At 32.3% G+C, this 114,960-nt stretch overlaps 7 protein-coding genes across 24 annotated transcripts; 4 read left to right on the top strand and 3 right to left on the bottom strand.

Moving 5' to 3' along the window:
* Positions 1-24,095: 24,095 nt before the first annotated feature.
* Positions 24,096-27,969, top strand: LOC109810085 (uncharacterized). 2 transcript variants are annotated; one of them, XM_020373468.3, is made up of 8 exons: positions 24,096-24,555; positions 25,211-25,358; positions 25,449-25,599; positions 26,089-26,214; positions 26,316-26,396; positions 26,576-26,768; positions 26,849-27,119; positions 27,419-27,969. In XM_020373468.3, exons 1-8 carry the CDS (start codon positions 24,355-24,357, stop codon positions 27,685-27,687), a joined length of 1,440 nt encoding a protein of 479 aa, XP_020229057.1. In that variant the 5' UTR covers positions 24,096-24,354; the 3' UTR covers positions 27,688-27,969. The 2 variants fall into 2 exon arrangements, with proteins under 2 accessions (XP_020229057.1, XP_020229056.1); XM_020373467.3 differs by having other exon boundaries at positions 24,099-24,555; positions 27,416-27,969.
* Positions 27,970-30,521: 2,552 nt separating this feature from the next.
* Positions 30,522-38,010, top strand: LOC109810059 (uncharacterized). Of its 4 annotated transcripts, none has more exons than XM_020373425.3 (11): positions 30,522-30,768; positions 31,448-31,555; positions 32,537-32,722; positions 32,816-32,927; positions 33,008-33,041; positions 34,365-34,405; positions 34,545-34,579; positions 34,665-34,817; positions 34,963-37,454; positions 37,577-37,666; positions 37,793-38,010. In XM_020373425.3, the coding sequence occupies exons 2-11, from the start codon at positions 31,485-31,487 to the stop codon at positions 37,858-37,860; spliced, it is 3,282 nt and encodes a 1,093-aa protein (XP_020229014.1). In that variant the 5' UTR covers positions 30,522-30,768; positions 31,448-31,484; the 3' UTR covers positions 37,861-38,010. The 4 variants fall into 4 exon arrangements, with proteins under 4 accessions (XP_020229014.1, XP_082932576.1, XP_082932575.1 ...); XM_083076450.1 differs by having other exon boundaries at positions 34,365-34,432; positions 37,595-37,666; XM_083076449.1 differs by having other exon boundaries at positions 34,365-34,432; positions 37,592-37,666.
* A 595-nt stretch (positions 38,011-38,605) lies between these two features.
* Positions 38,606-53,504, bottom strand: TPR9 (Tetratricopeptide repeat (TPR)-like superfamily protein). 3 transcript variants are annotated; one of them, XR_003805164.2, is made up of 16 exons: positions 53,245-53,504; positions 53,034-53,168; positions 52,765-52,851; positions 52,366-52,437; positions 51,654-51,852; positions 49,129-49,247; positions 46,562-46,951; positions 46,326-46,460; positions 45,973-46,113; positions 45,074-45,229; positions 43,927-44,139; positions 41,754-41,914; positions 41,416-41,530; positions 40,718-40,798; positions 40,150-40,560; positions 38,606-38,943 (listed from the first exon to the last, which is right to left on the bottom strand). XR_003805164.2 is itself a non-coding variant. In XM_020373430.3 (16 exons), the coding sequence occupies exons 1-15, from the start codon at positions 53,371-53,373 to the stop codon at positions 40,348-40,350; spliced, it is 2,346 nt and encodes a 781-aa protein (XP_020229019.1). In that variant the 5' UTR covers positions 53,374-53,504; the 3' UTR covers positions 38,606-38,943; positions 40,303-40,347. The 3 variants fall into 3 exon arrangements, 2 of the variants coding, with proteins under 2 accessions (XP_020229019.1, XP_020229017.1); XM_020373430.3 differs by having other exon boundaries at positions 40,303-40,560; XM_020373428.3 differs by having other exon boundaries at positions 38,606-40,560.
* A 5,917-nt stretch (positions 53,505-59,421) lies between these two features.
* LOC109810134 (membrane protein of ER body-like protein) lies at positions 59,422-65,412 on the bottom strand. Of its 4 annotated transcripts, XM_020373519.3 has the most exons (9): positions 64,902-65,409; positions 64,411-64,551; positions 63,273-63,815; positions 62,849-63,034; positions 62,150-62,551; positions 61,477-61,848; positions 61,059-61,283; positions 60,269-60,330; positions 59,422-60,077 (listed from the first exon to the last, which is right to left on the bottom strand). In XM_020373519.3, the coding sequence occupies exons 1-9, from the start codon at positions 65,308-65,310 to the stop codon at positions 59,616-59,618; spliced, it is 2,802 nt and encodes a 933-aa protein (XP_020229108.1). In that variant the 5' UTR covers positions 65,311-65,409; the 3' UTR covers positions 59,422-59,615. The 4 variants fall into 4 exon arrangements, with proteins under 4 accessions (XP_020229108.1, XP_020229109.1, XP_020229110.1 ...); XM_020373520.3 differs by lacking the exon at positions 64,411-64,551 and having other exon boundaries at positions 64,902-65,408; XM_020373521.3 differs by lacking the exon at positions 60,269-60,330 and having other exon boundaries at positions 59,935-60,077; positions 64,902-65,411.
* Positions 65,413-69,369: 3,957 nt separating this feature from the next.
* On the top strand, positions 69,370-78,565 carry LOC109810109 (ABC transporter B family member 19). 2 transcript variants are annotated; one of them, XM_083076438.1, is made up of 10 exons: positions 69,370-69,690; positions 70,544-70,598; positions 71,865-72,040; positions 72,140-72,340; positions 72,920-73,179; positions 73,274-73,587; positions 74,416-74,540; positions 75,882-76,225; positions 76,320-76,756; positions 76,940-78,565. In XM_083076438.1, the coding sequence occupies exons 1-10, from the start codon at positions 69,409-69,411 to the stop codon at positions 78,418-78,420; spliced, it is 3,675 nt and encodes a 1,224-aa protein (XP_082932564.1). In that variant the 5' UTR covers positions 69,370-69,408; the 3' UTR covers positions 78,421-78,565. The 2 variants fall into 2 exon arrangements, with proteins under 2 accessions (XP_082932564.1, XP_082932563.1); XM_083076437.1 differs by having other exon boundaries at positions 74,317-74,540.
* LOC109810065 (ubiquitin carboxyl-terminal hydrolase mug105) lies at positions 72,931-81,814 on the bottom strand. Of its 8 annotated transcripts, XM_083076441.1 has the most exons (12): positions 81,590-81,792; positions 81,368-81,500; positions 79,990-80,720; positions 79,786-79,897; positions 78,778-78,873; positions 78,567-78,700; positions 77,689-78,351; positions 76,932-77,602; positions 75,671-76,808; positions 74,015-74,125; positions 73,426-73,902; positions 72,931-73,323 (listed from the first exon to the last, which is right to left on the bottom strand). In XM_083076441.1, exons 1-6 carry the CDS (start codon positions 81,655-81,657, stop codon positions 78,617-78,619), a joined length of 1,224 nt encoding a protein of 407 aa, XP_082932567.1. In that variant the 5' UTR covers positions 81,658-81,792; the 3' UTR covers positions 72,931-73,323; positions 73,426-73,902; positions 74,015-74,125; positions 75,671-76,808; positions 76,932-77,602; positions 77,689-78,351; positions 78,567-78,616. The 8 variants fall into 8 exon arrangements, with proteins under 8 accessions (XP_082932567.1, XP_082932573.1, XP_082932572.1 ...); XM_083076442.1 differs by lacking the exons at positions 72,931-73,323; positions 73,426-73,902; positions 74,015-74,125 and having other exon boundaries at positions 75,389-76,808; positions 76,932-77,325; positions 77,491-77,602; XM_083076447.1 differs by lacking the exons at positions 75,671-76,808; positions 76,932-77,602; positions 77,689-78,351 and having other exon boundaries at positions 74,015-74,117; positions 81,590-81,814.
* Positions 81,815-110,052: 28,238 nt separating this feature from the next.
* Positions 110,053-110,633, top strand: LOC145959057 (uncharacterized). Its single transcript, XM_083077023.1, has 2 exons — positions 110,053-110,117; positions 110,267-110,633. Exons 1-2 carry the CDS (start codon positions 110,053-110,055, stop codon positions 110,631-110,633), a joined length of 432 nt encoding a protein of 143 aa, XP_082933149.1.
* The last annotated feature ends 4,327 nt before the right edge of the window (positions 110,634-114,960 follow it).

Raw genomic sequence — 114,960 nt, 5'->3', positions numbered from 1 at the left:
AATAATGATAAAAAGTATATGATTCTGTTGTTGTATACTTTTTATGATATATGAATTTAATAGCTTTTATTTCGCATGTAGTACACTGGACACTGTAGGTAGCATATTCCTTTCAGCTTTAAAGCTAAAAAGATAGCGACGTACTTGATGTAGAGGGATCGTTCCAATTCGCCTTTTTTTTTCCTCTCCATGATAAGTTTAATTTTGTATATTATTTTGGTAAAGAATGGGATGGGATGCTTTGTCTATGAACTTGGCAAACATAATGAAATTGTTACTTGATGGCACCTGCTCTGTCCTCTCACGATTTTTGGTGCGTTCCAAAAAAGGAAGTTTACACAGTGTGAAATTATTTCAATTTAATAGTGATAATGAATGTCAAATTTTGAGTATGAAATATTCAGATTAAAAATTTTGTCGCACGTTAAAGTACAAGTAAGTCAATTTATGTAAGCAAGTTAAACTAGTACAACTTAACCTGATTATGTTTCATTGGATTATGTTCTAAATTAGGTTCAATTTAGTTTATTTATATTCATGTATTTCTTATATTGGTCTTGTTTGGATAGTGAAAGATATTTATGCTCCGTGGAAATAAAAATCGTACTCTATACCTTGAATTGTTTTCTCAATTTCACACTTTATTTGATTTCTTTAAATTGAATTACATAAAAGAATTTTGCTATATAAACTTCTTCGAGGCATTTGTTTTCTAGAACATAATATTTGATATATTTTAGGGGAATTATTTGCTACACCAGCGGTATTTCACTCTCCATTGGTTAAAATATGATAATGTCTTTGTTTAAAATTCTCTCTATTTTTTTTTATGAGACTAATAATATTGTGGGAAAACTAGATGGTGAGAAAGAGGTATAGTGTACTTTTATGTATTTTATTTAAATTAAAAATAAAATAAATGTGAGAGAAAAGAAAAAGTTATGATTAAAAAAATGAATAATTCAATGATAAAAAAGAGAGGTGGATAATTATAATAAAAATGACAAAATAGTTCAATCAAAATATGCACATGAATTTAATTAAAATAATGTGAATCATCTTTATTAATATATAGATAATTTTATTTAAATAGTACGATAATATTAAGATATAATCAAGTTTCACGTTATTAAAATAAAAGATAAATAAATATTTATAAAATACATATATATTTTATTGGTAAGAGATATTTTGAGTGATGACCAAAGTAAAATCATGAGGGTGAAAGGATAAAATGAACAATATTATACTAATATAAAAATATATGTGAAATACTCGATATACGATAAAATATTATATCTTTCTTAAAAAATATATATATACCTTAATAAATTACAAAATATCCCTAATGAATTTGGATCCTCTTCATTTCTTGATCATTTATATAATTTTGAATGTAAAAAAGTGATTAACATTCAATGTTATTTATACACTCAAAGCTATAGAAAATAGACAAAAAAAAATGAAGAGAAAGGAATAAAAAAGATCTCAATTCATCCCTGACAGGTAGTCCTTACTGCAAAACTACTTGGGGGTAGTAGTAGGAGCATGGGATTCCCCCACCTCCCAGTCGTTAAGTTTTTTTAAACAAGTATGTGTAATTTGTTTATGAATAACATTATCAATATGTTTAAGTATTTTGTTTAATTATATTAGCTCCTTAAAATATTTATACAAGGCATATCATTGATGAGAGAAATAAAAAAAAGAATTGTCACATTGCATCTTTGTTTATAAGGCATCTCAATGTGAGGCATTATTGATGTCAAAGATTTAAAAAAAAAAAATAATAATAATAATAATAATAATAATACATGCAACCTTGACATGACATCATTCCATGTTAAAATATTTTGCAAGGAAGGCGCCTAATACTGAAGAGCTACTTGTTACTTTTCATTGAACAATGTAAAGAGCTCATGAGGTTGGGACTATGTCTAATTTTTTGTTGTCTTAAACAAGACTCTCTTAACATAGGCTCTAGTTACAAAAAACAAAAAGAAATATAGTGATTGAAATATATAATTTATGGATTGTCACCACTATTGTAACATTTTTCTTATGTATTTTCCTTCATTTCTTATCCATTATATTCTTTACTCAACTACTATTTAATCTCACTCCAAGCACCAAGTTTTCGAGTCTTACCATCATCATCAACAACAACAATAATAATAATAATCTTAATATTGATGCTTTTTTTTGTTACCTCCTTTCTCCTCCTTTTCCTTTCTTTCTTTGAAACTTGTACACTTTTCAACCCAAGAGTTCAAAGGGGGATGTAAATCCTCTATCTCCTAATTTTGTCCCAATTTCTTGTTCCACCAATCTTTGAATTTCATGTCAATTGAATAATCATGTCATTTTAATTTAGATTTAAAACAAAATTAAAAGAGTTTTACGGTAGTCATTCTCATGTAAGTTTCGCTTCTCTCACTCTTTCACGTTCTCCCTTCTCTATCTTGCATTAAAGAGTCTCAAGTTTTTGTTATAAGAGGAATCTACAATTTTATTTTTTCTCATAGGTTCCAATAGTGTGATCTTTATTGCAGGAACAATCAATTAGGCTAGTGTCAAGGTGATGCTTATTGAAATTCAAATGCAAATATATGCATTTAGCAATTAACAAAAATCAAAAACTCCATGAATACATTTTTTAACCTTTCAATCAAGATCATCGTTTTTCATGGTGACTAGATACTTTTGCGTGAGTTGTTTCCTTTTTTGTGTTGTATGTAGTTTAACATATTTTGTTGCATTGAATCAATAAAGTTATTTGTGGTCAGTGGCGGAACTTGAAAAAAAAATTTAGGAGTGCCAGATTATTTTTAGAAGTGCCAGATTATTTTCATATATATATATATAAAATTATAAATTAATTTTTTTATTAGTTAAAAAAATAATAGAATTTCTCTTTTTTTAACTTAATTTTTTTAATTTTATTATAATTAATGATATAATAATATATAAATATAATATTAATATATATATATATATAAATAATAAAAAATTAGAAAAGTTTGGGGGAGCCGTGGCTCCCCTGTCCCTATGAAGATCCGTCACTGTTTGTGGTTTTAATTCAATATCAAAGGAATAAAACTAAAATCATTCCAAAGATGAAATTTAATTGACATGAATTACAAAACTATGAAAGGAAAAATTAGAAAACCATAAAACTATGGAAAAAATAGTAGAGGAGCTTCTCTAAGAAGTCATGAACAACACAAGTAATGAATCAAACTTGAATGGAAACATGATGTAACTCATCCAAATGAAAGTAACTCCGTTAATTTTGTTTTAAGCTTAAATAAAGTGATGTAGCTATTTATATGATGTGCCATTTGGTGATTAGTTGAACAAGAATATGAGATAGGAAAAGGGACAAAAGATCATCACCCCTCAAAGGGTTGCTCAACTATGCACCAACCAAATTATTTCCTCCCTTTCTTTTTACCAAGTTTTCGCAAACTTTTTGGTTGCCATGGACGCATTGACCCTTTTAACCACAACACAACGCCATGGCACCATCATGAATGAGTCCTAAAATAGTACCATTTACACCTTTGGCAAGTGCATGAAATACTTATCTTAGTTCATTTTCAATGTGTGTCTCGCATAGTGTAAGACATAACTTCTTGCCTGCCTCTATTTCCATAAAGGGACGTGTGGCGACAAGTTGTTCTTCAACAGGAGTCTCAATGATCAAGACAATATTATGTGTGAGAGAAACAATTGACTAATAGCAACACTAGTAGCATTTACAATGTTTATAAGGCCAACACTTTAGAGTTATTTGGAACATGAGTGCGTTGATGCTAAAAAATTAACCACGAGTTTTTGTGGTGTCAATGAAAAGAAAGAATGTGAAAGCCTTGTTTTGTGGAATGAAAACAACAAATAGCACCTCTATGCTATAGGCACCTTCTATCAAAAAAATTGTCTCACCCGTGTTATAGGATGCCTTCAATGTTGTTTTTTTTTTTTTTTTTTTCCAAATTATTGGCACCATAGTGTGAGACATCTTGTATATAAGAATCCTACTTAAGATTTCTTATGAGGCAAAGAAAATACCTATTTTGATAAATAAAAATTAATTATATTATTAGTACAAAGTATTTATTTGTTTAACTGAATTAAAATCAATTTTAGTGGGATCTCTCTTTTCAGCCACATTTTTTCATATACAAAATTTAAACTCGAAACTTTGTCTAAAAGAATTAAGTTCAATACCACTAAAATCAAACTTATTAATTTTATTTTTATTTTGATAAATATTTTTTAATTGAAAAAAACCTATTATTATTTGTACGTGATTTTCATATTGAATGATCATTTCCAATTATGGATTATCATGAGTAAAAGTTATATAAAGTGTATTAAATTCAATTAAATTTGCTGTGAACATTCATTAAGCTTTTTAGTTTTTGAGCATAGTAAAAGGTGTCTTTTTTTTTTGAGGAATTTTTCGATACATTGAAAGTCTTTCTTTTTTTTTTTATAAGCAAAAGAGATTTAAATTAAAGGGAGTTCAAGTGGTACTCCAACCCGTTACAATAGACACAGAGACATAATTAAAATTCAAAACCAAAGCAAAAATTATGAGAAACACAAATCCGGGTTATAATATCAACTTATGTAACTAAAAGAGCAATCGAAAACAGAACTAGTAATCCACTTCCATGAACGCAGTTTAATACTGTCGAACACTTCCTTGCAATCCGTAACACCTTGTTGAAAGATAATAACATTTCGATGAAGTCATAGTGACCAAATAACAGAAACCCAAACCACCTGAAAACAATGAGAACGTTTTTTATATATACCAAGATTCGTCCAATATAAATAAAGAGAAATTAAAAAATTAGGAAGGACCACCGGAACCTCCAATCAATTAGCAACAGCTAGCCAAGTATTAAAAGTCATAGGACCCATTAGAAAGAGATGAAGAGGGTCTTCAACAAATAGAAAGCAAAAAGAACATAAATTGTTATCCAACTCCACACTACGTACTTGTAATAATGATTTGCACGGAAATGCATTCATGAACACCAACCAACAGAATACCAAGCACTTGATCGGAGTATTGCACTTCCAAAGACTTTTTATGACTAGATGAAAATCTAAAGAATATCTAAATTTTCCACCCAATAAACGCTGCAGTCAAAGATACGCACTTTTCACTGAAAATACACCATACTTATCACCTATCACCTATCACCCATTAAATAATGTTGGTCCTAGAATTGTATGCTTTTTTTTAAAACATGATTCTACATATTAATTACACGCTTGTACCATTTAAATGGATTTGCAGTTTGAACACTTGCATATTTGCAATTAGGTTTTTTTTTATATTTAGATTACAAATTTCCTCAACTAACATAATCATTCTATTAACAATACACATTAGCATATTTTTATTATTGCATGAACGTCACAAATAATAAGAAGAAAAATAGACTAATTTAATGATTCAGATTTAATTTTACTTAATACAAAATTAAAATATAATAATACTAGTATGTTACAAATTAACATCATTCTTACAAATGCAAAATGTTATTTTCTCATTGAAATCAAATGGTATTTTCCATTGTATATTGTTTGGACGTGGTATCTGTGTTAAGAAATTATGCACGTGTGTAATGGTCAATGGTGGTCTTTTTAAGTTTTGTTTAGCTTAAGAAGAAAATAAAAAAGAAAATAGAGAAAATTGAAAGCTGTGAAAAACAATAAAAACACATTTTAGTCAAAGGAGTGTCTTTTTCTCTTGACTGACAAATATTATAATGGTGGGGTTTGGGTTTCTGTGGTCCTCATCATGGAGCCCTCTCTTTTGACACATGGCGTGTTCATGTTCTAGAGCTGGTACAAAGCATAGTTTTAAAAATCGGACCGGTCATCGAACCGGTTAAGGTACTGGGTCAGTGGATCAATGGTTGAACCGATGGGTCACTAGTTGAACTGCATGACTCGATTTTTATTTATTTTTATTAAAAAGTATTCATATTAAATATATTTTATACTTATAAATTTTAATAAATTCATATCTTATTTTAAATTTCAATTTTTCTATCTTATTTTTAAAAAAAATTATTTTTATTTTGTAAAAAAATACATAAAAAAATTACATGTTAAACGGTATATTAATACAAATTAAAAATATAAATAATATGTACATATATAATATGCTTGCAATTAATATCAGAAAATAATATATGTAATATTTACATAGATATTGCATTATTAAATATATAATTTAAAATTAATAATATACTATAAAAGTTATTTAAGTTGTATATATTGCAAACAAATATATTAGAACAAGTAGTCATTGTTATATTTAATAAGACTCCTTGCTTTTTCATTAAGAGATTCAATTTTCATTATCATTTTTGTGATTTATGGTCCCTTAAAAATATTTTTTAAAAAAAAAAGTGGTTGAACCGGTTTGACCCACCGGTTCACCGGTTGAACCGGAAAATTGACCGGTTCAATCCGGTTTGAAACGGGTCGACTGCATAACCGATCCAACTTCATATTCGGACCGGCTGGACCACCGGTTCCCGGTCCAACCGGTCCAACCGGCCGGGTCGGTCCGGGTTTTAAAACACTTGTACAAAGTTTACTTTTGTTTTTTTTTAATAAACATAATCCACATAATAATTAAGAACTTATTTGCATTCCTGCAAACAAAATTTACTTTAAAAATAAATTTTTACTTTTTTACACCAAATTAAACTTTCAATTAAGTGTTCATTAAATAAGTTTTTACCATTTAAATATCTATTAATGATTTACTTTTTTTAATTAGATACACATTAGAGTTTATTTTTTTGACAAGTTATTCTAATAGTTTATTGAAATAAACTAAAAATAATTCATAAAAGGATTACAGATTAATTTTTAAAAATCATTTACATAAATACCAAAATATTTATATATTTTTTTATACTCATATTATCATGAAACTTTATTTAAAGAATTAGATTTAATTTTTCTTGAATCAATAATTTATTAATTAACTAAATATTTATTGTAACGACCTGCTTGACTATCACACGCGACTCAACACACAGCACCACACAGACAAGAGCATATATATATATATATATATATATATATATATATATATATATATATATATATATATATATATATAAAATAAAATATATATAATACGTCTAGCCTGAGGCTCAATGTATCAAATACATCTAAAATAGCCAAACTAGTGGCCAAAAATAACAAAACATCAAATATCATCCATTGCATCTGTCAGCCACATACCTGCCTTTACACACCAGCCTATCCTTGCTCTACTCCCATACACAGTATGATCATTGCAGTCCAAACCACATGGAAACAACAAAGGGTAAGCTAGTGAAAAGAATCAGCATACATATATAAGAATACATGAATGGTAAACAACTACAGCTATCAGCACGTCAATCTAGTTCAGCAAGCACACAACACATCACATATACAGCTCACATCATTCAGCAATAACAGCAGTAAAAAAACAATGCGTCGTCACGCATATCCGCTCGGTTTGGTCGCTTGTAAGCGGTATAGCTCGACCTGGCCCCTATACCGTGGTCGCTCTATAATTGGTATAGCTCGACCTTGTCCCTATACCGTGGTCGCTTCGTACACGTGTGCATCGATCTTGCCAATACACGGGACCAACTAAGTACTTAGAGGAGAACAGCACAGTGACCACTCCAAGGGACAGCTTCCCAGGGAGGGTTTTCAACAATTTGGGCTCTAAGAGCACCACAACTACCTCAATCCACACAATGGGATGAACAATTTCGAAAAACATCTCCTCTAGTCTTTGTGATCAACAGCTCAGCCTTACGGCCTACAACAGCTCAGCCTTATGGCCTACAACAGCTCAATCTTACTGCCTACTACAGCTCAGCCTTACGGCCTACAACAGTTTATATTAGCATGTAGCACAGCACAACAATAACATCAATAACAGCATACGACACAACTTAATAATATACAACACAGCTTAATGATTCACAGCACAGCTCAAACAACTTATGGCATAACAATATTATAATTCAGCATTAACAGCACAACAATATTCATCAATTTTCGGCTCAGCTCAGCTTATAACAACATCTATCAGCTAACCTCAGCATATAACATCAAATGCACATCCGCGCCCGGCGCACTCATGGTTGCGCCCGGCGTGGCCCAACCAGAGAGTACCAGGGCTAAAACGCGCTCGGCGCAATACCAATTGCGCCCTGCGTGTTAGGAGGCAGAGACTCCAAAGAGCCTCACACGCCCGGCGTGCCAAACCTATGCTCGGCGCAGGGTAGACATAGACCTCCCCAAGGTCTCATGCCCGGTGCAATTACAATTGCGCCCGGCGCCACCTCTGGCAGAGACTCCCAAGGAGTCTCCACGCCCGGCGAGACGTGGTCACGCCCGGCACAGCACCAGAAATCCCAAAAACATGTTACATACTGATATCGCGCCCAGCGCGGTCCAACCACGCCCGGCGTGGGCCATCCAGAGGTTCACATTCTCAAGCTCGCCCGGCGCACACACCCTTGCGCCTAGCGGGCTTGCCCAAATGGAGCTCCCTCTCCAAGAACTGCGCCCGGCGTGATACCTAGTAACAACTCACCAAGTTCGAAAATCTTACCCAAATCCTGCAAAAATCCACATTTCCAACACATGCAAACCAGCCAAAATGCTACATTTTCATCAAACATCTCAAAAATACCATCTTTTTCAACATGCAACCACAATTCATCAAAAACCCCAAATTTTCACCCAAAACCTCGAAAATGAGTTTCCTTCCATCTCAACCAAATTCATCCAGAAAATCAACCATAAATGAGTGTAGAAACTCATTTTCAACAAAATCAGCCAAAGAACCTAGTTTCCCTTACCCCGGTGAAGGATTCCAAGCTTCCAGGAAGAAGAAGACAATGAAGAAGAAGGACGAACGAAAAAAAAAGCTCAACGGGAAAGAAGGGAAATCCGTCCGATACACTCAACCGGCTCTAGTCAGCACCTAGATCACCACAAAGAAATCAGCACTTGATGGGGAAGAAGAGTGTCCAAGAAGAAAAGAAATGAGTGAGAGTTGAGAGTTGAGAGGGAGAAATGAGAGAAAATGCAACGGGTTTCACATTTATAGCAATTCTTATACAATAAAATAACTATTTTGTGTGTATGAATGTTTTTAGAGACTATTTTCTAATAGAGTCTTTTTAAGAATTTTTTAAATTTTTATTTAATTTATTTTTTTTAATTTATTATATTTATTTATGAATTAATTATCAATATAAAATAAATTATCAATAGTTAAAAAGAATATTGTGAAATAATATAAATTATTTATATCACATCTAAAATATAATTTATATATTTAAAAATATTTTTTTATATAATTTAAAAAAAATAATATTTAAATATAATATTTAGTTATATATATATAATTTATTATAAATTTTTAGTTATGTATAATAATCATTTAGCCTATGAAAATTTTTTCAAATTCATTTTAATTCAATGAACTTGTAACCAATTAATTAAATTATTTTTTTTTTAAATAATCAAGTTCAATTTGAATCTTGGTTATTAAATTTGATTTTTTAGTTTATTTTTAAATTTATACTTTCAAAATTGAATTATGATAAAATTAAGTAATATCAACATTATCATTATTACTAGCATGAAAAGAAAACATTTCGTATTTATGTGAAAAAATAAAATAAATTAATGTTTAAAAAAAAAGTGGATAATTGATATTATCCTTAAATATAAATTAGTGAGAAAAAAAAAATACAACATAAGGTATAATTATTTTTAAAAAAAAATTAAAAAAAATTAAAAAAAAAAACAAAATTTGTAAAAGAAGCAAAATAATAATGAATAATTATTTAAAGTGTGAGATGTTTAGATTCAACTCTTGTATATTAAACACAAATACAATCATTTTTAGTGATTTTTTTCAACGAGAGAGTTTTTAAATATTTTTTTAACTTTTTTTTTATCTAATTCGACTTTTATTTATCATGATTATTTATCAATTAAATTTCAATATTTTTAAAATAAATTATTAACAAATAAAATAATATTATGATACAATAAAAATTATTTATCATAAATTTTAAATATAATTTATATATTTAAAAGTATCTATTTATACAAATTTTAAACATGATTTATTTATTCAAACATAATATTTATTTGTATGTATAATTTATTATAAATTTTAGTTATATAAGATATTTAGCCTATGTATTACACATACTAAAATACTAATTTGTTAAATTTCATGATCAAGTAAAAATAAGAGAACGAATACATAAATAAATAAGAAACTAATTTAGAGATAATTATAAGGATAAATTAGTTTAAAATTTGTGTACATATAAAAAAAAGGTATTCCTTTTACTAAAAGTACCATTTATATAATTTTTTATACTTCAAAAGCATTTTTATCTTTAATAAATATGATTTAATTAAAATTAAATTTTGTATTTTTATTATTATTTTAAAATATAATAGATTTATTAATTTTAAATGTTTTAATCATATTATTTTGAGTGATATTTTAAAAAGGTTAATATATTTATTTAATTAAATTTTAAATAAAGTATTTTAAATTAATTTAATTTTTATCAAATAAACATTTTTCTTAATTAATTTTTTTAATTTATTATTAGTATAGTTAACTTAGTTTTTTAACGGTTGGTTATCCCTTATTTTATTGACCTAATTAGAGGTGATTTTAGATTTTTTTTCTTTTGTGTGAAACTTTAGCAAAAAAAAGTGGCAACATACCATTTAAAAGTTTAATGACTTAGATTAGATTTAATCATAATTAAAATTTTGAAACACATGAAAAATTAAACAAAATAGTAGTTAAGTAAATTTTTAGGAAAAAAAAAATCACACATTGAAATTTCCTCTTTTAATGAGAACAATGCCACCAAAACCATCATCATAATTATCATCATCATCACCATAATCATCACTATAGTCACTATTGCCATCATCATCAAATCATCATCACTTTAATTGCCAATACCACTACACCACTATACCATCATTGTCACCATTGTCATTATTATAGTCACTACTATCACCACCACTAATAATGGTGATGTTGGTGGAAATAGTGGTGATTGAAATGACAATAAAAATGGTAGCTTTTTTCAATTTTAAAATTTTTAATTAAGTATAAGTCGTTAAACATTTATATGGTAAAAATGTGATCACTCTACTATCTAAATTGATAAGATCACTTTAGAGGAGTCAGAACTAAAAAAAAGGCTTTTGAAAAAACTTTGTCTCACCTTTTTCTAGTTTTATCTTTTTGTGGATTTTTTGGGTTATTCTTACTAAAAAAAGTTTACAAGTTTAATTACCACTAATCACTTTTGGAAAAATTTGTTATATTTTGGGAGACTTGCGCATCATGCAATACAAATTTGTAAGGATAGTGTATTACACATCTTAGATTATTTTTGTTTGTAAATATACAAGTTCAGGAATTGAAGATACATCCTAGTTGTGTCTAGGGATAGCAATAGGGCGGGTCGGGTACGGGTTTCATGATACTCGTCCCTGTCCCCGCGAGTCAAACACATCTCCGTCCCTGTACCTGTACTCGTCAGGTATGTGATTTTCATCCTCATCCATGTCCCCCGTCGGGTATCGAGTATACCCGTACCCGTACCCGTACCTGTCAATTTTTTTATTTTTTATTTTTTATAAAAAAATATGATATTTTTAAATTGTTTTTTATTATATTATAATTATAATTAAGTTATTTTTCTATCTCATATTATAATAAATAATCACACATAAAAAATATTAAAATTCTTTAATATAATTAAATTGAAAGTAGGTATTAAATTAAAAATGGGAACGGGGACGGGTACGGGTACGGGGTGGATAAGTATATACCCGTACCCGATTTAAAATAGTGGGACAACTAGCCTACTCTCTTATAACTAAATATGTCCCTACATTTTATATTGGTATTTGAGTGAAAATTTGTCTTTCATACACTTTTATTCATTTAAAATATTTTAGAAATCTACAAACATCAATTAGGAGAAAAAAAATCTGAAATTTGTGACAGGTACAAAATATTTTTCTAAATTTTTTAATTGCTTTCAATTATTCACCCGTGAATAAATATTTTTAGTATTAAATTCTAAGATACTGTAATGTCTTAAGTTATTTTTTTAAAATATAAAAAATCATAATTTCACAATATAAAAATTAAAAAAATAAAATTCATAGTAAAAAAAAGAAATAAAATAATTTTTGTCATAAAAGGGAAAAGGATAACAATAACAAATTCAAGGGAGAGAGAGATTACAATTTTTATAGTGAGACGGTTCTTCCCTCAACTAAGATTCGTTCTTATCTCATTCTACTCGCATAAACCCTAACTCAAATTCATTTTATATATATATATATATATATATATATATATATATATATATATATATATATATACACACACACACATACATACATACATTCTAATAAACCTAAATTGATTTCACCTTTCCCTTTTCTTGACACATGTTATAAAAAAAATTACTACTTAAAAGTTAAAATTTCAAGCATTTTCTGTGTTATATATCAGAAGAACAAACTTAACTAAATAGAGCAAAATAGAGTTAGTCAATTAAAGATTACGGAGAGAAAAATAGAGCAAGTCAATGACACTATTATTTATGTACACGAGTTTCACCAAATAGAGGAATGAAATGGAAATAATAGTAAGTATTATTATGGGTCGGTATACGGACTGGTCCGACCCATTTAAGACCCGGTCCGTAAAACCCGCATTTTATACGGACCAAATAAGTCCGATCCGTAAAATAAATGGACTTATTTTTTAAGTCTGTATCCGGCCCACCAAAATTCGCAGATAATAGATCGGTCTGTGGGTCAAAATAATGATTCAAAAAAAAAATTAAAAAAAAATACATAAAATTAGAAGAATTTTTATTTATTTATTTATAAGCTAAATTTCATCACACTAAAATTTATCAATAGTTAAAATGGTTTAAAATACTAAATATTAAAATAAAAATAATTGCAAATACATATATAATAATACCAAACTTTCAATAATAAAAATATCAAAATGTCATAAAAATAATTAAAATGACAAATACATACCAACTAAACATAATTTTAATGACATAATAATTTAAAATATTAAATACATAACTTAATATTAAAGTCTTAATATCTAAAAATATTAATTAGTGAAGTCCATGAACTAGCCCACAAGCCCGCGGTTTAAATCCGACAAGTTCACGGATTTCACGGACCGGACTCAAAGATTAATCATAGTTATATGGATTTGAAAAATATGGATCTGTTATCCGCGAAATCTGCGGGCTAATGGACTGGTCCGCGGACCCAGGTCTATCTACCCTCCCCTAAGTATTATATATGAACAGTAGTGCATTATTATTAACAGAGAAAAAAAAATGGAGAAGATATGAGCATAGAAAGAAAAAAAAAAGATGAAAAACTTACTTGAAAATTCTTAAAGCACTTAAAAAGTCATTTCAAATAATTCTCCAAAATCTGATGTGTTTGAATGAGATTGTTTTATGAATTTGGTATTTATAGATACTTCTAAACAATCCTTCAAAATCTCTCTAATACAATAATCCTTTAAAATCCCTATATTTTGAATACCAATAGATTATTTTTAAATTGTAAACAGTTTCAAATGAATACTAATGGACTCTTTAAAAAATCTTGAAAATCCAGATTGAATGTCATTGGATTATTTTTAACTGACATAAAATCCTGATTAAATATCAACATACTTTTTTACTAAAAAAAAATCTTTTAAAATCTTATAAAATCCTAAACAAATACAGCTCCTTAATATTTATATTACAAAGTAAAAATAATTTAATATTATTATTAATATTGATATTTTAAAGTGAAACAGAGTATTATTTGGCAGTTAATATTTTCAAGTTCCAATATTGGTATTAATATTTTTCAAGTTTTGAAAGTAAAATATTTAATACTACCTTTAATATTTTCAAGTTCCAATGTTACCATTAATATTTTCAAATCCCAACAAAATAATTAATAGTAGTCTAAAAAAATTCAAATTCAAGTAGTAACAAGTAATTAATAGAAATTTAGATAAATTTAAATTTAAGTAACAATAATTATAGTAGTTAAGAGAAATTCAAATTTAATTAATATATTTTCAAGAAATTGCTGTTAAAAAATACTCTATGATTCCTTTTCAAAATATTCAGTTGCATAATTTATTATAATTAAAAAAGGTTAAATTATTTTTTTCCCTCAATTTATTTAATGTATTAAATTTTGTCTCTTAATTTTTAAAATAATGTAATATGTTCCTTTTCATCCAATTGAAACTAGAATTTGGATTCTCTCCTGCAATTTTCTCTCTTCAGTCTCTTTCCAGCAATATTAATAATCATTGGATATATTTAATGGCTCAAATTTAATCTTATAATTAATGTAATTTCTTAAATGATTTTTATAAGATTAAATTTGAGCCATTAGATATTTCTAATGATTATTAGTGTTGTTGGAGAGAGGCTGGAGAGAGAAAATTGCAGGAGAGGATCCAAATTCTTGAAACTAACAATGTTAATTTTTTGTGCATGTAGCAATATCTATCATTTTATTATTGTGTCATGTGTAAAAGAAGTGAACGTTGTCAATTTCAATTGGACAAAACCAATGATATTTCGTCATTTTAGAAAATTAAGAGATCAAATTGAACCTTTTAATAACAAATAAACTAAATTAAACAAATTGAGGGACCAAAAGAGTAATTATAACTTAAAAATGATTAATTTAGTTGATTATATTGAATTTATCCTAAATTTATATTATTTTTTTTCAAAATTGTTCCTAACATTAATGAGATATTTATGCCACTAATTAATTATTATATTAATTAGAAATAATTTTAATTAAGTTGTATTTTTTTAAAATATATATAAAAAATAATGCAAGATATATTTAAGATTAGTTATCGTAAGTCATTGTAAATTGAGATAAATGATCTAGTATCTAATTTGAATTTGTGATTTCTATGACACAAGTTTGATATCCTTTGTATTAAAATCTTATATTAGTGGACACAAATGGGCTTGTATCTGATCTAGCATGTCATTAACTTCCTATCTCATAGTCTTTGAGGTATCATAGTGTGGGAGTATATTTTTTTTTACCTTTTTATATAAAAAATAACAATTAATGCATTTAATGTTATCATCAATATCTCTAAATTGTAATGCGATAATTAAGAGTAGTTCAAAAAAAATTAAATTCAAGTAATATATTTTCAAGTAAACATTTTAAAAAAACACATATTGTCAATAACCTTTATTTGTCTCAAAGTGAAATAAATATAAGTATTTTATAAATATTTTTTTGAGTTTTAAGTGTTTTCTTATCTTAAATGAAAACATTCTAATGGATCTAAAAAAAATATTTATATGAATTTAAAATCAAAGGAACACTAAACCTACACTAACAAAACAAATACAAAATATATCCACAAAGTTCAACAAAATTAGACCCAAAATTTGATTTGAATCCCTACTACCTTGGACTCTATAGTCATTTTTTTTATCATAAAAGAAATACTATAAATTAACACTTGTCTCATTAGTAGATTTTATCGACTTAGATGAAAGCCTAGTTTCATCTCAATTATATTTGGAATAAATTTGACACAAAATGTAATGATTAAAACAAAGATCTTAAAATATTACTAAAGTAAATGCATATCAATACTACAAACATAACATGCTAACATATAGCAAAAAAAAGTATAACAATTTTTTTTGCAAAATATTAAACATGTGTAAAAGCTAATTACATAATATGATAATGTCATTGGAGAATAAATAAATAAATAAATAATCACTATATAAGGAATTTTCATGAATACACTATTACATAGTTATGGAGCAATATTAATTAATCATGAAAGTTGTTAATTGAACAAAATCTCAATAAGACATATTAACAATATATTGAGAACATATAAATAATCATAAGCAATTCTAAGAAAAATAAAAACAAAGAAGAACTGATAGAAATGGATAAGTCATTTCAAATAGAATTTCATTACGTTAAATAAACATATGGAGTCTACATACATGTTAAATGAACAATCACATAATGTTGGTGAGCTATTCGACCTATTGTGGTCATGATTAATGTAGATCACAAGTTATAGTGGTGGACCAAAAAGTAATTTTAATATGGTTCTTTAAAATGAACTTCAAGACCAACAAAAACCTAATTTTTTTTGAACTTTTAGTAATGATTGGTTTGAGCTAAAAAGGTTTGCATTCTCAAAATTTAAAACTCAAGTATTGCATTTCATTAGAGCGAGTTTGAGTCAACTCAATTAATCTAATTCATTTTATCACCCATACAATCACATAAAATCACAAAATTACACATAATACAACCACACACACATATATACATTTACCATGCAATTAGTCACAACAAAAAAATTGAAACTTTGTCATAAGAGAGGAAATGAAAATTTAAAACATCTTTGGTTTTAAACAATTAAAATAAAAACTAACATTATTAATACATATTGAAAACTTACGTAGCACCTACATGCATGCACCATGAACACCAATTTTGTGGAGTATGGAAACACCATAAAACTCTATGCTTATAAATGTAAGAAAGAGGAATGAAAATGAATGATAAAGATGAATATGAATGGACTATTTAAAAGGAATGAATGTAACATTTTCTATCTCTTATGACACTAACTAATATAAATAAGAAAATATTGCTAAATAAAGAAAAATGTGAAGATTTTTCAATTTTTTCTCTAGTGTAAGGTAAAGAACTCACATAGAAACTAAGCTGAAATCTAATTTATAATAAAAGAAATTGAAACAAATAAGAAAAATTAACATTCCAACAGTTATACAAAATGTTTTCAAAACAAAAAGACTAACATATAAATAATACGAGTATCTTTTAAAAAAAAACTTAATAAATACAACTCAATCTTAAAGTCATGTTTTTATCAAAACATGATACCTAAAAGCTTCAAAACAAACTAAGGACTAAGTCTTTTCTCTAACATCAATTTCAAGTTGACTCTCATCTGCAAATGACATTTCACCCAAATAAAAAACAAAATAAAACAAATACGAGAGTGAGATACATTTCACTCATGTTTCTAGTGTGAAGCAAAAGCCTAACGACATATACAACAAAACATATATAATCATGATCGTTCACAAAAAAAACACTAGACACCATGTTATACAATGATCTCTGATATATTATAATGCACTTATGAATGTTGTGTTAAGTTTTAAAATCTCAATAGTTCATAAAACAACCTAAGAGTATAAGATATACGACAAACCCTAGCATTAGAGTTTGAGACTATCACCCTACACTAGGATGAATCCACCAGTGGCTTGTCAAGAATTCAAGGTTTTGATAGGATATCCCAATTGTATGGGACCAACATGAGCTAGATGGGGATCCCAAACTAATCTCACCCTTAAGGTTTGAATAATTTGGTCACTTAGAGACCTCTCTTACATATGATTCATAACATGTACCTCGTTTAACATCTTAGCTCAATGCAACATGATGCATGTTGCATACAACAATGCTTAATAATATCAATCAAATTCATATTACTGAACTGCTATCAAATTCTCGTGACACCTTAAGTGCCCTCAAGTTTACCGTATTAAATACTATTATACTATAATAGATCCTCTTAAAGCTCAAGATCTCATGGCAAATCGTATTCCTCTATAATGGTTTATCTTAAGGTTCGCCTCAAGTGCCTTAGGGTTCTCAAAATTTCAATACCCCCAAGTCTTAATTAATTATATAACACAAGGTTTATTTTTATTATTAAGTTACAAATATCATCTTTTATTGTTCAAGTGCATTGTGCTTAGCATGGAACCTTCCACACTTAGCCACATAGGCATAAAGAGTAATCTTTTCTCTATGTGGCCTTCCCACTTATATAATTAGCACGAACTAACTCAAATTTAACACAAAATCACTTTTGCTCACTGTGGCCATGATGCTTAGTGTGACTTGCATTTGCTTAGTGTATAATTTCGTAGTTTTTTTAGCATAAATGGGCTTAGCATGTCCAAGTTGAGATTCCTCTCTATGACTTCAACGCTTTGCATGGCAACATCCACGCTTAACACCAAAATACCTCGCAGTCTCTATGGCTCTCAAGCTTGGTGAGACTATTTCCTTACATAGTGCCAAAGGAACAAAGGCAATCTTTGTTTCTCTCGAAATCTTGCACGTAACATGGAGACACTCATGCTTTGCACGAACTCGTAAGGAAACCAAAATTGAGGTTTTCAAATCCCCTCACGATCTCATTCACTTATGTCCAAATATTCTTTGTTTTGTTTCTATTTTTTTATTACTTTCTTAACATATGATGTACCAATAATGTGCTCTTAACAACATGATAATTACATGATTTACTTATTTCTAAGTACTTAAATCTTAGTTATTATCTACATTCTTCATTATTTTTAGTATTGTTTACTTTATTTTAATAGTATTTTATTTATACTTTCACTTTCCATATAGTTAATCATGTCTTGAGGCTAATTACATTTATGAGACTTCTTTTTGTAGATTGAAGAAGATAATTGGTTGAAGGAAGACTTTGAAGAATCATTAACTCTAAAAAAAAACATCTGATTGAGCCAAAATTAAGTCTAAATGAGCAAGATTGTCAACTTAAGGAAGATCAAGTCAAACATTTTTGCGTAGTGAGATGACCATGTTGTTGAGTAAAATGTTATATTTGTCCTAGTGCAACATTGAATTCTCGCTCAAAGAGAGACCATTTTGGCCAAGCAAAAGTGCACTTGGCACTTATGATGTATGGATAAAAAGAATTTTCTAGGTCAAACTTTTGGGGGCTAGAATCTTGGATACACAAAGACAAGATGTTTTGATGGTAGGAGAATTTCAAACCTCCATTATTCATTTTCTTTATTTCTCCATCAATCTTTATACTTCTCATGGCTTTAAGTAGCTAATTTCTCCTTCATTGGGATTGCATGTAACTAACTAAACTTCATGTATTGACTTATGCTTCATTTATCTATGCTTTATTCCATTATTTAGTGTTTTGCTCTTCTCTTAGTGCACTTATGATTATTTGTATCTTGGCTTGATGTTTTCAGTTGATTGGTTATTGGAAAATAATTCTTGAGTTGTGTATGAGTTAAGACACCCATTAAATATTGTGTTTAGGGATAATCGTGAGTTCAATAGACATTTTATAAATGTTTTTAATACTTATATTTTAGTCACTTTAACTAAGGGGTTGATGATTTGAATGAAATACATGGTTTCAAGCTTCTAAGGGATTAGGGTTTGAAGATTTTTAGTGTCAATGTTGAGTAATGATATAAATATAGATGAAAACTCTTTATTAAACTAATACATGATGGTGAACTATTGAAGTCCAATCTTAATGGTTTTCTTCATTTGATTATCTTTATATCTTTGTTGCCAAATGTTTGATAAATAGTCTCAAAACAACTTTACGTTTAATTGCATCACTTTATTGCTTGTAAGTTTAATTTATGTAAAGCCAACTTTAAAAAAAAACTAATTTTATTTATTTATTTGAACTTAAGTTAGTGTATCGAGTTAATATTGGCTTATATTGCACAAATTTCTTTGGGAGGCATATTTGATTTTGAAATATTATAATGTAATTTAGTACACTTGCCAATGTATTAACACAACATCAATGCAACATTTTCCACAAAATTAGCATAAATCATCCAATCAAATCACAACTCAATTCCAAGGATCCCAAAAGTCACATCAACACAATAACAACTATTCCAATCAAATTTCAAGTATTCCAAACACATAAAACAAATCACACCAAAGCTTCATGACTTTCACAACCATAACCCGTCCAATAGACATGCCAATACAGAATGTGAAAAGCCTACATAGTTGAGAACCAGCTCCATTACCCATGATTTGATTTACATCCTAAGCAAGATAAGTTAGATAACTCACTCACCTCTTACTTGGAAAGAAGTTTCCTCCAAGGCGAAGTTGCAATAACAACAATCCCCAAACTCCTTGCTCCTAAGATGACTTCACTACAACACTAGAGTTTCAAGAGGCAACACCAATAATAGAGAATTAAGAATAGGACTGAATCAAATACTAATGGGTAACTTTTTTTTAACTCAAGTTCAATTATATTTTGACTAAATCAAACTTTTTTACTCACTTGATAACCTATAATAAATTGACCATTTTGCCCATTTTTTTCCTGTGGGATGCTTAGGTTTGGGTGGGTTTAATTTTATTGGTCACCCTTACAAATAAATATATAGTGAGAAGGTCACCTTGTTGCAAACCTATTGTTGTAAAAAAAATTATGTAGTGTTTTGCAATTCTATATGATAGAAAAAGACAATGAAGTCACCCAATACATTATTAGCTTCACTATAATGAGGAAAACCAAAATCAATCAAACAATCTTTAAGCAACATTCAATAAACATTATCACATACCTTTACTAAGTAAAATTTTAAGGTCACTTTTTTTTCTCCTATTGAATTTGTGCATGCTACAAATGATATCTTCAAGAATTATGACATTATCAAAGGTTCCTTTATCAACAAAAAACTACTTTTGAAGGAACCAATGATGTCAATTAACAAAGATCATAATCTACTTAGCACAACCTTAATAATAAATTTGTAAATTAGATTGCACAAATTGTATGGTTTGAAATCTTTAAAAATACTAAGATTATTTACCTTAGGTATTAGAGTAATTAGTATTGAATAGTTATAAAGGAAAAAAACTCGCAGTAAAGGCATCACAAGTCAACTTCCAAATGCCATCACCAATCAAGTTTTTAATATTGCTCAAAAACCATCAAATTTGAGACTTTGGAGACCTTATACTTAGTTATTGGTTGTATGAGCAACAAGTTCCTTCTTATCCTAAGTAAGAAACTTCTACCACTCTAATTAAATAATTACCCTAAATAGAAAAATAGAAAAAAGATTTAAAATACCTTTTGGTTTTTTCACAAAGAACGACATCATCAGAACACTAAATCATACTTAATAGAGACAATCCATGATTTTTGTTCCCTTTTGTTCTAATTATGATTAGTATATGAAATAAAGATATTTTTATCTCCAAGTTTTACCAATTTCTCCCTTGATTTTTGATACCATAAAAGTTCTTCCTAAAATGTTGTCGGGATGCAAAGATGTTGGATAAGTTGATAATTTAATTAGATAAGGTTGAAGGGGCTATTATCTCTAAAAGTTTTTATATACTTTTTAGATGTGCATTAATGCTCATTTTCTTACAAAATATATCGCCAGAAATCTTTTGATTATGAATAACATAATCTTCCCAAACTTTTCTATATCATTTATAAGTTGACCTTTTTATTCTTCCTACACCTTCTCCATCACATTTTAGTAGTCAAAATGCATTATCCAATCAACCTCAAACAAGATTGGTCTTAGACCTCGAATGCATGGAATTCTTCCATAATAGAGGGGAGTAGAATTGTGATCAAACATAATTGGTAAACAACCTTCACAAAAACTTAAGAAAAATTCATGCATCATTACAAGTTTGTCATTCCTTTATCTAACTTTTTGTCAATAAAATAATTACCTATGTCATTTTTATGCTATGTGACCCCAATGTTTAAATCCACCAAACCATATTGATTTATGACTTGCATTATTAGTGCCTTAACCCTGATTTAAAAGAAAATATTTCCTTTTTGGTCACATAGATAATCTCATTGAAATCTCTCATAAGGATTCAAGGTAATTGTAAAAATGAGCTAATACTATTTAGGTGACTCCAAATATGTGCATGATAAGATGATATTAGATTTGCATATAGACCAATACATGTCCACTACTTCCTCCCACCGCAACATTGATTATAATAAAGAAAGGTGTCCATATCAATAATAAAAACCACAAATTATTCCCCCTTTCCACCCAAGCCTATAGATTGCATGTTCATGTGCTTCCACAACAACAATTAGACTACAACTAAATTCCAAAAATCTCTTGTCCCCCATAAGGAACATAAAATTCCATGATTGTTAAGAACATCGATTTTATTTTTTGTATAATTTCTAGTATATGCCTTTTTGCTCGACCATTCTTTGCTCCCCCAATGTTCTAGGAAACAATAAATGTTTCTTTAAATTCTTTTATGAGAAACTAGTAATAAAAGAAAGACTTACTAATTACTATATTGTGTATAAACCTACTTTTTATTTATTTCATTCTTGACGTCTCTATTGCCTCTTTTTATGAGATATTGACTATCTAATTTTTTCATTGCAAAACTAATGGTGATGATTTATCTATGAAAAATTTATGACTATCTTCTACATGTTCAACATTCATGGTTATTAAAATATCTTAAGTGAGATGTTTGACTTTTGACATGAAATGCAAGTAGTTTGTAATAGGTGCATCATTATGTGAATATAATTTTGAGAGTCATGTGATACTTTTCATGGTTGACATTTACCTTGACATGATTAATTTTTAGGTGAATAAAAACAAGTCCTAAAGTGTGATTACCACACCCTTCAACTTTGGGTAATTGAACCTATTCATTATGTTTATTTTTCCTTAACCATACCATTGTTCTGCTCCCAAATTGGATTGTTTCTTCCTAAAATAATGTTTGCATTGTTTCCTTTAATAGTTGAATCGCTCACATCTTCATTATCGACAAAATCAATTCCATTAAAACGATTATTGACTTTAGCTCCATTTCCTTTTTTTTTACTCCATTCTTGCCAACTAATGCGAGACATTTTTTTTTTCCATGTCACTACTAGCCAATCACCATGCAAAATCCTTTTGATTATTCGTATATGCATTAATTATGGACAAAATTGATTTTTTCATAACTGTCATCACTTCCTTTGCAATTTCATTGTAATTTTGTGTTGTCTTTTTAGGCTAATGGTGGACAACTGTTAGAGTTGTTGTTGTCTTCTTCATTGCACAATTGCGAGTTAAATGGCATCCAAACCTAATGCAAATGATGTGAAATCTTTCATATTCTACCTTATGCCAATACCCATTTAGGTACACTTTACTCACCATTGTATGCGTCAAGTCTATTTCAACAAAAAAATGTGATGAATATTTTCCTCTTTACCTTCAAGGTGTTGTTATCCACCTTTATTGACTTCCTCATTACTAATGTCATGACTAGTAGAAAACTTTCATCATACTGCACTATGTTTAAACTAAGGAATTTGATCCACATTAGGGTACAATTAACCTTCACTATAGAAGAAGCAACATCTACACTTCAAATTGTAATTACTAAGTAGTGATTAAAGATCATTCAAGAACCTTCACACATTATTTTTTCCTCGTTATCCACCATATCTAACTTAACCATATAAAAATCATTATCCACATGCATGGTATCAAAACCCATATAAACGTCATACTTTTTCACTATCCTTCATTATGTTAAAATTCATAATTTTTCTCAAGAGTTCGATCATAAAGCATCGAATCATGGAATTACACAACTCCTTTAAATCTCATTCATCCAAGAATATTTTAACTAACCGTTTACTTACTCCCCATATTTAAATGTAGACCATCTTTTAACTAATAAGAACAACATTCTCTTGTGTATAAATTTTTTACCGATCTTATCTTAAAAAGAAATCTTCTATTTATCTATTTAGTTATTATAATCACTTTAATCAAATAACATTTGAAAACACTTTATCTAATTACAATCTCTTTCTCTTATAACAACCTCATTTTATTAAAATGAAAAACTTGCATCATATTATACGATAAAAGGTCTAAATTCAAATATATAAAATCTCACCATATACCAACGATATCAATAAAAAGGTAGAAAATAAATCAAAATACACATATAAAGAAGAAAACGTGTGATGACTAGATAAAAAAAAAGACACAAAACCTAGTAAGATATTCAGTGGGTATGATTTCTCTTATATTTTAATTTAACTATTTAAGTACTCGCATTCGCAAGCGGTGAGAGAGAGAGAGAGAATCCAATTTGAGGATTTTTGAAACGGGATCGACGCTCGTTGAATTCGTGGTCTCTTCTTTCACTGTCACAGCACACAGAAACCTCTCCTTCGTCGCTTCCCACCGATTCACGGAACCCTAATTTTGGTGTTCCTCTTCCGGGGAGCGAAGATTTAGGGTTGGATTGAGCTGAGGTGGTAGATGCAGCACTGAGGAAATGGAAGGTGGCAGGAGAATCACGGTGAGCCCTCGACCATGCTGCGGCCGGCGAATCGTCGCCGCCAAGAAGAGGCCGCGTGCGGTGGACGGCTTCGTCAACAGCGTCAAGAAGCTACAGCGACGTGAAATCAGTTCGAAGCGGGATCGCGCTTTCACCATGAGCGACGCTCAGGAGAGATTCCGGAATATTCGCTTGCAGGTCCCATTTCTCTCACTTCTTTTCACTTTTCAAAAGTTTGTGTGTGAATGGACAATTTTGTTAGAGATTTTTTACTGCTCGGATCGGACTTAAAACTTGTATGTTGCCTTTACCCTAGCTTTGAAGCTGCAGTTTTTAAACAAAGAATCCAAGTCTTATTTTGTTTGCAACTTGTAAGAGTTCAGCGCCTGCAATTTTTTGATGGATTGAAACATTTTTTCCTTGGACATAGAATGCTGCTGCAGACTGTGTTTATCGGTAAAATTGTGTTTAATTTATGTAATTCTTTTGGTTTGTTCTCTGTTATGTTTGCATTTGGTGATTTGGCTGATGGAAAGGACTAGACCCCTAGTCTGATCCTGCTGCATCCTTGTATTTTCGATACTCCAGCATGAAACAACATTGGATAATTGGAATAGAGTTCAATCTCCCATGGGTGTGGTGTTTTTGTTTGTATCAATGCCCCATGCTTGTGACCTTGTGTGACATTTTAAACTGTTTTTTCTAGTTGTATAATGTAGTGCTTGTTCTATTTTGAATCATTGATTTCAAAGAGTCTTTTGTTCCTCCTATTTTGATAATGAGATGTGACATTTACTGTTTGTATGCCTATTTCCTGCAGTTGTTCTGATATGTCTGATGATTTTATTTGCAGGAAGAATATGATACACATGATCCAAAAGGTCCGTCGTCTATGGTACTGCCATTTCTGAGAAAAAGATCCAAGATTATTGAGATTGTAGCAGCGCGTGATATTGTGTTTGCTCTTGCACAATCTGGCGTTTGTGCAGCATTTAGCCGAGGTAGTATTTGTATTTTGTTTAATTCTATTTGAGACTTTAAAATGTGTATATTGTATTGTATATGTAACGAGTTTCAACTGTTTGATGCAGAGAGTAATAAACGGATATGCTTTTTGAATGTCAGTCCTGATGAAGTTATAAGAAGTCTGTTTTATAACAAAAACAATGACTCACTTATCACAGTTTCTGTATATGCTTCAGACGGTTACAGTTCTTTGAAATGCAGAAGCACAAGGATCGAGTATGTATTGTTCTTTGTTTTTCGTAACTCCTACCTTACACCCAGTAACCCTGGAGAGTAGTGTGCAGTGGTTGGCCCCAGAAACTCTATAGCAGGATATCCTCTATGCTGATTTTTTTATATAGTATCCATTATATAAGTGATATAAAAAAATCCCAAAAATAGCCCCCTCCTAAAAGCCCTGATGTCTCTGCTCATAGGGTTTTTTTGGAATCAACACAGCGCTGCATTGCACCTGCTGTTTATCCTGCTATTTGGTCTATGGCCACTGCACTAAACTGCCCCACTGCAGCATCATTGTAGTGGACAGGGGCCACTCACCGATTGGCCGCTATAGTGCACCATTTAAAACCCTGTTCCCCATGCTCAAAAGTGAAAGTTAGAGAAAACAAATTCGCTCAAGATGTACAGTAACTAAAAGAAAAGCAGTTAGTAGCATTAGTTAGATGTCCAGGTTTGAGTTGTGCTAAGATTTTGTGTTGTTCTCAGATACATAAGGAGGGGTAAACCAGATGCTGGCTTTGCTCTTTTTGAATCCGAATCTCTGAAGTGGCCGGGTTTTGTAGAGTTTGATGATGTAAATGGGAAGGTTTTAACGTACTCAGCTCAAGACAGGTAAATTTTTTACTGTTCTGATACTTTTGTGCAGGGATATAATTATGTAATATATCAATGCTTCTTGACAATCATACTTGTCTTTCTTCTTAATCGTGTAGCATATACAAGGTATTTGACCTGAAAAACTATACCATGCTGTACTCTATTTCGGATAAAAATGTCCAAGAGATTAAGATCAGGTAATTTTTCGTGACATGCCTGTATTTACTTCCATTTTTACAAAACACTTCCATAGATAGGGTGGTCTATGGTCATGCACAAGTTTCTGGGATATATAGTTTTTCTACATTTTATAGTTTCTTTGGGTGGTCCTGCTCTACTGATACACCTTTGCTCTTGTTTGGTGATTTTTGTTTAGTCCGGGAATCATGTTGTTGATATTCTCTAAGGCAAGTAGCCATGTTCCGCTCAAAATCCTTTCAATAGAAGATGGTACCGTCTTGAAGTCTTTCAACCATCTCCTTTATAGGAACAAGAAGGTAGATTTTATTGAACAATTCAATGAAAAGCTACTTGTCAAGCAAGAAAACGAGAACCTTCAAATTCTTGACGTAAGTAATTTTCTCCTTTATATACGATGTGTATACATGATTCTATATCCAGTTATCTGACCTTTGATTAATTCTTTTAGGTGCGGACTTTTGAGCTAACAGAAGTTAGCAGAAGTGAGTTTATGACACCGTCTGCATTTATTTTTCTATATGAGAATCAATTATTCCTGACATTTCGAAATCGCACTGTGGCTGTGTGGAACTTCCGTGGAGAGCTGGTAACTTCCTTTGAGGATCACCTTCTGTGGCATCCTGACTGCAACACAAACAATATATATATAACCAGTGATCAGGATCTTATCATATCCTACTGTAAAGCTGATTCTGATGATTCATTGGCTGAAGGAAATGGTAATTTTTGTATTTTTTTGTCTGTTCACATTGTATTTTTTCCCTTTGTAATGCACCTTGTGGTGGAAGGTACAAAGGGAGATATATATATATATTTTAGTTGTGTAGCCTGATAATCAGACTAGAGTTGATTTAGCTAAATGTTTCACATTTAGGCTTTGATGTGTTAAAATGTCAAGCGTGATAGCAAATCATATTAAATATACAATTTACAATGTGTCTGTGATCAATCTATCTATTTTGCTATGAAGTGCCTATCTTCAAAGGTACTGATGGGCTTTGTTACTTTTATTCAGCAGGTTCCATCAACGTCAGCAACATTTTAACTGGAAAGTGTCTTGCCAAAATAAGAGCAAGCAACAGCTTTCCAGTGGATAGCAATTGCAGTTGCGGTGAGAATTCTTCAGGTGGCGGTTGTTGTAATTCAAGGAAAAGAAAACAAGCCTCCAGGATAAGGAGCACAGTTGCAGAAGCCTTGGAAGATATTACTGCTCTCTTCTATGATGAAGAGCGCAATGAGATCTATACTGGCAATAGGCATGGTTTGGTTCATGTCTGGTCTAACTGATGTATTATTGAATTTTCTCTTGCCCCCTTTTCGCTTCCCCTTCCCCTCCTTTTTTTTCTTATTGACTTTTCTTAGTGGGTACATTGATTGCTCTGATCTGTTATGAGAACTTTCGGGGGATGTAAGCATAAGTGGCTTTGCATCATTCATTTTTCCCCCTTGTCATGTACGCCTTAGGCGAGTTTGTTCAGTAGTTGTAGCAGATGTATGAAGTGATACTATATGCTGGTAACTCACCGGATGTAATCTATATCTTACATTAATGAAGCGGCTTCGATGAAATGTAGCATCTGAATTATGTTAACTCTCATCTCTGCCCATCTTTTTGTTTGTACATCACATGGATTGTAAGGGCCGCGATGCCAAACAAGGGGTAAAGGTCCAAAAGCAATCAATAATCAGTAGAGTGGTAGCTTTACGATTTGCCAACCTTTCCTTCTCAAGTTTCCGGTACTCCAATCAATTTCACTTTTATGTTCTATTCTATCCTACTTTTTCCTATGCCTTCTTTTCTGCCAGCTACCATTTAGTCCTACGGAAAGCTGACACACAAACTTTGTCTTCCACTTTCACTGAGTGGTCGGTTTGTTAGGGACGAAATGAAATGGAATCCACCTTAGTTGTGGACCGGTTTTGTGCCATAGAACCACATTTGATACGAAGTCCAAGTGACATACCAAGGCCAAGGTATATATAATTTACAATTTTTACGGACAGCACCATTCAAATTTTACATCAGAAAATTGAGTTAACTAAATTTGGATCAAGTTATTAGTGAAGGACATGATTGGATCCGTAACCTTAACTACTTGCAATGGTTATAAACTGTTCATGAGTATCTCTGTTTAGTTATTTCACTTTTAAACCGGTATTTAAGCCCAACTCGGTATATATATTTTTTCTTTTGCTAAAATATTTCAGTACACTTTTTTCCCCATTAATCCAAAAAAAGTGTATATATATATATAAATTTACAAGAATCGGTGCTTTTCTCTCTCTCTCTCTCTGAAGAAAAATTGATATGATTCAGATCTTGGATCTGGTCCCTGTGCTACATGCAGTCGTTTATCCATCTAAGCGGATCCTAGACTTGCTTTTATATTTCAAATTTTGTATTACATGTGCGACATGGACATAAACGAAATTTAGGTTATGATTTCTTAATCTAATTGATCTCGTACATTGTTCTCATCTCATTTAACCGAAAGTGCGAGTATATTTAATAGAATAAAAATATGAAAGTGAACCAATGTAAAGTTATATAAAATATAAATAACTTAGTAATAGCTTAAAGTTTCAAAATGCTTATAATGATCCACCGTACAATAAAGTGACTAAATTCGGTATGAATAAATAAATAAAGGGCAAATTATTTACATTCTAAGGTTTAAAAAAAAATCACATACTTATTACTTTTTTTTAACCTACACAAACTTTTCTTAATTTATATAAAAATATAATAAATTTATATAAATTGTAATAAACCTTTCCGGTTAACCATTCTCTCCTATTTTTTTTCTCCTAATTTCTTGTGAAGAGAAGTCAAACTAAAGTCAAAATTACGGTGTATTAAAAAAAAAAAAGTTAACATCAAAATATGGAAGGTAATCAAATGTAATTTCATTAAATCTCCGGGATATAAGTGTAATTTACACAAAAAAATGAATAAATAATCAATTCAATTCATAAAAATGAAATTACTTGACCTAGAATTACCGTGTGTTTCGAAAAACAGTCATGATGTGATAAATCTGGTCTTTGTACCAAACAAACGCATAAGCTATATTTATTAGCTTTAAAGAGAACACGAAAAATTACTTCACCAACTTGCAATTAAACACGCTACGCTACAATTAATAGGGAGAAACAAATCATTCAATTAAATGAATCCGTTTGATATCGATTTGTTAGAATACATGTTACTTGACGAATTAAATATAATTGTTTTAAATCTAATTTTAAAAATTCATGAGACAACACAAATCAAAATCAAGAAGAAATAGAAATGACAAAAACTCGACTTTTTATTGCCCAATAAATTAGCACAGATGTATTAAAATTAGAAAAATAATAGAAAGGCCAAAGCAATTTTACATGTATAATCCCAAAGGGTAATTTAAGAATCATTTCCATAAAAAACTAAATCAAGTTAGGTGATTTTCTTTAAAGCGAATTCGGTGTTTATTGTAGATAAATATGGGAAAAGCTTTCGCTATTTGTCGAGTTGATAGAGCACGTACTTTTTTTTGCTAACATGGAGACGACGAGAGGGACAAGATATATAGACGGATTTGTACCAAAATACAGAGAGACATTTATTTTGTTGAAGTTGAGGGCATGCATGAACATGATGCTGATGCACACACGTAAATTACCGACAATAGACAAGTTATCTTATGAGAGTAGATACAAATTTCAAATTTGACGAGGAACGTGTGTATGTGTGGATCTGGAAACCCAATGCACGCACGCGTGTTGTGCATATGGTTGCGGTGTGAATTGTCGTTTATTCTCTCTTAATTTCTCAACCCAATCTTTGTCACACTTCTAAATAACCCACCCAACCACACATTCCCATCCATCAATGCAACATATAATAGACCCACCAAACTCAAGTACCCGACCCAAATGCAATAACAATTTTTATTTTTTTATAACGATGATGTTATTGTTAATTGTTAATTTAATAATATAAATAAACAATGTAATTAAATCGAAAGAATACCAAAATAAATAAAAGTAATGTTTATTATTTTTCTTTCTCGGAAAGAAAAGTGCGTGAGAGGCACGCGTGACGAAGGAAGCATATTTGTTTGATGGAGTAGCGTGTTGAGCAATAGTTTAGTGTAGTGTAGTGTAGTTGAGTTTTTATTTTACTTGCGCGGACCACAACTCTCTCTCTCACACACACACACACCACTTTCCTCGCTCATCACTCATTGCTCATCTCGCAGATTCAAATTCACGCACACACTCACTCACACTCGTCGCAAAACCTATTTCTCTGTTTGGCTCTGATATAAAAAGCAAAACAACAAAACTCGTTTTCAGATCTCAAACGGTAGTTAGACGAGGCGAGAGGTAAAATGTTGTTCAAATGTTGGAAGGCATTTCGCTTGCGCTATCTTATTGTTCAATTGCTATTGCTCGTTTTTGAAGAATCCAACTTATGTGCTTCACTGCAATTTTCTCTGAGATTTATCTTATCTTTTTGTTTTGTTTTTGATAGAGAGTGCATGTGGCGTGCTAGATCTGACTTCAATGCACGCATATCTAGTTGTTTCGTTTTCTCTCTTGATCTGGATGTTACTTTTTCATCGTAACCGCGCGTCGTTTCATTATTATCTTTCAGAACCTTTTTCTTTTTTTTGTTTTCCTCTGTTTGTTTCTTTGCGTTGTTTATTATTCTATATTCGTTTTCCAGAAATGAGCATTTCTGTGTTTTTTTTTTGTCTATAGTAATGATGTAGAATAGAAGAGTGTTTTCTGATAATCAGAATGTCATATTTGAAAAAAGACATTTCATAAGTTTTTTTTAGCAGTTTTTGTTTACATTGTGTCTTTTCGATCGTTGTTCTATGTTATATTTAATTGTTGCGTAATTTCTGTGTGTTACTATTGCGGATGGTTTAGTTGCATGGATGTGATGGCTGCTGATTAGTTCGCTATCTCTGGTTCCTTTTGTTGAGGGGTGAAAGTTTTGAGTAAATTCAGAGTGAAATTCAGCATTTATTTTGTCTGCTTACTATTTTCCTTTCAGGTTCACTTTCCTTTGGTTTTCATCTAAAGTTTTGGAAATGGAAGATGCGATAGATGCTACTGCATCTTTGGATTATGCTTCAATTCAGGTTTTTCCTAACCAAAACAGGTTAGCTCTGATGTTCCATTTTGTAACAATTTCTCACATGCTTATTTTTAATATTATTTTATATAGTTCTTTGAAAGGATTTCTTATCATCCTTTTCGAAGTTCTTTTCCTCCCTTCTCTTCTCTGTAATAGTTTTTCTATTATATACAGAGGGAAAAAAATCCTTATCATTTTAAAGTAAAAACCCTTCTCAGTAGTTGACTTTAGTTGCAGAATGTGACAATACTGTAACTGAATCAAAAACTTGGAGGCATTTAAGATTTTTGAGGAAATAGTATTAGTCTATATGTATGTTTCTATTGTTGAATATATGCAAAGATGAGTAGAAAACAGAAATGAAGAAACAAAAGGCATCATTTTACTGAAATCGAAAAGGATGATGTTTCTGATGTCCTTCTTTCAAGAATTTCATAATGGAATCTATTCCGTGCCAGAATTCCAAATTGAGTCCTAATCAAAAAATTTAATATCCCAGTGAAAATTCCTTATTTCAGTTCCACCTCTAGCTCCAATCCCATCATTGAAAAGGGTTTTATCATTTTTCACCGAGGCTAAAAAAGACCTATAAAATAAAACATGAATTATTTTTCCTTTCAAATCTTAATAATAGATGATATCATTAATTATCCTGCATCGTTTTTGCCCGATTTTTACTTAAATTTCTAATGTATTTTTTTTTCTTTCTAAAAAATGTTATGAAATTGAAGAATATAATGATTTTATTGTCTTAACACTAGTGTAGTTGTTGTCTGACATATGTCCTTACATCTTAGAAGCAGGATTGTTCTAATATATCATTGACACACCATTGTGTTTATCTAATCTATTAGAGTTATTATGGTTTCCTTTGCTAGGTAGTTCTTCCATCAGTACATTCAATTGTACAGAGAGTAGTTTATGCTGAATCTGTTCCTCATGTGAATGTTATATGTTTTGTTTTTCCTGCTTATTTACATATTTCTCTCCACGGTGGTGGGATAGGTATGAGGCATTTGTCTGTAAAGGGAAACAATTCGATAAAGTGGCAGCTGGAGATTTGGAACATTTGTTGCCTCATTTACCTGCAATAAATGATTTGTATGCTGAAGGGTTTGATGCAAACTTTGATCTTAAGTTACCAGAAAATCTGCATGGTGCTGAATGGTTTTCAAAAGCAACCGTTAAGAGGTTTCTATCAAATAATGGTTCATTTAATTTTCCTTTGTGAATTGTGTATATTTATAGGAAATCCTTACTAGCTCTAATATTATTTTTCCTTAGGTTCCTTCATGTTGTTAGTTCACCGGATTTGATAAATGCCATCAGTGGTATCCTGGATGAGATGTCTCAGTTGGAGGATTCAAAGAAATTTCATGTTTCTTTATATGGGAAGGTGATACTCTGTCTTTCAATAAATCAATACTGGTATTGTATGTGTGTAGTTTCTGATTAATAGTTGTCTTTTAAAATCAGGGCCCTCAGGATCATCTTGAAAGTGGGGAAAGAGGTAATTTTCACTAAATTCTATATAGTTTGGTTCTTGATTCTTGTCTGCTACCACCAACCAATAGGATATTTTCATTTTCTCTATATTGCAATCAAAGACACCTTACAGGGTCTGGCTTCTGGGTAAATAATAGATGACATAGAAGCTTTGACATCCTAATACCCATTCTTAAAATGTGGGTTTGAACTTAATTTAATTATACAAAATCGGCTTTAAAGGTGAGGGTTTTTCCCAATATACCCCTTCATGTCCAACACTATTGAGTTTGGTACGTAGATAAATGATGAGTGATCATTTTTAATGATCTAGACAAAACTTAGGTTTTTCTCAATATCCATGAAGGCTGAAAACAAGAGTGTAGCGAGATAGATGGCCTTGGTTTAAGACATCATATAATTGAATTTGCCCGCCATGACTATCTGTAGCTGTGATGGAATTAATTTTATGGATTTACTAAATAAGGCATTTGCTATATCTTAGTCCTGCGAGGTATTTTGGTTATTTATACCAACATGGAAGCTCAGATAATGTTTTGTCTTTCTTTCAATTCAAAGGATCTAGTGGCTGCTTTTCCTTGAATGCTTGGTCTTTTCCTTTTAATGACTTTTTCCTCATTATATAACCGAGAATATTTTGTAAGGACTGAATCACAAGCCATAGATGACTGTTATGTTCATGCTTTTAAAAATATATATATATATATATATATATATATATATATATATATATCCCAATAACAAACGGGATTATCCATTGCCCAGTTTTAACTTTTTTGATGTCATGCCAAGCAATTTCTAGTTGTATATAGTCGTAGTCACTTCAATCTCTGATATTTGTTGTTAGCATGGGTTTCTTATGGGTAGATGACTGTCATTGTTCTGGAGCATATGACAAGTAAATCATTAGTCAAATTGATTTTGATATTCTCTCTCTCATAGGATGAAATCACTCCGGTGACACTACTTAAGGCTTTAGAAGAAATATTATTGTTTATTAAAGAGAAGAAGGAAAGAGTATAAAATTAAGAGGACAAGATATACTTTTTGATGAAGACAAAAAAAAAAGGGACAGACAAGCATATTAAAACAATAAAGTTCTCCAATCCCATTGCAGATTCTGAATCAAACACGTCAAACAAACTACTCCATATGATATTGTAGATTATATGGAAGAGTTGGTGACTGGGTATCTGTTAGGTTTCTAATATCTTTTATATAATACTGATTATTATTTTTTGTGTGTCATGAAAAGCTTTCTTTACTTTTATTTAAGATACCATTGATCTCTATAGTTTCTGTTGATTTTAATTTGCACTTCTGACAGATGGTAACTATAGCTCTCATGTTGAAGCACCAACCTCCAAAGTAATTCCTTTTCTCCAATGCTTTAGAGTGGGTTCATTTTGCAAATTCATTCACACTATTACCAATAAAGCAACTTACTCTTTATCTAGTTTTTATTTGATTGTTATATATACACTAACAATTTATTGCATTTTTACAGCCTGAAGTTAACATCTTGTCATCCGATGCTTCAAAGTATGTTCTTGTGATTGTTACATTACTTTTAGCAGATATAGATTGGCTGCACGCACTATTAAGCTTTCTGAAAATATACTGCCAGGAATGAATTGTTACGAGCAATGGATCTAAGACTAACAGCTTTGGGCGACAAGTTAGCTGAAACTTTTAACAAGGCCACTGGTGTTACATGCTCCCATGAAGATCTGGCTTATTTGGCCAAATTTTCTCGACATTTTGGTGCCACTAATATAGAGTAAGTTTCAGAAAGATTTATATAATTATGTTATTGGCCTGAAGAATGTATGATTGCAAGTTCTATATTGCACTTATATATCTTTTCAAACATTGCTAAGCTAGCTGTTAAGCATGTTTTCTATGGACTGTGTTCATGATCTCAGGCATTCTTTATGCAAGTTTATAGAACTAAACCAAAAGAGCCCGGATGTTGGTCCCCTGAGCAATGAAACAACTTTGCACTCATGTGATGTGGCAAAAGATGATACAATCAAGGCTGTCAAAAGCCTTCAGATTTCCAAACCATTACATTCAGATGCACCGGTTAAGTATGGTGTTTCACCAGCTAAAGTTGCCCAAATTGAGAGACGCAGTTCCACAGAAAGCGAGGAATCTTCCAACTCTAGTGATGAGGATCAAACATCTGCTGAGAGAAGCCGTTCTCTGGTAAGATCTGCAACACCCAGAAGGTCAGCATCCCCAATGCGGAGAGTTCAAATAGGAAGAGCTGGACCCCGCAGAGCTGCTGCATTAACTATCAAGAGCCTCAACTATTTTCCTGGCAGAGAGAGGCCAATATCATTTAGAGATGCTGCTGAAAATGACTTTGAAGGGGAATTATCTGAACAACCCAATAAGAAGTCAGAAATTGATGTAAGGAGGATAACTGTACAAGATGCCATCAGTCTTTTTGAAAGCAAGCAGCGGGATCAAACTGCAGATATTCAAAAGAGGAAGTCATTAGCAGATGTTTCTGTTGGTACAAATAAATCTGTCTTGAGAAGATGGAGTGCTGGTATGGGGGAAACCTCTGTTCAAGACCAGCCAGAACTCATTCCTGAAGTTTCTGTTCCAGTTACTTCTAATGATTTTTTACATCCTGAGATTCCTAAAAATTCAGAATTAGATGTGGTGTCTGATTTTATTACCGAAAGTCACAACAATAACGAGACCACTGATCATGATGTAAAACCAGAAAGACAGGAAAATGTAGGTTCATACACTGTAGATAATCCAGATGAAACCAACCAAACAGTAAAAGAGGAAAGTATCAAAAAGTTAGCAGCATCAGCAGAGTGGAATCAACGAAAGCAAGAAGAGTTCAACCAAATTCTTAAAAAAATGGTTGAAAGCAAGCCTGTTTTATTTGGGAAGGCCCAGCCAAGCAAAAACCAGAATATTTCATTTGAGCAGAGAGGAGGTTCTTATGATAATTATAAGGAAAAACGGGATGCAAAACTTCGAGGAGCAAAGGCCGGAAAACAAATAGAAAAAGAAGCACAATTTCGACAAATGCAGCAACTACTCGATAAGAGGAAGGTTGAAATGTCCAAAAGTGTGAGTGCAAGTAAGAAGAGTTCTACAAGGTTGCCCCAAAATTCTCTTAGAAATTCAACTCAGCCTGCAAATTCCCCAAAGGAAACCACCAAACCTTCAGCTACAAAAAGGATATCATCTAGAACGTCACCCATGCCTGCTACACGTAAGTCTTGGTCAGCAACACCTTCGCCAAGGGCTGCTGGGACATCCCCTGCCAAAGCTCGTGCTGGAGTTTCATCAGCTAACAGCACCCCAACACGACGGAAGCCAGTGTCAACAACATCTGTTCCGCAACCAAGCACCCAAAGGGAAAAATCTCAGCCCCGAAACAGAAATGAGAAAGAAACTCAGACCAATAATGCCAGGAGCCTCAAAAGCATGAATGAGAAGCGGCAGCCAGCTGTCCCAAATAAGAGCAAGGCAATCAAAGCCAAAGTGATGACAGCCTCTGAAGAAGCCTCTGTTCCTAAAAAGACTAGCTTAGGTAACAAGGGAACCAAGAAAAGCAGTGTGGTCCCATTGGAATCAAAACCATTTCTACGTAAGGGTTCTCGGACAGGGCATGGAACTGCTGATCTTAACAAGAAAAAAGGTCCTCCTAAGATGGACAAATCTCAAAGAGACAGTGAAGATCTTATTGTAGATCCAGAAAGTGAGTTGGTTGTCAATAATGCTTCAGACTTGGTCAGTCAGCATTCAGATGGGGACGCAATGACCCCTAATCATCAGAATGCTGCCACAGTACCAGACCCTCAGATAAATAACCAATTGCAATGTGATGAGACAGAAAACTTGGACCAAAATCCTACTGATGGTAATGTCTTTACATACACAGAAGAGTCTTCCTTAAATATAACGAATGAAGAAGAATCAACCATATCACCTTCTGCCTGGGTGGAGACAGAAGAGGATCTGGAATTGCCCAAGCCATGTGAGGATGACACATTTCAATCTGCATCTCTGGCCAATGCTGCCCCAGTGGGATCAACTAGTCCTCGGGTTCGTCATTCTCTGTCACAGATGCTTCAAGAAGAAAGTAGTGAACCTGACACTGGCGAGTGGGGAAATGCCGAGAATCCTCCTGCCATGATATACCAAAAGGATGCACCCAAAGGCTTCAAAAGACTCTTGAAATTTGCTCGAAAGAGCAAGGGCGATACAAGTTCCACAGGCTGGTCTAGCCCATCCGTGTTTTCCGAAGGAGAGGATGATGCAGAGGAATTTAAAAATTCTAATAAAAGGAATGCCGATAATCTACTAAGAAAGGCTGCACTCAATGTGAAAAGCTATGGACAAGCGAAAAATTCAGTACATGACGGATATGATAGAAATTTAGGTACTAGTAAACTTGTCTATAGAACACTTACCATTTGCTTTGCTCTTCTCTCATGTTACCTTTCTGTTTTATTTTATTTTCCTGATCTCTTAGTCGGCTTTGCTTTTCCGATTCTTATATAGATTATTTCCATGCAGCAGGCAGAGATGATGGGAAGGGTTCTCACAAGATGCAAGAGGGACGTGATTCAGGAGCTGGTTCAACCACAAGAGGTAAGTTTTCACTGGAGACCAAGACTAGTAAAAATGATTATAGCATGGCATTGTAAATTTTCCTTTTCCACTGTTGCTGATCCTTATTAATTCCTTCCTGTTTCCTTTTGCATGTTGATGTTCCAGCATCAAGGTCATTCTTTTCTCTTTCAGCTTTTAGGGGAAGCAAGCCCTCCGAGTCCAAGTTTCATTAATGCCATGGGAAATAATTTCTGTGCGTTGATGTTATAAATTATATCGCCAAGTGGGGTTTGTTGGAATGTTGTAAATTCATTAAATCGTGTCGCTATTTCAATACATTACCCGAAAATTATAATTCATATTATCCGGCCTTCCCTTGCAAATTTTCCTATAGCTGGATTCTTTGTTTTAACGTTGTCCCGGACGTTCATTTCATGGTACGGTGCTGTCACTTCCAAATATTGATCATTGTATTTGTAGATAACTGGATTGTAGTTTTCCCTCTGAATTCATAGCTTTTATCCATGACCCTTGACAGGGTAGTCACGAAGAGACTTGTCATTTTACATTATGACGAATGCTTCAATATACAAAAACAGTACTGAATTTTGTTTTTATAAAATCTAATGGGTCAAAATTATATTTAAACGAATAATTAAAATATATGGGACTAATCATGTAGTCTTCAAGTAACATTTAATCTTGATCTATAAAGTATGAGTGAGGCGCTTAACTTTTGAAATAAGTCACCCACGTTTACTCCATTCATAAAATTGCCCCCTTCATATTTTTGGATAATGTTTTTCCTTTTGGATAATATGTAGGAAGTTTACGGGGATGAAACATTAATAAAGGTGTAAAAATAGATTATACGAATTTGATAAATCTCTACATGCACACATCCCCAACACATAATCTGGGCACAATAAATCTTATGCTCTTTCATTTTTGATTCGAAAGTATGAGAGAGGAAAGGGGTAAGAGAAGTAAATTTACCATTATATACTTAGAAAATTAAATAAAATCATGAAGATAATTTAATCCAATTAATATAAAAATAATTCGCTCACTCAAATTAGCCACAAATGAGTAGATATATTTTCACCTTCTCGTGGCCTCCGACCAAATACTAAATCTGCAGATTATCGGATACTCCATTGTGTTCTAGTGGGTGAATCTGCAGATTATAGGGTACTACCTCAGTCAGCAATTCAGGTTAAAGTGAGTGACTCGCTAAGCAGCTTTGCTTAAACATCCCCTTTCAAACAGAATATTTTCTTCAATGTCACTCCCTTCAAAGGTGACATACCCATTGCCTGCACCGCGTTTTAAGATGAACACAAAATGGAACAAAATAACAAATGTATTAGGAAATTAAAAAAAAAAAGTAATAATAAAGAGAAACTCAACAATCAGTCCCAAGAAAAATGAAAATAATTGGAGGTAAGCCGATCAGAGACTTGAGTCCCTTGAGATCAAACTCCACACGGGTTCATTCTACACCTCGCTCTCGATCTGTATAATGATGAAAATAATGCACTCAAATTTCTTCAAAGGACTTTCATAGGCTTGGTAAGTAACCAAATCTCAATTGATGTACCCTTAATAGGCATGCAAGAATCAAGTATTTTCTATGGGTTAATGGATCAGAGGAACAATTTCAGGCAGGGAAGAAAAGAAAAAATCAAGAGGCAACAAATATTGAATATCAATTCAACAGTCCTTCAACGAGAATCACCCAATAATCAAATTCCTTACTGCACCAATTCCCAATTCTTTTAACCTCTGCCATTGATCAATCTATCATAGTCATTTTCTTTACCAGCTTTACTTTCCTTCTATTTTTCCCCCTCATTTTTTCTTCGTTTTCTAGGATAGTTTCAGAACTATTGCCATCCCACTTGTTTTCTATTCCCAGATTATCTGAATAGCATAAGGTTTGGAATCTGTTGTTCAATTAATCCCTGTGGCTTAACGGGTGACAAGTATACTTGTATTAAGTGCAATTTACAAGCATCATATAACTAACGTATCTTTCACTTATCTAAGTCTATCAAGAAAGAGAATGTGAAAAAATCCTGCTAGCCTCTCCATCAGTGCTAAGCTGCACAATTTGTCAAGAATCCATTCCTACAGTTTTTCTCCATAATCTCAACCCCTATAGCATCTCAACCGTAAAGCTTTGCACCATATGCTTTAAAAATCAGCACATTAAATATAATCATCAAAATTACACGATCTCCTACATTTACTGTTCCCCACTTCATGAAACTAAATTAATAAAAATTCTAGGTTCGGTGTTAGTACTAGCAGGTATAACTGACCGCAAATTAACAACTTTCTTTGGGAACCAAAGCTATAACATGAAAAGTAATTATTGATACTCCTTGTAACTAATTGAGGTTTCATCAACTGATATCTCAAGACAATGTTTCAAATATATCTCCTCCCCTTTAAATTTTTTATTAATCTATATCAATAAGAACACATGTACTTAAAGAGAGAGCAGTTAGAGAACACACCTGACTGACATTAGTTCAAAGCCTCATTCTTATTTTATGAACAAAACATCTCGACTATCAAATAGCTTGGATGAGATTTGAGTAACCTTTCTCGAGTATATCTTTCATATCAAATGACCCGTCATTTAAGCCGAGATTGACAATTATACTCACATTTTATAGCTCACTTTGTTGGAAAAACATTTTATTGGAGAGACTTCAGTGAAAATTGTTCAATTTCTCTCCTCTAAGGTATTGAAGATAAGGGAAGACCAAGTCTGCATGAAGTCCATAATATCGTGAGAAGATATCATCTATTTGATTTATGCTGTCCACAGCAGTATCATCATCCAAGGAAAGTTGGATAGAAGAAAGCTTCACAAGTTCATAAGCAATAACAATATCATCAGTATCATATAGCTTCTTCAGAATCTGCAACAGAACAAAATACTTATTAGTTCCCATTGTAATGTTTTTCAAAGTTCATACAGTTAAGGGAAGTTAGTGTATGGGTAGAAAAGTGGGGGGTATATGTGTAATCTCACGAAACTTCAAGTGATATATATGTAATTTACTCTAAAAATTTTACCTGGACAGATGCTTTACAGTGCTCCATAGATAATTGTAATTCTCCTGCAAAACATAAAGCTTGGGCAATGTTGTCTTCTGCCTGCAGCAGCATATCATGTTCAGGGAAATGGAAGTCGTTATATAAAAAACATAACAATTGTTTGTCTATCAGTCTATGCTCTTCAATAGTTACACGAGTTTCACCAATCCAATTATTGAGAGAGATTGGGAGCTGGGTATTCCCAAGCATGTGAATAGTAATATTATCTTCATAATCATTCGAACCTAGTTTGAGATCAATCAAACATTCCTATAGTTGATATTTACATTTACTCTGAAAAGCAGATTATATATTAAACAAAAATGATGCTTGAGTTGGGGGATGAGAAAGATAGAAAGAAAGAAAAAGTAATAGATGTAAGGGAAAAGGAAAAAAGAGATAGAGCTGTAAGATGGGAGTAAAAAATGGCATTTGAAAAATCAGGGTTGTATTTAAAATGGAGTAATTATTTGAAATATTAATTTGTTTTTAAAACTTTTATATGCTTGATGTATCTCATGATTACTTTAATTTCAGATTGGTTAGATTCAATGCTTACGAAGTTATTGAACAGTATGGGTATTCCAAGACTACCCCCCAAAACACACCTATTAGCAGAAACATAAAAACTATAATTAGAATGGAGGAGTTTTAAAGTGCAGGAGGCTTAAACTCACCTCTGCAATAAGCTTGTTGTATGCATGCAAATTTAATCTCAGCAGATGAAGAGATCTCAAAGCATCAGAAATAGCAATACTTGAAATTTCTTTTAACAATATTGCATCCTGCAACCTGTCATTTCCATATTTGTAAAGTGCTCAAAATTAAGCAGTCATCTATTATTTAAAATTGGAGGATTTATCAAGTTAGCTCCAAATTGGGAACTATTCAAGAATAGCTGTGAATCCGGTGATTCTTTTATTTTATTATTTTTTTTGAATCCTGTGATTATATTCAGAGTAAAAGGAAAGTTGAACTTCATGATGAGATTAGGGCCGAATTGAACAGTGCATACCTTTTCATGCATACTAAAGCTTTATCAACTGCAGCATGTGAAGCCTCCAAATCACAGTAAGAACCACATTTCAAACAGTATCCAGGTCGAATATGAACAGAGGCACCATTTTGTTTGAAGACATGAAGACCTACTTCATAAATGTCATCATTCTTGTCAACCTGAAAGAGCGAAGGGTTTTTAAATGGGAAAAAAAAATCCCTGATAGAGAGAAAACATTGTTGATAGTGTCATAAGTGTATTACATCTCTATTTGATACTCTTGAGATTTTTTCTGTAAATAAGCGTGATTGCATAGTTAATCTGTTTTCTTTTGTTTAGCCTATTTTAGATAGTTTCTTTTTCTTGTATATTCTTTCACTACTTTAGGAATTATTCTCAGATAGTCTTTCCCTATTTTAGGATGACCAATTTACTTATTAGTCAATTACTTCATGTAATTTCCTATATAAAAAGAGGAATCCCTGTACAGTTAATCAATCAATAATATTCCCCTTATTTCAACTTACATGCATCATTACTATTCAAGTTTCCCAACCCTTGAGCAACTTATGTGACAGCAGGAAAATGCTAAGTCGCTCAATAAAAGTGATTTGATAAAAAAATAGTAATTGGCAGAATTGCCAATTCATAATATTATCTAGTAAACAGCATCATAAATATGGATAAATCAGAAAACCCAATTACTCCAAAATTTAACTACATTTAATTCATGGTTAGGTAGACACTTTCAGAACCCTGCCAAGAATAGAAGTCAGAAGTAAGACACTGCTTAATATTCAAATACAAAAAAGAATTACTGTGACACATGAATTATTTGCTTATGTTGTAGCACATGATTTATTCAGATTTTTTTCTCTTATTTTTACATTCCCTCTATTATGTACAGATTTGTAGCCTAATAATACTAGGTCAGCGTTTAATATTAGGTCTATATTTGTAGTATTTAGTTGCTGTATGGATCATCAGAAATACTATTCAGTTTTTCCATATTTCAAGTATTATGTTATACATCTCAATCACTATAATGGTTTCAGTATTGTTAAGGTGATTAAAAGAAAATCAAAACAAAACCACACAATTTAAACTTTACCTACATTTATAAAGCAAGAACAATAGTAATTCAGTATCTACAATTGCTAGAATGTCCCTCTAATTGGCTTATGTTACAGATATTGTGAATATATTACAGATATTGTGGATACATATATTATAGTTATTATCTTCACTATCAATTAGGGATATGATTAGATTAGTTTCCATAATATTAGAGATTAGTATCTCTATCATTTATTGTATTTACTCTATAAATAAGATTGGTATGTGTACAACAATACACACAATTCCTGAATCACAACATGGTATCTAGATCTTAGGTTCTTTTCTTTTAGAATATATTTTTTCTCTCTTCTTGCAAAGGCCCTCGCTGCCACCTCCAGCAGCCGCCGGCCGCTGCGCCGGCGGCTGCTGCCTCCAGTCATCGCACCGCTGATTGCCTCCTTCGGTTGCTACCTCCAACCGCAGCCTCCGGTCGTCGTGTCACCGGTTGCCGCGTCGCCGACCGCCACCACTGGTCGCTGCCTCGGGTCGCCGCGCCGGCAACCGCCGCCTCTGGTCACCGCGCTGCCGACCACCGCCTCTAGTCGCTGCCTCCAGTTGTCCCCTCCGACCGCCACCTCTGGTCGCCACGCCATCAACAACCGCCGCCTCCGAACTCGCTTCCGGTTGCCGACTCTAACTGTCGCTTTTGATAGCCGTCTCCGACCGCCGCTTCCAGTCGCCGCCTCCGACCGCCGCATCTGGTCGCCAACTCCGACCGCCACTTCCGGTCGCCGCCTCCAACCATTACCTCCAACTGCCTTCGGGGACCAGTTAGCAGATGTGTTCACAAAATCGCTTAAAGGACCTCGAATTGATTACATTTGTAACAAGCTTGGTGCATATGATATATATGCTCCAGATTGAGGGGGAGTGTTACAGATATAGTGAATATATTACAGATATTGTGGATACATATATTATAGTTATTATCCTCACTATCAATTAGGGATATGATTAGATTAGTTTCCATAATATTAGAGATTAGTATCTCTATCATTTATTGTATTCACTCTATAAATAAGATTGGTATGTGTACAACAATACACACAATTCCTGAATCACAACAGCTTACATTGTCAGTAACAGGGAAGTGCTTGATTTTATGCTTTTCACAGTCAAGTGCTCTGCTTTCCAACACTGCACCAGAACAATTTGGATTGACACAATGGAAGGCATTGAACACAACGTCAGATAGATTAACTTCGGAACAACCAGTACACTGACAAAGAAACCCGTACTCATCTTCAAGAAAATTAAGACGATCTTTACAATCCCACAACCCAACCTGCAAAACATAACTGTATATTGAACAATTGAAAAAAGGTATCTTTGACATTTGAAAGTATGAGTAAATCACTTTTTTTTTTCCTGGTTTTGCTTTCTTTTGGGTGTAGAAGGAACAGAGAACCTGAACCCACATGTCATACAAATACAATTCCAGAACCAGTAACCAGGGAGGTATGCAAAAGCCTAACAAACATACTATAATCACCTAAAACTGGTTAGACACAATGCTTGGTGTAAATGTCAAGTGAGACTTCTATGAGAATAAGTTCATTTAATCGGTACATGATTATTTTATCATTCACTTTTATTTTAAAAGGAGAACAGCTCCATTCTTTTTCTACTGTGAGAGGATCTGTGATTGCAAGAATCTTCTACTAGTGGGCTTAGGCTTGTACTAGAAGTTATAATACTAGCACTTGCCCTAATTCTTAATTTATTAGTATAAAACAGATGTCTCTGTATAACGTAATTCACATGATATAAACCAATTATTATACTATTTCAAGCCTCAGTTTTGCCTATCTGAGCAATAGTTACCCCTCAAAGCCATCATAAATAACCATAGAAAAATTCATGTAATCTTGTTCTCTTGAGATTTTGGAATTGGTTTGTTGACAAGGCAACAAAGCCTCTTCAATTAAGTTGTCAAGAGCTCGATCCATTCAACTCCTATTCTTTCTAATTAAATTAATATTTCACAACAAAGTTTGGTGTGGCCTTGTTTTGTCTATGGCTAGAGCACAAAGGGAGTTTACGCGAGGAGGCATGTTTGAGATGAAAATATAACTAACTCTTTAACAGCTCAAGCTAAGGATGCTTGATCACTGGCATTCTTTATCAAGAAAAAAGGTATAGACATACTACAAAAGGCTTGAACAAAAACGCTGAGTAGCAATGTTAAATACAGCTTTTAATTACCAAAAGGAAGTTACCTGTGGACCATAAGACAATTCTAGCTGACACCCAGCTGCTACAACTTCTGTGGTTCGTATATAAAGAGTGCGAGAAAGAAAATATGCATGAATATTTGGTTGGCAGGAATGGTTGAATAAACTGCCAGCTTTATAAATAGCTTTACCCACTCTGACCTGGAAGAAATAAAGAGAAAACGACTTAAAACCACCAAGATATAATAGTTACTAAGAAAATTACCATCACCAATAATGTCAAAGTATAAGGAAGTGTTTGGTAGACGAGAAGTTTTTTCATGTTCAAGAATCTTGATTCTGAGAAATGACTAAAATGTGTTTGGTTGGTCATAAATATTTTTGAAAATATTTATACATTTTTAATGCATTAAATTAGAGAATAAAGGTAAAGTGAAATTTTATCGCATTAAAACTTTTTCTTTTAACTTGGGAAATTTAGATTCTCACTTCTCCCATGAAATAATTGTGAGAAATCTATATAAAAAAAACAATGTTTCATGGAAGTGTTATTTTTTAAATAACAAACCAAACATGAAAAACTAATATTCTCAATTTCAGATTTTTAGGAAATTAAATTATTTGTGTACCAAAGCCCCCTAATAGTAGGACTTGCTATGAGGTTCACAAGTAAATACAGAATAAGGAAAAAATCGTATAAAAAAATGATGCAATACAAGTTAATTTTAAATTCTATGCACTGTCAAAAGTGTAATGATTTTTACAATGTCACCCATTAGAAATCATCTCAAGTATGACTTTTAAAGTAGTTAATAGTTATTATAAAAGTGAACAAACTCACCGTTCATAGCAATTTGTGATTGAAAGACAACATAAAAAAAATCCTTACACTATCAATGCATTATAATTAAATTCTAAAAAATATGTGCAGCAAAACATCTTACCTGTTCTACAGTACTAGTTAAATGCGTGTTGGACTGAAATGGAAATTCTCCAAAATGACCAGATAGTCCATGAGTGTCTATTGATTTTAAACGAACAACAGTCATACAATTCACTTTAATTTGAGAAATAATTTCGACAACCTGCATTAACAAAAGAAGATGAAACTTGAATATGATTGTTTTAATTCAAATACAATAAAATAACAAAATAAATTACATTCTTCAACAATAAGTGCTCCATCATATTGGAAAAATGTTTACACATGGTGTATGATGGTTCTGTAATAGCTGCTAAGAGTAGAAGTACAAATAGACATTCACATGCGTATGCACACACACAGTGCCAAAACAACCTGTGATATGGAGACTCCGTCTATGGAAAACATAGTTCCACAAGAGTGTTGAAGACAATTTAATAACACAATGGCAAATATATGTGAATCCAATTTGCTTTCAGCTGGCATATGTTTGTAACAATGAGAAAGCTCCTGCGTGAGAAGGATAGAAGCCATAAGCATGCAACTACTCATAATCAAATGACTATGACACAATCAACTAGACTGAAAAACTGCATGCATTTAAAATGTACCAGCCTTTTCACAAAGTTTACAATATCTTCAGATGTGCACTTTGGCAAAAATCTTGCTAGTATTCGGCCAGCCAAAACTATCTCAGACGGCAGTACCACAGGCCAATTTACACCTTGACATTCATGTTTATGTTCACTAATATCCTCAATTTCTTCTTCAGAATCATTGCATTGAATAACTTCAGCAACATATTCTCCAAGATCGGTGGGTAAGTTTTTAAAAATACCATTATTTTCTGGGTGAATCCTGAACATTTTCCCACCTGCCCGTATCTGGCATTGGTGGGAGCAATATAATGGTATTGAACATGATATACAAGGAACTCTGTCAGCAGGTAGGTCATTCAAGCAATAATGGCAATGAGTTTCACGACATTGCTTTAGTATTATCTGCAGGATAAAAAAACTATCGAGTTATCTTCCCAGAAAAGAGTTTGTTTTCCTAAAGAAATACACAGAACAGGAAAACAATTTATCCATTGACCTCAAGAAGACTGAGGATTCATGTTTACAAGTTAAAGCTACTGACAACAAAAATCATGCCTATCATTAACCAACTATACTAAAAGTTTTTCTTAGGTGAAGACACATGAATGGTGTGGTATTAGTTTTACATTTCTGACACACCCCTGAAAACAAGAGCCCTTTGGACTCAAAGCATAAAATAATGCACAGGCCCACCACTTTGTTGAAATTCAACTTTTACTAGAAGAATGGGGCAGCAAGGATCAAACTCTAAATCACCTGGCTATAGAGGTTTTGATACCATGTCAGGTACAAAGCTTAAGTTGTAAGATGAAGACACATGGATGATTTTACATTGGCTCAAAAAATAGTGAATATAAGTCAATTATATATATAATATAGATGACAAGCTGTTGTAAAAAACAGAAATGTCTTATGGGATCTAAAATTATCTTATTTAATTTTTTATAATCTTTATCCTTTTTTATTTTTTACCTATTTATCTCTAAGTCACAATTTCCTTATTTTAGGGTAAAGGACAACTAGGAAATGTAATTGGTGTGATTCAGGTTAATAAAATAAGTTTCTTTTTCAACTTGGTAGCAAAGCTCCCGATTAGCTTTGTTTCCACTGTCCACTCTGGCAGAGATTCTTGTTTGTTGTGCTGGTTTTCTATGGTTGAGTAAAAACCCATTCCTTTGTGTCTTAATGACCTGCCCAATGTTGAGTCTCTATTGACTTGATGGTCATATTATATATACAGTGGACTCAATATGTTCAGAGAAATCTTAAAAGAGTGTGAGACTAAGGTTATTTTGACCCAACTTTTTTTTCGCTTAAAAAAATAACTTTTAAGATAAAGCTAAAGCTAAGAATGTAAAAAAAAAGTAGTTGTTGGTTAAATTTCATCTTTTTTAGCTTAAAAATTCCTTTTTTAAGCTATAAATTATTTGTTCTGTTTTTTAAAAAAAACTTTATATGAAATTAGTTATTTCATACAAACAAAAAGTATATTTATGAAATAAAAAATATTATGTAAAACTATTTTAACAATAATATTAAATAAATAAAAAATATTGAAGAACAACAACTGAAACTTTCAAAAGAATCTCCTTAGTTAATATCCTACTCTTTCTTTCTCTTAATCAAAGTCTCACATTTAAGCTCCCTCCATCTTAAAAACAGGAAACAGGAAAATAATTCAGTTTTTTTTTTCCAGTAAAAATTCTTTCTCTACATAAGTTCTATTTCAACTTAGGGGTGACAAATTAATCTATTTATCTATCATCCATCCGATCCATTCACAAGTAAATCCATCTAATTTATCCAATACAATAAAAATAAATAATGGATCCGATCCAATCCATCCACTACTTTTTCAAAATCCATTGAATTATAATATACGATATTTATTGAATTGAGATTTTAAAAAACTATTTTGACATTAAAAAAAAGTCTTATGAATTTTAAAAGATTATATAAGAATATAATGACTTATAAAGAAAAGAGAGATAAATAAAATATTTCAAAAGTACAAATTATTTAATTTTTAAAACATTACTTTTATGAATGGATTGGATAACCTTCCATGAAAAAATTGTTAAGGAATAAATTTGATAGATTTTTTTTGCATTAAATGGATCGGATGGATTGAATTTTTATTTGAATTTTTAATGGATCTAAATAGATTAATGATTTATTATTTTACAATCCATTATGATCTGCCTAAAAATAATGGAAAGAAAGAAAAACAATGAGTTTTTTTTTCTTTGACAATTCTATTTGCTTACGATAGGTGAAAAACACTATCATTTATATATCGCAGTCAGAATTTTGTAAAACAATTTAACAGAAAAATAAACAGAATGTTTGGTTTACACAACAGCAATGAGATAAAGATGTTGATTGCTTCAACTGAAAACAAATAGCATAAATTGCACATGAACCTAAGTTGAAGGAGGGTCATATTTTAGCCAGAATACAAATTGAAAAACTAATTGTGCATCATCCTAAGCAGAACGAAGTCATTGAACATCACCAAAATTTGATATATAAATAAATTTATAGTTCATGATATTATAGACAACGTAGTCGTTTCTTACCATAGCATAAGGTTCTTCAGCATGAACCAAAGAACCTGGTGAAATGACACATGATGACACCATGCTTCTTCCTTTATCTTGCATGGGAACACACTGTAATTTTATCTGGGGCATCTCACCTATCACAAATGCACTAAAGCATTTTACCATCCCACCCATGAATGTGAATGCAAATGACATGCTAAATGAAAATGCATTGCAAACAATACAAACAAAATTGTTAGATTAATATGTTTTGTATTATTTATAGCAGACTAGTAAAAGCTGTTTTTTTTTTTTTGGTCTTTTACTGAGGCAGCTGACTGTCACAGGGATCTGGCATCCCATTCTTTTCTATCTATTTGCAGTCAGTAATTGTACTCTTTGAATCTCTTTTTTGATACACATACATTTATATACCTGGAACTGAGAGAAAGATTCAACTCTCATGCTCTTTTCACTCAAAGCCTTAAGTTCCAAACTGAAATGAAATGATTGAGTTGTCTCTCGATAAACTAGAAGTAGAAGTCACACTTTTTTCTCGATGATGGTAATGGAGAAGAGAAAACTGATACAATACTATTAGACAGTAATTAGCAGGCATTAGTAATTTAGTATAGAGCATGGTTTCGAAAACTGAACCAACAGTCGGATTGGTTCAACTAAAAACCAATCCTTAACCAGCTCGATTGATCCAAAAAAACTGTTTTGCATCGAATTGGTACAAAACCGGCAGAATTGGTCAAATTGATTTGAATCGGTCCAATTGAAAAAATATTTTTTTTTAATTTTTATAATTTAGTTTAAAATATTTTTAATAAAAATATATAAATTAGAATGACTTATTTTTAACATTTGTCTCATGAATATAATTTATTCATTTATGTTAATTTGTAATTTTAATATCTTTATTTTTTAGCTTATATTATATTAATTCGATACTTTTCACTCTAGATGTAAATTTGTTAAAATTTAAACTTAAATATTATATTATATATTGTTTAGAATTCTACACATACATTAAATGTTAAGAATCTATAAATAACGTTTTATTTTAATTTTAGTATTATAAAATTATATTTATTTAATATTATTTTTTTATTGATAATAATTATTATTATTATTTTATTAATACTGGTTTAATCACAATTCAACCACAATTGAATCATTGAATCTTGAACCAATGTCTAAACCAAGTTTAATGATCGATCCAGTTTTGAAAACATTGGTATAGAGCTTGACTTGGACAAAGATTCAGTAGTTATTGTGAATGTTTATCAAAGAAATAACATATTCTGTTAGGGTGAGGCTGAGAAATGTAATTATGCCTCTTTATTTTGTTCACAAGTAATCTTTTGTAAACTTTGACCATCATCATCATCATTTATAAATATAATTGTTGGTTATGTATTGATGAGAAACAATGTTATCTTTTTCAGAATCTTACTTTTGTAAGTTTTTTTCACAATTTTGATATTATTCTTTGGTCTTGCTATCAAGATTTTATAACAGGTAAAAGAATAGGAAGGTCGCACAACCTACAAACCTTATGGAAGTTTGTCGGTTCCTACATGAGTCTTTTTGTTGATATCATAGGAGAGAGCCAGAGCTTTCTTCAAGTCTTTCTGCTATTGCCTCTATGTTCTTTATCCTTCAACGATATCAACTTTTTCTACAATGGTCTTCCCTTTATCAAGGTCAACAGTCTAAGGGACAAATTTGACAACTTCAGGTTTAATAACTGCTTCTACTTCTTCTTTGAAGTCCACAATTGTCATTTTAGCAACATGGCAGTGAGGAGCTTTATCAATATTAGCTGCTTCAACAGTGTCAACAACTTCAAACAATCTTCTTGGACGTTTCATCCTGGCAGGGCTTTTGTCCCTGATTATTTTTTTTTTTTGAGCAGGGACAACTTTTAAGTTTCACTGTGATGTATTTCAGAAGAACTAAGGGTTCTTTTAGACAGAGGAATCATGAGAAGGTTCAGAAGATGGTTTAACTGTTTAAGTTCTTTTCTTTTTGGTGGTATTCATGTTTGAATTCTGATTTGGCTATAAAATTCTGAGTTCCGATTTTGGTATAAAATGTTTCACTTCAGATTTTGCTGCATATGGATGCTAAATCCCACTGATTAGACTATATATGCATATATTTTTTTTTAATATATTTTTCTTAACATATCTAAGTTGTATTGTATCTTCTTGTTTGTTCAAGAATATCCCATATCCCTGTGTATTATATCATACCTGTATCATATTAAGAATCTAGGCTACATAGGTGTTGACTCTGCAAGTCAATTAACCTATAACAAAAAGCCTGTAACAGACACCACAGCTAGAGCTTGCTAGAAGCTTCCTAGAGAAGTTATTCACGCATTAATTATACAAGTAGAGCCCCAGGTTATACTCTAACACTACACAAGATGTCACTTTAAACATACTTTAATGCTATAAGCACAATGAAACTGCACTCAACAATATCTCAATCAACTAGATAGTTCCTAGAGTTTGCAGCTCATGTCCTTAACAAGAAAAGCTTCTTACCCACAGCATTGCAGTTGTACTTCTTATCCTGTACTACCGCACTTGTACTCTTGCATTGATCTAAAAGAATTTTCAGTTCACATTCTATTTTTCTCTTCCCACTCATTGAAGGTTCCACACTCTTGGCCACATTTAGGTCGCAGATTGCACTTTTATAATTTCCCAATGAAGCATTTGCCTTCCCTCTCCTGTACCATGCCTGAGGCCAAAATAATAAATTATTAAAAGAAAATTTGAAACTAAAATTAAGTTTGCATCCATATTCTTTGCCACATCAATCTACATCAACATATTCCTAAATATTCATTTGTGCCACAACAGATATTGATCATTATGATAAAAGGAAAAAATACATGTCAAAATACACATTATTTAAAATTTATCATGTTAAATTGTTAATAACTGAAATCCCAAGTGAACCCCAATAAAGTTGCAAATATCATAATCAGGTAAAGTACAAATAAAACTAATCACATTTTTTTGTCACTAAACTCATTTATTTATACTTCCATCACGAAAACCGAGAAAAAAAAAGGATATTGATATTTCTTTAACCACTCATGAATGAATTAATCTACAAACACTCATTGCACATATCAAAACAAACCTGGTACAAATGCAAGAATTCAACACGTTCTATAATGGTGTATAACTACATAAAACAAGTAGACTCATGAGGAAAAAACAGGTAACCACTGAAGCTGATTTTCACCTTTGCATAGCTTGGACAAATCTGAAGAGCTCGAGTGCAATCTCGCAAACATTCTACTGAAAGATTCATTTTCTGCAGGAAATATACATGCATGAATACTCAATTACAGTATCAAGTCCTTAATTTAAAAATAAATAAATAAATAAAAAGTGTGTTGTTAGGGACTTTAAGCATGTTTGGGACAGCTTATAATCTTATAATTTAGCTGTTTTTTTTGGAGAAAAAAGCTATTTGTAAAATAATCCAAATTAAATATCTCAAAATCGCTTTTCATCAAATTTAGCCAAACCAATTTATTCTGATTATAATCGATTATACATATAATCGATTATTGAAATAATTTAATTTTCACAACTTTTCCAAACACACCCTTAGGGCTAACTTCAAAGTAGAACTTACATGTAATACAGTAGCACGATTGACATATAATGTTGCAACAAGATTACTTTCCATGTCACCAGTGTCTAATGGAGCCTTGCGCAATGCCTATCCATCATATTACAAGAGCAAGTAAGGAATAGTCATAAGAATGAGTGAGAATATGACTAGACCTATTTAAACCGACAATACGCAAAGCCATTATCAGCACTCTTTCAATTATACTATGAATGCACAACACATTTCAATCACCAATACAATTGAATAAAAATTAAAGCCCAAAGAAAAACCTGAGTATAGCACTCCAAGGCCTTCGCATAATCTGCATTGGAGAAGCATTGATTGCCAAGCTGCTTGGATTTGGAAGCATCGTCCTTACTCTTGCCGCACAGAGCATACTTGGGATCCGCCAGTTCAGTGATCATCTGAAACGCAACCACCGAAGAGTCGGAACAGGAAATTAGGGTTTGATTTTATTGGTTGCGAAGGGAGAAGGTTTACCTGCTGAAATGGATCGAAGTGAAGAAAGAAGCTGTGAAGAGAGGAACACGTGCTGCGAAGATCGTAAACAGTGCTATCTCCTATCGCTCGCTTCAGGGATTCTGGAATCGCAGCTTTCAGAGTCTCCATTTTCTACAACACTACTACACTCACCCAAGCAACCTTCTAAGCTTCTTTGCTTTCTTATATTCTTTTCCTCTCTTTTTTCGCCCCTAAATAAACGTTATGTTTTTGCATGCAGTCTCGATTTTGTGTTTGGGGCTTAATTTGCCATGTCAACTAATATATATAAGACAATTTTTTTTTACGTGGGTTCGACTGTTTTAGTCGTAGTTTTAAAAATCGGACTGTTCATCGAACCAGTTAAGGTATTGGGTCAGTGGGTCAAAGGTTAAACCAGTGGGTCACTGGTTGAACTGCATGACTCGATTTTTTTTATTAAAAAATATTCATATTAAATATATTTATACTTGTAAATTTTAATAAATTCATATCTTATTTTAAATTTAAATTTTTCTATCTTATTTAAAATTATTTTTATTTATTTTGTAAAAAAATACATAAAAAAATTACATGTTAAACGGTATATTAATACAAATTAAAAATATAAATAATATGTACATATATAATATGCTTGCAATTAATATCACAAAATAATATATGTAATATTTACATAGATATTGAATTATTAAATATATAATTTAAAATTAATAATATACTATAAAAGTTATTTAAGTTGTATATATTGCAAACAAATGTATTAGAACAAGTAGTCATTGTTATATTTAATAAGACTCTTTGCTTTTTCATTAAGAGATTCAATTTTCATTATTATTTTTGTGATTTATGGTCCCTTAAAAAAAATTTTTAAAAAAAAAAAAAAAAAAAGTGGTTGAACCGGTTTGACCCACCGGTTGAACCGGAAAATTGACCGGTTCAATCCAATTTGAAACGGGTCGACTGCATAACCGATCCAACTTCAGATTCGGACCGGCTGGACCACCGGTTCCCGGTCCAACCGGTCTGACCGGCCGGGTCGGTTCGGGTTTTAAAACACTTTTAGTATCATTTAATTGCGCTAAATTTTGTTAATATATCAAAGGGTTTTTATATTTTACAAGTGGATATGAGTATCCTAAAGATAAAATAAAAATAAAAATTAAGTAATAAAAATATATTAATTAAATTGATATTATAATTAGTTTATTATTTTTAAAATTTTAAATTTAATTAAAAATATTAATTTTTAAAATTTTTAAAATAAAAATATATAATGAAATAAAATATGAAAATTAAAATAATTACTAAAAAGAATATTTCTTTTATATATTAATATAAATATTAAAAGATACTATTATGCTGTGGGTATACTTAGTTATCGAATAGAATTTTTTTACCTTTTAATTGTATTGATTTAATTTCAGCTATGAGATTTGAAAAAAAAAATATTAAAATATATTTACATATATGTTTTAAAAACAATTTATCAAATAAATAAATTTAATATTTTCAATTATATTTTTAAAAATATTTTGAATTTCGATTCATTTTTCTAATATCATTTTTTTAATATCAAACCTTCGAAAATTTATTTTTTTAATAATAAATTGTTTAAAGCTAGTTTTATAATAATTTAACAAAAATGTTTATTTGGCTAAATCTGTATATAACTAAAAAAAGTCAAATACACTTTTCTTTCGTATTTTTTTTTAACGAATGAAAATCCATATGATCTTTAAAGTTTAAACCGATATTTTAAATGCATATAATGAAAAGACATATAAATTATAATGAATTCTCAAACAAAGTTATTTTTTTCATATGAATTAGTTATACAAACTTAAACTATTTTACAACATATTTAACTTAAATTGATTGTGGCTAAATTCATTTTGAATATTTTTTATTTTAATCAATTTTAACATTTAGTTTAAATCAAAGGCATTAACTATTTAAATGAATAACTAATCTCCACAATTATGTTATATAAATTAAAATCTTATGAAAAAAAAATATCTTTATCTTTGTCTTTATATATATATATATATATATATATATATATATATATATGGAGAATACTAATATATTTCCACCTATTTTTTAGTAGAAGTATGTTAGCAACCTACACCAAAATTTTAGGACAAAAAAATTACTCGTTTCTTTTGATTTAGTTAATTCGTACAAATAATATTATAGTAATTTAATTTAATTTTAAATGAAAATAAAATATTTTATCTCTCTTATTAATTTCATTCTCCAATTCATTTATTTTTTCTATTAATTAATTTTTATTTGTTCAGAGAGAGAGAGGGGAGACATCATGAGAGATGAGAGAGAAATGAATTAAAGAAGGAATTATATATATATATATATATATATATATATATATATATATATAAAAGACTTATTTAAAGTTTAATGATTTTTAATTTATGAATATATATGTATATAATTTATAATTTAAAAGCAATTACTCATTTTAATAATTGAATGTAATATATGTTGGATATTCTAGAGTTGTATTTCATTAATTGTTAAAAGAATTTAAAACAATGTATTTGCTCCATTTAATTTATAATTTATCATTAATGATAGTTATGTCCTGACATTAAGAAAATGATATATTTGATCCATTTAAATGATATATCCATCATATCCCGTTGACATCTTTATACACAATTGAGACATGCTTATTAAGTCTCTATTGTCGTTTTAAAATTAATTCCTGCCTCTAAAAAATAATTATATGCAATTGACTAAGTATATGTTTCTCTTCCTTTTAAAACTATTCCTCTATTGTGGGGTTGATTTTCTAATTATAAATATGTATAGTTTTGTAATTAGACTATCATTCTTCTTCTTACATAATCTTATTAATCTAAAAAATTATTTATACACACTTGACATTTAACAATAAAATTTACGGTAAATCTTTGCACAAGAAGGTTACTACTTATCATAAGTACATATTTTCTTAAAAGATAATTTCTTTCGTTTTTACAATTTATATGAAAAAGTCCATTATTTTTATGTAAATAAAATTCGAAATTGATCCCATTCTAACTCATTGAGTCATTTCCTCTGCTAATTTTCTATACCATCACATCGCCTCTTCCTCATTAACTTATAATGTCGCCTTTAAGCTTAGAGCTTCCTAGGCCTTAAGTGTTTTGGTGTATTTTATTATATTATTTTACCTTCTAATTCAATGTAATTATTTTGCATAATTTTTTAGAGAACCAAATTTTGTTGCCTTTCAAACTGTGACTTTATTGATGGAGCATGATTTTTTTTGGAACATAAATCTACTAGTGCTTTTTTATTAATAATTTTTTTATTTAGATTTTGTTGAGATGGATTAATTACAATCAACATTTGGTCACAAGGTCTATATAAGTATGTAAATTTTTAAAAAATTAAAAATATCGTTTCATTAATTCAAATTGATGAATAATTAATAAAATTATCTCATATATTGGTTTGAATTAGTGAAATGAAATATCAAATAATTTTTTTAATTTTTAAAAAATTTACAAACTTAATCTATGCATTAAAAACTTTTTATTTAACGGTTTGATCATTAAAATTTAATACAAAACATGAATTATTGAGTAGAGTAAATCTAAATAAACTTACTCTTAAAGTAATTGAATCATTTCTCATATATATATATATATATATATATATATATATATATATATATATATATATATGTTGCATTATTTAAAAATTTACAAACTTAACATATCCATTAAAAACTTTTCATTCAACAGTTGACATGAATTTTGAGTAGGATAAGTTTAAGTAAAATTACTCTTACAGTAACTGAATCATTCTTCACACACACACACACATATATATATATATAGCAAAAAATTTCTCCAACTTTTTATTGATTAAACTCAAATTCAACATTCCTCATTCAATAATCAATATTTTATAATCTTATTAATTACTAAAGGGTGGCAATACTATGTAGTGCATTTTTCTTAATAAGATTCTCTACATGCATTAATGTTCCCGATATGCATTTAACTCACTCATTCACATTTTGCATTTTTCCATGTTTCTAATGAAGCACCCAATTACAAAAAAAATAATATGAGAAGACACAGTTAACATTTATCCATATTCCCAATGAAGCACGCACTCATTTATATTTTTCATCTTTAACTCCTAAGTTTCTTGCCCATTCACCTTTTTCTTTTTCTAGTCAAACAATATATATTTCTCAACCATGAACAAACAAAAATTACTTCTATTTAATCCCATCTTTATTTTCACTAAAATTACTTGTATTACTTTAAATTTTCATGTGTATTTCATCGTATATTATTTGAGCGTTGATTTACATTAAAAACAAGGAGAAAATATCATATGTCATTGACTTCAACTACTAGAAGTCATCATTGCTTAAACTCCAAAGGCTAATGGGAGGTGATTGCTTATTTGTGGGTGAGATCATAAGTGGTAGAGGATGAAGAAAATAACAAATAGTGAAAAACATGGGAAAGGGCAGTGTAAATCATTTCACTATGTAAAAAAGTATTTCATTATTATTATTTTTAAGATTTTTGAAGTTTGTTTTTGTTGAATTTGAGTTTGTAATTTGTTTGGTTAGATTAGTTAGTTTTTATGGATTGAGTGATTTAAGATCACATTTGAGGGTATCAAAATACGTTTACAAATTGATTTTGTGTGTATGAGTGTATAACATTGGTGGTTATGGGAAGTGAAATGCACATGAGAATGCTAGGATACTGTCTTGGAAATGTAATTGAAGAGATGAAAAACATTGTTTTTGAAATAGTTTTAGTAGCAAAGGGTTGTTTGTTGTGTTACCTATGAAAAATGGGTATTGTTTGTTGCAAACCCTTTACCATTGAAGATAATAAAGAGAATCCAAGAGAAAGATTGTTGAGCAAGGCTGCGCTATTTTTGTGTCGAATGGTGCTTCATTGGAGGATGGATATGTATAAGGTGGACGATAAATGTGATGATAATAATTTGATAAATGCTTTGAGAACTACAATTTGAGAACTTCATTGAATTTTGTGCAATTGCAATCTATGCCCCTCCTTTTGTCCGATGGTACACTACTAAATTTGATATCGAACTCTAAACTTGTTTGTCAACAACTCCAAGGGGTAAAATACTTGTAAAAGACATTTTAACGCTCAAGTCAATACAGGTTCAAATATCTAGGTGAGTAATGAATAAACAATAATTTTACTTCAATTTGTGTAATTATTTATATCGACTATAATGGACTTGGATCTGTTGGACTTTGGCTCTTAATTACCAATTAGGTAATACAACCTCTATTGATAAATTAATCTATTGACCATGCTTATTCTTCTTATTGATTGAATAATTCATCTTATGAGGGTTGGGTCGTAGTCATGTCAACCACCTCAACTGCTTTAATTATCAAAAGTGTCAAAAAGCTATCACAAAAATTAGAGGTGTACATGCATATATATATATATATATCAATTGACGTAGATCATATCGATTATCTCGACCATTAACGATGCTAAGACTGTGACAAATGTGGTAATTAGACGTACAATTTGATCAGTTTAGTTATCTTAGTCACTTAAGGTGTTAAGACCAATAGTGACTAATGTTCTAGTTGTTTTTTGGTATACATTTTTCAATCGTCTCGACAGCTAAGACAGTCAAAGCATGTTCTTATAGTCTATTACTAGTATAGTTTCAAAAGCACATTAATATTTTTTTTGTTTCAAACTACTAACTTTTAAATCATCTTTAATTTATTCATTATAACTTATTGTCAAATTTAAAGATTAATTATATATTTTAAATGTATTTATATTAATTAATATATTCATATTTTGGTGCATTGCACAAGCCTACAAACTAATAATGAAATAGAAGAGAAGGATATTAAAAATTGTTAAATTAAAAAATTATCAAATCAATATCAGTAAATCTAATTTAGTTGATTGACTAAGGTGAGTGAATGTTGTAAACCTCTTTAATATAGTGTTTGATTCTTATTTCAGTTTATTTTGAAAATATAATTTTTCTTCCGCTAATTGTGGAAAAAAATATTTATTTCCTAAAAAAAAGTTTTCCTTAAAAATAATCATTATGAGTACAAGAAAACAAGACAGTGGAAAATATTGCTCTAAATCCAAATTAGGCCAAAAGTAACGATAACAACTCAAGTTTTTTAGTTTATTTAAATATCATATTAATACAAAATATTCACTACAAGACAGTGACTAATTCCTATTGCGTGAGTACTCACAATGTAAGTACTCTCCTTCCAACATAGACTATTCGTACATAAGACTAGAATTCGAACCTTGGACAATGTTTGGAGCTCCTTTTAATGATATGCTTCAATAAGACATCCACGCTGGTTTCATTCTTGTGCCAGACAAGGGCATGGTAAGAACAGAACCAGATTCTGAACCACTGATTTTCTCAAGAAGATCCTTAACTAGATCGCCTGCTAAGTAAGAGATTCCCGAGGTTGCAAGTGCCAAGCTAACATAATGTAACACCGTTTTCACATAGGATTTGAGTGGTCTATTGGTGTAAACTTTCCCAATAGCAAGCACAATGATGCATACAACAGAAGCAGCTGCCACAGCTGCAATCTTAACTTCAGCATGGTAGTTCTTAGAAATCAAGAGGCCGTAGACAACAAGAGGGACAGAACCAAAAATTAGGAATGAGAAAATAGCTACAACAACATGGAGTAGGAAGTTTGCTCTGTGACCAAGTAGTTCTTGATAACGATCTTGCACATTCATTTGTAGTGTATCCCCTCCAGAGTGATCATTTTTCAGATCAATGAGCTGGGAAAGGGGAAAAATGAGCTTGACTAAGTTTTAAATGGACAGGAATTGAAATAAGAGAGTAGAAATTTCAAAGCAGCAAGAATGCGTGATCAAAACCCAAATAGATTATCAAAATAAAAATAAAAAGTTATCTTTAACCACAATAGAACTGTAACTATGACAATAAGAAACACATGAAGGCCACTCACATTATGGCCAATGACAAAAAGTCCACCGATCAGATTGGCCAACCCCACTGCTAGAACATTCACTACAATAGTTACAAGATCAGAAAATTAACACATTCTCACCAATCCAAATATCAATTTTTAAAATATAAAATAACAAGTCTACCCATTCAGATCACCATCTCATAAAAACAGCAGAGTCCTTTTTTTTTAACTACATTATATTTGAGAACCAAAAAAGGTTATAGCAGAAGATTTAATTAACGAACATGTCCAATTTGATACAAAGTTATCCAGCAAATCCACTTGATATCTTTTGGTTTTACCATTATGATCTGATCATTATATGGTGACTTCATGTACACTCTCTTAAATACACTGGCCTCATTTACCATAAACAAATCTATGGAAATAAGATGCAACTCTAATTCGTTTAAACATAAGATATGAATCTCTATTCATTTATTTCTTGGTACTTAACCTTCACACGCCTCAAATTAAGACTTCTTAAGCATTCTCTATATTAAGAAAGAGAAAAAATTCACACATAATGAGATAACTATAATATGTAATGAATTGATTGTCAATACCTCCTCTCAGAGGAGAAATCTCAATGGGAGAAATTATCAGACAGTCTTGGACCACATAGTTTTCAACTAGTCTCTGTATGTCATGTAATTAAATGTAATTAATATTTTCTGACAAATTGAAAAACTTAAATTATGTCACATTGTGATTGGTTGAGACCATGGATAATTGGTGATATTAGACTACGTAAAAATTTCCAGTAGAAAGAGAGTGAAGCACTCACATGGAGCAGTACCAGAAGCAACAGCAGAAGACACAACCCCCAGACTAGTGATTGATTCAACTAAACCACCATATACGATGCTTTTAAGTATTTCCCACTCTTGGTGCTCATCAATTTCAGTCCTCGGTTGCTCTCCAATATATATTTCAGTATGTGCTTCTGTAACAATAGCACCTTCAATTGGAATACTATCTGCTGTCTGGGACGTCGAGGTTATGAATGTTTCTGTCTCAACAAAATATTTCACATCACTAACAGCATCATAATCATAACTATGGTTCATATAATTACACCAGAAGAAAACCTATAAGATTTCTCATGAGAACACAAACTGAAAAAATAAAAGAACAAAGGCCAGCTAGAATTATTTTATTGTTAATTTAATTGATTATTAACTTACGTTCTTTCATGTTCATACCTTCTTTTTCTTTTGCAACAGATGGTTTAATTTCCTCTTCAACATTCTTCAACACTTCCTTAAAATCTTGATTTGATGGAATCGTAGCATCCACTCTAGAACTTGGTTTCTCACTAGCTACGTCATTTGCAGCTACTGAACCACCAAATGATTGAGCTGGTGATTGTGCTTCTTCCATCGAAGAGGAATAACTATCCTGTGCTATTTCCAGTGTTTTGTCTACATCTTTCTGTGACTTATCAAAGATATGAGACCCTTCATATGATTTTAGAATGCTATCTTTTGCAGGTTTTCCAGCATCTAAAAGTATTTCGGTAGTAGCAACAGTTGCCACTAAAACACCCTCACGCTTGGATATATCCGCAACAATACCTGCATGCATAATTCAATAAGCAACTAAGACAATTTTGCGGGTTTTGGAATTTCATAATATTTCACAAAAATATAGAGGGAAATTGATTACATTATAACATAGTGCTTCATTTATAACTAATGGCCTTCAATAATTGAGCCTGTGACAACGGAATCTGCATCACTAAGGAATTACCTCTCCAAGCAGATAGGTTACTTATGTTGCCAAATTTATCATGCATAATTGAACACTGGTTTTGTGTTGAGAACACAAAACTCAAAACAAAATCAAGGAATTCTCATCTTTAAATTTCAAGCATACCTGTCTTTATCACATCCACTGAATCACGATTTTTGTCTCCCAAATCCGTTCTCACATTTTCATTTAGAAGCTGTTTCGTTGCTGAAAAATCCCCTCTCACCTTCTGCAATACATTCACCACATCACTGGAACTCCCTGTAGAGAAATCATTCTGATCAACCAAAGGCTCATTCGGCAATGCCACATTTGATTTCTTGCCCTTTTCTATCCACGATTCAATCTTTACTACTGATTTCACTACAGAGGGAATAGGAGAATTTACTCCTACATTTCCAAGCTTAATATCTGATGTCAGATTTACATTCTGATTTGGTGTATTAGCAAGTGGACTTTCAGGATTATCAATTCTAGAATCTTCAATTGAAGCAGGATCAGTTCTAGAATCTTCAATTGATGCATCACCTACACCAAGATGTCAAGGAAACAAGCATTTTAATTGGAGGTTGAAAGATCTCATTACTAAAAAAAATTGTCAGTTCACATATCTATTCGAGAAAAAGGGGAAAGAAGACCACGAGGAATGTAGAGAAATAAGAAATTGTAGGTTTTATTATTTTATATAAAAATGGAGCTTCGAGAGAATGATATAACAAAGGCATAGTTAGGAAGGGGAGGAGCCCACCCCATGTTCATGTAAGCATCATTGTGAAAGTGACTCCACTAGTGGTAATTATTTATTACTATAATTATTAGCAATACCTTGTACACTAGCTTTTCTTCCCTTGTTTGAAGTAAAAAGAGCCAATAACCAATTTGCATTGGAAGCTGCTACTACAATTGAAGGGTTTTCCTTTTCCACGTTGGATGAAGGTATGACTGAAGGTTTTTGTGAAGTTTCAGGCTTATGGGTACCACCAAAACTGGGGAACAGCTTGAATTCATTTCCTGCCAAAGTAATTAACTAGATATTTTAGCTCACATAGATGATTGGCACATAAGGATCACAAATATTGTTAGGATGATTATCTTCAATCCTTAACCATTTCTCAAAACATTTGAATGTTACAATATTCATAACCAGATATCTTTCAATGAAATATTTTATACCACAAAGTCAATAAAATAAAATTGAAAATCTAAGACCACACAATGATATTTTGCTCAGGAAATGTGATAAACTTACTCATAGGAATAAAGAAGCTGAAGCATGATAAACATCTGAATACTTCTGGTTCTCTTTCAGGTTCATAATTATCAGCAGGTGGATCTACTCTTCCCACATCAGTTGTTGTTGCAATTGCATGATCAACTTGGTTGGCTTCGTCTACAGAACTATTAACCATCTCAGTGGCTAACTTGTCACGCTTTGCTATAGTGTCTATATTAGGAATGTTCCTTTTTCTCTTCCTAAGGATAACCCTTTTAGTGATGCAAGACTTGCAATTAGGACAAAATAAATCATGTGTCTCTTGTTTTGACAATACCGCCTCAACATCAAGTTCTTTCAGTTGCTGGTCAATTTTTTCTGACATGTTAGGATACGCTTTCGCACTGATTTCATCCCCACAATTCTCTACAGTTTCAGCCTGTATTTCAGATGACTTAGGTAAAAGTAGTAACTCTGATCCGGGAGGGGCTTTGTCATCAACAGTTTCCATGCATTGATTGTTGACTTCATTGCGTGGACTACATTGAATATCTGAATTTTTTACCCGTATATCAAAGCCTGCAAGCATGATATAGATAACCATTTCAATACCAAATTGCCACACATGATACTCATTCGTGGAGGGGGAAATATTAGCATTACATACATATCTATAGATATCATGAGTTTCAAAGATATGGTTATTATAGAGCATATATAATTGCTTTCTGCCAAATGAGACAATTATTAAGCATGCTATATATTATGACCATATTTTTAAGCAAAGTCCAAAACAAATTCGAAAATTGCATTTATAGAACATCAGAACAAATTTGGAGCATGGTTCATGAAGACATTCTAACAACTACAACCTTTTAAACCCAACAACTTAAAAATTAAGTGGTATATAAAAAGTTACTGCAAGGCAAGGTCTCTCCACGCCATAACCATTAGTGAATAGAGATTCCATCCTATTGGAAGACTATGAGCATGTTTGATACAAGTTTAAAAGAACCCTTGAGAATTTCTCTTACAAAAGTAAATAACTTTTTCCAGTAGAGAGTAGAAAAACTCTCATAACTACTTCATCAAACTTATATCCAAATAGATTTTATATAACGCAGGTCAGAACTAACTGCTAATGTATGCCTTAGAAATATCGGCACCTACTGACCTTTAGAATCACAAACAAAACATGGTCCATGTTGAATCATAGTTTTGACTTTCATGATCGAGCCATTAAGATTCTCGAGCGGCACATTCCAAGGACTGTCAAATTGCTTGGTCCATGTGCAGTGGTGACATTTCCACATTCCTTCATGCATAAAAAAGTGATGACAGACATGCTTACTATTACAAAACCCGAAATGGAAAAAAAAAAAAAAAAAAAAAAAAAAACAAACAAACAAACAAACAAACAAGCTAAGTCCCAGAAATTTGACGAAAAAAATATTATTGCAGTCCAGGGGGGGGGCATGATTATAAGATCCTTCATATTATTTGCTCAAATATTATTAGAAATATTATCATTCTATTTCTAATAAATATAGTTAACCCTTGCTCAAAAGTTTGTGGTATTTTTGAGACAAGCTAGAAGACACTTTGAGGTCTCACAAACATTGCTGTTGTAGGATAAAAAGTAGCACAAGCGAGATAGTATGGTACCTTGTTGTTTGTCAGAGTAAACACTATTCTTTTTATGAGATGCAGCAACATTTATGATGCCACTGCTTATGACCTCTCCATTCATTGCATTTTCAACAAAGTCAGCTAGCATTTCAAGCCCAACTTCTTCACTATCACCGTTGATGTTATTGTCATTTCCAACAACATTGCTTGTTTCTTCAACTTTCTGAGTGGCATGTTCTTTCTGTTCTTCTTTGTGACTATGAAGAACTTCTTCCTTCTGAAGGAGAAGTTTTTCTCCCACTGTAGAAAACGGAGGCATTACAGCAGTGGCAATAATGCTATCCTTTCTATGTTGCAGGGAATGCTTCCCTTTCGAAGCAGCATCTTGCGGTTCTTCTTCTTCTTCTTCCTCATTCACTATCCAGTGATGGTGCACTTGCTCCATACAAGCTGGCTTGTTGAGAAGGAGCAGAAGAAAAAGAAGGAACAGAGAATAAGACAAAGTTTCAAATATTGGAAGATGTGAAGGCTGCACAGTGCACACTAATCACTGTAGATAATGCTGAGGTGCCTCCACTCATCAACTTGTGTGAGATATGCATGCGAGCAAATTTGTCATTTTAAAATTTTGGTATATAAAAAATCAAAATTAAAAGTTTTTAAATTTATATGATCATTTTGGAAAAGGTGACGGCACTTTTAATTATTTATGATAAAATTTAATAATTAATATATATCCTTTTCCTCTTACATATAATAAAATAAAATAAAAATTCTCTTGATTATGAGATGTTTAAATGATTAATATTAGTTGTATATTGATTAATAAAAATTATTTACATACGAATGTAGTTTCTATAAAATGATAAGTTTTTATTTTGATTCTTTTAATTTTTTTAATCTTTTTAAATTAAGAAATGATGTTTTTAATCTCTATTATCATGTAATTATTTTAATTTTGATTTATTTATTTATTAAAATATTAAGTGATTTTCTTTATTATCTATAATTGTTAGTGAAGTAATTTTTTTATAAATCTTTAAAATAAATGTTATTTACTAATCTTAAAATCATTATTAAAGACAAAAAATATGATTTTAGATTTTAGAGTGATGAAATTTTTTTTTATAAGAATTAAAATTAAAATTTATTCTTGAAAGATTAAAAATATATTTAAATTAATATTTTTAAAATTATATTATTATTACAAAGAATTCATTAGAGTATCTTACAAATTATTTTTAATGAATCTCTCCTAAAATTTTGTTTAAGAAAATCGGATTTAATACTACATGTAACAACAACTTGTTGCTATATGATATATTAATTATCTCCCAACAATACTAAAGTAAAATTTTGAATATTTTAGAAAATTAAAATAATTGTTTTAATTTTGGGGCTAAAAATTATAACTATTTTGGGTTAAAAAACATTTCATTAATTTTTATAAAATTAAATGAGAAAACACTATATTTGTATTCCTGGGAATATTTCTTACTCTGGAAAATAAAGAAAAATCAGAAGTACATACTGCACGCCTAACAAATTCAAAGTCCTATCTTTATCTTTATTTTTATTTTTATTTTTATTTTTTTTTGAGGTTCAAGTTCTGTGTTGTGTGAAGTCGACGGCGATTATGACGCCGGAGTGAAACATTCAATCCTGGCCATAGGTCTGATACTTTTGGATTAGAATCATGAACATTAGGATACTGATCACTGATCAGTGCAGTATTTTGAGAATATTAGTTAAATAATTAAATTTTTATTAAAAATGTTAATATTTTTTTTATCGTAAAATCATTTTAAATTTATTCTCATATATTAAATATAAATCTTTTTACTAACTTCGATCGGTATAAGTGATGAGGAATTTATGTCACTTAATTAAGTGATCAAAATTTAAATCTTAACTCTTGCGAATATGAAAATTTTGAACCTGGAAAAGAAGATAATATTTGTCAAATTTTTGGAAAAAATTGCTCAACGAGAAATATTAAATCTTTTTATTGTACAACAGTATTTTTTAAAAAAATTCTTTATTGAAAGAGTTTTTAAATTTTTTTTAATTACTTATATTATTTAATTTTTATTTATTATAATTATTTATAAATTTAATATTAATATTTAAAATAAATTATCGATAAAATAATATTATACTATAATATAAATTATTTATTATAAATAAAAAATATAATTTATATATTTAAAAATATTTATTTATACAAATTTTAAATATAATTTATATATTAAAATATAATATTTATTTGTATATATAATTTATTCTAAAATTTAGTCATATATAATAATTATTAAACTTATACATTACACAAACTAAGATACTAATAAATAATAGGTTAAAACCCTTATTTAGTCTCTTATAATATTTTTTTGTTTCAATTTAGTCCCACTTTAATTTTTAGTTCCAATTTAGTCCTCAATAATTTAAATTATTGCAATTTGGGACTTTCGTCCAAATGATTTAAACGGAGTTAACTGGTGACCACGTGGATGCCACGTGGATACCACGTAGATGGATCCCAAATTTCTTGAATACACCTGGAACCAGAACGGCCCGTTCTGGTTGCATTCTTGGTGTGTAACTTTTGTACCTAGAACGACCCGTTCTGGTTTCAGAACGGCTCGTCTGATGCACTCATGTTGTGTTAAATTTACACTTGGAATGACCCGTTCTAGTTGCAAAATTAACACATAACATGTGCAAGCAGAACGTCCCGTTCTAGTTTCAAAACGGGTCGTTTTAGTTCCGCGTGTATTCACGAAATTTGACATCCACCTGTGCATCTACGTGGCATCCACCTGGCATCCACGTGGCCAACAATTAACTTTGTTTAAATCATTTGGATGGAAGTCCCAAATTGCAATAATTTAAATTGTTGAGGACCAAATTGAAACTATAAATTAAAGTGAGACTAAATTAAAACAAAAAAATATTATAAGGAATCAAATAAGGGTTTTAACCTAAATAATAATAACTGATTTTTTAATCGGTACTTTAAAAACACTATATAATAAGACCCAAACTATATTTAATTTCACCAATTTTAAATGTATATTTTTATCATGATTTTTTATAGAATCATACACTAAACAAATGCTACTTGCACATTTTAAATGCCACATAATCCACTTTAATGCCTTCATAATCATAAATTTGCTTGTCACACTATGACACTAACAAGATGAGCCAAACTTGATCGATTAACAACGATGCAGCTTTTAAAAACATTAATTTATTTAATTAAATATGAATACGCTATCGTGTTCATTAATAATATATATATATATATATATATATATATATATATATATATATATAATTAATAAGGAGGATTCAAACAATACCGGTGTAACTTTTACTAAGTGTTACATCACTCAATAACTTTATATTAAATATGAATTTTGTAAATCCAACCGTTAGATTGAAAGTTCTTTCCTCTTAGATCATATATACAAAATTTTATATTAATCCAAGATAATTTGATACTTCATTTTTATAAAACAAAATTGACGTAATATATTCATTTCAAAATACACTTAAATATGAACAATTTGATTACCTTCAAATTGTTGTTCAATTTTAACAAAATTTAATATACACATATAAAGTGATATGAACTTTCAATCTAACGGTTGGATTTACAAAATTCACAATGAATATAAAATTATTGAACAGTATAATACTTAGTAAAAATTACAACAGTGTAATTATAACCCCTCTTATTATATATATCCTATATGATTTTATGATATAGCACTCTCCATATCTCTCATCGAGTTGAAACGTATGAGGCAACAATATATATAATATCACATAGGTATGTCAAAAAGACGCATCAAATTCATATATCTAACAAATATATATATATATAGAATATTATTACTTCTCCATACAACTATCAACTAAAAGCATCTCTTTGATAAAAGCATCTCTTTGATATGGGAATTTTTAAAATTCACCGTCTACAAGAGGTCAAGTGTATATTTTTAACAACCACTTCCGGAAAAACTAAGAGAATATTCTAAAAATCTTTGAAAGTAGGTAATTAGATTACATCCTATATAAAATGACATGTGTTTGCGACTTTATGCTCTTGCTGGCGTGAAATTAAAAGGTCCAAGAAAGGAAGGAACAAAATTAATGTAATGTGGGAAATAAAAAAAGGGAATGAGAGAGAAGAAATTTCTTGAATCTGTGTTATCCTCCAAATAATGCAATAAGAAAAGAATAATAGGCACATCGCAATGTATGGTAAGTTAGTGCATGTCATTTTGTGTATATATATCAAGCATACATTAAACCGTCAGCAGCTTTGGGAACATCGACCATACACCCAAGTGAATCCAACCGAAGCCGTTTATTGCTAATTTTTTTACAAATTTAATGTAATCTCTTGAAGGCATATTCTATCAATATGCGTATCATGCATATAGAATTAAATGTCGAGAATCGTGTGTACATATAAGCTAATTAAATAGATTCAGTCAGCGTATCCCTCATCCAAAAACATTCATGCATTAACATGGCTCCCAAAAGACCCCAAAAGGTTGTGCAAATGGTAGAGACTTTAGGTGAAAAAGATGATGATGAACCGAAGAAGGACGAGGTTGTTAAAGTTTTGCCTTTCTTTAAACTCTTGAGCTATGCTGACGTGGCAGACTGGATTCTCATAGGTTTGGGAATTATAGGTTCTATCGTGCATGGCATGGCAATTCCTGTTGGCTATCTCTTGCTAGGAAAAGCTCTTAATGCTTTTGGGAACAACATCCACGACACTGATGCCATGGTTAAAGCTCTTGGAAAGGTTCGTACTTTATATTTTTTCCTATATATATATTAGGGAGAAAGAGCACCCATGACTAAATGTATTTATTTAAAAAATAAAATAAGGACAATAGAAGTTACATACTATAAAGTAAGTAATTTGTAATTGTTATTGCATGATGGGTGATTTGAGGTAGTTATAAAAAAAAGAAAAATATATATATCCCTACTATTATTAGATGTATATATAAAAGAAGAATGTTATCTAGCAAGAAAATATTCTTATGAATATGGTGGTCACCTCTCACACTGTTATTGTTTTAGAATCACAAAAAAATTTCGGTGCATGCAATATGTATGTTATTACTCACAGCATGTTTGGAAAACCGTTTAACACTATTTAAACAAACCTTTTCATTTTTTCAATGCAAAAATATCAAAATTACTAGTGTGTTGCTTTTGGGTTGAACGTAACTCTAAATCAAATAAATACTCACTAGTTGGCTAGTTATGTTTCTTTTATACTTTCTCGACTAAACTATTATAATTTTTTTTCTTTTGTTAATTATCCCTAAAAAGCATATCCTTTTTTAGTTATTTTTAAAATAAAAGTTAAAGCTGTAATTTTAATAAAAGTATATCGACTTAAAATAAAATTAACAAAACAAACAAACACGTCCTATATTCATATTTGAAAAAAGGGCTTGGAAATTCACGTTACCATGAACCACGTAGAAAGACCTTTAAATTGCACAAATTCATCTTAATTGGCTGTATAAATTAATGTTGTTGTTGTTGTTGTTTTTGGGTCAGACAGCAGTAGAAATTATTTGACTTGAATAAAGTTTATATAATTAATATGGGTTTGGTTTGTTTGTTGTTGTTGGGTTTAGGTTATTCCATTCGTGTGGTATATGGCCATCGCCACATTTCCAGCTGGGGTGCTTGGTAAGATTTATCTTTCATGCCAAACAAGAAGCCTCAATAGTGTTTTTTTTTTTTTTTTTAAATTATACTTTTGCTTTCTTGATAATATTTAATTTACTATTTTGATCTTATAAATTTTAAAACAAAAATTTTAGTAGATCAATTTTATAAATTTTATTATTTTAATTCAATCGTTAAATATTTATTTATTAATAAATAAAATTATAATATTGATTATGACTTAATATTAATTACATATCGTAATATTAACCGTATAATGTGATAATTATTATTCAATAATTTAAGTAAAATTATATTTTTGATTTTCATTTTTATCTATTTTCATTAAAATTGAGGACTAAAAATAGTATAATATAATAAATATTATTAAATATTAATTTTTACATCATTTTTTTAATGTCAAGACATGACTAACATTATAATTTAATGATTAACAAATATTATTTATTGGTTGAATCAAAATTGTGAACTTTACAAAATTAAAGGTTAAAATTATAGATTTAAAAAATAGGGATTAAAATTATGAATTAAATATTATAGGGAGATCATAAGTGCAATTTAACTTTTTTTGAGTAATTTATTTTAAAGACTAAAGTACATAATGGTGAAAATAAAAAAAATAAAAAACTTAAGGTTTGTTTTATTGTCTTTTTGTTTTATAGTTTTTAAAAACTATTTTATGAAATAAAATAATTTTAAAAACTAATGTTTAGATAGTAAAATTAGGGAAAGAATATGGAATAGTACAAGAAGAAAGAAAACTAAAAGTAGAAATAAAAAAAAAACATAAAGATGTTCTGATCTTTTTAAAATTTTGAAAATTAAATATATATTACTTTTTAAAAAATAGAAAATTATCACACTATTTTTTTTTCATGCTTTTAAAATCAGAAAACAGTTTTTAAAAAATGCTAACACACTCGAACGTAATATTTTTTTCAATAAGAATATTAGTTGAAATTTATGAGATGTACTATTTAGAAGTATGACGTATTAAATTGAAACAGAAATACACCTAATTTGACAGACTCCACATGAATTCAATAAAATACAAAGGAATATGTTGAAAGTAAGGCATCACAAACGAGGTGCATTTCTCATAAACAGGCGTAATGAATCTTAATATTTACACCTTTTTTGTTCTTCATTCAATGGAATTATCAATACTGTTAATTTATTTATTCATATACTACATTTTAGAAAAATGGTACATTTGCAATTGAACCAGCTGCATTTATCTTCCTGATAAAGTTTAAACTTGAGCAGAGATTGGTTGTTGGATGTATACAAGTGAAAGACAGTTAATGAGGCTAAGATTAGCATATCTAAGGGCAGTCCTCAACCAAGAGATAGGAGCTTTTGATACAGAATTAACAAGTGGAAAAGTCATCAGTGGAATAAGCAAGCACATGAGTGTCATACAAGATGCCATTGGTGAGAAGGTCAGAAAATCAATAATGGTCACAAGTTTCACCTTTCTCCCTTTTTCTTCCCTCACAGCATTTTAGGACTGAACCCCATGTGAATTTTCTTACTCACAGTTGGGTCACTTCACCTCTAGCTGTGCAACTTTCTTTGCTGGAATTGTGATTGCCACCATATGCTCTTGGGAAGTGGCACTTCTCTGTTTAGTGGTTGTCCCGATTATTCTTATAATTGGGGCAACTTACACAAAGAAAATGAACAGCATTTCAACCACCAAAATGCTTTTCCATTCTGAAGCGACATCTATGATAGAGCAGGTATATGTATACACAATTACATTTTGGTTAAACTATTCATTTGATTCCTATAGTTGCCCATGTTTTAAGTTTTAGTTCTAAGATGAGAAAACAGAAAGTTTTAGTCTCTACTCAGTTTTTTTTTTTTGGTAGCAGTTTATCACCACCAAAAAGTTGTTGTAGCAGTTTTACACCAAATGAAAATGTTCTTTGGTGTTAGCTACAAGGATCAAAACTTAATTTTTGTGTAAGCGCAGGGATTAAAACTTAATGTTTTTTCGTATATGGACTAAAACTTAAAATGGGGACAAAGTAACCAAGAAAATGTTCTTTGGTGTTAGCTATAAGGATCAAAACTTAATTTTTATGCATGTGCAGGGATAAAACTTATCGTTTTCTCGTATATGGACTAAAACTTAAAATGGGGACAAAGTAACCGAATTAATAGTTTATCCTTACATTTACATAAATACAAGTCTAGTCTTCATTTCAATAACAATAGTGCTTCTACTCTTCGTGCAACATAAACGTGCACCATGAAACTTAAATTAATCAACTTACATTTCATTTTATTTTAAGAAGCTTTGATTGATATTGCAGACAATATCACATATAAAAACAGTTTATGCTTTTGTTGGAGAGAGTTCTGCAATCAAATCTTTTACAGAGAACATGGAAAAACAATACATTATAAGCAAAGGGGAGGCACTTGTGAAAGGAGTTGGGACAGGGATGTTTCAAACAGTGAGCTTCTGTTCTTGGGCTCTCATTGTATGGGTTGGAGCTGTTGTGGTCAGAGCCGGAAGAGCAACAGGAGGAGACATAATAGCTGCAGTGATGAGTATTCTCTTTGGTGCCATGTAAGGAGAAACTACTTTCAGGCTTGTTTAGATGGACAAAATGGTTACGAATCAATAAATAATCAAGTAACCAAACTCCCCTTGTGAATTGCAGATCTCTCACTTATGCAGCACCAGACTTGCAAATATTCAATCAGGCAAAAGCTGCAGGGTATGAAGTTTTCCAAGTGATCCAAAGAAAGCCTCTAATAAGTAATGAATCAGAAGGGAAGATGCCTAGAAAAATTAAAGGTGACATTGACTTACGAGATGTTCACTTTTCCTACCCATCACGGCCAGAGAAACCAATCCTTCAAGGACTGTCCTTGACAATTCCAGCAGGAAAGACAGTAGCATTAGTTGGTAGCAGTGGCTGTGGAAAGAGCACTGTTATTTCACTGGTTAGCAGATTTTATGACCCCTCCAGAGGTTAGTTTTAATAATATTTCACCATCTCCTTTTATTTCTGTATTTTATCACATGATTAATGTTGACTTGCTTATCTTTTTACCGGTAAACAAAATAAAAGCAAGAAAAAATATGTTAAATACAGGTACATCTTCTTTTTTTCCTGAAAGGAAAAGAATTTCATTTATTCACAGATGAGAAATAACATCATGAGGAATAATTGCAAACAGTAGGCCTAAGTTATTTGTATTCTGTACTACCCTTAAAAAGCTGAACCACATTGAAGGGACTCTCCTGAGAACCCGCAAAGCGAATCCTTGTATAATGAGGACTCCCCTGTCATAACATAGTATTAGAGTTTCTTCTACCAAATAGTCTAAAGTTTGATTATGTGAGAAAATACTAGTGAGTAGTTGCTGTTTTGGTTTGGGCCAAATAAAGGTCATACCCGTTGCCACATGCAAGCTGAAGGCAGGGTGTGGATGTTACACAAGACAAAAGAAGGTGCATGAGAGGTCCATTAGAGGCAGGCCTCTGGTGATTGGACAAACCTGCGAGGCTGTGACTATACAAGTTAATGAGTTTGACATCTCATGTAGTTGCATATAATCATAATAAACGAGGTATAAGTACAAAATTAGTTGATAGTATGGTTAGACTTCGCACTGACAATTGTATTGTAGGAATTGAATGTGCGAAATTGTATGCAAATCAAACTTGCCAAGATTGACATTGTTTAACATAATCCAGGAGGAATTTTTATTGATCATCACAATATCAAGGATCTTGATCTGAAGTTCCTTCGAAGAAATATAGGGGCTGTTACCCAAGAACCATTGCTCTTTGCAGGCACCATCAAGGATAACTTGAAAGTGGGAAAAATGGATGCAGATGATCAAGAGATTCAGAAGGCAACAGTAATGTCAAATGCACACTCTTTCATATCACAGCTGCCTAATCAGTACCTAACAGAGGTAAGCTACTTAATCTAGTATATCACTTTATTAGCTTAGTTATGTCTTGTTTGATTTTCCTTTATTCAATTAGCAAGATTTGCATACATTAATCATATTTTGCACCTTTTCCTTATTTAAGGCCATATGATTATAAATATTGAAGAAAGGAGGACAACAAATAACATAGATATAAAATAACTGATTGGATAGATTTCTCTAAAAGTACTTTTAAGAGAGAAAAATAGAAAGAAAAAATAATAATAAGTTTTCTCCATAAATAAAACTAGTTTATGTTAAACTAATTTATAGAAACTCTTGTATTAGCTTTTTCAGAAAACTTTTTTTTCTAACTAATGTATAAACTGGTTTTAACTAATAGAATAGTTTATTTAAACTTTTCTTATTTATCCTCTCCTATAAAACTTTATCCAAATAGGCCCAAAATGAGACCGGGAAAAAAAAAGTGAAAATCTCAAGGTTACCCTTACGATTCGGATCAGAATTCCTTTCAATTTCGGGTCTTGGCAAAATGAAAATCTCAATTTTTAATTTTAGCCGTTGTCTTAAAATTGAGGATGCTTCTACACTTTTAACTTGGGGGAAAATTATACTAATCTCTCCTAAGATTTGATTAATCTCCCTTAAAGTGTAATAATAATTGAATCTCAAGGGAGTTGTGTAACTTTTAAAAACAAGAGGGATGCCAATTGTAGTTGAGTTTAGCCTTAGGGCAATTAGGGGAAGCCAATATAATTGAATTTAAACTAAAAATTGATAACAAAATTGGTTCCAATAGTAATCAACTTGTCAGGGTACAATCAATTCTACTCCGTAGAATTAATTCAGAGAGAAGAAAAAAAATTAGGTTTAAAGGTGAATATTATGAGCAACAGGCCCACTAAATTTTTAATAGCATTTACATTATTTCAAAAGTGATTCTAAATTACCGTCCAAACAAAATCTATTCTGCAATTCACTTAGAAAATACCATTCCTAAATACAAATCAAAAACATCAATTCTTCATAAACCGACTCTCAAAATTAATTTCACTAACATCTATACAAAGCTTCATAAGACAATCCCCATAAATCGTGCATTCTGCATTCTATTCATATTAACAAAAGATTGTGTGGGTTGATCTTCTAACCTGCTAACCCACCATAAAATGGGTTGCACAGTCTTTCCAAGCCACCAAATAAAAGCAAGTTAATCCGACCAGCCCCATTTTCAGGCTTTCAGCTGACCTGTCACGGATGGGGATAAGTTGACGCATTTTAAAACATGTCTGCTGGCTGCATATATTCCATCCACTCATTATAACATTTATGGACTCATATGTCAGCCATGATGATTGCCAGGTAGGAGAAAGGGGCGTCCAATTATCAGGAGGCCAAAAACAGAGAATTGCAATAGCAAGAGCTGTTCTTAAAAATCCTCCTATCCTTTTGCTTGATGAGGCCACTAGTGCCCTTGATTCAGAGTCTGAAAAGCTAGTTCAAGAAGCACTTGAGACAGCTATGCAGGGAAGGACTGTCATCTTGATTGCACACAGGCTGTCAACAGTTGTAAATGCAGATATAATTGTGGTGGTAGAGAATGGACAAGTTGCAGAGACAGGAACACACCAGAGTTTGTTAGACACAAGCAGATTCTATAGTACATTATTCAGCATGCAGAACATTGAACCAGTTCCTGAATCCAGGTAATTAACCATTTAATGTTCCTTCTTTGAATATATCAAGGACCTAATGGTATGGAGGAAGAACTCTAACCAGCTTTAAATGTTAAATGGGTAGAGCTACAATTTCCAAGAATAGAAGTGTCCGCCAAGAAGATTTTCCTGAAGAAACTAGACAACCACTAGTAGAGGTGCAGGTCCAAAGAAATATCACTGAGCATTCTGTGCTAAAGGAACAGAGCCAAATGAGCAGCAGAGGAAGAAATATATTTTTCAGAATTTGGTTTGGCTTAAAAAAGAGGGAGCTGGTGAAGATTGCTATTGGCTCATTTGCAGCAGCTTTCTCTGGCATCTCAAAGCCATTTTTTGGGTACTTCATCATCACCATTGGAGTAGCATACTTTGAAGAAGATGCAAAACGAAAAGTTGGACATTATTCAGCCATCTTTACAGCAATAGGGTTGCTTTCATTATTTAGCCACACCTTCCAACATTTCTTCTTTGGAGAGGTTGGAGAAAAGGCCATGGCAAATTTCAGACGTGTTCTGTATACAGGTATCAGATATCCCCTATCCCAATTTCCATAAATCCATGTTATTTCTCTTTCCTGGAAAAAAAAAAGGAAAAAAAAAAAAATAACTGACACATGAGCTAAAAAGCCTAAAATGATGCATCACATACATAAATCTCCAGCATGATTTAACAAACAGCAGTCAATAATCCTTTAAACCTTTATAGGTGTGCTGCGTAATGAAGTAGGCTGGTTTGACAAATCAGAGAATACAGCTGGTTCATTGACTTCACGCATTATCAGTGACACTGCCATGGTCAAAGTTATCATTGCTGATCGAATGTCTGTAATTCTGCAATGTGTTTCCTCCATACTAATAGCAACAGTCGTCAGCATGAAAGTCAACTGGAGAATGAGTTTGGTAGCTTGGGCTGTGACGCCCTGCCACTTCATAGGTGGTCTCATTCAAGCCAAGTCTGCCAAAGGATTTTCAGGTGACCACTCTGCTGCACATTCTGAGCTTGTTGCTCTTGCATCTGAGTCCACAACCAACATAAAGACTATTGCATCGTTTTGTCATGAAGAACAAGTACTGAGGAAAGCCAAAACATCCCTGGAAATTCAAAAGAAAAATTATAGAAAAGAAAGCATCAAATATGGGATCATTCAAGGCTTCTCCCTTTGCTTGTGGAACATTGCACATGCTGTTGCTTTATGGTACACAAAAACTCTGATTGACAGACGTCAAGCCACCTTTGAAAATGGAATAAGATCATACCAAATTTTTTCTCTCACTGTTCCTTCTATCACAGAATTGTACACACTGATCCCAACTGTCATGTCTGCAATCTATACGCTAACTCCAGCTTTCAAAACCCTTGACCGTAAAACTGAAATTGAACCAGACACACCAGATGATTCCCAACCTGAGAGGATCCAAGGAAATATAGAATTTGAAAATGTAAAATTCAAATACCCTTCAAGACCGGCAGTCACTGTTCTTGACAATTTCAGTTTACAAATTGAAGCTGGATTGAAGGTGGCTTTTGTAGGACCAAGTGGAGCAGGAAAATCCTCTGTTTTGGCCCTTTTACTAAGATTTTATGATCCACAGGCAGGAAAGGTATTAATTGATGGCAAAGACATACAGAAATATAATCTAAGATGGTTAAGGACACAAATAGGACTGGTACAACAAGAGCCACTGCTTTTTAATTGCTCAATCAGAGACAATATTTGCTATGGGAATAATGGGGCTTCTGAAAGTGAAATAGTGGAGGTTGCTAAAGAAGCAAATATACATGAATTTGTAAGTAATCTACCAAATGGATATAATACTGTAGTTGGCGAGAAAGGTTGCCAGCTTTCTGGAGGACAAAAGCAAAGAATAGCCATTGCCAGAACCTTACTAAAGAAGCCTGCAATATTACTCCTTGATGAAGCAACAAGTGCTCTTGATGCTGAGTCTGAAAGAATTATAGTAAATGCTTTAAAAGCAATACATCTGAAGGAAGACAGTGGCTTGTGTTCAAGAACCACCCAGATCACGGTAGCTCATAGGCTTTCCACAGTAATAAACTCAGATACTATAATTGTCCTGGATAAAGGTAAAGTTGTAGAGATGGGCTCCCACACAACCCTAATAACAAAAGAAGCAGGAGTTTATTCAAGGTTATTCAGGTTACAGAGCTTTGAGGAAACTTCATAGGTTTATAAGTGACAGTTTTATACAGATTTCATATCTGTAACTATGAAAATGTATGTTGTATCAATTCACAAAACTAGGTTTCTCTTGAATTTCTTCGGTGTAATAAAATTAGTCAGAATGAATGCCAAGAAAAATATTTCAATGACCTGAACTAGAAGATAGTGCCTGGATGTAGCAAAGTGCTTTATTTGCTTGTTTAAAATTCAAGGAAGACGCTGTGAATTGTCTTGAGTTTTCCCATCTCCTCCTCACTGGCAATTCCAGGATCAACATAACACAACTGAAATAGAAACAAGACCATAAATCCTAATTCATTTATTGGTGCAATGCAATGCAATTTTTTGTTAAAAGTAAGACCTGATATTGTGGCTTCTTTAGTGTATGCATTCCCCTTTTAACAAGTTTCTCCCATCCAACTTTCTGCCTTAGTGATCCTTCCAGAGCCACCGTACTCTATAGTAATAAATAACAACATTTGAGACTCAAAAGCATGCATAATCATTACAAAACATGCATCTTCCAGAACACCATTTTAATGTGTTAAACAGAGAGAAGATAAATATCTCCAACTATTTAAAAAGAAAAGTTGACTTACACAACTCATATTAGTCCAAATAATACAACCAGACAAAGCATAAATAGAAGTGATGATTATCATATATGCGTCCTAATTCTGATATACTTTGCTTTTATTTTGGCCCTGGTGCCAATCAAAATTAATGTACTATTCTCTTTCAACAAGTTGAAGAATACTTGATAAGAAAACAGCTAAAGATCAACGGAAGGCAAAACTCTAGACTAGTTCAGTTGCATTCAATAATTTCAATAATAATGATAAAGACATTAAAGAAAACAAATATCGACTTTCACTTTAATTTGTAAAAGCAAAGAATGAAGGTGAATGGGAGCAAGGTTCTTCATTAATTTGTGGATTCTAACTGACTTCATACAATAATAAGAACACAAAATTCAATATAAGCAATCTATCTGCATTTCATGACTTTCTCTGCCTTAGATCTTTTCTTTTGTTCTTGACATTTTACATATGTCCACAACAAAAAGAATGTTAAGTAAAAGCTCTGACTTCCTTGTTTATATTGCATGAATTTTGAATCGCCTTATTTACTTGAATCTTGGAAAGACCATATCTCTTGGATCCCTAAAAATAATATCTTTTAAAAGTAGTCCTTATTATGAGAAGACCTCTCTGACTAATGTCAATTTCACAACATACCTACAGTTTCTTGACAATGATAGAGCTAAAATGATAATTGTATGATATGCAATTACCCAAATCATCTATATGACAATCATGAAAATAGATATTCATAATAAAATATGAAGCTAGCAATGTAGATAAATTACATGAGCAGGGTCCAAAACTAGGAGATTATATTGCAGATGTCTTTTTTGTTGATGGTTGACTTGAATTCCAACTATTGTTCTTGAGTGACCATCATGTTGAAAGTATAAAGGCCTATCCAAGCAAGCATTCAAAAATTAAAAACACTAAAAGAAACAAATTGGATTGAGCTAAAAAAATTGTATCTAAAATATGCCCTCACTCACGTTTTCTCACTGATCACAACATGTTGTTGGCCAAATTGGATTGAGCTTTTATCAGAAAAGTAATTCCACACAAAATCCATGAGAACTTGATAACCGTCGCCGTTTTTAGCTTTTCGTTTTACCCTATTATGAATACTTGCTTTATTCCTGGTGTTATCAATGCTTGAACCAGGGACAGATTGGGATTCCTTAGGACCAAAATCCACTACTCTTGCCCGGAGAGCAAAGGACCGCAAAAGAGCAGCACACTCAGTAGTTCCTATCCATTTTTTTGAACCACAAATAACATGATTGAATTGAGCAGATCCAGGTGCATCAAAACCCTTTTCCCAAGCAATCTCAAGCCATCTCTGGAGCGACAGGATATCAGGAACAAATCCTGAACCACCAAACAAAGCTTTCCTTGCTTCTGGTCTTTGCACTAGTAAGTGAGAACTAAGCATTTGAATATTACGCCAGCCACATCCCCATCCAGCATCCTCAGACTCAAGGCACTGGAAATGATCAACATACCCTGACAAAATACTATTTGAATTGCCGACTTCAGACTCTAAACAGTTTCTCAACAAGGCCATCAAACCCGCTTCAACTTTATAAAATTTGCTCCTTGTCTGAGAATCAATCAAGAAAGAGATTTTGTCATTCACTTTGCATTCGCCAGTATCACTACTAGCTTCACCACCACACGAAGAGTTTGCTCCAGACCTTGAGCTATTGGCTGCATGCTCTCTCTGCAAAATATGATATAAGCCAACATATTGAATAGCTTATACATCTCTTATTAAGACAAGCAGAAATAATCCTCTATTTTAGACCATAGTAAATTATTTACACTTGAAAATTTGTAGTTTAACAAAAGGGATAAAAGTAAAAGGAAATGATGGAAAAAAAAAAAAAAACATGAGTTCAACGAATATACATCATCAGATTACACTATCAACCAATTAAAAATCAAGTTTGGTGTGACTTTTATGATAATTATCATCAAAGTCAACAAACTTACTACATATAATATATGATGGTTTGTGATTAAATGACATAACTCATTTTTTTTCTCTGAAAAAAAAACATTGCAGAAGATTCACACACGAGTTAGTATTTACCCGATCAGGTTATTATAAAGATACACTTATTTACTCTTTCATCTCATTTTCACCTCATTCTTTCTATCTCTCTCTCTTCCTTACCTATTATCGCATTTATTTCTTTCTCTCTCCAACTTTTCACTTTTCTTCTATCTCTTTCTGTTCCACTCCAAAATGGGGTGGACCTTTAGTATTTTCTTAGCAGAAATTGTTGTAGATAGTAAATACTGTTCAGTTTCAACGAACAAAATTTGATGCCCATGCAGGAAACATTTACATTGAAAATCACATACAAAAGCTCTTATAATGAGAAAGAAAGGAGATGGCACCGGAAGAGATCGAGGGGGTGAATCGGGAGCGGGGTGAATTACTGGGGACAGGTCGAAATCAATGTCATCGAGATCCGAAAAGTGAGTGTTGGCGTGCCTGCGTTTGGTTTGCAGAATCATATTCAAATGCAAAGAAACAAACATGTATCATGCATGTATATTATTTATAGAGAGAGAGAGACATACCAAGTGAGTTGAGATAAGGGTACATGTGAATCGCAGAAGGGGCAACTAGCCAATGGATCCGAATCCATGTTGGGTTTGCTATTATCAGAAATCAGAAATGGAACCAACGAAGGATAATGGTGGATCCAAATGCCCTTTGCTTTTACTTCTAAAACAAGTTATTACATTTACATCAGTTTCAATTACTTCACTCGTAGCTTTCCTATTTAAAGGGCCTTTCTTACGGTTTTGACTATTGAAATAAAAAATAACATTTTCAATTTTTTTCATGTATTTGTTTTAACTTTTCAAAATAATAATTTAATGTTCGAATTGTGATTTCTAGGTTTTCCATTTTTAGTTATAAGGAAAAATACGAAATGAATTTTGGGTCTTTCTATTGATGTTCTTAAATTTTGTTATTATTTAATAAAATCACGAGAGAGCAATACGTCCTCTGCTATGGAATTGTAAATTATAAATTTCATGAATAATATAGATGTATACAAAAATGCCATGCTAACAATAATAAATAAGATTTACAAATAGAATAGTCACAAATTCTTGGGACTGTTGCTCCGTGAGTTAATTTAAGGGAAGGGAGGGGTAAGTTATCTTTTTAGAATTTATTTATTGGTGAGAAAAGAAAAAAAAACTCTCTCTCTTTTTAATGCAATAAGAGAACACAAAAAGAAAATATAAAATTAAAAAAATCATATCAAATTTACAAATTCTTGAAAATCTTTTTTTTTTTTAGGTAAAATTTAGATACTTTCAATATAAGTTTTTTTGGCGAAATTTAATAAACCTTATTTCATTTGACTCTTTTATATGTCGAGGGAGAATTTTTTAAAACAAATTTTTAAAATAAATGTAATATTTTTAATTTTAAACAATATCTCAAATATAAATAATACATTTTTATGTTTAAGCAATATCTTAAAGATTTAAAAAATTGAAATTTTGAATTATTTTTTCAACAATTTATTCCTTAATTAAAATTTTTAAACTTGATTTTTTTGTTGTCATAAATCTTAGTCACAATCATCTCCATACTTTTACTCTTCAATGTTTCTTTTCTCCATTCTATAAATATTGCATTTGTAGTATGTCAATTTTCAATACTCAAGTAAGAGACCACTAGACTGTACAAATTATGAACTTTGATATTACACTGGTAAGAACTAAAAAAAACTCTTTTACACGTAATAATGATGAAAGTACACACCAAAGCGTTATAAATTTAAAGAAAGAACATAGAAAATATGATTTTACATCACAAGATGTTCATTATCTTAAAATACATTACATATATGTTACTGAAAATCCTCTCATTCATATTTTGTAGGTGAAATTTGAAAATCTCTTCTCACAAGTTTTATAAGTGAAACTTAAAAATCCTTTTCTCATAAATTTTACGGATAAAACTTAGAAACTCTTATTTCCTTCATATTACCCCTTTAGTTGGGGTGATTCTTGTTATGACAAGAGACTCTATTTATTAACTTAAATCCTAATCTTAAAATAATAAAAAAATTTAAAATAAATATAATATTTTTAATTTTTAACAATATCTTAAAAATATTTAATATCTTTTTATATTTGAACAATATGTTAGAAATTTGAAATTGAAAATTTAAATTATTTTTTTTATATTTTTTATATAAATCAAACTCAATATTAAAGAGAGAGAATAATTCACTCTTACTTTTTTTTTTATAATGCTAGCAAGATAATGAGTTGTTAGTTCAAATAGCTTTAATAAAATAACAAGTTGTTGGATCAAAGTAATAAACTTAATTTTTTTTTAGATTTGAGAGACTTTGTGAATGGAAAAAATGTGACTAAAAAGGACGATTGTACTAAAATAATCAAACATCAGTATTGATTCACGTAGTGGGTAGTATAGTTTACCTTTGCTGCAACTGACAAATTATCAGAGTAATTAGATAACACATACTGAACATAATTTCAATAGGAAATTGATAATTTGGCTCTCTGGAGGGTCATATGATACAAGGTTGTGCTTAAAAATTTATTTCAGTTTACAAGCAAGCAAACTCTTAGTGCTACAACACGAGCAAATCAACAATTGTTGCACTAACTGGAAATGTTAATTACATGCAATAAAGGACAGAACTGTCATCAAAGAGTAAAAGAACCAAATAAGCCACTCAAAGAGATAAATTTAGCATATGCTACAATGATTTGCGCAAATGGATGCAAACAAAGACAACAATATAGTTTATCATTTGAGAATTCCACCAGAGACAGTTCAGAACATTTTCTGCTTTTCTTCCTTTTCTTATTTTGGTCATACTTGCACGAACAATTGAACCCTGACTAAAAGTATACACTATCAATGGCTCTTCAAGATGAATACATGATTGTTGTTATTGTAAAATGTAAACATTATAAAGAATGGTAATTTATGTGCTTCATGTTGATGATGTGGTGATAAGAAAGGGCAACCGCTAGGAGCATAGAGATAGAAGTTAGGATTGACTTGTGCCGAAAAACAAAAATTACTGAGGTTGCTAGAGGAAGGTTACTTGGCATGTGAATACATAAATTCATCACATCTCTATATTTTACATGGCTTTCGATTTTTTTTAAATAAGTTAATTTAGTTCCTTAACTAAAAAAATTGTGTAATTAGATCATTCTTTTTTTTATATATTTTTTTATAATTTAATCTCTACAGATAAAAATTTGTTTATAATTTGTTAAATTAGACATGATAATCTTTATATTTTTATATCTAGTCATTAAAATACTCTTCTAAGAGGATTACAGGAATTTTGCAGGTAGGAATTAAAATGTAATGTATAATATGGAATATTAATCTGTTGTGATTATTCATATTTGGAGACAAAGAATATTTTATTAAATAGCATAAATTATAAAGAAACTTGTAACTCGAAAGACTGAATTACAGAATATAAAATATGAATGGTATAATTAGAATTTTTTAATTTAGGGATCTAATTAAAAATTTGTCAAAATGTTTAGGAAATAAATAATGTATTAAACCTAATAAATATTACATTTTATATTTTTCATCAAATGCGCGACCATTTACAACAATGCTTATTTTTTATATCAATAATTTATGAGTGAAATTAAACTCAAACATCTTAAATATGATCTAAGTTCGTCCGAGCAAAGAAAAAGAAGACAATGTTGAAATGTGAAATCCCACTAAAATGATCAATTAGACTTTATAGATGATTATAAAAAATAAAAAATAATAAAAATAAAGGCTTAATTATTATTTTGATTAATTACCTTTGTCAAATTTACAATTTTTATTCCTTTATTTTAAAATAAAAACATTTAACTTTAAAACTTATAAAATACAAAATTACAATTCTAATGTTAATTTAACACTTCTTAATAGTTAAGTTTTAATGTTAACTTACAATTTGTAACTACTTAAATAACATATTATTTTTTCTTAATAATTAAGTTTTAATGTTAGCTTACAATTTGTAACTACTTAAATAACATATTATTTAATAACATAATATTTATAAATATATATAAATAATTCATTAAATTTATGTAAAAAGGGTGATATATAATCAATTAATCATTTGATAAAAGGATTTTAATTTTTTTTAATTTTTTTTATCTAATTTACTTTTTATTTATCTTAATTATTAATAAATTAAATATTAAATTTAAAATAAATTATCAATAAATACAAAATAATTTTTTTATTTTATAAATTATTTATCATAAATCTAGGATATAATTTATATTTTAACTATATTTATTTGTACAAACTTTAAATATAATTTTTTTTTCAAACATATTATATATATAATTTATTATACATTTTAATTATATATATATATATATATATATTAAAAAAAACATGTACGAGCTAAAATACTAGTGTTAAACTAATTTCATACTCTCTGCTTAAAATACATATAACTTAAAAAAAACGATTAGATCAGCTTAGTGATTAAAAATTAAATGTACGTACACTTAGTTTCATTCTGATGGTTATTGTTATGATTTTTTTTTATAAGAAAAAATACAATGTAACTCCATATTTGTAATAAGATGAAACAGGGAGGAAAGCATAGTAAACTTACAAGTGTTTGTGGCACGACAGGTTGCTGGATATTTTAATGTAAAATATTATTTTATATGTTATAAAAATATTTTAAAAAATGTTTTGATTAGAAAAAATATTATAACAAAATGTTTAATTTTTAAATTACATTTTTTATAAAAATATATTATTTATTTATTTGTAGTCTATTTTCATTTATTTAATTTTTTTCTATTTCTATATGTGTAAATAACATATTTTTTTATTTTATTTTTACTCAATTTTTCATGTTTGTGTTATTTTTTTTATTTCATCTCACAAAAAAAAATGTTAGAGTTATGAGAATTTTTTAACCTAACTAAAGTTATTATGCGAACTAATTATAATATTGGGATTGTTTTTAAATATATTTTTACTTTGGAGTGGTCAATATGAATGTTATTGGCCAAATATCTTATGTCACATAAATTTTTTTTGTAAAAAAAAAAATAAATTTATATATAGTAAAACATGTAGCGTGGTTTTATTGATGTTGATTATTGTTGATGTATCTAACTCCAATATCATTTGATTATATGTAAATTTATTGAAGTGACATATTATATTGAGGAATTATTTTTATTTTTTTTAAGCTAGTGACGTTGTTTAGTACAGAATTATAAGTTTAAATTATTTTTAATCACTAGCTAGATACCTTTACACGCAACAAAGTCTTCAATTTAAATTTTCTTCAGCATGGTTACTCACAATAGAGGCATGTGTAATCAATTACATGCAATAAAGATACGCATGTCACCGCAAAAGATGCATATGCCATTATTTGAAGTAGAGGCATGTGTCACCAATAATTTTTTTAATTTAAAATATAATTTTTTAATATTGATATTAGTTTGTTATATTACATTAGTTAAATTAAAATTAGCTACGCAAATTTCTTACAGTATTGTGAATGAATTACACAAAAGCTATATTAGGAGGACCGTGGATACAAGCACTAGATAATTAATAATAATAATAATAATATAATAATCCCTCTGCTACGAATAGAGATATTAGATAATTTTTTTCAGAAAAAAAAAATCCCTTTATTGGATATAAATGCACTAGATAATTAAAAAACAAATAAAAATATGTCTCTCTACCGTAAATAAAACACTAGGTAATTAAAAAAAATCCCTCCCTCGGGGACCATGGTATTTTATCTTATTTTTATCTAGTGCCTGTATACTAGATGCACTTTTTTATTTATAAAATATGTAGGTGTGGTTGTATTGAGTAATAATTCATGAAGTTTTTTTCTTTGAGGTCCATGTAATTGCCATTATACAGGTCGGTATGACTACAATTGATGCTAATTTTTGTTTTATTAATATAATTTATTGTAAGTCAAAAAATATTAATTTTAGTAAATATGTAATAATTTTTTAAATTAAAAATATTTTATAATATTGTTTAAATTCTAAATCATAATACTAATTTAATTAACGTCATTTGTAAATAAATTTAAATAAGTTATGATTTAAAAATTAATAATTTATACTTATATATTTTTTTGAAATTTTTAGTTTTATTTAAGTTGGATATGTTATGATAAATTTTTAATTATAAATTAATTTGATTTAAAAGTAATCATTTATATTTATAAATAAAATTTGAATTAATTAAATAAAATTACACAACAAAATAACAATTTTAATTAAATTAATGTATCAAACTAATATCAATATTAAAAAATTATTTTTTAAATTAAAAAAACTGTTGACACATGCCTTATGCTCCAAAGAACGGCATATGCATAGTAACATGTACCTCTTTTACAGTAACATGCATGTCTTTGTTACATGTAAAGACATCTAACTAGTTAGACATGTCTCTATTGTAAATAGTTGTTTACATTATAAAAAAAAAAGTTTTAAATAGTTGTTTATATTATAAAAAAGTTAAAACTAATAACTTGATCGTGTGTAGAAACATTTAGTTGGTTATACATCGGCTAAACGACCATTATAGTGCAGTTTTAGAAATTTATTACTAAAATGGGGCTGTTTTGAAACATTTTACACCTTTGGGACTCTTTTATTGGGTGTCGCTATGGCCCATAGCGACACCCATGACACGTGACTTTTTTTTTTTGCTTGGTTGGGCTGGATCAGTGTCGCTATAGCCTGACCCACCACAGTTGATGGGCTTAAAAAAATTATGTAGCTCATAGCGACACTGGATAAAGAAAAAAATAAAAAAAAAGGAAAATAATAATAATGTAAAATAAATATAATAAAGTGAACTATTTATTATATAATTATAAAAAGAAAATTAAGTTTTAAAAAAATGTAATTTTAAAATAAATAAAATGTAATTTTTTAAGACAGGCGCTGTGGCCCATAGTGCCTGAGTGGAGCTATGGGCCATAGCGCCCCCAATTTATATATTTTTTTTTCGTTTTTAAATTATTTTTTACATTTTATTTAGTTATTTTTTAAAATTAACATTATTTTCTTATTTCAATCCTTTTTTTCCCTTTTATCCATTATTTTTTTATAAATTTGTCAAAAAAAATTATATTTAAAAACTATTAGATATGTTTTTATAACTGGCGCTATGGGCCATAGCGCTTGAGTGGAGCTATGGGCCATAACGCCCCAATAATTATTTTTTTTCGTCTTTAAATTATTTTTTATATTATATTACTTATTTTTTAAAATTTACATTTTTTTCTTATTTCAATCCTTTTTTCCCTTTTATCCGTTATTTTTTTATAAATTTATAAATAAATTTTATATTTAAAAAATATTAGCTATATTTTTATAATTGGCGCTATGGAGCTATGGGCCATAGCGCCCCAATTTGTATTTTTTATTTTTTTTTTGTTTTTAAATTATTTTTTACATTATATTACTTATTTTTTAAAATTTACAATTTTTTCTTATTTCAATCCTTTTTTTTTCCTTTTATCCGTTATTTTTTTATAAATTTCTAAACAAATATTATATTTAAAAAATATTATATATATTTTTAAAACTGTAGCTATGGCCCATAACGACTTCAATTTTTTTAAATTTTTATTAAATAATTTATGTAGATGTCGCTATAGGTGATGTAGACTGTTGCAGTATATATACCCCCCTTCGTTCTGGTAAATGACATCGATATCTCTACTTCATTTGTTGTTTTTGTTACTGTATTTGTTATTTATCCACTAAATCAGTCTGATTGGTTCTTTGCTCCTGTTAAGTTGAGTTTTAAATTCTTATTTATGATTGTAATTTTTTGTAGTTTAAATAAGTTGTATGTATTTGTACTAACATTTGAATTTTTTTGCAGATATTATGGATCAAATTATAGTTTATATTTACACTGGAAGGATGTATGAAAGTCCAGAAGGTGTAACATTTGAGGGACCAAAAAAAGGGATGTATATTAAGCGAGGTTTAACTTTGGATATATTAAAGAGAAGGATTCACAACAAATTTCATCTTAAGTCAAATCAAGTTATATTATCTATAACTTACAGATTTGTTGTTTCACAGCATGATGAGAACAGATATTCTTCATTGGAATTGAGTGACGATGATGATGTACAATGCATGATAGAAGGTTTTATTGGTCAGAATGTGATGCCAATAATGGAATTACATGCTGAAATAGGTAACTCAGAATCTTCTACAGTTTCGTTAGAAAATTTGTCAATTAAACGATCATCGGTGATGACAAGAGACGCACTATCCATCCGAAACCAGCTTGATCTAGTAACGGAATTATTTGCTGTGGAACTCCTGCAACTCCAGTGCGCGTGGGAGCAGCACGTTGTGCTATTAGTCTCCTGTCTTCTTCTCTGTTCCAAACATGCTATGACACATGTATATTTTGCAACGATAATAAATCATCGTCGACGGGTCCACATGTCACACGCATACCCCTAGAAGATGATGATGTCATCTATAACAAAATGTAATCAAATTATTTATTTTTAAACACGTAATTTATTTTTTTAATTTCATTAACATTATATAATCTATACGAAAATAATAAATAATAACATACTAACATGATATATAATTTTAAAATAAATCACAATAATTAATAAATTAAATAAATAAATTGATCAACCTTATATCGACTTCTTAATTATAAGAGAAAAAAATATCAAAACTGAAAATAATAAATACCTAAGATGAGGAAATCCAGCAACAAATCCAAATAAACCAATAACAATCTGAAAAAAAAAAAAATAACACTTATAACAAATGTAAAATAAATATTATATTTAAATATTATATTTAATTAATTTTTACTACCAGATTTAATAAATTTAATATCCAAAAAATTAATTTATTTTTTTTACAATAATTTATTTTATAAACATTATTTTTTCACTACAAACAGATAAATAAAATAATTTAATAATTTAAATAACTAATTATACTCATAATCCAAATAAATAACACAGCATCCAAATAAATAATTTATATAAAAATTAAATTTATTAATTCAAATTAACTAATTATAATCAGAAAAAACTACACAGAATCAAAATAAATAATTTTAAATAACAGTTATAACACTTATAAATAACTTAAATTATATATTATATTGAATTAAATTTTCCTGACAGATTTTAATCAAAATATTTTCATAATTCAAATAAACCAATTATAATAAGAAAAAATTAAATTATCAGTTATAAAATAAATATGATTAATAAACAAAATTAAATGGCAGATTTAATAAAATTATTTTAGGAATAATTATATTTTTTTTTCAAATTATTTATTTTATAAACAATATTTTTTTACTACAAATTATTTTGCAATTAACTCGGATTATTTATAATATTAATCTACATGTATTTTTTTACTTTTTTTATTTTATAAAAATAACTAATATAACAGATAAATAAATTAATTTAAAAATAAATAAAATTTCAAAATTAAATAAGATAACAGATAAATAAAATAATTTAACACGTAATTAATATTGCATAAATAACACAGAATTCAAATAAATAATTTTAATATAAAAAATATTTATCAATTCAAATAAACCAATTATAATCACAAAAATTAAATAAATTATCAGTTAAAACCTACTTAAAACAAATATGATTAAACAAAAACAAAATACAGAATTAAAAAATAAATAACAATTATTAAGTAAATAAAATATGCAAACTTAAATACTCTATAGCGACTTTTAAATATTAAAAAAAAATAACCTGAAATTTTTTTTTACCTCAAACGAAGAAGAGTCTCACGAGATCTACGGAAATCCAAAAAAATTAAATTAACCTGCAATAATAATTATAATATATATACGTTATAAAATATTTAAAAATCACAAAATAATTTATAATTAAATTAAATTAAAAAACCAAAAAAAATACTTACCTGAACTTGGAGGCACTCGCTGGGCTTCAAGGAAACAAGTGGGGGACCATCACCAAGGTAAAAAGCTCTCTCTTATATAAAGGTAATTTAAATTTTTTTTACTGTTTCAGGCCACGTGTCAAATTACGATTGGTTCAAATCGCGGTAAATTGACATGTGGCTACGGGGTCATTAAATTCTCAATTGCTACCAGAAACGCAATGGGCCATAGCGCCACAAAGAATCTATGGGCCATAGCGCCCCATTTTTTTTACTGTTTCAGGCTACGTGTCAAATTACGATTGGTTCAAATCGCGGTAAATTGACACGTGGCTACGGGGTCATTAAATTCTCAACTGCTACCAGAAACGCAATGGGCCATAGCGCCCCAAAAAATCTATAGGCCATAGCGCCCCATTTTTCTTTTTTCCTTTTTAAATTTTTTTCACATTCTATAATTAATTTTTTAAAAATTAATTTTTTTTTTATTTCAGTTATTTTTTTCGTTTTTGTCCAATTTTTTTTTAAATTTTTAAACAAATATTTATATTTATAAAATAATACATCTATTTTTTAAAACTGTTGCTATGGGCCATAGCGTCCCAATGAATCTATAGCCCATAGCGCCCCAACTTTTTTTTTTTCCTTTTTAAATTTTTTTCACATTCTATAACTAATTTTTTAAAAATTAATTTTTTTCTTATTTCAATTCTTTTTTTCGTTTTTATCCAAATTTTTTTAATAAATTTTTAAACAAATATTTATATTTATAAAATAATACATCTATTTTTTAAAACTGTTGCTATGGGCTATAGCGCCCCAAAGAATCTATGGCCCATAGCGCCCCAACTTTTTTTTTTTTCCCTTTTAAATTTTTTTCACATTCTGTAACTAAATTTTAAAAAATTAATTTTTTTCTTATTTCAGTTCTTTTTTTCGTTTTTATCCAAATTTTTTTAATAAATTTTTAAACAAATATTATATTTATAAAATAATACATATATTTTTTAACACTAGCGCTATGTGCCATAGCGCCCCAAAGAATCTATGGTCCATAGCGCCACAATTTTATATTTTTCTATTGTTATTTTAGTTATTATTTTTTAACAATATTTACTTTTTCTTTTTTTCTTATATTACGTTAGTTTTATTCCTTTTTTCTTCACATATTTTTTTATTTTTTTAAATTTATATTAATATATTTTTTTTATTATTTATCTAAATGTAGTGATAGGCTATAGCGACTTTTGTTTTAGCCGCATTGAGTCGCTATAGCCTATAGCGTCTTGTTTTGAGACTCTACAAGCTCTAGCGACTCCATTAATATGACGTTCATGGCTTATGATCAGACAAAAAATTGCCACGTGTCATGGGTGTCGCTATGGCCCATAGCGACACCCAATAAAATAGTCCTAAAGGTGTAATATGTTTCAAAACAACCCTATTTTAATAATTTGTTTCAAAACATCCCTCTATTGCGGATAGTATCATATGGTATGAAAAAAATTTAAACGGATGATTTTGTATTGGACAACATTTCTAATTTTTTAAAAAATAATTCTTCAATGTGATACAATATCACTTAAACAAATTTACATATAACCAAATGAGACTAAAATTGAATTGCTAATAATGATCTGGCTAGTAGTTCGTGTGTCAATAAAATAGTGTCACATGTATTAGCATATTACCAGCTTCTTTTAAAAAATAAATTGTGACATAAGATGTCATAACGTTGAGGAACGAGACCAACATTAACCCCTCTAAAACAAAGATACGTTTAAAAATAAGAGTTAATCACTTGTATATTATTAATGAATTTTTTTATATTAATAATTAATTATATTTTTTAATTATGTTATATTACTATAAATATATTTATTTTTAACGATAACATATTACAATTAAAGAATATAATTAATTATTAGTATAAAAAAATTTGCACTGATAATGTATGTTGATTAACTCTAAAAATAATCGAATGTGTAAGTAGTTTGGGTAAAGAAAACCGGGCGCGAGATGTGTCATGTGGGCAAAGGAAACAACAAATGGGTGATGCGACATTTTGGACGCATTCTCAACATAAATACACCTCACATCACAATTTTTTTTTTAAATTATAAAGATAGTCGCAATAAAGATTGAATAAGTTTTCATGCTTCTAACTACTTTAACCTCTCTCCATCTCCTTCCTATTCAACTGCTAGATTAACCCTATTGGTCCTCTCACATCACAATTTGCCCAGACAACTTTAATAATATTTCACACAATTCTTTATTTAGAGAATATGACATTTTTATTAACTTTATCCACATGACAGGATTATATTTATTTAAAAAAATTCAAATATTTGTAGGCATCTTAGCTTAATTAGTAGCTCGAATTATTTTGTTTTTTCAATAGTTTCATTAATTTAAATCTAGTTAAATTACTCTACAAAAAATGTAACGACCCGCCATGGTCTCTACACTTAGTGGAATCGCACTACTACTAGTGAACTAAGGAAAATATTAAATTGGATAACTCATACTTACAGGTATAGATAAGAATAAAAATAACCAAATTCTTTAAATACAAAATAAAATGCCATATATGTACAGTCATCCCAAAAATAATATTTCCTAGTGCCGGTCAAACAGACAAAAATCGCTACCCAAAATGGTAACCCTAACACGAGGATCAAACTCCCCGTCTCGCAGCGGTCACCTCGACTCCAAGCTAGCCCTGATCTGCTCTCATACCAAGTATGATCATCGCAGTTCCACCACATGGAAACATAAGGGTAAGCTAGAATTCATAAAATGAATCATAATAATCTATACTACACAATCGTATTCATAGAGTCACACCATACACTCTATCCAATACTACTCATGCATAAAATATAATCCACCAGTCATGAAGTCAAACACCACACTTCATCATATTAATAATCATGCAATAAATGCATCTCATGACAGATATCAATGCATATCAATCATCTAATGCGTCGTCACGCATACACCTAGGAGATCTCCACAACAATAGAGCTGTATAAGTGACATTCCATCCTACCGAAACCACCCCAACCGTTTTCACGCCCAATGCGCCCGCTCGGTCACAGCTAAACAGGATATATAATCCTCCCTCGGGTTTACTCGGATGATGTCACTTACACAATTGGAAGTCCAGATCCACCGTCAGGTATAGCACAGCTGGGTACGGGCTTACCACGACCTTGGCATGCATTAACCAAGTCAATTGTGGAGTTCGCCCACCGACTATCCGCAAGGATCCACGCACCTTCCCGAGTACTTGGTTAAGGGAATAACCCTCGACCTCATACCCCGCTCCAACACTAGCTAAGGACTTAGAGGAGACTCACCCAACCCAGTGGCCTATCTGAGCACCACTCTCCCAAATCCAGTGGCCTCCCAGAGCACCACTCTCATATATCAGTGGCCTATCCAAGCACCACTCTCAAGAGACTCTATGTGAGCTCTTCCAGTTCGAAAATATTTTTCCTCTCCTCAAGTCCTAGGCTAGACTCATGCCATAGGCATCACATGCAATCATGCATCATACATCATAATGGTCTGTCCACCATCATGATCAACAATCATACACATGTCATAAGACATCACATGCAATAATGCATCATACATCATAATGGTCTGCCCACCATCATGATCAACAATCATACTCATATGAACATATACGCATGTCATATCATATTCAAACATTCATACGTATCATCACAAAGCATACATATGAATCACACCTCACCATACATCATATATCATATATACATGATCTAAAACTTTAACTTTAAACATGCATAAGCATCAATTCATTCATAAACTTATTCACGCTCGGCGTAGCCTGAGCTCGCCCAGCCTAATCCCAGCCTGAGAGTCCCAAGACTCATCCACGCCTAGCACATTCAACCTGCGCCCGGCCTAAATTCCAATAACAGAGTTCACAAACTCTCATCCACACCAACAAATCCAGCCACATGCAAACACAAAATACAATGCATAGACTTCATACAACTTAAATAAACCTAGAATCAACATGCACCCATCTGATGCATCAAATTCACCAGAACCCCCATTTTTTTCCAAGACTTTGAACAATTAGCGAATTCTCCGATCCAGCCATGGATCCTCAACTTCCATGCATCAATTAAGTTTCTAAACTCACATGCAACTTAAATAACAAACATTCTAGCTTCCCTTACCTGAAGATTGGCTCAGATAGCCAAAGACTGAACAAAAGTAGAATTTTCCCTCGAGGCTCAACTCGGAACTTCAGTCTTCCCAAAACAAGCTTTCTGATCTGAATTTCAAGAAAAGTCAGAAGGAGTTAGTGATCTAGAGGAGAAAAGGAGTCAAACAGAGAAATTTGGGAGAGAAAGGAGCTCACTGACCCAGAGACCTTCTCTCTAAAACTTCTCTCTAAAACCTCCGAAACTCCTGAAGGCCCCCAACCCCCTATTTATAGACTTTCGGATTGGCCCAGAACGGCCCGTACCGAGTTCGGAACGGCCCGTTCCGAACTCCCAAATCATGCACAAAATTAACGCCCAGAACGGCCAGTTCTGAAATCAGAACGGCCCGTTCCGGGACTCATCCGGAACGGCCCGTTCTCCCTCCAGAACGTCCCGTTCTCCCTCCAGAACGGCCCGTTCTCCCTCCAGAACGGCCCGTTCTCCCTCCAGAACGGCCCGTTCTCCCTCCAGAACGGCCCGTTCTCCCTCCAGAACGGCCCGTTCTCCTTCCCAGAACGGCTCGTTCTCAACCACAATATGTAGTTAAATTCAGTAGCTTGGAACGGCCCGTTCCAATTTGGGAACGGCCCGTTCCGGGCTACTGAATCAGCCTCTCTCTTTTTTTTTTTTTTTTTTTTTTTTTTTTTTTTTTTAACAATGTTACAATACTCCTCAACAAATAGGAATTTTCGTCCCCGAAAATAGGTCTACCTGAAGAGAGGAATGGATACTGTTCCTTGAATTGACTCTCCACCTCCCAGGTAACCTCACCAGTAGATGCATCCCAAACAATTCTCACCAAGCTGATGGATTTGCCACAAAACTTCTTCAACTTGTGATCAACCACAGCTACCGGTTTCTTCTCATAGGTCAAGTTCTCTCTAACTTGCACCTCATCCATCTCTACCACTTGACTCAGATCTGGGATGTACTTCCTAAACTGTGAAATGTGAAACACATGCTCTCCCTCATCAAATTCTAGAGGTCTCCTCCTCCTATCGGCATAGGACTTTCATCAACTCTGGGTAGCCCTCAACCTTTGCTGAATTTATCTCACCATCTCAGTAGTCTGAAGAACTAACTCTGGACCAACCACTACTGGCTCACCCTCTTGATACTAACATAATGGAGTCCTACACCTCCTGCCATATAAAGCCTCAAAAAGTGTCATGCCAATAATCAAGTGATAACTGTTATTATAATTAAACTTTACCAGTGGTAACACCTCTTCCCAGCTACCCAGATGATCCAACACATAAGCTCTCAAGAGATCCTCCATTGACTGAATTGTCCTCTCCGACTGACCATCTATCTGTGGATGATAAACAGAGCTCAACCTCAACCTTGTTCCCAAAGCCTGATGCAGAGTCTGCCCACCGGGAAGTAAACCTTGGATCTCTGTTAGAGATAATACTGTAAGACACTCCATGCAACCGTACTATCTCTCTGATATACAACTGTGCAAGCCTCTCCAAGGACCACCTCTTGATAGGAAGAAAGTGCGCACACTTGTCAACCTATCAACAATCACCCAGATAGAGTCACTATTCCTAGCTGTCCTAGGCAACCCAACCACAAAGTCCTTAGTGACATTATCACACTTCCACTTCAGAATCTCCATCAGCACTAAGCTCAAAAACAGCTGCCCTCTTAATACCAAGCAATCCCAAAATCCTCAACAATTCTAGATCTTGTAATTGCTTAGTTCCCACCTGTCTCAAGAACTCATTAGTTATGGTGATCATACCGCAACTAATGTGATCTTGGACAACCTCCACTTCTAGTCTCAAATCTCTAAACTACTCAATCAGCTCCAACTCCTTAATCAACATAGCTGACACATGAATGGATTTCCTACTCAATACATCCGCTACCACACTCGCCTTCCCAGGATGATACATCAACTTTGAAATCAAAATCCTTTAGGAATTCCATCCACCTCCTCTGCCTTATACTCAAACTCCTTTTTATCCTTAAATACATTGAATCTCGCATCATACAGATAGTGCCTCCACGACTTCAAGGCAACCACCATAGCTGCAAGCTCCAAATCATGAGTAGGATAATTCCTCTCATGAGTCTTATGTTGCCTCGAAGCATACACTACTATTCTTCCTTCCTGTATCAACACACAGCCCAACCCCTGGTGAAAAGCATCACAACACACATCAAAATACTCATCAGTATTAGGTAACACCAAAACTGGAGAAGTATTCAATCACTCCTTCAATTCCTGAAAACTCTGCTCACAAGCGTCCATCCAAACTAAAAACTGATCTTTCCAAGTCAGTTAAGTCAAAGGCATTACTATTCGAGAGAAACTCTTCTATAAATCTCTGATAGTAACCCGTTAACCCAACAAAACTCCTAATCCCCGTAACAGTCCTCTGACGCTCCCACTGGATCACAGCCTCCACCTTGGCTGGATCTCCTGTAATCCCCTCTATCGATATCACATGCCCCAAATCTCACCTCAGACAGTCAAAACTCACCCTTGGACAGCTTGGCATACAACTACCTCTTTCTCAGTACCTGTAAAACCAACCTCAAATGCTCATAGTGATCCTCCAAAGATCTAGAATACACCAATATATCATCAAAACATCGAAGCTCCCCTCAGTTGATCCATCAATTCATCAATTCTCAAAAGCGGATACCTATTCCTTATCGTCAATTTGTTCAGTTACCGATTGCCGATAATCACACAAACGGGCCCCACCATCTTTCTCTACTAACAGTACCAAGGCACCCTAAGGAGAAACATTGGACCTCTCTACTATTTCTCCAACAAATCCTCGATCCGTTTCTTCAGCTTTACCAACTTAGCTTGAATCATCCTATAAGAAGCCACTGATACCGATCTTGCACCCAATACCAGGTCAATGCTAAATACAACATCACGCATAGGTAACAATCCCGACACATCATCTGGGAACACCTCAGGAAACTCACTGACAATCTCAATCCCAGTGATGACCCTCTCCATCTCAATCATTCAAAACGACAAACAACATGAAGCACTCAGCTCCATCTTTCATCAACTACTCAGCCTGACCCGCTGACAACAACACCTCATCCTCCAACTGAGGAAATATCAATCTTCTCTGAGCACAATCTATAAGGATGTGATGGGCAGATAACCAATCCATCCCTAAGATTATGTTAATATCTATCATGAGCAACCCAATCTCCCCACACAATCAACAAAAATAAATGAATGTGTGGCACCAGAATCGAACAAAAATAAAACATCCTCACCTGCTGCCTTCCCTTTCCCCTTCACCAAGTCTGATGAAGTGGAAGCCTTTGCACCTGATAATGTAAACACTCTCCCCGTAGTTGTAGGTCTGGGTGGCCTCGGGGCACTCCCAGATGAAGTCGGTGGTGTTTGACAATCTCTAGAGATGTGGCTTGGCCTACCACATCTGAAGCAAACATTCCCCGGATGAGAACAATCTCTAACCATATGTGCTCTTTTACATCTGTAGCACCGCACCAACTGTGCTCCGCCCTGAGAAGTAACAGGTCGAGGTCCCCTACTAACAGCTCCTCTCTGAGACTGTACAGGTCTGTCATAGGGTCCCCTCTACTGGCCTCCCCTCCTGAACTCTAGCAGCCTTACCACTGCTACTACCACCCTCCAAACTCTCAACAGTCTTTGTCTTCTCAACCAAGGCAGGAAACTCCACTATGGACATAGGGACTATGACCCTCTTCAGCTCGTGCCTCAATCCCTCTACAAACTTTCTACATCTCCAAGCCTCAGATATGGCCTGAGAGTAGAAACGAGTTAAACGCTCAACCTCATAGCATAATCTAGAACAGACAGGCTCTCTTAATGCAATCCCTATCAACATGTACACTCCTGTTCTCTAATATTTGTTTGGTGTCTCTCCACCAGTACTCAGCCTCGCCTGCCAGTATACATATTGCATAGGCCAACTTCCTTTCCTCAGAAGATCTCAAAACACTGAAGATCTTTTCCATCTCACACAACCACTAATATGCCACATCAAGATCTGAATCCCCCTTGAACTGAAGAAGCTAACATCTCCTGAACTCTGCCTGAGAGACCACCGGTCTAGCTGCCTCAACCGCAGCTCTACCCACCTCCATCTAAGCAAAGTAAGCACTTTACTATTGCATCACTATGGCCATCATCTCCATAGTTCTAGCGATATGATCAAACTGAGACCTCACCATACAAAAAGAATTCAAACATTCTTTTACTAACACTTTATCACTACAACTCACCAAAATTAACACATATCAAAGATATGACACAACAGAAACATAGAAGGATCACTCCCCACAGAGCATCCTAACAGACTCGACCGGCTCTGATACCATAAAAGTGTAACGACCCGCCATGGTCTCTACACTTAGTGGAATCGCACTACTACTAGTGAACTAAGGAAAATATTAAATTGGATAACTCATACTTACAGGTATAGATAAGAATAAAAATAACCAAATTCTTTAAATACAAAATAAAATGCCATATATGTACAGTCATCCCAAAAATAATATTTCCTAGTGCCGGTCAAACAGACAAAAATCGCTACCCAAAATGGTAACCCTAACACGAGGATCAAACTCCCCGTCTCGCAGCGGTCACCTCGACTCCAAGCTAGCCCTGATCTGCTCTCATACCAAGTATGATCATCGCAGTTCCACCACATGGAAACATAAGGGTAAGCTAGAATTCATAAAATGAATCATAATAATCTATACTACACAATCGTATTCATAGAGTCACACCATACACTCTATCCAATACTACTCATGCATAAAATATAATCCACCAGTCATGAAGTCAAACACCACACTTCATCATATTAATAATCATGCAATAAATGCATCTCATGACAGATATCAATGCATATCAATCATCTAATGCGTCGTCACGCATACACCTAGGAGATCTCCACAACAATAGAGCTGTATAAGTGACATTCCATCCTACCGAAACCACCCCAACCGTTTTCACGCCCAATGCGCCCGCTCGGTCACAGCTAAACAGGATATATAATCCTCCCTCGGGTTTACTCGGATGATGTCACTTACACAATTGGAAGTCCAGATCCACCGTCAGGTATAGCACAGCTGGGTACGGGCTTACCACGACCTTGGCATGCATTAACCAAGTCAATTGTGGAGTTCGCCCACCGACTATCCGCAAGGATCCACGCACCTTCCCGAGTACTTGGTTAAGGGAATAACCCTCGACCTCATACCCCGCTCCAACACTAGCTAAGGACTTAGAGGAGACTCACCCAACCCAGTGGCCTATCTGAGCACCACTCTCCCAAATCCAGTGGCCTCCCAGAGCACCACTCTCATATATCAGTGGCCTATCCAAGCACCACTCTCAAGAGACTCTATGTGAGCTCTTCCAGTTCGAAAATATTTTTCCTCTCCTCAAGTCCTAGGCTAGACTCATGCCATAGGCATCACATGCAATCATGCATCATACATCATAATGGTCTGTCCACCATCATGATCAACAATCATACACATGTCATAAGACATCACATGCAATAATGCATCATACATCATAATGGTCTGCCCACCATCATGATCAACAATCATACTCATATGAACATATACGCATGTCATATCATATTCAAACATTCATACGTATCATCACAAAGCATACATATGAATCACACCTCACCATACATCATATATCATATATACATGATCTAAAACTTTAACTTTAAACATGCATAAGCATCAATTCATTCATAAACTTATTCACGCTCGGCGTAGCCTGAGCTCGCCCAGCCTAATCCCAGCCTGAGAGTCCCAAGACTCATCCACGCCTAGCACATTCAACCTGCGCCCGGCCTAAATTCCAATAACAGAGTTCACAAACTCTCATCCACACCAACAAATCCAGCCACATGCAAACACAAAATACAATGCATAGACTTCATACAACTTAAATAAACCTAGAATCAACATGCACCCATCTGATGCATCAAATTCACCAGAACCCCCATTTTTTTCCAAGACTTTGAACAATTAGCGAATTCTCCGATCCAGCCATGGATCCTCAACTTCCATGCATCAATTAAGTTTCTAAACTCACATGCAACTTAAATAACAAACATTCTAGCTTCCCTTACCTGAAGATTGGCTCAGATAGCCAAAGACTGAACAAAAGTAGAATTTTCCCTCGAGGCTCAACTCGGAACTTCAGTCTTCCCAAAACAAGCTTTCTGATCTGAATTTCAAGAAAAGTCAGAAGGAGTTAGTGATCTAGAGGAGAAAAGGAGTCAAACAGAGAAATTTGGGAGAGAAAGGAGCTCACTGACCCAGAGACCTTCTCTCTAAAACTTCTCTCTAAAACCTCCGAAACTCCTGAAGGCCCCCAACCCCCTATTTATAGACTTTCGGATTGGCCCAGAACGGCCCGTACCGAGTTCGGAACGGCCCGTTCCGAACTCCCAAATCATGCACAAAATTAACGCCCAGAACGGCCAGTTCTGAAATCAGAACGGCCCGTTCCGGGACTCATCCGGAACGGCCCGTTCTCCCTCCAGAACGTCCCGTTCTCCCTCCAGAACGGCCCGTTCTCCCTCCAGAACGGCCCGTTCTCCCTCCAGAACGGCCCGTTCTCCTTCCCAGAACGGCTCGTTCTCAACCACAATATGTAGTTAAACTCAGTAGCTTGGAACGGCCCGTTCCAATTTGGGAACGGCCCGTTCTGGGCTACTGAATCAGCCTCTCTCTCTTTTTTTTTTTTTTTTTTTTTTTTTTTTTTTTAACAATGTTACAATAAAAAAAGTTAGTTAAATTAGTTTTACTTTTTATTTATTATTTACATTATTTAATTTAATCTGTTTATTCTAAATATTGAATAAGTCTTACATTTTTTAAATATTAATATATTTCCTTAAAAAAATATTATTATTATTTTTATCTAAATTAACATTTACAATAATAGAAGAAATTTACATGACAAATGAAACGTTTCTACTTTTAGATCACCATAATATTGATTTGAAGTATTAATTAATATCATTGATCATTAATCTTTGTTAAAAAATTATATTGATTATTTTTATTAGAATATCTTATCTAAATATGTCTCTTTCAATTACAAAATTCAAATTTATTTTTTTCTTATATTAAAAAGTTTAGGTGAGTTGGGTTTCAAGAGAATCCAAAATCTTATTAAATAATTTGAATTGAGTTTTATTAGAATTAATTGCGTGTGAGTAAAAAAAACGCGACTCTAATCATGATATTATTATATAAAAAAAACAAAAAAAACTAAATTAAATATTTTAATAAAAGAGAAAAAAGAGAGAATATTTTTAATTTTGAATTTTCTCTTGTAACAAATAATTAAAAAGTATTATATTATCATTTTAATGACCATAAATTGTAATATAAATATTTTATAATGTAATTTATTAGAAATAAATGTTTATTTAATTTTTAAAATATTTATCATAAAATATAAATGATATTCTCTCTAAATTTATATAAGTAAAAAATGCTTACATTTTTTTAGATTAAAATATAAATAAATACCAATAAGTCAACTTCATTTAATATTTTTAATCTAAATATAATCTTAAGATAATAAATACAAATATTATTTATCATAAATGTGTCTAAAGATATTTAAAAATATATAATTTATATTTTATGTGAAATAGTAAAAATAAAATGTATTTAATTAGTTTTTTTTTTACAACTTTTTTTTTTCAATCGTTTACAGTTTAGGACATATCACATAGGATATCTTCTCGCAACCTAACATAAAATACGAAGAGTGACGTTCCTTCAATTTTGCTTATGTGTTATTAATGTAAAACACACACACACACTCTACTTTCTTGTATTTTTTAATTGAAATTAAATATGTATAAGTGATTAACAATGAGTTTTAATAATTATGTAAAAAATAAATAATAAACTTACAAAAAAAAAAAAGAAGTGTAAGAGAGAAAAAATTATTTTAAAATTTAAAGAATAAAACAATCATAAAATATGTAAACCAAAAAAAAATATCATGTTTATTATCAACTAGTAAAAAACATACATTTCATGTCTCTATGAATTTGATTTAAAAATAAAATAAAAATATGAAAGTTACAAAATGTAAATTATTAATTATTAATTATTTTGTTATAATTTATTTATTAACATTGGACATTAACATTTCACTTAAATATTAAATTAATGTATAATCATATTCAAACCTTTAATGAAAATACTAATTCAATTATATTTCATCATAATAATTTATATAATTAATGTTTATTTATTTTTTTATCTTTAAACATAGTTTACACAATATTTAAAAATTGATAATTAAAATTAATTTATATTTATAAATTATGATTTATACTATTCAAATGTTATTTTAACACAAATAAAATTGAAGTTGTAAGTCGAGCTCTTGTATTTGAAAGCAAATCTTGCATTATTTCTTAATAATTAATATTTATTAAAAAATACATGTACGACATTAAAAAAAAGTACAGTATGAAATAGAAGAAATAACGCGTTAGAAAAATCGAAAAGAGAGAAAGAAGAAAGGAAATGCAAGCAATTGCGTCAGCAAAGTTGAACGGAATCAGCGGTTAGAAAATCCTTGGGTGAAAACCAGATTCATTGAACCTGGACACACTTGATCACACTCTATTTATACCCACGTCGCCACGCCACACCACACCACACAACCAAAACAAACCTTCTTCTATCTATTCGTTCCAAATATACACATTCCATTTTCCTTATTCACACAAAGCTTCAGTTCCAAAACCATCCCATGGCGCTCACGATGATGGCGGTGATCGGCATCGGCGGCAAGCAAGACAAAAAGACGCCGCCGGCAGCAGCGGAGGAGAGCGAGCTGAAGAAGCGGAACGAGGAGCTCGAGAAGGAGCTGAGAGAGAGCAAGGAGAGAGAGGAGCAGATGAAGCGCCAACTGCAGAGCGCGTGGGAGAGGCTGCGCGTGGCCGAGGAGGCCGAGGAGAGGCTCTGCTCTCAGCTCGGAGAGCTCGAGGCGGAGGCCGTTTACCAGGCGCGTGACTACCACGCGCGCATCGTCTCGCTCATGGACCAGCTTTCTCGCGCGCAGGGCCTCCTTCTTAACAAGAACACCGCCTCCTCCATTCCGCTTCCTTCCTCCTCCTAGCTTTTCGCATTTTCAGACTCATTCTTCTTCTTAGATGTATATCGATGATGATAATGATCGCGATCCATTTTCGCGTGGATCCAATCTGTTGTAAAATTTTGGTGAATGATTGAAAATAGTTTTGTTTGTTTGGAGTTTCGAAGCATTGATTAACGTTCCTTGTTTCTTCTTACGTCCTGTAAACCTCGCTGTGGATGCATAATTTGATTGTCTCGTTTTCAAACACGAAAGTCAATTTCAGATCTCGATTTCGAAAGCACGACTCGATACGCTAGATGGAAGTTTCAACACGAAACTCGTTGAAAATTAAGCGGTGCTTACGATTTCAACGTGGAATATTCTTTTTAGATTAGAAAGAATATTAGATTAGAAACAAACAGTTATTACTAATTGAAACCAAAACTAAATTGAAGCCATTCCTGAGAAATTCGGTCCATGATATGGTTACTTATACCAAATGATGGATGGTTTCGATTTTGAATCGTGAGGATTCATGAAATAAGAAACTCGTGGTGTCTCCGGCGGTAGTGATGAGTGCCAATTTTGTGGGAGTTGCTACGAATAATGAGTGGACACGTGGCAGATGATTCCTCTCTCTCTCTCTCTCTTGCGGGTGGATGATGTTGCTTGTTCTTTTTTTTTTTTTTCCGTGGCCGAGAGAGGAAGATAAAAATGGCGCGAAAATAGTTGATCACGAAATCTTCAATAATTGGAAGTGGAGATGGAATGGGTGGCCACTGAAAGGCACCACCATAAAAGCGTGAAATGGTATGGCAATCAATCATGTCGTGGAGAAAGGTTCTCCTTCCCCCTTCTTATTTCGTCCTTTTTTCTCTTTTTCTTTTGTGTGGATTATTGAATTTGGATTAAACTCTTTTAAAATATATTTATTTTAAATACATAAAAAAGAATCTTATATATTTAAATTTATAATAAAAATAAATAAAAAACACAAGTTAATTCCAACATAGAGTGATTTTTTTTTCACAAAAAAAATAAAATAAAATTAGATCAATACAAGATACGATCTCATCTAAAACCAGAATCAACCATGACACAATATCAAAACAAACTCGGATGCACGCACGTAACCTCAACATGCAAAAACTACCTCGTTAAGATTGGTCTAAACTCCAAACTACCTAATTATGTTGAAAAAGTATCACACAATGACGCAATCCATGCTTGCTTGCTTGCATTGGCACGCATGGCATCCACCTTTTGTGTAAAATTCCACCATAGTAGAATAGGAATGAAGAATTGAGAAAGTCTTGTTTGATCTAGACGAACCACAATGGTCGTGGTGGGAACCTCTTTCTAGAGATTTCCTTAACGACTTACGTGATCTATAAGATAATTAAATAAAACCTCATTTAATATACCCCACTTTCAAATCTCAAGTCAACTCCATCAACCAATAAGATTATGTGTCGTCTTAATATCTTGCAGAAGAAAAGAGAGGGTCCATTCTCATTTCATTTACCTCTGGAGATCGATACATTTTGCTTCTAACTTTTCAAAGTCGCACGTCAATCTTACTATAGCTATGCCATACTTTACAAATGTAAGATATAAAGTTATGAAAATTAGAATAATCTTTAAACCAATGTGAAAACTGACCTTATGCAGTTATGCTAGTTATTGGAAATTTTTTTGACAGAAATAATTGAAATATGTTAAAAAAGGATATTGTACAAAAATACCGTTGCAAGATTGTACAAAATAAAATATAAGTTATAAACTAATATAATATCATAATATGTGAAACACTTTTAATTTAACTAGTATAAAATAGATATACAGCGTGTCTTTGTGTATTTAATAAAATAAAATAATAATAAATTACTTGAATGAATCTCATTTTTGTAAAAAAAAATAAAATAATAAAAGAAGTAATAAAATAGTGAATGATTTATGATAGAAAATTGAGAAATTTGATGACATTTAGAAGGTTATAAATGACATAGATAAATGTGTACATGAAAGATCGTATTGTTTTTATATAATTTCACGGTGTTTTTTTAACCTCACAGTTCCAACATCAAAAGGTTTCAAAGAATTTACTCACATGGTCAATTAATTGAGTTAAATTTTCTCTACAGCTATAATTAGTTTAATGCATCGAGAGAATGAATTTACTTTAATCAATTGAATGTGTAGTTGTAAGTTGTAACTCTAATACAAATTTTATTTTTTATGAATAAAAAAACAAGTTTAATCGGGCAAACACATTCTTAATTATAATTTTCAAAGAAGCTCATGCATTAAATAAACTATAACAAGCCTAAGCCTCTAAGGGAAATCAAAATATAATTGTTCTGGTATAGTAAATTAAAATATAATGAGAAAGGCGAAGGCCCAAAATTACGTTATCACGATGATCAATTTTTTACTAGTATTTTTAATTTTTGGATCCGTAACTTTTTACTATCTTGCTTGTTCTATTTGTCGAATGTGGAGTGATGTCTTAACCTACCGGTTATAAAAAGACAAAACAATAATATCCACCCAAATATTTAAAAATTACACCCTACTTTTCATACCATATCATAATCTTTATCGCATTCATAATTGGTGGATGTAAGTTTTTTTAATGTAAAAATATAATAATTTTTTAGTAATTATGTTATTGATATAAAATATTTATTAATTTTATTGATAATTTTTAATAGGAAATTTGAATAATTATCTTTAATGATTTATTTTTTTATCATGTTTTTTTCTTGTTTATAGGACTTAAATATAATATCTTATTTAATAAATCAAGTTTATTTCTATTTGGACTAAGTAAAAATATCAAATTCGAAAAAGTTAAAAATAAAAAAGTAAAAAAGAGATTTTATGTGTACTCTCTCGTCCACTAAAAATAGTAACCGGTGAGTTTGGAAGCATGGCCATTGGCGCAAGCAAAGGTCAGATAAGTGACGAGTGAGACACATGAATAGTATAGTACTATACTATATTATATAATTCAACCTACCCACGAATCTAAACGGTTTAGGACCCACACCCACACATGAATGGCATCCAAGTTCAAGCATTTTTTTTCATGAACATGTTTCATTCTGCATACATACAGTGTAAGAATTTGGAAAAAAAATCTTCTTGTATGTTGTTGTGAAATTTGTATGAAAAAGTTCTTTAAGACAATATATTATATATTTCAGAAAATTATATCAGTTTGTGTTCTTAACATTTAAGAACAATAATTTACATAATATTTTAAAATTGATAATCGATAACTAATTTGTATTCAACGATCCCAAGCATTTGACAACCACACAACGCACGTTAGCAAATCGCAATAATGATCTCTCGGTGAGAGTAGGAAAAATATGCAAATAATGTATTCTTGTTTGTTTGATTTTCACGTCAATAAGAAAGGGGGAAAAAAACTGATGGGCTTCACGCTAAATTTTGTTTTATTTTTAATTTGAAAAGGAAATAAGAGTGTGTAGATTTAAGACAGAAAATATTCTTGAGTTAATTTATGGAGAAAACAGTTTATGCACAACAGTGTAAAGGATTTTTGTATTATCATCTGATTAGAATTTACCATGTATAATAAATTTATTGGCATTTATAAAAACTGTGTAAAAATTGAGAATTGTTTGAATTATATATTATAATTAATGTACAATTTAATATTTGCCATTGGTACCAACTTTTAAATATTAAGACCATGTGAATATATATATATATATATATATATATATATATATATATATATATATGTATATATATATTTTCTTGTATAATCTAATATTTTAAAGTTACTTTTTATTTTAGTAACAATGATATTAGTAAGAAATATTTATCAATTTTATTAGTGACTAATTTTAATGAAAAATTTTGACTATATTTAGTTAGATCTTTCTTTTTATTAATATTTTTTTATACATAAATCTTCAACTCATTTTTTTTGTTAGTGCTCAAAACCTTATTTATATAATAGATTTATGAAACTTTTATTTCTACCACTTAACTTATCACCATTCATTTAAGTGATATGCTATTTCACTCTGCATATCCTTATCTGTTAATTATACGATAACAACCTTATTCTCCTCTTCAAACTACTCTATCCATTATTGCAATTTGCAGAGGATCCATTTGCTGTCAATTTTACGAGATGATTCCTTTGAGATGACTATTATTGTTTTGTTTTAGTATTTCATGTACTTGTCTTCTGATCTGCAGCTTAGTTGCGTCTCTTATCCGTGTTATATATATATATATATATACGAGTAAAGTTCAAATGATACCGGTGTAACTTTTATTAAGAGTTATACCGCTCAATAACTTTATATTAATAGTGAATTTTGTAAATTCAACATTAAATTGAAAGTTCTTTACTCTTAGATCATATATATAAAATTTTATATTAATCCAAGATGATTTGATACTTCATTTTTATAAAACAAAATTGACATAATATATTCATTTCAAAATATACTAAAATATGAATACTTTGATTATCTTCGAGTTGTTATTCAATTTTGACAAAATTTGATATACACATATAAAGTGATATGAATTTTCAATCTAACGGTTGGATTTACAAAATTCACAATTAATATAAAGTTATTAAGCAGTGTAACGCTTAGTAAAAGTTACATCGGTATCATTTGAACTCTCCTCTCTATATATATAGTTTAAATTAAGGTAAAGTTCTGTACAAATTCATAACTAACCACCAATTTATTTAAGATTTTCGATCTCTTATTAATTTATTATTGAGGCAAAATTATTTTTTAGCCTTCCACTTAATATTTTAAATTTTAAATTATAATTAATTTGATTAACCGGTCAAAACATATTGTACTATCCGTACCGCCATGCCGAGCTCGAGCTCGGCACAGCTGCGTGGAATGACCTCGGAACACGCATTTGGAGACCTCGGTCTAAACGAGATCCGCAATCCAACCAGATCATAACCGATCTTAGGAGATCTCGGTCCAGACGAGATCCGCTATCTAATTATATCATAACTGATCTCAGGCCCAAGGCCCAACGCAACCCTAACTCACACTAAGGTATGTGCATTACTTATACGAGACATCTACTCATACAAACCCTAACTTTAGCATCGAAGTCTCTTTTGCAGGTACCACCCCCATCTTAGAGCATCAAGCGTACCAGCGAAGGAGACTCACCAATCTTACTTGGAGGATCATCTCTACGACAAATTCCCAGTAAGAACATTTGGCACCCACCGTGGGACCGATCAAGACAGCTCTTATCAGCCACGCTTATGGTATTCACCAGAAGCCATAGCAGACGCGCAACAGACGACGCAGATCACTCAACTACCATGGACAACGAAGCCACATTGAGGAGACTGATCGACCAGGTCGAACAGATGCGACAACAACACAACGCCGATCTACGAAACATGCGTGCCCAGCACGAAACTGACCTAGCGGCGATGCGGACCGCCAATGAAACTGACCTAGCGGCGCTACGCGCTGAAAACGAGAGGATTCGCGCCCAGCTCCCACGATGCCCCTCTGATCATCCTCCTGAGGCGAGCAACCTCCACGAGGAAGAAGGGCACTCGGTCTCTCAGCCCCGAACTGTGACTAGGGCACCGACTCCACGACCTGCCACGCATCGGTCTCATGTCCCGACGAACAAGTCGGCCCATGAAGTCAGCAAGGCCCCAACTCATGTCACGGGTGGCCAAGCAACCTTCCGCCGTCATCCCTCTGTGGACGGCATCATGGAGACACCACTCCCTCAGGGGTGGAAGCCTCTCCACCTCGATCGCTATGATGGCACGACGGACCCCGATGACCACATCGACCTGTATACGACACAGGTAAACCTCTACACTAACAATGATGCTATTTTGTGTAGGGTTTTTCCGACCTTGCTCAAGGGGGCCGCACTCAACTGGTACACCCAGCTTCTCGCTGAGTCAATCGACAGCTTCAGCACTCTGGTCAGGCGATTCACGGCGCAGTATGCAACGAGCCGACCTCACCACATCACTTCTGCCGCCCTGGCCAGTCTTAGACAGAACGACGATGAACCACTTCGGGCGTTCATGGAGCGATTTGCGGCCACCTCGGTTAAGATCAGAAATCTGAACCCCGAGGTCGCCCTGCACACCATGCTCATGCCACTCAAGCCTGGGCCATTTGTCGACAGCCTATGCCGTGAGGCTCCTCACGACATGGCCGAGCTTCGTGCCCGGGCAGCGGGCTACATCCAGATGGAATAGCACTCCGCTTTCCGTGACCAGGTTCGCGGTAAAGGACCAATGAAGCCAGAACAGGGTCACAAAGACAAAATCAAGGTTAACAACGACAGCTAGTTCAAGAAGTTGGCTAGGGAAAACAGAGGGGGGAGATATGACTTCTACACTCCCGTGAACACGCCCCGAGTACACATTCTAGAGGAGGCCAGCAACAACAACCTGCTCACCCTGCCACCACCAGGTCACACCCCCAACAGTGCCGACAAGTCCAAGCACTATCGATACCACAGGAATCACGGTCACACCACTGAGGAGTGTCGCACACTCCGAGACCGTATTGAAGAACTCATCCAAGCAGGCCACCTCGGCCAATATGTCCAGCGATAGTAGGGTCACCGAGGAGGCTATGGTGGACGATGACGAGGTAGAGGTCGTGGTGCAGGAGCTCACATGGACCAACCCTCTGGCTCTCAGCAAAATGCCGGCAGAGCTGTGCAAGTCGAGGTGAGCCAGGAGACAGGATCGGCTCCCCTACGGGGAGTAATCAATACAATTGCAGGTGGTTTCGCAGGGGGAGGCGCTAACAGCTCGACCCGGAAGAGACACCTGCGCAATATCAACAGCGTCCACTCCACTACCTCGGCTTCGCATCAAAGCTCCCCGCCGATCACCTTCACCGATGACGACTATGCCGGCGTCAGTCCCAACCAGGATGATCCCATGGTCATAGCCGTGGAAGTAGCCAATTGGGAGGTGCACAAGACACTGATAGACCAGGGGAGCTCGGCAGACGTCCTGTATTGGCCGACCTTCCTCAGGTTAGACATCCCCCACGCTCTCATCCAACCTCACACAGAGCCCCTAGTCAGTTTTACAAGAGAGCGAGTGCACACTCGGGGATATGTGGACCTGTTGACCACCTTCGAAACCTCTCCGGACACAAGGAGAATCATGGTCCGATACCTCCTTGTGGAAGCCAACACCTCCTATAACATCATCATTGGGAGGCTGACGTTGAATCAGCTCGGAGCTGTGGTGTCCACTCCACACCTCACCATGAAGTTCCTGGGAAGTGACGGTAAAATCATCTCCGTCAAAGCAAATTAGAAGACAGCTCGGCAATGCTACACCGAGAGTATGAAGATCTCCTCGTCTGGCGAGCAAAGCAAGAAGGATCCCCCCACCGTGGCTCACATCACCCACGTGGAAATTGCTGACCTCGATCCGAGATCTGACTCCCATGACGAACGGCCAAGCCCCATTGACGAGCTTGACGACCTCCAGATCGGGAAACTTCCCAGGCAGTGCACAAAAATCAGCAGGCAGTTGAGCCCGGAATTGCAACAGCAGCTTGAAGCTGAGATTCTCCAGAATGCCGACCTCTTTGCCTGGTCCAGCGCCGACATGCCAGATATAAACGCTGATGATGGAACCAACTTCTCCATGAGAGTTAGTGGTTGATTCCTTCTCTTCTCCAAGGTTGATATGATGTGAAGGATGATCTCTTCAAGGGTATGGAAGTGGAGGATTTGGTGTTTGGGAAGGTGAAGGGTGACGCACAAAATGAAGGAGAGAAATGGATGGTGTTTGGTGGTGTAGCTCCTTTAGGCTAGCTCACTTTACTTAGGATGATGAAGTCCAACCAAGGAAGACCCAAGCTCACTCTAGGTAGAGAGGAGAGGATAGGGGGCCATGGAGTTCCTAGGGGACTAAGGAAGGAATGAAGAGGCACAAAGGCTCACTCAAATTCATTAATTTCCAAAGTGGCTACAAGGTGGGTTACCTAGAGTACTTATAGGGAAATAAAGGCATCTAGGGTTTCTTGGGAGCATTTGGCCGAAATTTTGGTGTCCAAATGCACCCTAAATGAACCCTAAATGCATCCCAAATGAAATGGGTCTCATCCCTCCTAAGAGATTAAAGTACCCTTAGGTCAAAAACAGAAAAAAATGGACTTTTGACATAAAAAATAAGGCTTAAGTCCTAAAATAAATCCTAAGACTAATTTTGCCCCATAATACAAATGCTAAATAAAAATACAAAATAAAATCCTAATATCTAATGTACCCCAAAATACAAGGGCAAAATGGGAAAAGGAAGCAACAAATTAAGGAGATGGCTAAAATTCCACACACATGATGATCATGGCCTTTGGTGTGGTGTGTTCTTCATCTTCCTCTACTCTCCTAGCCATGGACCTTGTGATAGGCCCTATATGATGCTTCAAGGATGGCCCTCCATCAGCTGACTTCATCTGTCACAGGTTAGCGATACACAAGGAGGCAAAGCTAGTGGCCCAGAGGAAGAGGAAGGTCGACGGTGAAAGGCGGGAGGCCATCATCACCGAGACACAGAAGTTGCTGAACGCTGGCTTCATCCGTGAGGTCAGATACACCACATGGCTGGCGAATGTGGTCCTAGTGAAGAAGAGCTTGGGGAAGTGGCGAATGTGCGTCGACTACACTGACTTGAACAAAGCATGCCCCAAGGACTCGTACCCTTTGCCGAGCATTGAGAGGCTGGTCGATGGAGCGTTAGGGCACGCCCTCCTCAGTTTCCTCGACGCCTACTCCGGGTACAACCAGATAATGATGTACCCACCCGACGAGGTACATACGTCCTTTATCACCGACCACGCCAACTATTGCTACCGGGTGATGCCCTTCGGTCTCAAAAACGCAGGAGCAACCTACCAACGGCTGATGGATAAGGTTTTCCACCAGCAAATCGGGCGGAACATGGAGGTCTACGTCGACGACATAGTAGTCAAGATCACCTCGGCCACAGACCACGCTACCGACCTCGCCGAGGTGTTCGCCCAGATCAGGAGACACAAAATGCGCCTCAACCCGGAGAAGTGTGTCTTCGGCGTCCAGGGAGGCAAGTTCCTCGGTTTCATGATCACTAGCCGAGGAATCGAGGCCAACCCCGAGAAATGCAAAGCCATTATCCAGAGGCAGAGTCCGCAAACGGTGAAAGAGGTCCAACGCCTAGCCGGACAGTTAGTCTCACTGTCCCGTTTCATCCCCAAACACGCGGAGAAGGCAGGGCTGATCTTCACTCTGCTACGGAAGCTAAAAGATTTTCAGTGGACAGATTAGTGCGAAGAAGCTTTCCGAAGCTTCAAAACCTTCCTCACAACTCCGCCAATCCTACAGAGGCCGGATCACAAAACCGACCTCCTCCTCTACTTGGCCGTAGCAGAAAGCGCCATCAGCGCAGTTATAGTACAAGAGCACCAAAAAGTGCAAACACCGATCTATTTCATCAGCCGAGTCCTCCAAGACGCGGAGAAGCGGTACCAAATGATCGAGAAGCTTGCACTGGCACTTGTCGCCGCAGCTCGGCGCCTCCGACCCTACTTCCAGAGTCACCAAGTGATAGTCAAAATCGACTACCCCATCAAGCAAATTCTGTGAAAGCCCGAGCTCGCCGGACGGATGATTGCGTGGTCAGTAGAACTATCTGAGTTCGGCATCCAGTACGAAAGTCGCGGACCCCTGAAGGCTCAATGCCTGGCCGACTTCGTAGCCGAGCTCACGCCTACTACTGCCGAGGAACCCCAGGTATGGACTTTACACGTTGACGGGTCCTCCAACTCTAAGGGTGGTGGTGCAGGTATCATATTGGAAGGGCCAAACCAAGTCACTTTGGAGCAATCCCTCAAGTTTAGCTTCAAAGTGACCAACAACCAGGCGGAATATGAGGCACTCCACGCAGGACTAAGGCTAGCCCGCGACATCGGAGCTCGAAGAGTAAGTTGCAATAGCGACTCGAAGCTCATAGTGGAGCAACTCAGTGGAACGTACCAAGCAAAGGATACTCTCCTACAGCGGTACTTCCACGTCGCATCCCACCAAATCTCATCCTTTGACGAATTCACCATACGACATGTGCCTTGAGAGCAAAACACCAGAGCTGACCTCCTATCCAAGCTCGCCAGCACCAAAAGGCCTGGACAGCACCAAACCATCATCCAGGAAACCTTGCACCCACCCAGCTTGGAGGACAAAGTCGTCAACGTCAGTGGCAGTGAAGACCTGGGGTGGATGACAGACATCTAGGGTTACTTGAAAGAAGGAATCCTGCCCGAGGATAAGGACGAAGTTTGGAAGATGAGGATGAGATCGGCTAAGTTCATCATTATTGGGGATGAGTTATTCAAACATGGCGTTTTCACTCCATTACTAAAGTGCTTGACTGCGTCTCAGGCGGCCTACGTCATCGAGGAAATTCACTGGGGCATATGTGGCATGCATTCCGGAGCACGCTCAATGGAGGCCAGAGTGCTCCGAGCTGGGTACTACTGGCTCACTCTGAAGTCAGATTGCCAAGACTACATCCAAAAATG

The sequence above is a fragment of the Cajanus cajan genome, chromosome 6 (assembly GCF_000230855.2).
Source record: "Cajanus cajan strain Asha chromosome 6, NIPB_CcT2T_4, whole genome shotgun sequence".
In the NCBI taxonomy this organism is placed as follows: domain Eukaryota; kingdom Viridiplantae; phylum Streptophyta; class Magnoliopsida; order Fabales; family Fabaceae; genus Cajanus; species Cajanus cajan.
Note: the sequence above shows the minus strand (reverse complement) of the source record. Positions and strands in the feature narration are given on the sequence as shown.

Bases quoted from the DNA above. Each gene is read 5' to 3' on its own strand.
- LOC109810065 (XM_083076447.1), bottom strand. From the start codon at position 81,657: ATGGATTCGGATCCATTGGCTAGTTGCCCCTTCTGCGATTCACATGTA. The intron at 81,501-81,589 runs GTATGTCTCTCT...AACCAAACGCAG, and splicing joins CCCTTATCTCAACTCACTTG to GCACGCCAACACTCACTTTT. The intron at 80,721-81,367 runs GTATGTGATTTT...CATATTTTGCAG, and splicing joins TTCTCATTATAAGAGCTTTT to AGAGAGCATGCAGCCAATAG.
- LOC109810109 (XM_083076437.1), top strand. From the start codon at position 69,409: ATGGCTCCCAAAAGACCCCAAAAGGTTGTGCAAATGGTAGAGACTTTA. The intron at 72,341-72,919 runs GTATATGTATAC...TTGATATTGCAG, and splicing joins CGACATCTATGATAGAGCAG to ACAATATCACATATAAAAAC. The intron at 76,757-76,939 runs GTATCAGATATC...AAACCTTTATAG, and splicing joins CAGACGTGTTCTGTATACAG to GTGTGCTGCGTAATGAAGTA.
- LOC109810059 (XM_083076448.1), top strand. From the start codon at position 31,485: ATGGAAGATGCGATAGATGCTACTGCATCTTTGGATTATGCTTCAATT. The intron at 34,433-34,544 runs GTGGGTTCATTT...GCATTTTTACAG, and splicing joins CTTTTCTCCAATGCTTTAGA to CCTGAAGTTAACATCTTGTC. The intron at 34,818-34,962 runs GTAAGTTTCAGA...TCATGATCTCAG, and splicing joins TTTGGTGCCACTAATATAGA to GCATTCTTTATGCAAGTTTA.
- LOC145959057 (XM_083077023.1), top strand. From the start codon at position 110,053: ATGAAGTCAGCAAGGCCCCAACTCATGTCACGGGTGGCCAAGCAACCT. The intron at 110,118-110,266 runs GTGGACGGCATC...TATTTTGTGTAG, and splicing joins CCTTCCGCCGTCATCCCTCT to GGTTTTTCCGACCTTGCTCA.
- TPR9 (XM_020373428.3), bottom strand. From the start codon at position 53,373: ATGGAGACTCTGAAAGCTGCGATTCCAGAATCCCTGAAGCGAGCGATA. The intron at 51,853-52,365 runs GTGAAAATCAGC...TTTTGGCCTCAG, and splicing joins TTTGTCCAAGCTATGCAAAG to GCATGGTACAGGAGAGGGAA. The intron at 45,230-45,972 runs GTAAGATGTTTT...TATTTCTTCCAG, and splicing joins TAACTAGTACTGTAGAACAG to GTCAGAGTGGGTAAAGCTAT.
- LOC109810085 (XM_020373467.3), top strand. From the start codon at position 24,355: ATGGAAGGTGGCAGGAGAATCACGGTGAGCCCTCGACCATGCTGCGGC. The intron at 25,359-25,448 runs GTAGTATTTGTA...TGTTTGATGCAG, and splicing joins TTGTGCAGCATTTAGCCGAG to AGAGTAATAAACGGATATGC. The intron at 27,120-27,415 runs GTAATTTTTGTA...ACTTTTATTCAG, and splicing joins TTCATTGGCTGAAGGAAATG to CAGGTTCCATCAACGTCAGC.
- LOC109810134 (XM_020373519.3), bottom strand. From the start codon at position 65,310: ATGGAGCAAGTGCACCATCACTGGATAGTGAATGAGGAAGAAGAAGAA. The intron at 63,816-64,410 runs GTCAGTAGGTGC...TCATGCTTGCAG, and splicing joins TTTTGTTTGTGATTCTAAAG to GCTTTGATATACGGGTAAAA. The intron at 61,849-62,149 runs GTATGCTTGAAA...TTATGCATGCAG, and splicing joins AGTGGATGTGATAAAGACAG to GTATTGTTGCGGATATATCC.